The following is a 144,179-nucleotide window of genomic DNA, read 5'->3' on the forward strand; positions in this document are numbered from 1 at the left end:
GGATACTGTTTAAGAGTGCATGTATCATCTACAAAGCAGTCACGAGTAGCACACCAGCGTACCTGGTGGCTGAGCTCCACATATATGGTGGCACACGCTCCTTGCGCATCAAATCGACCAACTAGCTTGAATCACAACTCGTCTACAAACAGAGGACCTGCAAACCATCCTTCTCTTGTCACGCACCCACCCTCTGGAACTCGATCCCGGTGTCGGCACGGAATGCCCCAACAATTCTCCAATTTTGCAAATCTTTCAAAACATGGCTCTTTCAACACCTGACCAAGGACCAATTACCGACGCACAGACCGTGGAGTACCACGCTACTGTTAAAATATGGCAGCCCAAATGCTGGCTACCCACACTCCTTACAGTGCTCCTCTACTCTCAGCCTAAATAGAAGCCTCAGAGAGGCAGATGGCATGGTTTGGGAAGACTAAAGTTAGAACATAGGGTGGAAGGCCTAATCTGTCTACAGTGTTACTGCTCTGTCTCTGTATTCCTGCTGCTCCAAGTCCACTAAGCATTTTAGAAAAGAGTTATAAACTTTTGCAGGGTTTTTACTTCACTATGAAAGGTTTCTCGCAGTCCTCAGGTGCATTTTAGTTTTTTGTATTTACAAATTACATCTAGCGGTTTTCTACAGTGTCACTGGGCCTCATTCCGAGGTTGGAGGTAGTCATGGCGCTATTAGCGCCATGACTACCTCCAATACCGGTACCGAGTCTGCCCTCGTTCAGTAGGGACTTACCGGTCTATTCCGACCTTTGCGGGACCGGTAAGTCACCATTGAAAAAGCCATTCCCCATTCCCATTTCAGCCCCCATAGGGCTCAATGGGAAGGCGCTAATAACGGTACCGCAAATTGCGGTACCGTTATTAGCTCTGAAGTCCCTTAACAGGCCCCGTCCATAACGCCTGTTAAAACCAGGCGTTAAGGACGAGACCCGCTAAGGGACCTCGGAATAGGGCACAAAGGGATTGCCGGCACTGGTGTCCTTAACGGTGCTCGGTATCCCTTTGTGCCCACCTCGTAATGACCCCCACTGTGTGTTTCGTGTACCCTGGCTTCTTGACTCAGGGCCGGTGCTTAATCTTCTTATCAAAGGCACCTGCCAGTGGGCTCGCTGCAGTCTTCCGAGGCGTCATCAGAAAGCAGCAAGAGCTGAGATAGCTTAAAATGCATGCCACGACAGGCGTAACGCTGTGTGACAGCAGAGGGCCCTGCATGCACAATGCAATGCTATCATCCCGCCATTTTGTACACAGACTCCATTTAAGTGCAGACGCCCTTTCCTTCGATCCCAAGGATCACCTTGGATTTCCGGTTCATTTTTCACTTGCCATTAGGGGCTCCTTGAAGACTGCTCTATGGCGCTGAATAAAACATGAGTTCTCCTACTGCTGGCAGGCGACAAGGTTCCCTCCGAGGACGCTCTATTTGCTAGTCTCCTATCACTTGGGGTGCATTGGGATCCAACAAAGTGGTGCATTATAGTACGAGTAAAGAACAATTCATTGCGAAAAGAAGCCTTCCCTAAACCTTAACTGCCATAACTCCAAACAATTCAAAGCAGGCACTTAATCTTGCCACTGCAGTGGGAGGACTTGAAATTGCGATGTCACATGGCATTTTTATACAGTCAATGTCCCGCCGTTGTCCTCTTGCAAAGTGTTGGCTCCTGACATAAAAGTAATTAATAGCTCACTTTTCGAAATTGATGACAATCTTTCTGGTTCCACGTATTTCTATCTCTGTGTGTTCTTCTATATGTCTTTGAATTTGCTCTGTTTTTAAACGGGGTCAGGCCCCATATGCCATCCTCTTTTAAATGTATGCCCCTTTACCTTGGTTTCCCCTACGCTGCTTGCTCCAGGAGAAAGGAGCCACTTCTTTCTATCCCGACTTGGGCATGGTTACACGGGTGCATATGCTTGTAGTATTTTGCCTTTAAAAATGGGGGCAATTCCCCACCCCATTTGATTTTTTGGATTCTATGCTCCTTTATACTTTATTACACCGATATGGTTGTGTGTCACATCATCAGCAACCGTTTTTTCGACTGGTGTTTTTCTGGGAAAAAAATTCTGAAAAATCTCATTGAAATTTCTGTATTTTTTATTTTAGAGGGGTTCCTCCCCAAGCCCCCCCCCCTTGCCCACCTATTTTTTACTGTTCTCGAGCCCTCCAATCCTTTATATGCCCTCTCCCAACCACCGCCCCCCAAAAAATTGGATGTGTTTTTTCGGCAAAATATTTTCAGAAAAACACCTGTCGAAAAAACTACTGTCCATGATTGGACATAATACCCACCAATATCACCTGCTCCCTGAGAAAGGAGTAAAACAAAAGCAAATGCACCGATGTCAGTGCACCAGTGGTTAGACAAGCCACCACCATCCTATCCTTTTTATCCTTTGTTACAAAGCACTCTTACTGAAAGACTTTAAACTGTGGATCAAAATCCAATCTTACGCTAATCAGTTAATATCAAGTTAATCGACTACACAGACTGGTACTTAGCATCAGATGCGGGCAACGTGAATATATCTGATGCCCACCCTCTCACCACCTTTCCCGTGTAATGAATACAAATGTCAGAATCTACCTTGGTAAACATTAAAATAATATATGCTAGTGGTATATATAGACCACTACTGTAAAATATACATTTCCACCCTCAATAGGAGAGTGAAAATAGATTTCTTTTTTAAACAAAAATACATACAAAGTGGATATTCTGTCATTCCACCGAAGGAGTTCCAGGAAAACCACTGCCCTTACCACTGCACTAGTTGTAATTCTGTAATTTCATCAGATTACACAGATTAACACAGCTGGTTCTGCTATTTCCCTTGGGTTGATTTTTGTTAGGGAGAATTCTCAGAAATGTGCTAATTCCCTCCACCTTAGAGACCCCCAGCAACTTTGCTGGATTTTGAGGACTTGATTTTTTTACCTGAGAGAGTGTGACCCTTTTTTCCACTCTCTCGTGTATTTTAATGTGATTTTATACACTGTGTTTCTTTTGGTCATGGATTCTAACCAACTCCATTGGCATCATCTTTTACAAGTGTGTCACAAAGCACCTTCAGTGCAGTGCCACATGGAAGTCTTTTAGATTTCCCAAGGTTTAAATACCTTCTCTGGTATCAACTACTGTTTCCCAGAGCAGTAAAGTGAAATTGACTTTACCTAACATTGTACTTGCTAGACCCAGCACACCCTATTTTACAATAGAGAGCTGAAGGGGTTACTTAGTATCCCCTGTGTATAAATGCTCATGTAACATTTTTTATGTTACCCTTTCCTCATTTGACTGGCTGGTGGCAGTGGTTTCGTTTTGAACTACCTTGGTTTACATTTACTGCGACCGTTCGCAGTTCTGGTAAAGTAACCGTGGGAGCCATATTTTTCAAAATGGCGTTCAGCCATCTTTGCTAAAATGGTGCACAGTCTTCTTCTTTTGCCAGGTCTTTGTAGGAAGGTCCTTCTAAAGAGTTTCTCTGCACGCCAAACCAGGTTTGGTCTCTTTGTTCATTTCGCCTTTGGCGGGGTTTCTGAGAGAAACCCGTCTCTGGCGCCCGAGTGTCTGGGGTATACAGGAAGTGAGGGAGGTGCCCGAAACTCCCTGTGCTTAGCCTCCTAGGAAACCCAAGTTCACTCTGTGGTGATTGGCTGGCTGACTGTCCGGCAAGGATAGCCACCCTGCTGGGTGAATGACAGCAAGGCAGGAATGAATGGGAGAGACTGAATAAAAGGCAAGTCTTTTGGCTTGGAAGGCAGTGTCGACCACTGGATGAAGGAGCCGAAGAAGAGCTTGAAGAGGACGCCTGCTGCAACTCCTGGATCATTGGTTTGCCCTGCTGCAGTGACTACTTGCCAAGTTCACATCGACAGAGAAGCCCCTGCAAGGATGACTTCTCCCTTTGAGTTGGTGAGACCAATCAACTCCAAAGTATGCAACCTGGACACCCATCTCCGAGCTGGTTGAATTTCCTCTGCAGGAAACCGTATAGCCAGGGAGAGGGACACCAGATTGTATGCGTTACTTTTAAGCTGGCCTAAAGCTTTTGGAAGATCCATCGGACTCCCAGGAAGCAGGAATGACCAAGCCTGACCCCCTTAGTAGAGTGCCGGACCCCAGAAGTAAGGAAAGTCCACCTTGATTGCCAGGAACCATGCTTATTGCTATTTGCTGTACCACAAGGAGCTGAAACGCGAAACAGCCACTCAAAGTGAAGTTTGCCGGTTGCCAGTTTTGACAGTTCCAGTGCAGTGCAGGAATCTCTGACGTCCTACCCCTTATCCCCAAGACTGGAGGCCAGGAACAGTGAGATCTGCAGAGCTGCACAGGAACAGAAGTCATCAGCTGCATCTTTTCTTCTTTACCAAGGTACTGTAAAACAAGTCTAAGAGAACCTATCTCTTACTGTAGAAGTGCTTGTAACTTCCACAACTCACAAGTCTAATCAGCTTGTGGCCCTACATTTGATTCTTCTTTCCATCAAAGGCTCCTAAGAACTTGTGCAAAGACTTTTCCATTTACTTACCTATAGTGCTGCATCCTATACAAACACTTTTGCCCATTAACTTTGGCTTAGCCTATTTGAATGGAATGACTCTTCTAAGTGCTATCTGAAAGTATTTGCCCTGCTTAGGAATATTTGTAATTTATTGTGTTCTAATAACCCTTGCCTTTTACCAACTTCTAAAGAGTATTCTGAATGCCAACAGTAAGGTATTAATGTCCCCGGCACCCTTATTACTGAAGTCACCTGTGGGTGTAGGTTGGGTCTGAGGGCCATCCCAAAAGGGCCTTGTCTGATTCAGAAACTCAAAGTGTACAGTGTTGAAGTATATTTGTGTGTTACTATTCTATTGCTCCCTTCTGAAGAAGGCTTTATAACTGACCGATAAATACATTATTAATTATTTATGCAATAAACCTTGAGTGTAAGAGTTTATTTGAATACCTGTAACTGTGAATCTTTGTGTAACTCCACTACAGCTCACATTTCCCCTCTTGAGATAAGCTTGGCTGCTCAACACGCTACCAAAACTGTGTAGTACAAGCTTATACCAAAGGTCGGGTTGCCTATACCTGTAGTCATAGTTGTTTGTAGTGTTCCCAGCACTGCAGTCAAACTTTGCCTAACCCTGGTGGCAGGTGGTGAGAATATATTGTAGAGTTGTTACATTGAGAGTTTGCTTTACTTTTGTTCAACTAAAAACCTTCACAAGGCTAAACTCCACTAGAAAAGCAATTGTAACATGCCAGATATGGATAACTTCAGACAGGAAGCCCTGATCATTTTGACAGTAAAGCAACTGAAAGAAATGTGTAAAGTCAGGACTCTCCCTGTTAAAGGAATGAAAAATGAACTAGTTGCATGATTGTTAAGTAATCCAAGTCTGGGTAGTAGGCCTGTCACACCTACTGTCCCAGAAAATGTGGAAAATGACGAGGATGATGATAGTTAAGAGTCTAACTCTAATATTGTTGAGGAGTCAGACGAGTTAGAAAAGTCTCATGAAGAGAGTCCCTCTCTACCTCAACAGGCCCTTATGCCTCAACCTTTAGCCACAGGGACCCTACCAGGTCCAATACTGAGTCTAGAATGTGTCTCCATTAAAAATGAGGCTTGAGTTAGAGTTTAAAAGATTACAAGTCCAAGCTGAAGCCAAACATCAGGATCTCAAACTAAGGAAAATGGAATTGCAACATGCTCTTGAAATGAAGAAATGGTCTCTTGAAAATGTTTCTATCCCAGAGTCCTCTAGGTCTTCCAGTCCTAAGAGACCTTGCATGCCTAAGGAAGATGTGAGTATGTATGAGGTGAAACTTGATATTTTGGATTGATTGGGTGCTTTTGAATATAACTAAGGGATTCAGGGTTTCACAGGGAATCAGTTGATCTCTTGGCTTTCGTCTAGGCTCCCCCAGGTTGCAACTGATGCTGTAATGGAGGTGGGGGGACTTGAAAGATTGGAGTATCAAAATGTGAAGCTAGTTTTGATAGCTAGATTTGGTAAAACTCCTTCCCAGTACCCCTTGGGCTACCTGGGTGTGTGAATGTTTGAAAAACTTAGGTGGTTTGGTTAAAGGTTACAGAGTGAACTCTTTTAAAATAATGAGAAATCTGATTGTGTTGGAATCTATTTTTGATGCCTGCTCTCCTGAGCTGAGACAGCGCTTGACTGACTCTAAAGAGACTGATCCCAGGAAGCTAGCTGACTTGTGGGTTTCCAACAGGGCTACTCACAAGGATTCTCGGGCCACTCATAAAAACGATGAGGGGAAGCAGCACAAGAAAGTTGACAAAGAGAATTCTAAAACCTCCAATCCAAAAGAGGGCCACAAACAGAAGAAGGGTAAGTCACATGGGAAAGCAGGCCAGTCTAATGAAACCTCTGGTGCCAAACCATAGGTAGGTCAGCAGAAGCCCCCATTTGTCAAAACATTTGGAAATGTTTTTGCTTGTGGGTCTACTGACCATGTGAAAGGGGATCCCATGTGCATGGGTAAACCTTCAGGGGTCCACACTGCCTCCTTAAGATTCATCCCTGTGGGAGAAGTACATATGGCAAGTGGAAACTTTCAACTATTGGCTGAAGACCCCATTGGGGTCTCTGCCAGTATCTCTTTAGTGTCCCTGGGTCTGTGAGAACAGCAGAATATAGATGTGTATAACTCTATACCAGATAACACCAAAGAATACTACAATGACAGTGCACTTGTAAATGGTCAGGAGACCCCTGCCATTAGAGACACTGTGGCCAGCATCACAGTGGTGGATGAACAATTCTTCAAACCTGAGGATGTTGCTAAGGCAACCAAAGGTCCCACTAAGCTTGTTGGAGGCCCTATCCAGATGGTTCCAATACTACCAGCTCTCATCCAGTGCAACAACATGACTGTAAGAATACCTGTTAGTGTTACAAAGTGAGGTGAATGGGAGAATCCTGTTGGGGAATGACTTAAAAACTCTTGGAGTTGTATCAAGCACCGATAGGCCTCCCGGTAAAAGGAAGCAGGGGAAGACAAGGAAGGCCAGAGAGCTCACTTTAAATGACTATCAGTGGGTTGTTACAGAAGAACCTATAACACCCAGTCCACAGGAAAAGCCAACTTCTATTTCCAAGAAGAAAGAGACAGAGGGGAAACCCAAGGTCTTAGGAAACAAGAAAGATAGCACTCCTGTGCATCTAACCAGGACATTCCCGAGAGGACAGTCCAAATGCACACCTGTGCACAGCTGAGGCTGAGTGTGAGATCCAACCAGGAGAGGTTGGGTCAGCTGCTGAAGATTCAGAGCTGGAAGAAGACCTTCCCCCTGTTGGAGATCTGTATCCTAAAGACCATCCTAAGCTGCAGTCTTTACTGGCAGAAGGTGGCCCTTGTAGGGCATACTTCAGCAGAGGCCAAAGAGAGTGTCCTACTCTTGAGGGACTTCGCCAACAGGCAGGTTCCCAGCTGGAAGTGCAAGAGCCAGGGAAGCACAGGTTATACTGGAATGATGGCCTCCTCTATAGTGAACCTACTGAGTCTACCCCAGGAGACTACAGAAGACTTGTAGTGCCCCGGGAGGTGTGACCTCAGTTCTTACAGTTAGCCCATGAGATTCTTTTAGCTGGTCACTTAAGTGTTAAGAAGACCAAGGAAAGGATTTCTCTATACTTCTACTGGCCTAATTTGGGGTCTGATGTAGATAAATTCTATAGGATCTGTCACACTTGGGACCAGGTCTGACAAGAGTGTAGCCAAGAATGTGGCACCTTTGGTGCCCCTCCCAGTGGTGGGAGTTCCTTTTGAGAGGGTAGGAATCGACATTGTTGGTCCCTTAAACCCCCCCACATCTTCAGGCAACCGATTTCTATTGGTTGTGGTAGACCATGCTACCAGGTATCCTGAAGCTATACCTATGAGGACTGTCACAGCTCAAGCAGTGGGTAAAGCCCTACTTCGTATTTTTACCAAAGTAGGTTTTCCTAAGGTGGTTATCTCTGACAGGGGATCACATTTTATGTCCCACTGCATGCAGTATATAAAGGGGGAATCCCAGATTACCACATAGGTGGTAGCTCTATCTTATTCTGAGACTACACAATGGTTAAATATTTTGACCATAGTAATACGAGAAATGTCGAGACAAGGACAATACTAGAGAACTAAACGTTAGATACTATTGATCAGATTAACATTGATGTCAATCCTACCCATTAGGGTACGATATTGTCACTGTTTTAGAGTGTTTTATTGAGTGATTTACAACAGACTTGTAAAAAAAAAATGTGATGTCTTTATTAAAATATTAAATGTGTCGTAAATAGCAGTTGATGTTTAATGCTTATAACTGTTGTGTTATCCAAAGCTATCTATCTCCCGTTTAATTACCCACTGCATGCAGGCCATGTGGAAAAACTGTGGAGTAACCTACAAATTCTCAACAGCCTACCGTCCCCAGACAGACAAATGGGTTGTTAGAGAGATTTAATAGAACTATGAAGAGCATGATAGGTGCTTTAGAAGAATCCCTTAGAAGGAAGTGGGACCTTCTACTGCCATGCCTTCTCTTTGCTTATAGAGAAGTCCCTCAAGAAGGGGGTGGAATCAGTCCCTTTGAGCTTCTCTATGGTCATCCGGTTAGAGGTCCATTGGCCCTAATCAAGGAGGGGTTGGAGAGTGCTCCTTCCTACAAGCCAGTGAGAGTCACTGACTATGTGTTAGGTCTCCGAAGGAGAATGACACAAATGATGACAGAAGCTTCAGAAAACTTGAAAGCAGGTCAGGCTCTGGTGAAGCATTGGCATGACCAGAAGGTCAACATGGTTGAGTTTACTCAAGACTAGCTAGTTCTAGTTATGGTGCCTACAAGGCAGACGGCCTTGCAGGACAAATGGATTGGACCCTTCAAGGTTGTGGGAAAACGTGGAGAGGTCAATTATTTGGTGAACTTAGGCAATCTTAAGGAGGCCCCCAGAGTCTTTCACACCAACCGACTAAAGGCCTATGTCTCTAGACCAGATCTGGGAGCTTGGCTTCTAGCCTCTGATCAAGAGGAGGAGGAGAGTGAGTCTCTACCGGATCTCCTCAGGGGACAACCTTTAGATGGAAAGATAGAAGGAGTCAATCTCTCTTCTGATCTGACACTAGAACAACAGGAGCTGTGCAAAGCTCCGGTAAATCAGTTTGTCACTCTATTTTCACAAATCACCAGGCTTGACCCCTTAGGGCCAGCATGAGATTCTCACTGGTGACTGTTTACCTGTTAAAAGCAGAGGTTACAGAATGTCAGACCATGAAAGAACCCACATAAAGGAAGAGGTCAACAAGATGCTTGATCTCGGGGTAATAGAGCCATCTACAAGTCCTTGGTCTGGTCCAGTTGTGCTAGTACCAAAAGCAGGATCCAAGGAGTTGAGATTCTGTGTGGACTATAGAGCCTTTAATGCAGTCACCACGACTGATGGCCATCCTTTACCTAGGACAGATGAGCTGGTGGAAAACCTTGGTTCAGCCAAGTACCTGAGTACATTTGACCTAACCTCAGGCTATTGGCAAATAGGTCTGACAGACCATGCCAAGGAGAAAACAGCATTTTCAACCCCTGGAGGCCTCTACCAGTTTAAGGTGATGCATTTTGGATTAAAGAATGCACCTGCTACATTCCAAAGGATGGTGAATCATGTTCTGAATGGGATGGAGGACTTCTGCATGGCATACTTGGATGACATTGCAGTGTTCAGCCCTACCTGGAAAGAACGTGTTGACCACCTAGGATATGTATTGCAGGCTCTTGAGCAGGCCAATCTGACCATAAAGGTAAGTAAATGTCAATTTGGTCAGAGTAGAGTGGTCTACCTTAAACGTGAGGTAGAAGGAGGTGAAATAAGGCCATTGTCTAGCAAAGTACAAGCTGTACAAGACTGGGCAACCCCTACTACTCAAACCCAAGTGAGAGCCGTTCTAGGCCTCACTGGTTACTATAGGAACGTCATTAAGAACTATGGGACCAGTTCTGAGTCAGCTGGATGAGAAAGTGAAATGAAGCTGGTTCCAGGCTGATTAAGCTTGCTTCTAGTAGGTTTATTACCAGACTTGGAATTACTGTTTCAGTTAGGACATAGACGATATATACATAAACATCAGCTCCCATCACCCAGGCAGGCAAGATCTAACTGCCAGCACTGAGAACCCTCACTCAGAACATTCCACCATTCACCCATCAACACTCCACATGACATCACCAGCTACATCACATCACAGACAGGCACTACACAACACACCTCCCTCCTTTACCAAACCACACATACACAAGGCACATCACAGACAGGCACTAGACAACACACCTCCCTCCTTTACCAAACCACACTTACATGTGATACACCACAAGCAGACCACCACTTCCACAGCAAGTTCCCTACCATCATGACAAGAAGACACTGGCCTACACTCTTCTGAAAACCCCTCGCAAAATCAGCAATACTCCCTCTGTCTGTTCCAGCCACAAACAAACACTGGAGTCTCACTCAGGGTCCAACTTGCCCAGATCCAAGGCACTCTAAACTACAATCTGACACCACCTAAAAACTACATAACCACCTTCCAACTGCCCCCGCCACCTGCGGGCCTCCAGGTTGCCACCCTGAAACTCTGGCGGGCCACCAGACTGCCACCCTGGAGCACTACCCAACCTCGAAAACCTCAAAGCCAAATACGTCATCACACAATAGAGCGAGCACACAATGTAAGCACAACATCACCCCCACTCACACAAAACCAGCAAGAGACTTGGCAAACAGAGCACACACTACCAGACCAGCTGTGAAAATCCACCAAACAAATTAAGAACACTGGCCAGTCATTCTCAATACCATCAGCGAAAACTGGTTAACTACACTCCACAATCAGCTCAGATGACAACCTCACACAAGTCACTACGTCAAACACAAGACACTAAAACAGGGTCCAGGATCAACAATACAAACAACATGAAAACCAACCTCTCGTCACTTCAGAACTCCATCGCACACCTTCGCAACAGTTTTATACCGAGCGTCCCCACCCATACACCCTACTAGTATCTCCAGAAAACATCCTGTCCCCAGTGACGAGTAGAACACAATATACCACACGCAGAGGCGCTACCTCCCCAAATACCTAATTCAACCTCAGGACACCTCAGGACAACTCAACCTCACCATACCAATAGAATAGAGGCGCTACCTCACTCTGAAATACCTCCTAGCTATTAAAGCCTCACTAAACACCATGCAAACTCTGAAAACATAACCCCCCCAAATACCCATGCAGGGAGGCACTGCCTTTCAAGAACTCAGCGTGAGGCGAGACGCACCACATACTATCCATCGCAACATACCACGCAAAATAATCTTCACACCAACTATGGGCCTCAACCTCCCATAACCACGGTGACATTCACACGTATACCATGCACACAGTGAATGAAATCCATCATCCAGCCTCCACTGACTCTCACAACCTTCCATGCTAACAATTGCATGTTATATAATAAACGGAGTTAGAATAAAAACATATGCATCAAAACCATTAAATGCATAACCATATGTCTTGATGTAAAAAAAACAAGACGACAACAGATTTGGAAATCCTAAAAGTCCATAGCCATTTCAAGGCTCTATGGAAAACCTAGACGTCCATAGCCTTCGATAGGCACTACTAGAAATGTGTAATTTCCAACCCTACCAGTCCACGTTGCTTTCCTGCAACCCTAATCGCTGCAAATCCTGTAAACAAATGTTAGCTCTATAACACACATGCACACTCATCCATCAGTGCACTCTTAACCAAAACATCTTCTGCAAACGAAAGTCCATGTTGCTCTCCTGCAACCTTGAATGCTGCAAATCTGCAAAAAGGAGTTAAACACTAGATGCTACTTTCTAACATTTAAAATCTTTAACAGCATGACCCATGTACACACATCCAGACTCATATTAGCACCAATGCCACTCCTAAATGCCCAATGCTTTTATCTACCATACAAGCCACTCCAGACCCATACTAGCACCAAGGTGAAATGTTAACCCTTTGATATAGAGACTGCACCACGCTTTAGGGTTACTGCACAGGTTTACTGAATACGTAGGTTACAAGTTCACAGGACTTCAGGCACGTACAGAGAGGAATGATAAGTCAATAGGTAAAGTATTCATACAGGTTAAGGTATACTTCAGGGAGACATCCACCGGTCCCTTTTCACTTCAGCACCAAGCCCAACTGACTCTTGCTGGAATTCTCAATAGTCACATACCCCAACACTCCAAACATTCCACGCTCCACTCAGAATGATCACCAAGACCCACAGGCAAGGGCAATACAATTAAAGCCAATAGAGGGACAACCAATATAAAACACAACACAAGGCCACTCCCAAATGCCCAATGCTGTTATCTACCATACAAGCCACCCAAGTCAACCATATCCCATAACACATCCCCATTAAAATTCCTGCAATTGAAACATTCATAAATCCCACACCAGCATATACCATTACTTAAACCGATTCATATACATGCCCATCAGAAGAAAAAGGATAAACTTGTACAATCCCAACTGTGTAGACCCAACTCCGTAAGTTCCACATTCCGCCAACTCAATGATGCCTTTTATTGCTTGCTCAGCCCGCAGCTCGTAATCATTTCTCCACGGGTAACATCGGATCTGTCCCACGTCGGCCACAAACATCCAAATGACTCGGAGAACTGTTCCTCTGCATTACAGATGGAGTACTGTTCCTTCCTCCTCACCAGGGTCGGACTGGGACAAGAAATAGGCCCGGACACCCAAAAAAAAGTGGCCCACCCCTAACCTCAAGAAAGTGGCCCACTCCTCGCCTCAAGAAAGTGGCCCACCCTGCGCCTCAAAAAAATGGCCCTCAACCCATCATCCATGAATTGCGTCAATTCACGACTTTACAGAAAATGCTACTTATGGAGGGTTTATGTGTCTGTTACATTACAACACAACTCATAAAATAACATAAATTTGCATACAGTTCAGTGACAGTGTCCACAGCTCTGAGGCGCAGGAGTGACATGAACCTACCACCCAACTGCGGTTTTGGGACCTGCTGCAAGTCGATGCTTATACAGGGTTCCGAACCCCAGCAGGGAAGGAGGGTTAGGGTGATGATGGTTGGCTAGGAAGGGGGGGAGTAGGAAAACCAGAATGAGGTTTAGGGAGAGGTTATAGCATCGTTCCTAAGTACACTACGAAAAATACGGTTATGCTTTCACTAATGTGATATACATTTCATACAAGAATGGACCACCATATGTACAATTAATATCTGTGTGTATAGATCCATATTATTAAATTACTGTGAATGCAAGCAGCCGTCCAAGGGTGCTATGTTATTGTATAGCACTTACGCTTTTTATAGAACAAATATGCATACAATATCACCCAACCTTTGTTGGTACTCATTTATCAACCTCAGAAGGATGGAAGGCTCAGATGGCCTTGGTGGGATTCAAACCTGCAACCTGCAGATCACACACACATCACAGCAGCACGTGCTCAACCCACTGAGCTATCATATCGGCTAAGGAAAGTGAGCAATTATTCTGTGGTGGATACCATTAAACTGGTAACTGAGATTTAACAGCAGGCCAGTTAAATTAATCTGCAGGTCTTGTGCATATGTGGCTGCATGTCAAGCCTGCATGCATCTACTTTCAGGCTTCAGAATCAGAGGTTGGCAAAATAGGGAAAGCAGCGCACTCACAGGACATCCCATAATCTGAGCACTCGTTACCTCATACATGCAAACAAAACATCCTGAACAGCATGCCAGGCAGGGAGATGGGAAAGATAGACACATTACAACAAAGCGTTCATTGTGGCACAATGAAGTCAGTTTTTGAACATAGCACATCAAGTGGCCTCGCCACTTGATGTGCTATGGTCAAATATTTCTACACTGTACACAAGCTTTTAGGCACAAGGATTTTGTCAAGTGACCGAGGACACTGAGATGGAATGTCTTGTGATGATCGTAACAGAGACAACGGCAGAGAATGCTATAACTGCAACTTGTGAAAAGCAAAATACATAGTCTGAAATGGTCCAATCTGTGTCTGCAGAGAGGAAAAGTTAACTCTCTGTGCTGCGATGACAAAATGTCAAACTTACAAGAACTGTGGAACACTGGCCCCTCTGGGAAGTGGGCATATGCCTCCAGGCTCAAAAAGGCCGCCGGTGTGGATTGAAGGCCGCTGCAAAGCAGACAGGAATGTGACTAATTTAGTCAGATATCAGGCATGAGCCTCAGTGATATTCTGAAACAGGCTGCTTTCAGCTTCAAAGCACTTTACATGTCAGATATCGTTCCTGCATCTAGCTCCATGATACTCGGGTTATTGACCTCGGTCGGAGCCCCGGGTTACGCAATTGTGAGCAGATTTGTATTTGAACCTGCAATTTACCAAATTCATGCATGAAGCAGGCACTTAACACACTGAGCTACTTCCCTCTCAAAGGATTCGACTGTACTGCAGCTTGTATGACAAAGTTCAGAACCCTGAGCACACAAACACACACAGAGACACATGTGTAGACTTCAAACACCCATCATTAAGTGCTCTGGGCATAGCAGAGCAAGTAAAGAGCACAAGCTTTTTCGTGCATTTAGGCACAAGGATTTTGTCAAGTGACCGAAGACACCGAGATGCAATGTCTTGTGATGATCGTAACAGAGACAATGGCAGAAAAAAAACATGCTATAACTGCAGCTTGCAAAAAGCAAAATACAGAGACCCAAATGGATGCTTACCTCAGCTCTCAGCCAGAATCCTAGAATCTTTCCGTCTCCGCTGTTAGCCTACCCAGCCATTCCCTGCTAAAGCCGCACTTGCAGCAGTGAAAACAAACAAAACAAACAAGTGTTCTTCAGGTGAAAGCTGTGTCTACAGCGCCAGGCTGCCAATGTCACCACCCTGGTGAGCTGCTTTCTTCCAGCCACAAACAGCCCTGATGCCAACCTGGGTGGGGGGGGAGGGGCAATCCGACAAAGATCGCCATTCTGACAAAGGCCAGCAGTTCTTCCATCTCCTACTGTGTGTGCCATGGCCCATTGTTCAGAGAACAGGCGAAAGCTCCTGGGAGCCTCTGCTCTCTTCCTTTCTAGTGAGATATCTGCCCCCACCTTCGTGAAACTCTCTTAACATAAATTACTGCCTCCCCCATTGCTGTCACTTTCTCTCCATGTTTTCATTGCTCTTTCAACCTCTGTAGCGCATTTTTATTGGCCCGGCGCTGGCGGCCCCCAGGCACAACAACAAGTTGCTTTGAACTTTGCAAAAAAGTGCAACAAATGCGTTGCTTCCTGCAAAGTTGAAAGCAACTTAATGTGTGCGCTGACGCCACTTTGCTGTGGTCCCAGCCAGTCCCAGCACAGCCCTGCAGGCAGCCTCCAGGCTCCAGCTGCAGTCGCGGTGCTGCGAGTGCTTTTTGTTTTTTTTTCCTCCTCATACCGGCCCAGCATGGGCAGCCACCGGCCCCCAGGCAGGAACATGCCAATTTCGTATCGGCCACGGGCCGATTGGCCAAGGGGCCAATCCATCGCTGCTCCTCACCTCGCCAATCTCCAATTCCGTACACAGGCTTGACGCAGGCAGGCACCCTGCCCTTGCGCGCTGCAGCTCTGTATAAACACTGTTCACGTTCAACTGCTCCTGACACGGAACCGCTCCTTACTACAACCTGTTTCCAGTAGTTCAGAAACGTCCAAGCTACCACGGCACTGGGTTGGCTCCCCTGCACTTCCTGATCATGTGGAAAACAAAGGTCCTTTATTCACATAACCTAGGCGCTCCATCCATTGCTGCTAATACGACCGTCCTCCCCATTACAGGTCGCCAGAGACAAACAAACCCTTTCTCTTGAAACACTCCAAGCGTTCCACCGCATCGCCGGCTCCAGCACCACCATGGTGACATCATCACTTCACCCAGAGTGAATCGCAGTGCGGGGCTCTGCCACCAACTGTCAGTTTGTAACCTGGCAGGTATGCTTGCACACTTCGCAGCTATCTGTACAGTATTAACACACACAAATCACTGTGGCGGTATCCAGCATACGCATTCCTTCCAGCATGCGCAATTTCAATGTACCAGATCCAACACAGCCCAACCAGCAGAACAATGCACCTGATTTACATGAGACTTACAGGACCATTTCTCCTGTTTAGGGACCCCTCGAGCCAGGCGGTCCAATATTGTCCCTTCATGTCCACGCGACCCCCGTAATCAGCACTCCCAAAGACCCATTGATGGCTGATCCTTCCTGCTGGGGTTTCTCCTTGAGCCTCCTTATAGTCTCAAAAATGTATTGGGGCACTGCTTCCTTTAATCTTCTGGCCCAGCTCCCTCTCCAGTCCCTGGGGCTCAACTCTCCTGCCAGCTAATAGGCAGCTGATCCCTCATGGTACGGGCCTTTATCCTGTTCCTTCCTTTGCGCCCTGGGTGATGGGACTTACTCGTTTTGGGGGGCGGTGTTGTCCTTCCTCCTGCAGCTTGTCCTTCCTGCACCCCCCGCAGCAGGGTCCTTCAGCTTGTAGCACATAGGTTCCCTTTTCCAAGACCGACTCGTCGCCAATGAAATTAAACTGGTTCCAGGCTGATTAAGCTGGCTTCAAGTAGGTTTATTACCAGACTTGGAATTACTGTTACACTTAGGACATTGAAGATATATACATAGACAACACCGGCTCCCATCATCCAGGCAAGCATGATCTACTGCCACCACTGAGAACCCTCACTCAGAACATCCCAACATTCACCCATCAACACTCCACATGACATCACCAGCTACATCACATCACACACAAGCACTACACAACACATCTCCCTCCTTTACCAAACCATACATACACAAGGCACATCACAGACAGGCACTACACAACAGAAAGGCAGGGAACACCGCATCTGCTTCATCAGTAGGAAGCTCAAGGAACCTGAAACAAGGTGGGCAACCATAGAACATGAATGTTTTGCCATTGTGTGGTCTTTGAAAAAGTTTAGACCATACTTGTATGGATCTTCTTTTGTGATTCAAACAGACACCCAACCCTTGCGATGGTTAATGCAGATGAGGGAGGAGAATCCTAAATTGTTAAGATGGTCAATCAGTGTACAGGGGTTTGATTTTACCATTGAACATAGGGCAGGGTGTAATCACCAAAATGCTGATGGTCTCTCCAGAAAGTATGACCGACTAGAGTAAGGAGATTCATCCAGGGGTGGATTAAATCCTCATGTCCCTTAGTACTGGGGGGGGGGGACGAATGTTAGGGAGAATTCTCAAAAATGTGCTAATTCCCTCCACCTTAGAGACCCCCAGCAACTTTGCTGGATTTTGAGGACTTGATTTCTTTAACTGGAGAGAGTGAGACCCTTTTTTCCACTCTCTCATGTATTTTAATGTGATTGTATACACTGTGTTTCTTTTGGTTGTGGAGTCTAACCAACTCCATTGGCATCATCTTTTACAAGTGTGTCACAAAGCACCTTCAGTGCAGTGCCACATGGAAGTCTTTTAGATTTCTAAAGGTTTAAATACCTTCTCTGGGATCAACTACTGTTTCCTAGAGCAGTAAAGTGAAATTGACTTTACTTAGCATTGTACTTGCTAGACCCAGCACACCCTATCTTACAATAGAGTGCTGGAAGGGTTACTTAGTATCCCCTGTTTCTAAATGCTCATGAAACATTTTTTATTTCACCCTTTCCTCAATTGACTGGCTGGTGGCAGTGGTTTCGTTTTGAACTACCTTGGTTTACATTTACCGCAATTGTTGTAAAGTAACCGCAGGAGCCATCTTTTTCAAAATGGCGTCCAGCCATCTTCGCTAAAATGGTGCCCGGTCTTCTTTTTCACCAGGTCTTTGTAGGAAGGTCCTTCTAAAGAGTTTCTCTGCATGCCAAACCAGGTTTGGTCTCTTTGTTCATTTCGCCTTTGGCCGGGTTTCTGAGAGAAACCTGCCTCTGGCGCCTGAGTGTGTGGGGTAGGCAAGAAGTGAGGGAGGTGCCCGAAACTCCCTATAATTAGTCTTCTAGGAGAGCCAAATGCACTCTGTGGTGATTGGCTGGCTGACTGTCCGGCAAGGACAGCCACCCTGCTGGGTGAATGACAGCTAGGCTAGAATGAATGGGAGAGAACTGAATAAAAGGCAAGTCTTTTGGCTTGGAAGGCAGAGTCAACCACTGGACAAAGGAACCAAAGAAGAGCTTGAAGAGGATGCCTGCTGTAACTCCTGGACCGTTGGTTTGCCCGGTGAAGCCCTGCTCCAAATTAAATTAACAAGGGGGGTCCTGGGAGTCCTTCTGCCAGACATTAGTCCTGGTTACGAGAGACATACCCAGAGTCTTTAGCTCACTATCTTTCACGGAGAAGAAATATCCCAAACATATCAGTCTTTGTCCTGCCCTGGGGCAGTCCAGCACCGAAATGCTAGGCAATTCTCCTCTGAACAAGAGTATCAACAGAAACCCCAGACAGGTGTTTCGGTCTGTTTGGACCTCATCAGTAGGGTGGATCTGTGCCTCTCTAAGAATAGTGAGCAAGGGGTCCACATCTGGATTCCCCTAGTAATTTAAGGTGAGACCCAAAGTTACTTAAATATACAAATTAACAAGGAGGGTCCTGGGAGTCCCTCTGCCAGACATTAGTCCTGGTTACGAGGGACATACCCAGAGTATTTAGCTCACTATCTTTCACAGAGAAGAAATATCCCAAACATATCAGTCTTTGTCCTGCCCAGGGGCAGTCCAGCAGCGAAATGCTAGGCAATTCTCCTCTGAACAAGAGTACCAACAGAAACCCCAGACACGTGTTTCGGTCTGGTTGGACCTCTTCAGTAGGGTGGATCTGTGCCTCTCTAAGAATAGTGAGCAAGGGGTCCACATCTGGATTCCCCTAGTAACTTAGGGTGAGACCCAAAGTTACTTAAAAATGCAAATTAACAAGGGGGCAGGACAAACACTGTGGAATCCCACAAAGCAGGACTGAGCAAGCCTGAGCCCCCTCAGCAGAGTGCCGGACCCCAGAAGTGAGGACAGTCCACCTTGACAGCGAGGAACAGCGCTTATTGCTATTTGCTGTACTGTAAGAAGCTGAAATACCACTGAAAGTGAAGTTTGCCGGTTGCCAGTTTTGACAGTCCCAGTGCAGTGCAGGAATCCCTGACGTCCTACCCCTTGTCCCCACGACTTCTTCTTCACCATGGTACTGTAAAACAAGTCTAAGAGAACTTACCTCTTACTGTAAAAGTGCTTGTAACTTCCACAACTCACAAGTCTAATCAGCTTGTGGCCCTGCATTTGATTCTTCTTTTCATCAAAGACTCCTAAGAACTTGTGGAAAGACTTTTCCATTTACTTACCTGTAGTGCTGCATCCTATACAAAGACTTTTGCCCATTAACTTTGCTTGATTTGAATTGAATGACTCTTCTAAGTGCTATCTGAAAGTATTTGCCCTGCTTAGTAATTTATTGTGTTCTAATAACCCTTGCCTTTTATCAACTTTTAAAGAGTATTCTGAATGCCAACAGTAAGGTATTAATGTCCCCAGCACCCTTGTTACTAAAGTCACCTGTGGGTGTAGGTTGTGTCTGAGGGCCATCCCAAAAGGGCTTTGTCTGATTCAGAAATTCAAAGTGTACAGTATTGAAGTATATTTGTGTGTTACTATTCTATTGCTCCCTTCTGAAGAAGACTTTATTACTGACTGATAAATACATTATTAATTGTTTATGCAAGAAACCTTGAGTGTAAGAGTTTATTTGAATATCTGTAACTGTGCATGTTTGTGTAACTCCACTACAGCTCACATTTCCTCTCTTGAGATAAGCTTTGAAAAAACAAGGAAATATCAAGGCTGAGTACCACAAAGGAAATACACCAATCACGGGCTGAAAAGATTCACAGATCTTTTATTACTGTACAGTTTACAAAGCAACACAGATAGCTATCTGGCTCCCAACACCCCGCAATGTGTACCAGCCCGACAGAGAGAGGTGAGAGAGTGCTGGACGTCTAAACATTCATGCTTTTATACAATTTTGAGTAATATTGTCCAGCCTCTCTTCACGTTAATAATTTGTGATCTAGAGTTCGTGCCTAGTTCACATACAGATTATACAATATTATGCAAAGGATTACATAGGTTTGTATTTCCCTGGAGGCACAATGGTGATGTATGTCCTCAAATCCCGTGGTGAGCCTTATTTTAAGAATCGCTACAATGCAGTTTAACAAAAACACACGATCTGAGTTTGTTCTACATTGTCTCAATGGGTATACAAGGATGAGTCTTGTGCGCGAAGACGGTGTCTAGTCAAATGGTCGTCAGACAAATGGTCGACACAATTTGGTCGACAGGACAAATTATCACATTTTTTTTTTAGTTATATATATTTTTTAGGTTTTCGTTTAGGGAAAAAATGGGTTTTTAGCAAAAAAAAGGGGGTTCGGGGGACCCCGATACCCCCCAAAAAAAAAGAAAATGTGAAAAATCAAAAAAAATAATTCGATCATTTGACCTGTCGACCTTTTGGTGTCGACCATTCGTCCTGTCGACCATTTAGATTCGACCAGTTGACCTACAACCCGCGCAGACAACATTTAGACAACAGTTCATATGCAGTGCAAGGTCTTATTGCCTAGTCTAAACAGTCAGCTCTCAGACAGTCTAAACATTAACAGAACTCAAAGGTCAGGAGGTTTGGTTGCAAGTTGAAAACATGATCCACCATTTTAGAACGAAGAACACACGAGTAGAAATCAAAATGGCGGAAGAATCTTAAAATGGCGGTGAAGTCAACCCAAAATCGTAACTTTGCAACGCGGTTTTCCCGTGTAGCGCAACTAGGCTTAGGCCAATATAAATATGAAGGAGGCACTATACAATTACCGTTTAACAGCTTGGCTGCTCAACATGCCACCAAAACTGTGTAGTACAAGCTTATACCAAAGGTTGGGTTGCCTATACCTGTAGTCATAGTTGTTTGTAGTGTTCCCAGAGGGTACTGCATTCAAACATTGCCTAACACATTTCTTTTTTGTTTTGTAACTTTATTTAAACATCAGCATGTTACATGTGAACAAATGTATAGATGCCAAACAGAAATGATACAGAAAGTGTTTTTTGCAATTTCTCTTCCATCAAAAGTATACATAATCAAGGAACTGTGATGGGAGATTTGTATGAGATATGAGAATTTCTGGATCTGACATAATCGCATATAAGTTGTAGTTTGCCTGGCCTATCTGTCTGCACTGTAATAAATGTTTCAATTTTTATTTGTATTTGTATTTATTTTATTTGTATAGCGCAAACCAGGCCCGGAGGCTACCGGGCGCGTATCTTGAGACAGTAGTTACATAACAGTATGACATTGCATAGAACATTTACATAGCACATTCGCGTAGGAGCACATTGCAGATTAGACAACTGACACATAAATAACAAGTTTATCTACGTGGCTCTTGATCGTCGGAAGAGACAAGCCAAAGTTTAGCTTTGTGTTTGAATGAATTCAGGGAGGGCATGTTTCTGATGGAAAGCGGCACAGAGTTCCATAGTTTGGCTGCCAGCACTAGGAAGCCGGCCCCGCCAGCTGTTTGGCGCTTGAATCTCGGGATCTGTAGGCCCTGGCTAGAGGCAGACCTTAGTGAGTGAGGTGGGATATAGTGGGTGAACCGGGAGGATAGATAGCTGGGGGCCAGATTATTCAAGCATTTGTAAGTCAGGGCAAGAGATTTTAGTGAGATCCTTTGGGAGACTGACAGTCAATGCAGGTTCTTCCTAGTTTCAGAGATATGGGCTGAGCTAGGGATGTTGAGGGCTGCTCTGATGGTGTTGTTTTGTATGATCTGGAGTTTGTCAAGGTTGCATTGGTTGGTGCCTTGGTACAGTGCATTACAGTAGTCAGGTTTGGACATGACCAGAGTCATAGCAAGGGTAGTGCGGTTCTGGGTAGAGAGAAAAGGGCAACATGCTGTGATCAGCTTGCATGTGTATGCAGAGGCGGCTGAAACTGCATTTGTTTGTCTTTGAAGGGAAAGAGTGGAGTCCAGGTATATTCTGAGGGTTTTAGTATCTTTGGAGACTTTTATAAAGTTTCTGTCGATATTGAAAGAGCTGAACATAGGATTCAGCTTGTTAAGTCTTTGCTGTGTCCCCAGGTTGAGGAGCTCTTATCATCATTAAGACAGAGCTCATGTTGTGCCATCCAGGTTTGAACGACATGGTATATGTCATTTAAGGATTTCAAGTCTACCGTGTAGTCATCTGTGATGGGGATGAGTATCTGGGTGTCATCGGCATAATTGGTGTAGGTGACACCCAGATAGTCAAGCACATCAAACAGTGGTTTGGTGAAAACATTGTAGAGGGTGGGGGATATGCACGATCCTTGAGGGACCCCGCAAGGGATTGGCGCCGGGTCGGCAGAGGAAGTAGGGGAGAATACCTCCATATCCTCATATGTCTTTTGTCCAGGAATGATTTAATCCAATTAGTGGCATTATCAGAAAAATGGGCTGTAGTTTTCAGGTGGTGACAAAGGATTTGGTGGTTGACCAAGTCAAAGGCAGCGGATAAGTCTAATAGTAGTAGCAGGGCTAGCTTGCCTTTGTCTTTAAGATCCTCAATTTGGGTTTTGAGGTCTAGGAGGGCTGTCTCCGTACCGTGCTTGGGTCTGAAGCCTGATTGCCTAGCGCCTAGAAGATTGTTAGTTTCCAGGTATTTCTGTATCTGCAGATAATTTTTTCAACCTCAAGGGTGGTGGGTGGAATGAAGCTGAAAGGAAAGGGAGAGGCAGGGGTAGTAGTTTTAAGTGGCATGGTTTTGCTTATGAGGGGCGTATGGAGGGAGTTTTGTTTGGCATTAAATTTGAGTTGCAGGGTGGTTATTTTGTTGAGCAGCGCATTTTGTATATTCTTGCACCAGGTGCTGTCTTTAGTGCATGAGTCGGGGGCAGGAGATGGGGATTCTAATTCTTTGAGAGTTTTGAAGAGTTCTCTTGTGTTGGATTCAGCTTGCGTTATGCGTAGGTTATACGTCTCTTTCTTGGCTTGAAGGATGGCTTCCTTGTAGTTAAATGAGGAGATCAGGAGGGAGGCTTTATTAGTCGTACTAGGATGACTTTTCCATAGTGCTTCGGCCTTCCGCTTTTCTTTGCGCAGAGCGTTGAGCTGCGGGGTGAACCAAGAGTTCAGGTGAGACTGTTGTTTGGCTTTGCATATTTTTTAGTGGGGCTATAGTATCAATGGCTTTGAGCAGAGTGCTATTGAAGGTGTCTACTAAGACGGTGGGATCCTTGTGCAGCGTGGCACAGGTGTTGAGACTAGGGAGGATGAGAGGAAGCAGTTTCTCCCTGGTAATGTCCTTTTTATTTCTAGTGGGTATAGCGCGGGGCTATGGTGGGTGTAGGCTGGGGGTTGGTGGCTGGCATGAGGAAGGTAATGACGTGATGGTCAGACCAGCCGCAGGCAGTGTTGGAGCTGACAGTGGTGTTGCAATTAAAGTCTGCTATCCAGTCTAGCGTTCTACCCTTGTTATGAGTAGGGTCATGAATAAAAATGTGAATACAAAAAAAAGAGTCTGTGATACAGAGCTTGCCATTCTGCACGTGATGACACTTGCCATCAGCCACAATTAAACACTTGTGACATCCAGTACCTAATCACCTTTAACATAGTCACAAATCTCCCCATATGTCCTTCGGTCGACATACTACTAGGAGATATATATACGTTTCCTGTATGTATGTCTTGGAGCCATTCTGCCATTGAGGGAACCCTCCACGACTTCCAATCATGCGGTATACAAGTCTTAACAACCAAGCATGCTAGATTTAAAAGCTTGTGCTTAATGCTTAACAAGAGGGGCATTGCCTGGATTCTTAGCTGGTGCAAGAAAGGGGGATTTAGCTGTGAGCTTCAAAAAAGTGTCAGCATCATCCGACCAAAACACAGCCACACGTGGGCATGTCCAGAATAGTAAGACTATTTAATATATTATGAATATGTAATGAAACCCATGAGAACATGCTGCATGCAATATTACTGTTTTGACACTCCCTGGAAACAGTGATACTAGTATATGGTAAATGTTGTGCAGATGAAAAACAAGAGTATTGCTTGGTGTCCCCAGGACTTGTAGGGACACAGGGCCTATGGACACCCCATGCCCAAATTGGGGCATAATACATATAAGATATATTATAGGTTGGCGGTGCAGTGGCAAGCCAAAAAATAAAAGTGCTCAGAACAAGATCTTGTGGCGGGAAAAGGGTGGTATCACATTAAAGTACAGGTTTGAAGGGGTAAAGAGAAACACATGTGTAGTTGGAGAGTTTGACGTGGGTTGTTTTGTGAGAAAACATTTTCGCCTTGCTGCAGGAATGTTCCTAGAAACATTGCAAGACAGGCTCCCGAAATATATGTGTCACATGAACTAGCAGGTGAAAGGGGATAGTAGGAGAGGGTCATGGAGGATTTACACAGAGTGGGGCCGATGAGGGACCTGGAAATGGAAAGGGGGTCCAAGGAGAGTGGCGACTGGAAAGTCGTTTAAATTGTCGAGTGTTTTCCCATTCCAGCAGGAATTGTCAAACAATACATTACCACATGAATGATTACCTGGAATGATTAACGCAGAAATCGGAGGCAGAATCAATGTCAACAAAAGTTATTCAATTGGAAGTTCCCGGGGAAACTACCACAGAAATGAAAGAGGGAGAGGGGCATGAGCCAATGGTCAGTGGCCTATACACTTTAGGTTGTGTCGGTGCAACAAGGTCAATGCCTATGGCTGGTGTGACCTGATAATTTAATGATGATGGCAATGTCCTGGGAGCATAGCTCAGCAGCAACGTGCTCGCCTTGGAAGCAAGACAACGCAAAGCAACACAGGTTCGATCCCCGGGTCCGCGCTGATAAACCTCTGGGTATTTAAGCGCGTTATAAATACGCAACTAAACTCAATACGCAACTAATATGGGCCTTGGTGGGAGGCCATGGCAAGGTTTGGTTGGGCCTCCGGCTGAGGTCTGAAGGTCATGGCCAGTGGGCACTGGAGAAGATATAGCATAACAAGATATTTGAAATGCAGTGAAAACATTTTAGTGAAGGTAGCCAAATTCATCCCTACTAAACCCTTTCAAATTCAGCAGGTGTGGGTGATAACGACACCTTTAACTTGATGCCCCATGTGAGGGATCAACAATGAGAGCCAGTCACAAGTTTGTCATGTTTTTATCGAAGATATGTATTTATTTAATGAAAAAGGGTTGGAAAATGCCTCTGTGACTCTATGCTACAGAGGAATTTCCCTACCTATAAACCAAAACACTAAGGATCTGTCTGTGTCAAGATGTCAAATACTGAAAAGCTGTCCTTGTGTCCAAAACGTCTTATCCTGACCCTCAATTGGCAACTGGCAGAAAGTGTTTATAAATGAGGTAAAAATAATTCCAACAAAAATGTTCTCCAAAGTGGAAGCCCTTGGTTCCAAAGGGTTGCTGCCTTCCCCTGGATTCTTAAGTGAAATGAAAAAGAGTCTCTTGTGTTAACAGTTCTTTTGCTCCTTGCTTGGTTTCACAAGACTCCTGTTTGTGCAACAAATTCTGCAGCAGTCTTTTTCCAATGTGTCTTTCTCCTAGTTTTTGGAAACACAGTCTTTCTTTAACATCACTCTTTCCCTGACTTAGACAAAACATATCAATATTTCCTTGTTTCAACAAACACAGTCTATTTTTGTTTTATCTTGATTTAGACAATAATATCAATCGTTCCTTGCTTCAACAAACACAGGCTTTCTTTCTCTTGGAAAGTGAACCCCAATCTTTCTTGGTTCAGAAACTAATTTCTAGAGGGATTACAAATTGCCTGGTATACACCCCTGGCAGATTTCTTTATGTAGTGCCCACAGTCTGTGTACTTCATTGCCAGGACTCTTTGTGCAACATCAACTGCCTGGCGTACTCTCCTGCAAGGCATCTTTCTGCAACATCAACTGCATAGTGTACTCCCCTGCCAGGACTCTTAGACAACAACTATCAATCTTTCCCTGCTACAACAAACACAGTCTTTCTTTAAAATTTCTGGGGGGCTGCAAATTGCTTGCTGTACCCCCATGCCAGGTTTCCTTATGCAATTCCCGCAGCCTGGTGTACTCTCTTGCCAGGACTCTTTCTGCAACATCAATCTCCTGGTGCACTTGCCCCCTAGGACTTCACTTTATGAGCTTAACTTGCCTGGTATACTCCCCTTCAAGGACTTCTTTTATATATATATATATGTATATATATATATATATATATATCAGTTGTCTGGTATCTTGCTTGCCAGGACTTTTCATGCATTTTACAGTTTCTCAGAATTACCAATACTGCGTGTATTGGTCTTGGTTTCTTATATAGGCTTGTGGCAATGTCTGTTGAAGATTTCCCCCACCTTTGCATTTTATACATTCGTAGTTCTTTGGGGTTTGCACTTTGCTTTTTCTGTATTCAGTTAATTCTTCAATGATATTAAATTCAAATTGCTGTTGGTGTGATCGCCGGAATGCCCCAGGGTCCCCACTGGCTTCAGGAAGACTTACCAGCTCTTTCCAGATTCTCCAGTCCATTTTGCACTTCTGTGGCTCGCTGCTTTCACCCGCCTTCCCAGCTGGAGGTTGTAGCCATTTTTGTGACCTCCCTCACGGCTCCACGATAACCCATCTGCTTTCTCTAAGGACCCAAAATGGAGAATGCCACCTTCTTGACTCGCATAGTGCCCAGGACTACTCTCTCAGCTCCCAGCATCTCCACGGCACGTATGTCCTTGGTACATACGTGCCTTGGTTTCCCCATCTGATGCAGCGACCTTCTCTGCTCTGCCACACTGGTACATGCTCTTAATTCCTGCGGTTTGGGACAGTAGCCAACATCTTCTCCTGCACTGCCTCTTCAAATAGTGTGCCATCTGTGTTAAAAAGTCCCACGCACATGTGCTTTGACACAACTAGACTGCGCACAGTGTTTCAGGTTCTTGGCATCTTGTGCAAACTCCTGCATCCTCCTCATCTCAGTACTTGGGAATTCTGGGAGTTGAAGTCCAGAGGTTGCATTGGATTGGAATAGTTCCTTTTACTGGTTTTACCAAAAGGTACTGAAGAGGGAAAATCGAGATCAAACCCCTGCCCCCCCACCCCAGGCACATCAACAGCAAGAACAGCAGGAAGAATAAGGAGCGCACTTATCATATGAACCAGGCCCCAGCGCACCCATGGGTGACAAATATGCTGAAAGACACTCACTTCACCAACATTGCAACCTACATGCTACATTAGCCTCAATGCAGCATTACCATAATCTACAAAACACAAGAATTCCTGTTTATATGAATTAACCTGATCTAATGGCACAGTGTAAAGCCATGTTTTAGGAAAATTACAGCCAAGTGCATTTGTCTCACTGAACACCAGCCGCAGTGGGGATTCGTGCTGACTTCAGCAATGCGCCTCGCAAACCCAGGAGCAGCCAAGGTCTTACAGCAAGATAAGATTCCTTTCCTTGAATGACAGTGAACTCTGGCAGACAAGCATTTTTAATTCTTCACAAATACGAGTAAGCCAGAACAGAACATCCAGATCCCAGTGTTTCTTTTCCTGGGAACGAAAGACATTTTCGCAAAGACTCACACATCATTTGAAACATAATTGTAACAAGAATGGCTCAGCTCTGGCCAATGAACGCCGAGGGCCCAGGGGCGAAAAGCCTGTCCAAGCTAAAAACTAATGGGAACAAATTCATAATGCAACAATTTTAGAATTAGGTAATGTGGTGGCGCAGTTAAACCAGCCCACTGATGCCAAAGTCCTAATGTCCAATGATCAGGCTTCCTTTAAGGGCTCCATAGGTAACCTATCACTTAGCAGCCAATTGCAGGATGAGATAGGTTTCTGGGAGCTGGTCCAATTCTGTGATGTCAGCCTGCAGTGTGTTACAAAGCTGGCTTGCAAGCCAGCGTCGGGGGAGACGGTGCCTGGATTTTCGCTATGCATGAAGCTCTCTGTGTGTTTTTTTGCTGCCCAGAAATACACGCAGTTTGGAACATATTGCTGCTTGCTTGGTACTCTGCTGCATTTCTTTGGGCAAAATGGGAGGTGTTGGGGCCTCCCATAGCTGGGACGCCCAGAAGCCCTGGTGGGGGTCCAACTTCTCCCCAACAATACTTTGGAAGAAAAAGGCGTTGTGTTGACTACGTGTTTGTATGTGTCATAGTTATGTATGGCACTAGAAAAATAGGAAGAAGAGATATTCTTACTTCTTCTGCAAGGGGGAACATGCAATTGACAGTATGCCATGATTGTCTTTGGTATTAGTGTCTTCTCCATGTAAAAGAGTCTTGGGTATTAGAGGGTCTTACTAACGGGAAAAGGGGAGATAGTGCATCCGGTCCAATGATGTCGTGATATCTCCCCGATAGTTGTCTCTTCCCATGTGATCCTCTATCATGAAAGCCCCCAGGGACAGGATCAGATTGCAGCTGCCGTTTCCTGGCTACACGGGACGAGGTCAGCACCAGGGAATCTGTGATGACTCCCTTGGATTAATTACACCCCCATTATATGATCCTCATGATGTCATTGCTCAGCCATCTTCACCCTAAGAGCTAACTTCATTTCTGCACAAAGCAAGAAAACATTATCACTGATCACCCTTGGACACCTGTAAGGTAGCTGATGTTGCATCCATGCGACCCTCAAATCTACATATTGAGGGTGTCGGAATCAGCATATATGGTTCAATGTTGCAAACATTTTAATGTTAGGATGAATGTTGTGAAAAATGAAATGAGAACCAAGCCTGCAGGGAAATCATATGGGGGTCGCAGCTGCAACCCCTGGGAACACCATTGTGACCGCAACTTTTTTTACATGATTTCTTTTTTTTTAAGCAGAGGATCTGGTGTAGCAGGAGGGCCCACCACACCAGTTCTGGCGGGTCCCTGGCCCAGTACTCACCGGGCAGGGTGAAGGCTGGCGCGGGTAGGTGCTCAGGGGTTGAAGCTGACCATGACATGTGGCACATGTCACATGCCACGTTCAGCTCCAACCCCCTCTCCCTCTGCTTCTTTGCAGCTCACATGCAGGAACCAGGAATCTCTCGCAGATTCCTGGTTCCTGTTCGTGAGCAGCACGTTGGAGCCGAGGGTGGCCTTGAAGGATAGACTGAAGCTGCAAGAAAAAGGTAAGAAGGCTTTTTTTTAAAAACATGATGTCTATTTTGCATGTGTGAAGTGCGGTTGCCAGACATTTGGTCGAAAAAAATTGGTCGACCAGACAAATGGTCGAACCAATTTGATCGAAAACCAAATGGTCGAATTTTTTTTTTTTTTATTTTAACCCTTTTTTTTCATTTTTTTGGGGGGGTCCCCCCCCAACCCCCTTTTTTTCTCTAAAAACCCTTTTTTTACTAAACGAAAACCCGAAAAATAAATATATAAATAAAAAAAAAAAATTCGACCATTTGGTTTTCGACCAAATTGCGTCGACCAAATTGCAGTCGACCAGTTTTTTTTCGACCAGTTGACTGGACACCGTGAAGTGCATGTCAGATGTATGTCCGCGAATGGTGGATGAATGAGAAGTGATGTGATGTGTGTTTTTGAATTTTCAGGATGGATGGGCGGGTGGCTGTGTGCCTGTGTAGAGAATGAAATGAGTGGATGTAAGAGGTGTGAGTGACTGATGGGTGAATGAGAAGGGATTGTGAATGTTCTCGGTGGGGGTGTGTGTGTGCCTGTGTAGAGAATACAATAAGTGGATGTAAGAGAAGGTGTGAGGGGCTGGTGGGTGAATGAATATGAATGTGGTAGTGCATGTTTGAATGTTCTAGGTGGGGTTTGGTGTGTGCCTGTGTGGTAAATCCAGTGTGAGTGAATGTGATAGTGGATGTATGGGTGAGTGACCGGTGGGTGACAGGGGATATATGTGTGTAAGGCCCTGGGAGACTGGAGATCACTGGAGCATTTTTGCCACATCCTTTATTGACTTTGCATGTTTTACTGGTATTTTCGGGCAGAGCCAAGTTCATATGTGTTGTTAACTGGCTAGGCTGGAATTTTTAGGCAGTCATTCGAGCCATTGATTACTGTGGTATGACATTTATTACTCGGCATCTTTAAAAAAAAAAGCAAGCATGAAAAGTAGTGTTACCTCGCTAGTCTGATGTTTTGGTGTAGCAGCCTGTAGGTTTTATTACTGTAGCATGTTTTTTTAGTAACTGAGCATATATGATGAATCAAACATGACAAGTGTTCTTACGGCTCGTTACTTGCTTACATTGGAACCAGTATTGTGACATGTCAATTTTAATGGCCAAACCAATGCGAATATGTTCTTACATCGGAGTGCTGCCATATATTGGCAGAGCCAGTTTTGTGCCCAGTGCCAGTAATGATACTATAAAAAACATCTTAAAGCGAACATGATTAAGGTCTTATATGGGAATACTAGCAAATGTTGGTGGAGCCAGCAAGAAAATGTATGGGCACAGCCAACATTAAAATGTTTTTTATACTGGCATATATTGCAGAGACCGGCATGATAATGCATTGGGAAATGCCCTGCACAATTATGGTGATTTACATATATTGTACTTTTTTAATGATATACCCTACACCCTACAAAACCGATTGTTGGCCTTATACCCACATTGTTGGCATTTTACCCATGTTTTCACAGAAAGTGTGCTGTGTAATGCATCGTTTTAACCCCTTATTCAAAACATTTACTCAGGGGAGGGAGAAGAATCCCCCCTGACCCCCAACCCCATTTTCATTCATTCGGGCTCCCTTGCTATGCTCGGTCGCAATCACATACTTGTGGCAAATATTTATACCCTCCGAAAAATCAACTCACCAGGCACCACTGGTGGCTGGTATATTTGTGGCCCAGGCACCGCCCCCTTCTTTGTATGTTATTTTAAACATTTAAGCTTTGATTAAAAAACATATTTACTTCTTTCACTTGCAGTAGTGCATGCCCCTGCAGGGGCATAATCATCATGGGCATTGCGCACACGCAGTGGTCTGGACTGGCCCAGGGTGCAGCATGCCCTGTGTTTTGTTAAGGAGCTGGGGGGGGCCACAGCGTGGCTTGCAGGGGAGCCGCAAATGGTGCGCTGCGCCATTAGGCACCACTGGGTCTGACAAAGGGGTAGGGTGCAGTGCGTGCCTTGAAGTCTGACAATGAGTCCCTGGGTGAGAAGCAACTTGTGGGTGTTCTCAATTTAAAATAACTGTGTGATTGCATGGATTTATGTGTGCAGCAATGATATTACATTTAATGGTGTTTTTTTTAAACTCCTCCGACACCCAGTATTATGCTTAGGTAATAAAAACTAACTAAAGGGGGGTCTTGGGTATATTGAAAGAACCTTTCCCAGGTATTATACTCCAGCAAAGATAACATTATTAGATGCACTCCCCTGTGTGCATGCAGACCAGTCTAATAGGTTTCTTCTATCGAAGTGGTAGCTGACTCAGATACATTTATAACCAGGGAATTTTCTTGATACTAAATCCTGGTCAATGATTTGATTTTCAGGCCTTGCTCGTGCAGCATTTTTCTCCTGGGTAAACAGCAGCACCCGCCTCCCCAACGCTGTTTTTTGGTTTGTTTAACACAGCAACTCCACAGATAACGAGTACTTCTGTGTCCATTGATCTATATATGTTTCATTCACTAGCTATAGCCTGCATTAGATATTTTGATTGCCCTGTCTCAAATATTGCATTATGTATGTTTTACATATAGTCCCAACGTCGTATCTGAAAAATGACATTCCCCAAATGTGTGATCGTGGACAAATCATGCCTCCCTCTGTGCCTCGGTTCTTATATCTGGCTGAAATTAGAGCACCTGGAAACATGGGTGCTAGACACATCTGAAAAATCTGGAGGTCGTTTGTCATCCCTTTCCGTGGTGTCACTTGGGGACGGGTCAAATGACATCACTTCCAGCTAGTGCTAATAACATTTGTGACTATCATGCGAAAGCTCACAGATGCACAAACAATGGGAATTAATGTTCCCTGTAAATCAATATAAGGACAAAAACACTGTTGAGTATTGTGCAATATTGTTTTCTTATATTTTCACTTCAAGCACCAGGCAGATTGGTTTTCCATCCCACCAAGGCATCAATCACAAGCAGATATTGCTTAATTAGCACTTACTTTCTTGTATCTGTCAATGGTGTGATTTAAACATTATGCCATATTGAGATCTGATCCAGATGTTAGTAAAGCAATAGACACTCATCCAAATATAACCAGCAGAACATGGCAGCCTAAACAACCATTGAAACTAACATGGATGCAGCAAGGAATAGGTGGCTTTGGTATATGTGGAAAGTGCCTTGTTTGGTCAAAAGGCAAGAGGCTGAATAGCCTTATTTTGGCCCCTTTCTTCCAAATTCAAAAGATTGTTAGTTTCACTAAGGGATGCTAATCTTTGGAACTGTGGGCCACATTGAAGCTGGGCCCTGCCTTCAAGATTTTGGCTATATCATAGAGGGTATAGTGATACCGCCTGAAGAGGCTTTTGTCCCCCATAATGTATGTTTCCTGCTGTTGCTGCCACATTAATCATTGTTTACACCTATTCGCTCTGCTCTGCCAGGTGAGAAAATTGACAGGCCCCTTCGCGATCAGTGGCCCGGGTTGAGAGTCACAGCAGAGGTCTGCCTTCTGCCTGCAACGTCCACAATGTCTGAGGGGCTTAAGCCTTTCCAGGCCTGGTGTTGGCACCTACTCTGCCGTACAAAGAATCAAACTGAAACGCAAAGATGGAAATCAGGAAATGGACAATGGATATTTAAATTGTTGGACGACGAAATCTCTACTTCCAATATCCGCAGTTTGGCTTTTATTTCCAAAAGAGTTTGTTGACTTCTATGGCACATTCTAGCAGCTTGTTGTATCCAAACAGAGTTAGATATTGAATCTGATGTACAGTGTTTTAAAGCTTGCTCAGTCTCACACAATTAGAAACCTGCAGCGGACAGGCATGAAAAACAAGCATTCATAGAGTAGATGCCAGGGATTTCCATCAAATGCCAGATACTTGAATCATATTGATATAACACACAAGCCTACCTCTTCAGAGTCCAGGATCTCTCAAATATAATGAAGGAGGGGATAGCTCACAAGTTAAAGACCCACCTCTGACTTGGTGACAGAACGCACTTTGAAAGTTTGAATACTGTCAGTCTGAGTCAGCCCTTCATCCTCACAAGGTTGGTAAATGTATTATCTTTAAACTATGTATTAACCGCTATTATCACAGAGATTCCAACAGAACGCATTATGTAAAATCTTATTATCATCTGTTTGAATTTAATAAAAAAACAACTAATACCGAAAGCAGTTGATCTCACTTGAGAGAATGAAAGGTGGAGGGGCTCTGCCCAGATTCAAGTCTTCAACCAGCATGCCATAGTCCTCCACATCTATACACTCTGATCCCTCACACAGATCTTTCCAATGGACCCCTCTAGGCAGCCACTAACAAATCGTCTTTTGCTTGTATTTTCTTTTTTTCTTTCATGGCATAAAATTGCTTCTCGTGGCCTTCAAGTTGCTTCTCATGGCCTTCTAATTGCTTCTAATGACTTTCAAGTTGCTTCGCATGGTCTTCAAGCTGCTTCTCCTGGCCTTCAAGCTGCTCCAGGCCACTTTGGACACAGCTAACATCTACAATCTTCCCATACATATATAGACATACCTATATGTATGTAACTCCATTGCACACATTATACCCAACTCGGCAAATTAGTGCCGGTGCATGGGAAGTGACGGATAATTATTGTTCAACTGAATGACCACAGCAAGGTCAAATACCCAGCAGTCATTGCCTTAACTTGCTTTGGACATAAATCCGTTTCCAAAATGGGTTACACCAATCTCCAGAAGGCAGTGGAGGACCAGAGAAACGTGGTTATATTTAATTTAATGCCTCTAGGATAGTTCACAAAGAATCAGGAGAATCATTGGTAAACATAAAGTATGCATGGCCATCCAGGAAGCTGAAAGGCAACCTGATAAACCTTTCTGATTTAAAGTTGGTGGAGAGAGTTCAAATCATAGCGTGGCAAACCTGCAGAGATACAGAAATCATTGGAATTGGAGGATGAGGCCAGTCAACCTTGCTGAAATATATAACATCTGTACAAACTCTGTCAAGCCCGTTCTCAGGCAGGAGAACAGCTTTAGTACATAACTCTATACCATGATATGTGACATTGAGTGGTCATAACATGAAGAAGACAGCAGGAGATCTGTCAACACGCCCTTAACTCCCACAGAATAGCCATGGAAATCTAAAGCCCAAAACTCATCTAACTCATACAGCGACTTTCATATAGCAAAAGGTACCTCAAATATCTCATTGTATTTCAAAGGTCTCAGGCCAGCTGACTAAAAGGAACCCCACCAATGAGCCTTTCTGATCATTTTAGTACATTTGTAACATAGCAGGCCACTCATATGATTTTGTAGCATTCAAAGACACGTGGGCTGTGGAGGAGGTAATCATCCAGGGCTATGAGATTTTGAGGTAAAAGCTGGAAAAGGCCAAAAAGGGAGACCCTTTGGTGGGCTGGCACTCGGTCTCAAGACTGCTCTTAATTGGGAATCTAGGCAACTGAATATCCGGTCCGACGATTTACAACTGGTGGAATTATCCATACCCAATCAGAAATTGGCTTTGCTGTTTAATGTATATAACAGGTTGAAGGTTGCTACCAGCAATAGCACAGTGCAGGCTTTGTGTGATACAGTGGATCGATTGGGGCAATCCAACAAGGGAGCATCATTCAGTATGGCCCTTTGGTGATTTTAACACCTGTTTGGGAATCCCCAGATTGCTGGAAGGCTTGTGGGATGATGAGGAGGAACCCACCCAGAGACCTTTGGGGTGATAATAGGGCTCCAAAGTACCGGTTTAAGGTGCTGTAATGGTTGTTTTCCATCCGTTCAGCCAGAAAAGTACACCTACTTTGGACCAAATGTTTCATCAAGAATAGACTACGCCATGTTCTCGGGTAAAGATTGGTACAGGGTTGTGGCCTTTGAGAATCTTGACCAATGGGAAATCGACCACAAACCGACCACGCATTCCCTCATAAATCCTGTTGTTTTACTGTCCAGGGTGACAGACCAAACTACTGGTTTGGTAGCCCATGGCCATGCTAGATGAGATAGGTTTCTGGGAGCTGGTCCAATTCTGTGATGTCAGCCTGGTTTGGTAGCCCATCAATGGACAAACGTCAATTTGGTCCTGCTGGGTCCAATACTGTATGATAGAGTCCCAACTCAAATTGAAGCAATCTGTATTCCTAGCACCTGCTCCAAAGATATATGCTTGAATTATGTAGCACTGCAGGAGGCACCAGGGTTTCTGCTATTTGCCCCTGCCAAACAAACCAGGGCGGAGCCCAAGAAGAGGGTAACTTGGTTTTATAAGGACTGCTATTTGCTAAAAGGGCCCTAATTGCATATACGAGAGGGGCCGGCCTGGTGGATAGGGATTCCTTCCAGTTTATAAGATTGTATGAGTTATTACTAGCCACTAAAAAGAAACGGCACATGCAGGAGAGATATCCAAGAGTGCGCAGAGGCCAAGAATGGTGTAGGCTTCTGGAGATTGATTACCGACTCTGATCTAAAATGCGACATTAAGGCTCTGGAATGTATAAACCCGACCAGGTGACGTACTTATTTTGAGACCCTGTACAGTGACCAACATACGCCCGACCAACCGACCCCCTCAAGAGTACCCTACCCAGTTGCTCTCGCACCTATAGATCCTGCAAACCATCTAAATATATCAATTGATGAGGTGGCAAGGACCATTAGAGAGCAAAAAGGGGGCAAAGCGGCAGGCCCTGATGGGGTGCTGTGGGATTTGTATAAAAACGAAATGGCAGTCTGGGCACCACTGCTTACTAGGGTATTTAACGCTATCCTGTCCCAGGGCTGGTCCCCTGAGACTTGGATAACGGCAGTGATTGGCTCCATATTCAATAAGGGGACCAGGGTGACCCTGGCAACTACCAACCCATATCACTGTTGGATGCGACGGGGAAAAACCATTGCAATGGTAATCCTGCAGCATCTAACCGGGTGGGTCGAGGAGACCAACCAGCTAAGCCACCTCCATGTGGGGTTCCAAGTAGGAAAAAGCACAGTCGACCAAAGATTCAGGTTATATTTAATTATCCTGAAACATCTAAGGATAACAAAAACCAACCTGTATGGGGTCTTTGAGGACCTAAAAGCAGCTTTCAACAGGAACCCCGGAGAAACCCTTTGGACGGTCCTGAGGACCTAAAATATCCCTGAAGAACTGCTACGCCCGATCCAACTCCTCTATGAAAACAACAGGGCAGTTGTTAGATGGGGGACATTGGGCGAAGTAACAGACCAGTTCCGAGTGGCTAGAGGGTTTTGGTATGGATGCAGGTTGGCACCCATTCTATTCTGCCTATATAAAAAATTGATAATTGAGAGACTCCAGGAGGAAAACGTGGACTCCCTGAGGACGGGAGAGAACATACCCTGTCCTCTTTTTTGCAGACGACGCTGTCCTTTTGTCCACTTTCCTGATGGGTTTGTGGTAAGCCTTGAGCACGTTTGAAAATGAGTGTGCTAACAACATAGGATTAGAAATCAACGCTTCAAAAACTAAGGCTATGGTCTTATCAGCAAAAAACACAAGTACAAAGTCTTTAGGCAAACTGTAGTACGCTAGAGCAGGTGAACTGGTATGACTACCTGGGGATCTGATTTTCTAAGGGGGTGGAGGGGTGAAGCGAATAAAGCCAATACCATACTAGAAAAAGCCAGTGATAGTGGGACGTTTGGCCTGGCTTTAGATCTCTATCAGGCGCAGGCAAATACAGCAGCTGTATACAGGGCAGAGGTCTGGGGCTATGTGGATACCTCAGCCAAGGGAATAACAGAAAACACATTTCTGAAAGCTATCCTGTCGCTACCCCAAAACACGCCAACTAGCACCTCTCGTATGGAATGCAATCTTCCACCAATTGATGAGGAGCTTGCAATTCGACACGTTTTTTATTGGGTTAGGATTTGTGGTAGCGGGAATTAGAGGAATATCGACAGATCTTGATACATGTGTTATCTCTAAGAGGCTGGCAAAAGATCACTTGGCTGTCGCATGTTAAATACTGGCTGACTCAGTTAAAGCTCTCTCCCAATTTGCAGAGCCCACGCCAGCTGGAGCACAATGCCAAGAACAGAGTAAAGGATGTTTTCAGGAGATACAAGGATACGAGCACCAGGACCACAACACTCACTTTGGCCTCAGGCCCAGCATATCTTACCACAAGAGAATCCCAGGGGTTTGAAAATTACCTGAATACCCTCAAACTAGCATGCGCTCAGGCACCCTACATGAGGCTGTGCCTGGGATGGCTGCTATTACGATATAACGAAAAAGTGGGCAGGGACAGAACATTTATTGTGTCCGCTGTGTGAGAATAGAGAGGAAACAATGGTACACTTTTTATTATTTTGTGAGTCATTGAAGGATATAAGAGCAATGTACCTGATACCCCTATTTAGACAGTGTGGCGCCCGAATTGTTAGCGAAGACATCCGCCTATGTAAGAAGACTACTGATTTGAACGTGGTTCACTTTTTTTGGACCAGTATATCCACAGAGCCTGGCTAAGGAGGAACAGGGCCACTGTGGCTGCCCGAGAATGTATATGAAACGGATGAGCCTCTAAACCAAAACTGTTGTCATGATGTAGAGAACTATGATTGGGATTTATCAGGATTTTGGTTGAATAATTGTTGTTCCTTATGTCATAGTTTTTTATACTATCAAATATATTTTAGAGTGTATGATTTGATGATGATTTTTATCAATATGTATTTTTGGGTTACTGTGTGATTATTTACTGTTGTGATGCTAACCGATATGGCTTATGTCGAATAAAGGTTATTTTGAATTGAATGTTAGTATTAATGAAAGCTTAAGCCAGGAGTTGTGCTTCCTATGTAAACCTGCCTCAATCTTAGCTTGGGATTTGGCAGACCTAAAGAGTAAAGATGGCAGTCAAGATTTTCTATCTTCCCTAATCAGCCATGATATCTTTTTCCTTCAGGAGAAATAGCTAAATAACAGTTCGAAGCACATAAGATCTCCTTCCATTCATAAATTTGAAAGCTCAAAACTTGGGGGGACTGTTGATAGCCTGCAGAACAGAGATAAGTCAGGAAGCTAGTGAAATGCAGACAACCATCAACCACCTTCTTGTATTCGGCATCCTGCAGCTTGCTGGCCAGAAATTGTGACTGATAAATGTGTATGCTCTCCAGTCTTTCTACAGCAATTTTGAAAAGATACTCCTTCCTTCAGAATCGTATCTTCTGAAGTCAAATCACGAAGAATCAGTTTGTGACATTGGCCCTCATTACGAGTTTGGCGGTAACCATGCCGCTATTGGCGGCATGGCTGCCGCCGAAATCGCATCGGGGTCCGGGTCCTCGGAATAAGGATTTACCGGGCCATTCCGAGTTCGGAAGGCCTGGTAATTCCTCCCTCCGAGGACCCAGACACGGTCCTTCCCCATTCCCATTTCAGCCCCCATAGGACTGAATGGGAATGGGAGAGGGAGCAAACTACGGGCCATTACGAGATGGCCTGTTGTTGTTTGCTCCCTCTTCCCCTCGTGGGACCCGGTAAGCACACCTGGTTTTCCCAGGCGTGCTTACCGTGTCCCGTGAGGGAAACTCGTGATGCAGCAGTACGGAATGAACGGCGCCGGCACCTTTTACGGCGACGTTCACTCCGTACCGCCAGGGTTGTAATAAGGCCCATTGTGTTGGGACTGGATTTCACTGCTAAAAAGGGTGAATGGTCACATACTTTATGAAGAAAGACAAGTGCGGCAGAACGCTGGATTTGTTTTGTGTTCAGAATCAATTAATTAGTTCCTATAATTCTTTTGAATCACAAAATCCGGAAATTCCTGTAGCTCTCTAATTGACTACATCTCAAACTGTTTTTTAGCATTGGTATGAACATTTTAGTACCTCTGGAACAAAGATGAAGGGACTCATCAGAGCAGAGAAACCCAGCTGCTCCCTATTTCATACGCTCCTGATTTTGAAATGATCGAGAGCAAGAGAGCAGGCCATTAGCATGACTTTTTTAATTCAGCTCCTCAGCACCTTTTCAAAACTTGTAACTTTTCCCCCATTTTTTTAACCAAAATAAATGTTCAAGGGACTACAAATCCACACAAGTCTCTTGTTTTCTGTAGTCCTGTGTCTTCTAGCTTCCACTTATCATGGCTCAGGTCCCATTAAATCCCACATCCTGCCTGGGCCCCTTCCTCTTTCTTTTGACAGTGAACGATCATCCGCCTGAGGGGAAAAAACGGAACATCCCAAACAAGTCTATGTCCAACGCTTATTCAATCGAGCAATGGCTCTGTTAAAACCAGCAACTCTGCACCATGCTGAACTTCACACGTTACTTAGACGCCAGTATTCCGGCTCGGCTGGCAGGCTCACCCAGTCTTCAGGTCATCCCCTATGAGGCAAGAAGAAGAATAAACAATCAGGGTGGGGAGACGCTGATGTTTGTACAGCACACGATAACATGTCATATTAACAAACATTATGCCCCCAGCATTATGCTTGGTTAGAGCTATTAATCACTGTGGCGGCAATGCAATCTCAAACACTGGTTTAAAATAAAAGGTCTTAAATGTATTATCAGAAGACCAGTCGGCTGACTTCATAATATCCTGCCTAGACACTCCTGCCACAGATGCTCTGGCTGCCATAGCACCTCTAGCTGAATGCATGCCAAGCCCACTCAAATCTATACCTGCCCATTGCATGACCTTCCTGACCCACCTGGCAAACGTGGTGGAGGCCACCACGTGATAGAGTTTTCTTCATGCTCTGAGCAATTGGGACACCCCACACGGCCTTACACTAGCCGTCGATGCCTCATAATCTTTAATGCACTACTCCACACAGAGCTTGAGGCTATCTGGGAAGTAAGGATATGAGATCACTTTGGAAGCACTTTTAGTGCGCTTAGCTATACCGAACGCTACACCTTCTGGATAGAAAATCTTTCTGTCTAGCTCCAGCCGCTTTCATGTCTGACACCCTCCTACAGTCTGCAAGATAGAGCAACATTGCTAACTTCCCCGATAGTCTCGACATTGACAGCCAACTATTGTCTGGCCAGCCAAGGAATAAACGAAAAACATCTTGTTCATCCCATAAAACTGAATATCTTGGCATGGGATGCTCATGTGGCCGTACCACTGCAGGGTGCTCCCCTATTGGTTTTCCATCCACCTTCTTGTGCCCGGTTGATATTTCTGGCCTATAAACACCAAGCATCCTGAAGGCTTTTCCGTCCTGTGACCGGTCGGCAAAAAAAATGAGAACTTCTACTATAGGTGCAGAAACGGGATGAACACCTTGTTGGCTGCACCAGTTCTCCCGTGTGTCCTATGCAGCATCATAACTCTGAAGTGCGCTGGGGGTCCATGAGTCCCTGATGAAATCAACAGCGAGCTGCGAAATTCCCAGCAGTTCCATGTTCTCCTGAAACCCTACATACTAATAGTCGGTTGGCAGGTGTGGCTAAGCGGCCAGGTTCTGCAGAAGATCACGCCTGGATGGAATCATCGTCGAAAAATCTGAGGAAAGTTACATCACTACTGGAAACCACACTTGGGACTTCCACGACGGCACTATTATCACTACTTCTGCCTCCTCTATCCGAACTTTTGTTAACAATCTCATCAACATGATGAATGGAGGGAAGGCGATGGACTGCCCCCGCCTAATTGTGGCTCCCGGATCCATCCTCCAGCAGGAGCACCTGGCAGTCTGAGCGTTCAATCTGGACGCAAAGAGATTGATGTCTAATGGACCCCACATTTCCTGCAGTTGCATAAAGACTGCTGGATGCAACCTTCAGTCGCTGGAATCTTCGAGGTAGCATGTGTTCCAGTACATCACCACGTTTTGCTCCCGGCAGATACTCCGCCGTCCGTACTATGTTTCTCTCCAGGTAGTGATGCCAAAAGCCTTTCGCTAACTCAGCCAACATTTTGGACTTTGCACCTTCCATCCGGTTTATGTACCAGACAGCTGAGATGTTGTCCATCTTCAGCAGAATGCAGCAATTGACTTTGTCCTTGGCAAAGGTGCGAACTGCGAAGAGCCTGCTAGCAGCTCCAGACAATTTATGTGCAGTTGTAACTCCTCTTCTGACCGCTTGCCTCCTGTCTGCAATCTTCTGCACTTGGTGCCCCAACCGGCTCTGCTTGTGTCCAATTCTATTCCTAGCTCTGGAACGTCGCCGAAAATAGCGCAGTGGTTCCATGCTTCTATCTTCTGCATAATGCTTGCCGCCGGTCTTGACATAGAATTAGAGAAGGAAGCATTATAAGTCGCATCAGGGTCAGATTGAATCCAAAGCTGTATGGAGACATTGACCTCTGGAGCAAAGATGAGGGGACTCATCAGAGCAGAGAAAACCAGCTGCTCACCATCTCACACACTCCAGATTTAGCAATGATAGAGAGCAAAAGGGCAGGCCGTTAGCAGGACTTACATCCAACTGTGGTCATTGGCAATGCCATTGGTCCCACAGGAAGTTAAGAGCAAAAAGAAAAAGTTCAAAGGTGCTGCAACGTCCAAAACAAATCAACGGTCTACAATACCTTGGTGAGACAAAAAAACAGACATCATGCATAAAGCACAGATGGGATGAAGAGGCCCAAGAAGCTGCCTCATGAAATCCCCAAAAGTTTCTGAAGGTTCATCGCTGAAAGGCGAAATCCATGAAAACAAATGGGTGTCCCTCTATATGATTATCTTGAATGACAAAGCAGCTGGTGAACTGCTTGAAACTCCTCTTGGTAACCTAGGAGATGCATCACAACTACATAAAACGCACCGGTTAGAGTGCGCCCATATTTTCAACTTGTTTTCCATGACAAACATCAAGGATTCAATCCAGACATTGATCTGAGGAAAGGCTATGTCCCAAGCAGGATTCCTGCAGAGCAATTAATGCCACTTCAAGAGTGGTGGATTGCTTTTCTGGAATGGTGCTTTGGAGCAATCCTTGAAAATCAATCCTTTCCTGGGACTTGGATTAATAGTATAATTGTCCTATTGTACAACAAAAGACCCACTTATGAACCAAAATCCTAAAAGCCAATGTTAAATTGTATTTTTCAGGATCTAAGAAGTACGCAGAGTAAATGAGTTTAAGTTCAAGCCTTTACTTAGTTGTAAAGTTTGTCCACACAGGCAAATAAAAAGGTATAACAAGTAAGTACATTAATGTGGAGGGAGACATCCACCGGCCCTTAATCTAGATCTATGCAGGTCCCAACTGACTCTGGTGGAACGTATCACCCATCTCACAGCCACACCTTCCATGTGAACATTCTAACAAGGACAGCTCATACAGACATAACACAAGGGCAAGATTTACAAACACAACACATCTTCCCCCTCACACAGAACCCTAAAGTGAGCCAAAGACAATAAACACAGCGGGAAAGAAAGTAACAAAGCTAAGTCACCACCAATACCCATTCCAACCAAGCTCTAAGCTCTGAGCTATAAGTTCAACCCACTGAACCACCTGTACCTTGATAAGCTAACACCAATGAAACACTCAACTAAGGTGTGGCAGGCCCTTACCACAACCACCATTGTAATAGGAAGGGACCAGCTCTTACAACACTCTTCACTCAAGTAAATCACCATCACGACCTCTATGCCACCATCATCATTCACCCTCTTGCAATATAGCAGGAGCACTATACTGAGATCACCAACCCCTTAACCAACAGGATACAGGAAATAAACACCTAAATAAGAAATTGAAAGCTAGAGTTAGCAGTACACCAACCCCCAAACTGAATGCACCTTGATGCAGGGAGAACAAAAATACCGGAACTACCATCATGTTATAGTGATCATGCATCATCTATGGAATTGCCCCAATCTCATTGCCAAAATTGCACACAACTCCATATACCTAATCTAACCCAAAATAAGGGCTCACCCAAAAAATAAAATTCCACCTAAAGTGTCACGTTGGTGCCACTTGTAATACACCTTTTGACACCAAAATGTTTCCAATAAATCTGACGCCCACTGAGAACCCATCTCAGCAGTTACGTTGGCGCCACTAGTAATAGACCATTCGACACCAAAACTCGTCCAAATAAATCCTACACCCACTGAGAACCCATCTCAGTAATTACGTTGGCGCCACTGGTATCTTCCCACAAAATTGTCACGTTGGCATAAATATTAATGCACCACTTGACACCAAATTTGTCCAATAAATCCGACACCCACTGAGAAGCCATCTCAGCAATTACATTGGCACCACTGGTCAACTTTTACGTAAAGTGTAACGTTGGCACAACTGGTAAAACCCCACTTGACACCAACTTTGTCCAACAAGTCATCATTAGAAGTACACCACATGACAATTTACCATGAAATGTCTAGACCTTTCATAATGAAGTCACATATTATTTCCTTTTTTTTTTCTAACTCATCACACCCGCACACCAACTCATCCAGACCTTGATCTGAGGAAAGGCTCCGTCCCACGCAGGATTCCTGCAGAGCAATTAATGCCCCTTCAAGAGTGGTGGATTGCTTTTCTGGAATGGTGCTTTGGAGCAATCGTTGAAAATCAATCCTTTCCTGTGACTTGGACTAATAGTGTAATTATCCTATTATATAACAAAGGACCCACTTATGAACCAAAATCCTAAAAGCCAATCAGCTTAATCGACGTTGATTGGTGATTTCTCTCACTTGTACTACTGAAGGGTCTACAGGACTGGTAAAGCAGTCAAGCATACTGGACAGTATTACCCAATTTGATCGATTTTAATTGATTGTATGGTAGATCTGGTCGAATTAGGCCAGTACCATTCGAACGATTCAAATCGATCAAATTTGTTAAGCAATAACGAACATGGGAGCGGGGGTCGCGATGGAGTACCTGCTACCCATGTTCAGTATTAATGGCCTTGGGTTGGTGGGGGTGTCCTTCGCTTCCTGAGGATTGGAGGCGGGGCACGAGGAAAATGAAAGAAAGAAAAAGGTCCCGGTGGCGCTGGGTACCGACCAGCGCAAGAGGGGTGGAACTGACACTTCAGGGTCAGAGGGAAGCGGATGGAGAAAAGGTCAATTTGGATGGGGGTGGGGGATTTATTGGGGGTGGAGGGTCAAATATTTGTGTTGTTTGGCCACAGTAAAATTGGTTGCGCAGCGGAATTGACTACGGACCAGACCTTTGTTTTGCTCCATCTGATCCAGAAATTCAGCATCCCAAAAAGGATGCTGCTATCTGCAGCATTTCTCGATCTCAACATCAAATTTAATTTGGTAAATGATCACAAATTGCGGACCAAAATTGACCAACATTGACAAAGATCCCATGCTCTTATGTCTTTATCCAGACACTTAGTCCCAAATGAAAAACTCCAAGACCTGTGGATTAAGCAACAGTTTTAGCACAAGAGGTGTGAAGCAGGCGTGTCTGCTGCCTTCAGCACTATTGGCCCTGTTTATAAGTGACCTTCTGAGAATAGTTGGAAACCTGACAGGGGATGTGAAGAGAACTGGGAGAGAGCCTCAATGCTATAATATGAAGAGCACTCTGTCATCCTCTTAGGAACAACAATGGCACTGCAGGTAATGCTGGATAGGATGCATAGCTACTGCATGAATCCTGTAATTCATCTGCTCAAATAGAAGGTGGTGATTTTCGGGCCACCTGGTAAAAAAGCAATATCTCAGAGCTTCAAACTAGGAACAGATTCCCAGAAACAAGTTTTGCAGCTTTCTTACTTTTAGACGACGAGCTTTGACTCCCTGAGTTGGAAATGCCACTTGGCAGAGACAGTGAAGAATGTGGAACAAGCAGACCAGAAACCTATCTACAACCTGTGGCTCTCCAGGTCCTTTGGACTGTGCCTCCCATGATCCATCTTCATTGACTATGCTGGTGAGAGCTGATGGGGATTGTAGTCCAAAACATCTGCAGAGCCAAAGGGTGCAGACCACTGCCATAGAATAAACAGTTACATGAAGAAGCATGGACATAATGTGGTGGCATTCTGTGGTACGGTGCAGAGCTTTGGGGAAACGAGAATTGTCTGGAGAAATTGAACATGGTGGATGCATCTTGGAGACAACACGTGAAATGCTGAAATGCTATCAGATACTGGTTCCAACAAGAGACATAATCACTGCAATGAATCACCGCAATCAAAATTGGCATTGATCTATTCAAGCATATCCCTCCGAGTTCCAAGCAAGGCTCCATCAGGCAACTTCCCAGGGCATTCAAACAGTTTATGCAAGAAAGATGATTGAACACAAATCACAGCAAATCAGACACATCTGGTGGAATGGGGGCAATTGAGGGGAACGCCATGCCACAAGCGTTCATCTTCGATTTACCAGATTCTCAAGAAAAAAGACTACAGGTAACTTCGCTTTGGCTGGCTGTATTGTAAATGGCACAGGGATTTTGAAAGCGAAATCTGCAGCGATATGTTGTAGCCACTGGAGTGACAGTAAAGAGCCTTTCATTACTTTGCTACTGATTTGAGAAGAAGGCTAATTATACCAAGACTACAGTCAGAAGGCATATGCAGTGGCTAACCAGCTATGGCTTTTGTACTCAGGGACTCCATTCCAGAGGTTACAGCAAAAGTGTCAAGGTTCTTGCATCTGGCCATGCAAAGAATATACATTACCTAAATTACAGATGCTTGCTGCAAACTTAGCCAGACCTTTTGCTAACAATTACTACACCTGATACGGGGTAAGAAGACTTTCTTTTTGCCAGAGTTGTTAAGTATGAGTCAGTGAGTCCTGTTTTTATTTCTGTGCACAAACGGCCTGCAGAGCCATAAATGTTTAAATAAAATTTAATAAAATCAGAATCCCAAAAAATGCATATCTGGCCCCTTTTTATATGTCTGGCACCTTTTGCCAGTCCTGTTTATTCAGAAAACATAGCTTGACAATCTGGGATGTAGATTGGGGCAAGTACACAGCCTTTCAGCACACTACACTGCATTAATGTCAGTTTCAGTCAGGGCTGTCTCATTCATTGTGTCACACACACAGAAACCAGACACCCACAACAGAGAATGTGAGTTGACTCCCAACTCCATTCACACAGATCCCATCCCTCGGGTGCACCCACAACACACAACACCTGGGAAGTGTCCAGTCAGTCTGACAGGAGGCAGCCCCAAAGCGATATATAGTATTTGCACCCAACAGCCAATCAGGGGAAGGGACATAGTCAGGACTTCCAAGGACTTTCGGACATAAGGTAAAAGGGAACTAGACATCAAGAGGCCACAGTGGCCATTTTGCCTTCTATCAGGAATACATTGATTCCTATGGCAGGGCCTGGGTGTCCCAAAAATTGAGGACACTCTGAGCCAATGCTAAATCAGCATGTAGCTGCCAGCAGCCCATACCCTGCTCTGTAGGCAACACACAGGTGCCCAGAAACACACACAAGGGGTACATGGGTGCCATAAGGGTATCCCATGGGTGTTGATCACCAAAAGATAAAATGAATAGCTGCACTGCCAGGGGTGCCAGCAGTACCTCAGTGGCAAAAACCATTAGGAAAACATACACCACAGAGAATTGGCAGGACAAGAATTAGGAGGCCCTGTACTCTCCATAAGGCCTTTCCAGCATCATAATTGCACACAAGGAACCTCCTACGTGTGCCCTTACATATAATATGGCCCCTGCATGCAACCAATTTTTGTCTGTTTCACTACAAAGTGCAGAAAAGGTGTTAAAACAGGCCAATTCACCTTAAAACATTTCTTTTGCACTGCACGTTACTCCTTTGGGCATCATGTATAATCGATTTCTTTGGAATACGCCTGCTTTTAACAGTTGCTAAAAGTAGCCATATTCCATAGGCATCCAGTGGTTTTAGACCAGCATGAAGACATCAGGGTGACTGGCATAAAACCATTTGGTTTTTACAGGCAGAGCTGGTACGCTAGGTGGAACTCTTCACCCCATTGGGTGCCCCCACTCCACCTTCAACCATGAAATCCCCCAAAGAACAAAAAGAGGTGTAAAACCTCATAGGACACATTTTCACCAGGTGTTGCCACTTTGTTTTACACTCCCGGGCCGGGGATGCACACAACGTAGACCCCGTGTGTTTTAGCAAAGTATGAAGAAAAATAAATACTCACTGCCTTCAGGTTCTGACTCAAAGTCTGTGGATCAATGCAATCATTTTTTGCGGCTTTGGTTTTCAGATGATCAGAACTGAAATGAGTCCATGCATTGGCGCCCTGATATGAAATGACACACACTGGGCCTCATTACGAATCCGGCGTTAACCAAGCCGGAAAAATTGTGTGTGTGTGTGTGTGCACGCGCTCACACGTGCATGTGCATAAGAATGTGCATGTGCGTGTGTGAGTGCGCGCACGCACGTGCATGTCCGTGTGTGTTTACGCTTGCACGTGTGAGCATCTGCATGATGAGCGTGTGCCTGTGAGTGAGTGTGCGCACGCAAAACGGTAAATACGGTTTTGTAAGTTTCATCAGATAGATATCAACACTTCTCGCCGGGTCTCATGACTGCTATACTTTAAATCTGATCGTAAGATCACATGCCCGCTGGACCGACAGCTATACATTTATTCAGTTTGTGCCAACACCTTTCATTGGCGTTGCCACTTCTTTCGTGGCTCACTAACCACATATCTCAGGTCGGCCATCCCTTTTAAATAGCATATTACCAGTGCTCCTCAGCAGAAAAGTAGCCTGGATTGTCTAACAAGTGGGGCCTGAAGCTAATCTAGTTGGGCCCACCGCAGGGACATTAACATCTGCAGAGGCCCTCTCACCGCTGCTGAGTGGGCATTTACAGAGTTTGGGTGAGCCTTGCCCGCTCGGGCCCTGCCCTGTCTACGCCTCTGCTTCTCAGCAGGTCTGCATTGGTGGTAATGACATGATGAGAGCATGTTACAGCATGCCCTCTGCCATCCTTTATAATGCATCATTACCATCCCTGCTTCGCATATTTATACTTTCAAAGGTTCAGCGCATGCGCCTCCGAGACTGGATGCATGCGTTGAGGAATTCTGTGGAGGAGAGGCATACCAGTTCTGGGGTGCCACAGACGTTTGACTATGCATTTATGTGGCACAGTGCACTCTCTTAGCAGTCTCAGAGAGAGCCCCAGGATTGAGTGTCCCTTCGGAGCAGGTGTAGTGGCACAGCTGGCAGCTTCAGAAGTATACATTGCTGTGGACTGGGAACCAAAAGAGGCCCTGGATATAATGTTCATAGTGGCCCCATATTACACATTTTAGACAAGCCCAACCCTTTTCCTATGAGAGAATGTGAAAATTAAATACAAAAGAGGCCCAGGGTGCAGAGGCCCACTGGGAAATCTCCAGAGTACCCTGTAGGCCAGTCCAGCCCTTGGAGAGTTCAGGCTGTCATTCTCCTATTGTGGCACCTTTTCTGACCCGTCGTCCTCTCAAGCCTCAAAAGCGACTGGCACTGCCCGCACCTAGCTGACATTTCAGAAGCACTCACGATTTCCTAATGGGAATGACCCTTATAAGGTCAGTAGAGTTGGGCAGAGCCAGTCTTAATCCTGGCACACCTTACTTCCGAGTCAGATTACCCCCGCCCCACAGTTCTACGACAGCAACCAATGATTGAGACATATTTATTTATTGTGCATTTGTTAGGCACTTATACAGAAAGTAAATTGTGTTTCAAAGCGCCCACAGGGCAACAGGGAGGGAACATGGGATTGAAAACTATTAAGACACTGAAGGATAAAGACGAACCTACTCGGCCTTGTGAGCATTCAGAACGTGCAAGTGTAGAGAGAGGAGAGGGCGGGAGTGAGAGGGGGTAAGTGCTAGGAGTGTCTGTGCTTGTGAGTGAGCAGCAGATGTAAGTGCCTATTGCAGGAAGTGCTAGGGAGAGGTCAGCTGCCAATGAATAGGTTAGTGAAGGCCTATAATGGCATAGGCCAGTGGGTGACAAGGCAAGTGCTTGGATGGGTGGAGGCTGAAGGTGATTGAGTGTGGGAGGCCAGTGCCCAGAAGGACACATAAGGGCCCTGGTCACCATTCCCAGCAACTGTGGCATTAGCAGAGGAGGAAGGGAAGGAGGAGGGGAAAAGGAATGCCTTGAAGAGCTTCTGGAATTTGAGGAGATCCGGCTCTCGATGAAGTGGAAGGGGGAGGCGGTTCCATAGTAGGGAGCCAGCTGAGGAAAGAGATCGGCCACCGGCCCTCTGTTTAGTGAAGCGCTTGACACACAAGGAGGTGGTGCCGGAGGAACGTAAAGACCTAGAGGGAGGGTATTTAGTGAGAGCAAGTTTTATATAGCGTGGCCCACGGCCCCAGAAAGCCTTATGGTGATGCAGAGGGATTTGAATTTGATCCTTGAAGCAACCGGGAGCCAGTGGAGAGTGTTTAGGGCTGGAGAGATGCAGTGCCTGGGATATAACCCAGCTAGCTAATGCATCTGCCGCAGGGGTCTATGTTTAACCTCTTGCTCCCATTTTACAATCATGAAGAGATATATTGGTTTGTTAACCTGCCAGCCGCAGAGATATGTGCTGGAGACATATGTCACAGGGTTGAGTGTCAGCAAATACGTTGTGGCCTTGCTCTTCACAACAGGCCTCTAATACAATTACTTTAAACATGGAGCAGGCGCTCCTTCTGTTTTTCACTTCTCAGATTTCTGAATATGCTGCTAAGTGCTGCCACATCAGAGCGCATTACAGGCACTTTAAAGTAGGGATGCTATATTTGCCAATGGTACAGTACTGGCACTTCTCCGAAGGGCATCTATACTAATACGCTAACTGTGCTGCACTAATTAATATTCATGGCTGGTTTTCCTTTTGGTATTAAATCATAAGGAATAATTAATTTGTGGCTCGTCCTAGAAGGTCTGTGGCTCCCATAGAAAATCAAGTTCTGCAACCCGAACACAACATAGAATTGACTACATGACACCTGAAGTGCAAAGAGACTTCTCTTTTGTGAGAATATACAAAATAGATGGTTGTAATAAAAATGGCAGATGGATTTTATGGCTCATCCTTTCTGCATATTAGGTTCTCCCCTTTTCATTGTCTTTCTATGTTTTTCTTTGTGAGCACCCTGAGGCCTATGGGTTAGTGGCGCTATAGAACAGAGCAGATAGATAGATAGAGCCAAGGAGATGGGGTTCGAGAAGGCTAGAGCCGGAGCAGCCAATCATGCTGCTCAGAAAGTTGTAGTAGGTAATGCGTGCAATTAGAGCATCCTGATTGGCAAAGAACCAACCGCTGACTGCTAATACTAGCTGTTTACATACTATGGGTTTTTTAATTATGAACTCTAATATACCTGCTCTACTTAAGCAATATTACCCGAGAGGGGGGCATTACCTGGCCAGGTAATGCCCCATGGCCAGGTAGAAGCCAGAGCAAAGCGAAGGCTTTACCGTTAGCCCAGGGCATTACCAGGCCTGGTGTTGCCCTCCCAGTGAGGGTAATATTGCTATTACTATAGGCATAATGTACCAGATACTAATCATTTTGTTTTTGTTAAATTGATAAAGGACACAGTCATTTCTCAACTTAAAAAGAAAAAAGAAGATGGCCGCCACGGATATGTAGTCCCTTCTCCCTTTCCATGACGGTCTTTGTGGGGACATTACAGGAACACCGCAATTCTCGTGTCAGAGAGGAACCAGACAGAGCACGGTAAGTGGGGCAGGGATGGGAGAAGGAAAAACATGTGGAAATGGGGGGTAGTGAAGGGGACGCAGGGACATGGGCATTAGTTACCTGAGCACCCGGCACGGGAAGATGGCGGCCTCCCACCATGAGGAGGCTCAGACAGTGGAATTACAATGTGGTAATGCCCCTGTTTTGAGCCTCTTCATTGGCTGAGAGGCCGACACCCCACCCTCCGAGGGAACTAATATATCAATATTTCTTCAGAGAGTCAAAGCCCTCCTTGGACCAACCCCAGAGGCGGATTTAGCACTTGTATGAGGGACAAAGAGCGAGCAGGCCCTGCAGTGTCCTGGTGACACCTTCCCAATCTCTTCACATAAGCCACAACACACATGCCCTCAACCCTCGCTGCTGGCAGTCGGGCACAGTGGAAAAACAAAGAGCTGTCTAAAGCGCTCGCTCACAGGGTGCAGCTAAACATTTGTCATGGCTTGTGGGGGCCGATTTCAATATGAATGGGCCCCCCTTGCCTATAGTTGGCAGGGGAGGGGGGACACAGTCTGTAGCCCCCTTGGGCTCCTTAAATAGCAATCTCAAGGGGCAGGCAGCCAGAGTGGAGCAGAAACACTAAACTGCCACTAAAAAAAGTTAGTAATTGCTCTGTCAGAAAGGTGCTAACGCACGTGATACCAGAGTAAAGGAGGTGTAAACACTGCTGAATAATATTAAAGGCAGTCTCAACCTACTGCAAAGGACACATTTAAAGTCTTCAGTTAATGGGACAGCAGCCAGAATAGGGCAGCCTGTAACATGCACAAAAGACAAAGTGCATGTTTAATGCCATGAAAGTAAGAAATATATTGCTGTATAGTAGCCAAAATAGGGGCAGCTGCTTGCCCCCACCTTCCCAGAGGGTCTCGAACATATACGCAGGACAACAAAATCACAACACTGTGGGACTGTTGGGCATACAAGGCACTAATATGTTCTCATTTGTCTTCCAGACTGGTCATGCAAAGGATATGCAGATACCAATGTTCACAATACGGATTGACATGATCAGGAGCAACATCAGAGTAAATAACATTACAAGCAGTGGCATCAGTCTCCAGTAATCCAGGACACCATTGGTAAAGATATTAAAAGGCTTTTTCAAGTGTAAGCCAAGAGAATGTGCTGTGCAATTTATAAATATTCACTATTATTACTATTCAACAACTCAATAGTTTAGTACACCAGGAGGGTTTTTCTTCATAGGAAAAATTGAAAACTAAATCACTTCTAGTGACACTGAATGTCCGCTGATCAGGCACAGTGCGATTAAGTGATTTGCCCAGAATCACACATTTCGTTAAAGTGGTGACATCAGTATTTGGACCCAGCCTGTGATTCAAGCACTCGACTACATATCTTCCCAGTGATAGGTCACACATATTTTTTAAGGTTAGGTTTCCAAAAACGAAATAATTTGTTTTTCGATGAATGCCTTCAAAAGTACACAACCAACCTGACATGATATACACTGTTAGAGAAATAGGTCAAGCAAAAAGACATGTGTAGCTTTACATTCACCCTGAATGCAAGTAGCAGCCTGCAAAGACATGTGGGTCTAAATACAGTATCATTTGGTTTTAAAAAAGATATTCACAGTGAAAGAGAATTAAATATAAGGTAATCTGCGCGAGCCATTATTTAACACAGCATGCAGCATTATACTCCTCTTCCATTTATTATCTCCCACCAATTGCACCTTCTAAGGGACAACAGTCCTTACCCAGGCACCTGTCTGGATCATCAACCTCTATTGGTTTATTGAAACTAGGTTGACACAAAGCTGAAGCTGGGGGACCAGTGGGAAAAGTGTGAAAGGCGCTGTGCTTCCCAGTATTTTTAACTATCACATGAAAAGTGTGAGCTGGCAAGACTTTGGACAGCTGATCCTGCGTCAGAGGAGAAAAGTCAGGCATTATTCTTTTCCCGAGCTGGCTGTGTGTGAGACACGGCACATGACATTGGGACAGTCCCACAAAATGCTGGATGGTTGGCTACCCTACAGACACACCCAGCCATGTGACCTTCATCTGAACTTGTTTAGGTGTCAACTTGGTATAAGGCGAACACTGAGAACTTGCACAAAGGGGATTTTCGTCAACTATGTGGATCTTTTTGACCCATTTCAATGCAACCATAACTAAGTGGCTGCATTTTAATTGTTTCCCTGTTCATTTATCTATTGCAGCTGTGAGTGCGTATAGGTGGGCAGCTAGGGCAAGCATGTGCTATCACAAATATGCTCCCCTTTTACTCCTTTCCCTCCTGCTTCATTCTTCTCCCATACAGCATTCTTGTTGCCGCCTCCTTTTTCCTTACCAGCCATTTCCTCTCTACTATCCTACTCCCTCCTGCTCTTTCTGAACACTACGCCATCCCCTGTTCCTGCCTCATTCCCTTTAACCTCCTGCCTTTTTCCGTCTCCATTTCTACCAAAGGTTCTTTGTTATAAACATTGCACTCTCTTTCTCATTTTGCTGCTATTCACACACTCCCCTGCCTTCCTTTTTTTAAACTCTCTTTATTTTAGTTCACATAACCATAACAAAAACAAAAAGGACAGCAGCTCTTCTTCAGACATGACGGGAAAAAATCATACGTAGGCAGTATCAATGACGTTAATCAACAAGCAAAGTCTCTCAGACATTAGGTGAATATCGACTCCAGATATCAAGTATACGACATAGTGCCGCAAAAAAGTCCTCTGCCTCGCAGAGGGGTGCACAGTGGGGCAGTATTCAGTCTCCACATCATGATAGTACAAAATATCTGCTTTCCACAGCTCGTGCAGTGGAGGGCGACCCCTACCCCATACCACAGCAATTATCTGTCTCGCCAGCACCAGCAGGAGACCAGTGAGGCACCTGAAATGTCCTGACTCTTTCGTGTACCACAGCAAAGCAACCACAGGGGAAGCTGCAACACTTTCTCCCACCATCTCACCTATTGTTTCAATAACTTGCACACGCGGCGAGAGGCAGACCGAACTACAAGGTCGCTGCATTAATCATTAGTCCATCTACAAAGAGGCTACTTTGCGGCGAGCAGGCTGAGATAGAATCAGGGACTACAAACTAGGATGCAGACCCTGTGCCCTACTCAACGACTTGCATTTTGGTGCATAGACTAACACCAAAGGCCCTAAAGAAAGCGGTTGCACTTGCATATACCACTGAAACCGGTTGGCCATTATCTATTCATTGGGTTTCTTACGAATTGAGGGCATTCCCCCTCCCCCATTTCCTTGCATGAACACTTGTGCATATGGACATTTAAAACATAGCTCTGTTAGCTTTTGAGCTGTGTTTTTTTAGCTTTAATTTTTGCTGCACTTGAGGTCAGAAAACAGGGAAATTAAAGTAACTGTGATTCCTGTATGATCTCTATCACAATGGGACACAACGCGAAGAGTCCCACAGGTGTTTTTATCACTGTTTGTTGACTTGCGTGAGGTTAGGGCAAGCCTCTATCTGTCCCCTCACCCTAGATAAGCACCACACCACCACCCTGTAGGGACTAGACATCACAGGAGGGACAGCTAGTTTGGTTGGAGGTGAATATAGGATGTACGAGACGACATGATTAAGATTAAATTATAATTAGTTGAATAGACCTGTTCATATGTTGTGTGATGAAGTTAGGGTTTAGTACTGGTTACTTACCCTCACACACACCCCGAGTTTGTTTATTGTCAATAACTTGTAACCAAAAAGAATACCGCCGGGGACAGTGCAAAGATGAGTGCATAAATGTGGGCGGAGAGAAGCCGCATCTCTGGCATACATTGGATGTCTCAGGGAAGAACTTTTGCAAGTCAGCCATGGTAAAATACAACTGGTGCAAGAATTTAAAGTGAATTAGCTTGAATCTGCTGCTCAGGGCAATCCTTTTCATCTGAGAACAGCGGTAATGCCACACATCAACCAGGATAGGAACGCCTATGGAATTCTCCCACTGTTCACAGGAGTTGTCCGCCCACCCTACCGTATTGTCCACTAATTTTGCATACAGCCCTGACACCAACCTCTCACCACACTCAGCACTCACCTGCCTTCTTTCACTCAATTTTTCCCTCCCTCGTTTACTCACATTACACACCATTTGCCTTTACATTGCTGCCCCTCCACTGCCCTATCCTCATTCACTTGCCTCTCTTTCTCCTGCTCTCCTCACTCTTCATTTCTCCACAACTCTTTATAACTCCATAATTCCCCATTCTTCTTGAACTTCTGAACCCCCTGCTCTCTATTCCTCCTCCCATTCATCCTCTTTACCCTTAATTTCCCCCACTCTTGTGCCTCATTAACTGTTGCTCTATTCTCCTACCCTTGTACATTCTCTTTACCCATTCGCCCTTTTACACTCAGCTGGCTCCCTTCAATCACCTCATCTCCTCCCTTTGGAGCTGGAGGAGATATGGAGGTGGCTATGTTAGCGCTAAGGGGTTGTTCAAGTGCCACAAGCAGCACCCGCAAAGAATTAACCTCTGGTATGTTTTGAGATGAAAAGGTTAACTCCTTTAAGCCTGTGATGTTCAAGGACATTTCAAGAGTGTGGGGTAGGAACACCAGGGACATGCACAAAATGGTTCTGCATGCAGTAGGAATTACCCAGTGATATCACCCCCTGTAGTAGTGTACAGAGGAGTGTGGTTTCACTGACGGGCCCATAGGTCAGTGCGCACCCTCTAGTACAAGATAGCTGCACCATGTGAGGACTGGGGGTGCAGGATTCACTTACTCCAACACGACTCAATAATGAGTACTCAGTAGGTTGGGAAAGGGAAGTCCGTTTAATGACAAGTACATCAAACAGAGAAATAAAAGGAAATCAGCAGCATTGCGATCACCTGTCAGTTTTTGAAGTTTTACTCTATCATTGTCCACAGAAAGCTTCTCAGTCTACTCAGCCGGAATGGCGAAAGGGCTTGTGATATTGCTGAAGGTCTGGAGTTACTTCGTGCCATCGGTCTAAGGTGTTTTAGTATTATATATTCAATCATTAATAGCCGAAACCATCCTCTGCTACCAATTGTACAGAGGAGCGTGGTTTCACTGACGGGCCCATAGATCAGTGCGCACCCTCTAGTACTTGTAAAACAAGATAGCTGCACCATGTGAGGACTGGGGGTGCAGGATTCACTTACTCCAACGTGGCTCAATAATGAAGACTCAGTAGGTTGGCAAAGGGAAGTCTGTTTAATGACAAGTACATCAAACAGAGAAATAAAACGGAAATCAGCAGCATTGCGATCACCTGTCTCGCTCCGAATTCCTTGAACTTCAGTTGAACAGCAATTCTTATAGGCAATATTCGTCATCATTGACGTCTAACTCTACAAAACCCGACATGCAATATAATTGGTTAGGAAAGGTAACTTAAGTATAGGTGCTATATCTGCATATGATAATAGAGTATGCGGATTGGATAATTCTTATCGAGTGGGCGTCTACGCCCATCCCACTACATCACACGTGATAGACGTCACTACAAGTACAACGTCCTATTGGTTCTACTATCTATAGGACTCCAGATAACTTGGTCCATTGTGATTGGGCAGGTTACACCCCAGACATAAATCCCCATTTTAATTAGCGGCATGCAGAATGGACACCCATGTGCCTGGTGTCCCAAGTTTCAACCTGCCTCCCTTCCATCAATCAGTATCTTAGGGCTATGTGTCAATTAGTTGGCTGGTTATGGCCTCAAAACTGTAGCCTCTTATCGGGAAAAGTTATGGCATCCTCGGGTCCTGGATGACATCAGGTGGTGGTACTTCTTCGCGCCTGGCTGCTCACGTGTTAGTTGACCATGAATCTGCTTCAGTTTCCAGCTTTTAGTGCATTTAATTCTGTTTCAGCCTCGCCACCTGCATGGGTTCCCCTTATCTTGACCTTCATGGGGCAGGCTGGTATGCTCTGAAGTTTGAGTCTTGTTAGCTGACGCTCTCCTCCCTTCCTCTGGATGACCTTGATTTCCTAGGCATGAGCCTCTCTTTGTTGAGTTTCGATTCCGCTCCTTCTCTTGCCTCTGGCTGGGTTATGAAACTTGGTCTGTCAGGTCTCTGGCAACCTGGGTACATTTCTGCTTTTACAAAATGGAGTCACACTTGTAGAATGTGCCTTATTGAGGTAGATATATAGTTGGCGCTTGCCGATCTAATCTTCTATTAAGTATTGCAAGCAGTATTGTTTCTTTAGCCTCTTGCGTTTCAAGCCTATTTACACACGTTTAACAGGTCGGTTGCTTCCATCTTGTCTCGTAGCAACGTCGTCTCACATTTTAACATCGTCTCTTCTCTCTGTCCATTACATTTATTTTTGTAGTTACTCGCACTGGTGTGCTTGTCTTTGATAGCTGCTTTTGTTCATTCACGAGTCTGTTCAGGCCCTTGTGTCATTTCCACTGGCCTTCCATTAGGGCTCTTTGGGTCTCTTCATGGACCGTCTGTAGGTACTCTTCGTTTCGTATCAGCGGCTGGTACGGCTGTCTGATGGGGTACCGTGCTGCCCAGAGTTGTCTGGTTATGGGCGCTTCAACAGGTATGGATCTTCTGATGTATAAGGGGTAGAGTCCCAGTGCAGCTCTTTGTTGATTCATTTGCTCCTCATACGTCACATACCTTGGCGTGTATGCTCCTGGTACCTCGAGCTGAGGGGATGGGGTGCAGGCCATATCCGGGACCTCCTCTACACTCCCCCGGTGGTCGGTTCATTGACCACTTCTGCGATCTCTTTTACACTTATTTCCTTTGGTTCTTCAGTGTCATGTTCATCGTCATCAGGGTTTGTACATGATGGTGTGAATGTGTGAGTGTCTGGAGTCCATATTTTTATCACCCCTTTCAAACTCCCTGCTGTTTTCACATATTCGTCTTTGTTCCATGTCATTAGCTGACATTGCCCATTTGGACTGCAGTAGATCCATTTTCCTTCATATAGTTTTCGTTTCTTAGGATATGTGAACAATGTTCCTTCTGGCGCAAATTTGCTGGCCTTCAAAAAGTCTCTTATTTCTTCATCAGTCAGGTCTCTGGGCTTCCACCCTGGTTCGACATCAACCATTATTTTCATCCCTATGGCTTTCTTTGCCGTTTTCTGGAATTGTGTGATGATTATCTTGATAACACAGGATCCTAGCAACACCATTGATAGTAGGGCTCCCAGAAACTTGAATACGTCTGCCATCCATTGTGGGACCCATGAGAATAGGTCTCCAAACCAGCTGTCATCATCCACTTCATCACTTCCATCGCTCATCTGGTTTTTCAAGTTTGTCAACATACTTATGGCTTCTGTTAAGGTTCCATTTTCTTCATCGTGTGATGGTACAAATGTGCAACATGATTCTCCGATTTTTGCACAAACACCTCCATCCATTGCTGTGATCATGTCAAGCACGTATCTGTTCTGGAGGGTCATTAGTCTGATTGCTCTCAGCTCTTCCTTGATCGCGTTAAATCCTTTTATAGTGGTATTGATGGTCTGCAATAATTCCCCTCTGGTTATCTGCAACCATTTAGCATTCACTCCAATTTCGATGAGTGGCAAGAGCATCGTGGTGAATACTGTTGAGGTGAGGCTGAACAGCCTATGTTCGTATGGGATTGCATGGAATGCCTCTTTTGATTTGGTAGAAAAGTTATTTTCTCTCTTCATTCTGGATACCAGTTCCACAGATCTCCTTCTTCTTAGATGAGCATCTGCTTCCCGGAAACTGTCCAACTTCAGGTCCTTCTTAGGGATCACTAGCGCGGGAACGTGGACGTTCCCTAGTGTGCATATGCCGCCCCAGTTTTTGCCAGCCTTATGTACGCCTTGGATCCACACGCCCAGTAATGGTCCATAATAACTGCGGTTACTTGTGTCATTCCTGGGGCTTCAAAGATTCGTCTGCAGTTTAGATTCTCTCCCCTCTTCCTTGTGACATTTTTTCTGAAGCATAGTTTCTGGCTCTCCAGTGGCACTATCTGCAGGGGTCCCCCTCTATCTTCGACCCATGTCAGTAACTTTACTAGCTTTGGCCATAGGGGTTTGCACAATTTCTGCAAATTCTCTATTGCTTCACGGCAGGTTCCAAAGACCATCCAAGCTCGGCAGATTACAACTCCTTCTTCCCATCCATTTGGGAAAACCACTGTTCCCCAAATCTGCATTTGGCCTCTGTTCTTCCAGATTTGAGCTTCGTCTGCAGTTTTTCCTTGAACGTTCAGTCTTGGGTTTATTTCCCATTTTATCCCTGATCCTTTGACGCCGGGGTTCTTGTACCTGATCACGTGATTCCTTGTGTGAGCCCTGTTTCTTGTCTTAATGTCCTGGACGTAGCCGTCTTCGTCCAGGTAGTTCTTTTCATTGGCCCATATCAATGAGGCATCTCTCCCCATAAATTGTCCTCTGGTGTAGCACATTGCTACATGTGACATACAGTGTGCTGTCTGGACATCAATTTCTACAGCCACAAGCATTCTCCTTCTGATTGTTCTCGTCCTACTTCCTTCATGTGCTGGTGCCATATGTTATTTCTGAGATGGGCTGTGCTGTGCAGGTAATCGTTGAGCTCATTGTCATCTTCGCACGGGCTTCTCTTGATTCTCAGCGTATTTCTATAGTTTGCTATGACTATGTCTCTAAATGCATCTGTGCTGCTTTTCCACTCTGTGCGTCTTGGTGGAGCAGGGTCCTTTTGCTGCATTGCTGTGGTAGGAAAAGGTTTTTCATTTCTCTTCCTCTCCTCTTAAAGGTTTTCATTGAGGTTCTCTGGCTGCCATTGGCTCACCATCTCCTCAACGTGTGGCTGAGTCGTAGATCTGGTGCTTGTTTGCAGTGTTCGAGCTGACGTGCTTGTCGTTATAGTCTCTACAGTTCTATGTTTCAGCTCCTCATGCAGTTTCTTTGCTCTGACTATGGGCCTGATCACGACTTTGGCAGTAACGCCGGTGGTATTACCGCCGGCGGTATTAGCCCTACCGCCGAACTCCCCAGCGCTAATAGCGCCAGATCATGAGTTCGGCAGTAATGTAATTCCTCATTCCACATTGAGCCCATTCGGGAATGCCCCATTCCCCATTGGGCTCAATGGGGAAAATGTGCGCTCTTACCGCTGGCGGATTTCCCGCCGGCGGTAATAGCGCAAATTTTCACCGGATTTCGCCTCAGCCAAGAGCTGGGGAAAAATCCGCCGAAGTCCTGATTTGGCGGACCCTTAAATCCGGCGGTTATAGCGCGACTGCCAGATTTAAGGGTTACCACCAAAGTCATGATGAGGCCCTATGAGTGGGAAAAAATAATCTATCAGCGTTTATGTTTTCTCTGTGAGTTCCTATGTGGCTACTTCTGTTCTTTCGAGGGATTTTGCTATGCCCTCTCTTTTGGGTTTCTTACTTGACTTCTCTTGGTCACTTCCACTATTTTCTGGAACCGATTGCTCGGCAGGCTGTCTCCCCTTCTCTGCAGCCTTCGTTGGAGGCCCTGTAGCCATTGACACTTGCCCTTATCTGCGTGCATCCTGTGTGTGGGTGCGTGCAGTGGTCAGTGCTGCGTTTTCATTCATTCCGTGCTGACACTGTCTCCAGATTTTATCTTCATGTGTTTCCTCAAATGTGTCAAATTACTGCTAATTACATTTAATTTTAGTTTGTTAATTTTACCATCAGGTTTTCTTGGGACTGGAATGACTATATAGGGTCTGGGTGCTTTGTAGGCCCCAGACGTTCATTATTTGATGGATGCACTAAACTTGGGACACCAATAAAGAAAGCAGTTCTGATTGTTAATGACAGAAAAACAATAATAATAATTATACATATACACATAATCGTTCGTAATGACAATTTGCAACATTTTCTTCCACGGAAGTAGGGGTGCCCTTCTGCTGTGGGGTAAAACCAAGTTACTGTTCTGGGCCCCTATTTTGAATGAGTTCATAGTCAGTTATTTATTCCTACTCTTGCTCTGATCTCGTAGTTCGAGAGTTCATTACTATTAAAGTGACGAGGGCTTTCCAAATGTCCCCCCTCTTGTGGGTGATGACGGTAGTCTCTGGGTATGCAGTACAGTACCTGTGCTAGACTATGGAAAAGGGTTAGGCTAGCACTTTGGTACATCGCATTCATTATGCATATCTATAGTAGGTAAGGTCCCAGTGCACTCCACAAATTTGTTTTGGTTCTGAGGACATGCTGGAACCTGTTCAATGCAAAGCAATGAAAAGATGGAACTGCTAAAAATCACACAAAATAAAATGTTATAAGAATAAAAGTAAAAATAAAACAAAAGCGAACGTGAAAAAATAAAAACAAAGCAAAATAAAAATAAAAATAAAATAAAAATAAGGAAAAGTAGTGGATAAGTACAAAGAAAAATAGGACGGTGTAGTTCTTGTCTTTGCTCTCCTCGATCTGTCCTGCAGCTGAAAAATTGAAGAACTGTGTCTTTGTCTTTGGTTTGTTCCACGGTGGAAAGTCTTACTGGAATCTCCTAAGGTACTCTCGCTGGAAGTTGGATAGCTCCACCTGGAGCATTATGCCGTGGAGGAGTGTGCCCATGTGTTGGGCGTTGGCCGGCTCTCTAAGGAAGGTGATGACTTCAACATCTGCAGGCCTCCCCACCATTTCCGGATAGTCTGTGACTAGTCTAAGCAGGACATTGTGCACCAGCCGGGTGTCCTCGGGTGATAGGGATATTTGTCCTGTTTGGCTGGGTCCTGGTCATGGGCTTTTCTTTTGATTTGCACAGTCTCTGCACCTTCCTGTTGCATGGACTACCACGAGGTGATTTAGTTTAGTCCACTGCTGATTCAACTTAGCTAGATTTCTTGGGTCTCTGATGAAAGTGCGTGTGTCAGTTGTTCTCCCGACAAGTCCTGGGCATTTCTCGATTACTTGAAAGAACAAATTAAATGTGAGTTCATCAATGTCTACTGGCGGTGGAAGCATTTGTGTCCTCGCAGTGCTCGGGTAGCTCGGCGAAGGCTTCCGTGATGACAGCAGTCGCCTGATCACTTTTTTGTTGGCTGGATCTTGGATAAAGTCTGTGACACTGGCTTCTCTCCCTATGAGTGACGGATAAGATAACACCACAAGTTGAAAATAGGTGAGTACATCCCACTTGAGACTTCTGCTGGAATGTACCATAAATTCTGTGAACAAAGTCTCGATACTGTGTTACACTCTCAAAAATATTTTGTTTACAGTCTATCAGAGTCTTGATTCTTTGTATTACTTGGGCATGACGTGCTTTCAAAAGTTTGTTTTATCAATCTTGTTGTGGCTTTGGATGCGCTTTTATTTACCCTGCCACTGGGATTCCTGGAGTGTTCATTTTATGACCTTTATTATCTTTCACTGGTTTGAGAAAATGTCTCGTTTATAAGCCACAATTTAAATCAGTGTTCCTTTTGTCTTTATTGTGCTGCTCATGCGTCCTTCTTCCTCGCCATGGATTTTGTCTGCACGTGCTGAGGTTCTTCCCTGTTGTCTGTGGTTTCTTCGCAGTTGGATGCAGCAGGAGGGCTCTCCCCTCTGTAAGGTTTAATGTCATTTATGAAGATCAATGCCCTTCTGCCCTGGGTGCAGTCCTCTACGGCGAAGGGGCCATTGAATCGTGGCTCATCCCACCTCTTCCTGGTAAAGTTCCTCACAAGCATGTTGTCTCCAGGGAAGACGAAGGGCGCATGTAGACCTTGTGCGGGGTCAGCTTCAGCACTTCCTGATGTGTTTTGTGCTGCACTGTTCCCTTTTCGCCGTTGCTGCAGCTGGCCTGAAATGACAGAGGCGCTGGATGTCATACAGTTAAGGTACTCCTGAATCTCTGTTCCCAGAACCTCTCTAGTTGGCTGGGCATCACATCTAGCTCTATCTTGGGGGGTGAGAGGGGTCCTCATCCTTCTGCCTGTAACTATCTCGTGCGGCGTAAAATGATGGTCGGAGCTGGGTTGGTTCTGAAGTGCATGCAATGCCAGTGGTAGACAGTACAGCCATCCCTTTCTTAATGTGAGCTTCAACTTGGCTATCCTCTCCTTTAACAGGCCATTGAGCCGCTCACATATCCCATTTCCCTCCGGGTGATACGCCGACGAGAACTTGTGCTTTATACCAAGTAATAAGCTGATCTGTTTGAAAACTGCGTTAACAAAGTGAGTCCCATTGTCTGATCTCATTACCTCGCACACCCCCATCTAGGGAACACTTCCCTCACTAGAAATTTGGCAGCACAGGTAGCGTCTGGGTGTGTACAGGGACCTGATTCGATCCATCTAGAGAATGGACACACCACCACAATTAAATACCTGTACCCGTTGCATACTTGAATCATGTCGACATAGTCGATATGCAAGTGCTGGAATGGGCTATTTGGCCGGGGGATAACTCCTCTCATTACTTTTAATGTGTGCCCAGCGGTGAATTGCTGGCAGATTATGCAGTTCACCATGAAGAACACAATGTGCTCTGCTAAATTCTTCTGCGAGCGTTGCAGCGATATTTTCTTTAGACATGTGTATAGGGTAGAGTAGTTGTTCCAGTGACCAGTGCTGTCTTGCCTCCACAGCCCATCAAAGGGGTTTAAAGAACACCCTCGATGCTTCCACAAATTTTTCTCCTCCTGAGGTACCTCCCCTTGGAGTTCCATTAGCTGCGTCTGCTCCATGTTACTATAGGCGTCAAGTATGGCGGGCACTACCATCATCCTCTCATCGGTACGTGCCACCTCCACATCCATGATTGTTTCATTTTTGGATGCCATGCGCTTGGCTTCTGTGTCCGCTTCATGGTTTCCACGTGACACAAAATCTGTCCCCTTGGTGTGAGCGGCGCATTTCATGACTGATATGCCCACTGGGAGCTGTAGTGCTTTTATCAGCCTGTCCAATAAAGCTGCATGTTGCACTGGCGTGCCGTCCGCTCGGAGGTAGCCCCTCCTTTTCCAGCGTGCTAAGCCTGCGTGCACAGTAGATGTCACATAGGCAGAGTCGCTGTACACCGTTACTTTCTGGTCTGCATGATTCTCAATGGCGAGTATCAGCACCACTAGTTCTGCAGCTTGAGCTGAATATTGAGATGGTATTCGCGCACTGACAAAACTCCCCATTCACAAGGTGTTTCACTACGGCTACGCCTGTGTATCTTTGTCCGACTTCTTGGTCGATTCTTGATGAACGGTCAATGAACACGATTTCACCACTCGCCAGGGCGTTTTCCTTTACCCTGGCGATTTCATCATAGAATTCCTCATAATTTGAACAGTCGTGTATAGGTTCTCCTTCTGTGACTGGCTCAGCTATGAACGTAGCAGGGTTTACAGTTTTACATCGAACTATTTTGATTGATGGGTTGGAGATAATCACCTCATACGCAGATTCTCTCTGTGATGTCAGCATGTCCTTTGGCTTCTCTAGTATGGTGAATAAATAGTGCTCGACGTACAATGTCATGGAGCACCCCATCACAATAGATGACGCCTTTTCAATGGCGAACGCGGCAGCAGCTAGATTTTGTTTGCATGGGAAGTGGCCCTTCATGACCGGGTCCAGACTCCCGCTGTAATATGCTAAGGGTTTGTACCCCAGCGAGGTTCGCTGCGTGAGCACTGCCGTCATAAAATTACCATCGGTGTGTGAGAACAGGTAGAATTCCTCTGCATAATTAGGAATCCCGAGAACTGGGACCTTACAAATCGCCCCCTTGAGTTCTGCAAACCCCTTTTCCATTGCCTCAGTCCATTCGATTTTTTCCCCTGTCGCCTGGGCCTTCCTTAGTGCCTGAAGCAAGGGCTTGGTATACGAGCTGTAGTCGAAGACCCATGCTCTGACATAGTTGCACAGGCCTAAGAAGCTTTGCATTTGTTTTATTGTGAGCAATTTAGCCGTGTTCATGATAGCTTCAGCCTTTTCTGGGGTTACCTTTTTCCCTTCGTGAGGGATTAGCTGGCCTATGTACAGCACCTCTCGCTGACAGTATTGTACCTTTCCTTATCAACTTTATATCCTTTCTCAGCCTGGATAGTCAATAGCTGGACAGAGTTGTGCCTGCATTGTTCCTCAGTGATGCTGCAGATCAGAATGTCATCCACATACTGCAAAACAACACTGTCTACTGCAATATTGTTTAGGTCCATCTGCAGGACTCTGTTGAAAATGGATGGAGACTCACAGTACCCTTGTGGCAACCTCATGCTTTTCAGGCGCATTTGTCTGAAAGTAAATGACGGCCAATCTTGAGAGTCATGGTGCAACGGGATTGAGAAAAATTCATTTTTCAGGTCAATCATCGTGAAATATTTTGCCTCATTTGGTATGTTGCACAGAATTGTGGATGGATTAGGGACTAGAGGGAATTCGGCTTCAACTATATCGTTTAATGCTCGTAAATCTTGGATTAAACGCCAAGACCCTCCCTTTGATTTCTCGACAGGGTAAATCACTGTGTTGCAAGGTGATTCTGACGTCACTAGAATGCCCTGCTCCATCATGGCGGAAATTGTCATTGCGATTCCTTCATCTGCCTCTTTGGACATCAGATATTGTCGTGCTCTTGGTAAAATTGCTCCTGGTTTCAGTTTAATTTTCACTTCACCTGCCCCCCTCAAGAGGCCTATGTCATATGGCCATGTAGTCCATACCGCGGCAGGCACTTGAGCCATGTCGTCATCAAAGTATTCTGGACGTATCAGCACCAACATCATTCTCTGTGGCACCTCTTGTTTGATCATTTTGACCCAATATGTGAGACTTACTTCCACCCTCGTCTCTTCCAGGTCAGGGTGTTCTTCGAACAGATCGTCATCGGTGACATCAGTCACTCGATACCCTTCTTCGATGGCGATAATCGCACACCATTGTCTGCCTTCGTCATCATATCCTTCAACCAATACCACTTTCCCTCGCACTGCGGCAGATTGTATCATTAAGGGAAATACTTGTCCCTCCTCTTCGTGCATAGGTATTCTGGGTCTGAATATAAACTCATCAGGTGTCCTCATAGTTCTATCTGCAGGGCCTGGCAATCCTGCCATGAGCACCCGCATCCCATATGCGAAGACTTCTGGCTCTAACGGTATAGCTCTCATGGCTATGCGCCCTGAGTATGCTCTGATAATTTTGCACACGTTTGAATAATGCATTCCTAGAGTGGAGCACACTATACCATTCTCGGTAAACGAGATTGTCATATTCAACTTAGTCATTAAGTCCCGACCCAGGATGTTTACTGGGGTCTGACGTTAATATACTAAGGGTACATTCATTTTGCATCCTCCCACAGAGACAGGGAGTGTGTCTGTAAAGGGAACTCTACTGTGAGCTCCCGTGAAACTCTGAGTATCTATGGCCTCACCGGACAAGGAAAATGTGCCTTCTCGTATGCACAAGTGCGTCGCACCTGTGTCAACTAAGAAGGAATATTCTTTACCCCCTATGATGACATTCACCATAGGTTCCCTATTAGGGTCTGGTGTCACTGATGGGATAGAACACATCAGAGTCCCCCGTGAGCTGTCCTATGTCATATATAAGTTCGGCCCACTGTATACTTGTTGATTTCCCCTAACCACAGGGTTGACTCCCCCTCTGGAGCTAGTGCCCTGTGACATTTGAGGTGGTGTCTGCTGGGTTTTTCCCTAGAAAAACAGGTACATTTCCCTGCTTGAATTGCCATCACTCTAATAAGACATCATTCTTATACAGGTCCAGACATTTTGCTGCAACATTATGCAACCTGTGACTTATACAGTGTGATTTATGGAATTCGATTTCTTGAATTGTATTGTAGTACAATATATACCTTTTTCTGTAGCAACATTTTTTTAACTTTGTTAAACAGTACTAATGGGTGGGAGCGGATTAGGTTTTACTGTTTTTTTCTATGTATTTATGTTAATCTCTTACTGCATAATGCTATTTTTAGTACAATTTACCATGACATGCGATTTTCTCACTGTCCTTTGGCTATCTTATTCTTTGGCTTTCTTCCTGTCTTCTCAGATCAGGAAATTAGACTTACGACAATTGAGAGGCTATGGATTAACATTTTTGGTCCATTGTACTGAACAATGTGGCTTCCAAGTCAGTTGCCAAGGCCCTAAGGCCCTGTTGTATATCTTTGCCAGAGTTGGATACCCAAAGGAAATTGTGTCTCATCGTCGACCAACTCCATGTCCGACGATATGCAGGAAAGTTCTCCTAAGCCTACAATCCACAAACCAATGGCCTGGTTGAGAGATTCAACAGGACATTGAAGAGCATGATTGTAGTCCTTTGAGAGACCCAGAGGAGAAAGTGTGATCTCCTCTTAACATGCCTCTTGTTTGCTCATAGAGAACTAGCGCAAGAAGAGGCCCCTTTGAGCTTCTGTTTGTCCAGCCTATCAGGGAACCTTCAGCCCTAGTGAAGGCAGGGTAGGACACTCCCTTAAATGTGATAACTATGTGCTGGGCATAAAGAAGTGAATAGCATACCTTATGCAGAGGACAATGATAAGTTGCAAGCTGGTGACCAGAAAGCCTGCTTAGTCAATTTCTCGCCTGGACAGGAGGTACCGATCTTGGATCATTGCTGTGAGATAAACTATTTAGTGGATCTGGGTTGCCCTAAATAGGCTCCTAAATTGTTCTTAGTGAACCATGTAGATAGACTGCTGACTTTCACCCCTTGGGGTGAAATGGGAGCCCTACTCTTGGCTTCAGATAGAGAGGAAGAAAAGAAGTAGATGTAACTCTGATCGGCTCAAGAGTAGCCCTTCTGATTGTTCCATTGAGGGAGTTAAACTCTCCCCTCAACTAACCCTGCAGCAACAGAAGGATGCGCATACTTTGTTTAGATAATTTGCCACCCTGTTCTCACTTACTCGAGGTTTGGCACCTTGGTATCAGTATGACATTGACACTGGAGATGGTGTACCTGCAAAGACAAGGATCTACACAATGTCAAACATAATCAGGTCTTGCATCAAGTCAGAGGTCAACAAGATGTGAACTTTGGGGCAATTGATCCCTCCTGTAGTCCATGGCCCAGTCATGTGATTCTGGTTCCTAAAGCAGGCACCACAGATTTGAAGTTCAGTGTGGACTAGAAGACTCTGAATGCTGTCACTAAGAGAGAAGCTCACCCCATTCCACGTATAGATGATCTGGTTGACAGGCTCTATTCTGCAATGAACCTTTGACCAGTGACGCTGGAAGCAGGGGTGCTAGAGGTGCTGCAGCACCCCCATAAATCTTCAAGAAATCTTCCTGTTGACAGCATGCAATGCAAAGGTTGTGGCACCTCAGTCTGTTTTACTTTAGAAAGGATGCAGGCAGTGGTTAAGTTCCTTAACAGTAGCAGGTTGCAGAGAAGGTGCTTACCAAATTCTTGTTAACTCTCAACCTCATCCATGAAGGAGGCATTCCAGACAGCTCTTTGCCATTCTGTGTCCTTTGTTGGGGCATTTAAGAGGCTGGTAGTTTTAATGCTGGACATAGAAGCTGTATTCATTTTGTTTTCAAACGCGAGCTTTCACTTCATTGCCAGCATTGATTCAGCATGATTGTGTTTATGTTATTTTCTAGGATTAGAGAATATTTGAAGAAATTCTCTTCGTATGAGACGTCAGTGGCATTTTGTTAAACTGTGCCTTTGGCTGGAATTACGTTTTTGTTCCCCTTTTCCTTATACGCATTGCCTATAATGAAGGCCTTTTTAATCAGAATCCAACTGCAACAAAAGAGAGACTATCCAGCATATGGTGATATTTTGCTCACAACAAAAACATTTGTAATGTGCTGAACAATTTGTGAAATTCTGCAAAAAAGGCACATACTATTCTATTTTACCCCTCTGCTACTTATTCTATTAAAGGATAGTTCCGGGACTTTTTTTTTATTGTTCCTATGGTTCGGCCATGTGTTTTTAAACATAAATCGGTAGATCGTAGAAAACTTTCCTATGGACCTTACCCGACTTTTCGTCCATTAACGCACTCGAAAACATCCGCCATTTTATGATAATCCTCTCACTTGCCGCATCGCCCTGGCTCACCTGCTTTTGCGGCACTAAATCAAATCCCCCGCCCCTGAAACAGACTTGATCAAAACATTCATATTCCCCGCCTCTATCCGTGACGTGACTGAGCTGCGTAGGCAAACGCGCCCAGGCGTCTTCTACGCGACTCCACACAGAACCAGGAAATCAACACAGATGAGCTCAAACAACACAGCGCGCCACAATTGGGAATATGAAACTGTACTTTTAAATTAAACCGCAAGATTGTAAATTTGGTAAAGTACATTTATTTGACATCAAATGTTTTGAGAATATTCAGCGATTAGCATTTTTATTTGCTCACGTTCCAAAAAGTTCGTTTCGAGGCACACGATGTTCCTTTGCTGTACACAGGGTCTTAGATCATCTCACAATACAGCGCCACAATTCGGAATATGAAACAGTGGTTTAAAAGCAAACGGCAAGATTGTACATTTGGCAAAGTACATTTATTTGACATCAAATGTTTTGATAATATTCAGCGATTTGCATTTTTATTTGCTCACGTTCCGAAAAGTTCGTTTCGAGGCACACGATGTTCCTTTGCTGTACTCAGGGTCTTAGATCAAAGAATTTTTATTTGCTCTCGATCCAAAATATTTCGTCTTGAGGCAAGCGATGTTCGTGTGCAGTAGACAGGGTGTTGGTTTACGATAAAATAAGCTCTTCGGTCGCACTGATAATCGCATGGTTATTCCAACAACGAGGCACTAGGGCACCACAACGGTCTGTATGTTGCATCTAGCCGTTAGTACCGCGTAAGGGCATACTTGTACTTGGCGATCGTCCCACAAAATGGTCAGGGTGCTAACGTTGTTCACGCGGAGAAGCAACTGGCGATTATAGAAGCCATCCGCCGGTGTCTGGTACTCGTGACACAGACAATAATGGACGATGTATCTATTTGAAAAACATAAAAAAAGGAAATTAGTCTCACCATCAGATCTTTATTAAAATTATTCATTTTATATATTAGGTCTGGAAATTATTTCATAGCTAGGACAGTGCAACTGGGTTTTATACGTCAAGGGGGGGCTGTAGGATACTGAGACAGTCCCCCAGTGCAGGGGTTGACAGGGAGTGCAGGTGGAGAGTGGAAGGGCCCAGGACCGAGGTCGCAGACAGTGGACAAGTTGTAGCAGGGGAGAGGGAGAGAGAAAGCAGAAGCAAAGAGGAAGGTTTGGAGGTGCTTCCGTAAAAGGAGACGGTTCTCCCCAAGACAGTGCGCGGTACAAAACAATATGCCACATAGAATGAACAAGTACAACTTAACCCGTCTTTAAAGCTACTGTATAGTAATTAAATTGCGGTATAAACTCATCTAAAGAGTTACTTACATTATATTTGCATTTTCCATTGTGTCTGTGCGTAGGGCAGCCCCGAAATACAACTCCTTCTATGCCGACGTTTTATTTCTTCTAATGAACGAACATGAAATGGCTTTCGTTTCTGAAATTATATTCATTATCGTTTCTTACGTGGTCCCGGCCTGTCAAGGTCAAATAACAATAGAACCTTATACTGAGTCGTGGGCCATTCTGGCACCCGAGAAAAAATCAAAGCAGCTGACCTTCACTTTGAACGAACACACATTCCTAGTTAGCTACATTCAGTGTAAGGCCGTCTTACAGGACTTGAAATTTACACTCCATCTTTGCATTTTGTCTGCGTGCTTTTCTGCCCCACATTTCTGCCCCATCATTTATATTACTGTTTGGTTTAATTTAATGCGCAAATGAACAAGGTTGGATAGATAAACATATTCAATGGGCCTGCGACATGAGGAGACTCGAGAGAACAGACAATCAAATTACAATCATTTAAACCGTGATGTGTATTTCTCAATGAGCTCTTCTTTAGGTGGACATGGAACAGAGGCAATGTTGGGTGGCAATGCAGTTGTCACCTGCACAGGTTCGTTCACAACTCCATTTATGTGCCTATCTAGGACGTCAACAATAAGTCTCTCAATAAATCAAGTCTCTCAATTGATCACCCATTGTTTACTTCTTTTAGTGAAGGCCTTATTGTAGCGAAGCGTCCCTAAAGTTCCGGTCGTCCTACTTTGTTGACGGCCGACATTATGGTTATGTGCCAAGACCGCTAAAAGAGTCCGATTTATCATGCCCTCCATGCCAAAATGCAATCGTTTTGGCCTGTACTTTAGGCACATATTGTGGAACACCTCCAAATCTCCTGTGTGGCAGAATTCCGTGAGTCCCCTCAAAGCTTTTGTTATAGTTTTATCAAATACAATCTTTTCAATGGCTTTGTGAGTGGGTGATGAAGGAATCAACCACTTCTTCTTCCGTGCCTCCTCTGTGGACAAATGGCCATGTTCACAATTGTGGAAATGTTGGTTCGTGTTCCAGCTGTGCACGTTTGTACAGTGTAGCATTACTGACCGCCATTTTTCCAGTAGAATTTCCAACGACCCTCCACATGTTTTTGAGCTCCACCAAAGATGGTTGCTGATTGACTTGGACCACTGTGAAATACCTTGCATATCTTTTTTTTTTACCTGCAGCCGACAATTTTTTATTGATTGTTTTTGCAAGATGCCAAACGTCAAATTGGTGATTTATATTTTTGTACTCTTCTCTCATTGTCTTGGCAATTGAAACGTGTCTGTCCGTGGCTATCAGGTCGATCACCATTCACCGCGATTGTAGTTCTTGCAATGATGCTACAAAGCCAACTTTCTCCATGGCCACTGAGGATGTACTTTGTGACACCTGCACGACCACCGAACTCACAATTTTCTTACTTTCCATGTCCTGAAAGTGGTAGGTGCAGTACTTGGCTGAAAATCCTGGGCTGTCGCACTGTCCATCACCGGCTAGCCTGAACCGTTTGCCCGCGAATGTACTATCAATAGACATTTTTTCCATTCTCCAAGCTTCGCTAATGGCTGGAAATAGATAATCGGTTTGGTATTTGTAGAACTGAGTTTTCGCAATGAAACGGATTCCCACAAACTGAAAGAAAGACTCTAATTTTTTAAAACTTGAACCACTAAAAAGTGCAGCCGCTGCACAAAGTAGATTACCTGCTGGCAGTTGTCCCAGCATGGGTTGTGCAGACCATGAGAAAGGATGATATTTTGTACAGGTGGCATGTATTTTAAGGTTAGTGCCTCGAATTGCACGAGTCACATTAATCAATGGCTCCCCACATACTTCCCCACCTACCGAATGCCCACATTTCAACCGAATAATAATATCAATCAAACAACTATCGAATACAATGAATTTGGCCTCTTTCCTTATACTGTCACTCTGCATCCCAGCTGGTTCGGCCTGTAACGTTGAGGACATGTCACTCACATGAAAGGTAGAATCTCTGATATCGTCTTCCGCTATGTTCAGTGATATTGAAGGTGTTTCATTGTAGTGCACTTCATTCTCTTCCATTGCAACATCTGTTCCTTCTCCGGCAATGGGTGAATAGGACAATTTCTTCAACTTTCTCGCGGTCTTAGTTTTTGCGGGTGTGGATTCTGTGAATTTATCTCCAACTGCATCCGAACTACCAGGAGGACATTCACTATCAATGGCTGGTGGTGGTATAGCTCCGTTGTCAATCACTTCATATTCTTCCCATTGGCACGATGCATCTCCAGTCTCAAGTCCCTGCCAAAATGTTTGACAAGCAACATCTCTCGTTCGCTTCACTGTCTGTGTAGATCTAGTTCGTACACCCACTCGCAACTAGAGGCAGATTGGAAAAGGGATGTTCAGTTTAAACACAACTTACAGTATTGAACTATTAACAGTGAAAAACAACATAATATAGTGACCAGGACACTAACCTTCTTTTGCTTTCTTTTCTTTGAAACTTTCTTGCCTCGAACTTCAACATCAGGACGCTGTTGCTCCGACTCGTGTGTGCATGTCTCCACTTCCTCTTGTGCTGCAACGACTACATTTTCATGATAAGCACATCCATCACGCACTGACGCTCCATCGACTCCCTGAAACATAGAACTTTCATTAGTATGTATAATAATATCGAAAACACAAAATGTACTTGGGGACCAATACCCACGTACATCTCAATAGCAAAACACGAATGAACGCTTTGTGTAGAACATTCAAACGACAATTATTCACGCATTGTTGATCTAGTTAGATGGAACTGTCAAGATCCATACCTCGGGCTCCTCATAGACTTCCATTGATGATATTATTGAAGATGATGCTTCAGTGACTCCCTGAAACACAGTAATTGCATTAGTATGGTTTTCTATTTTGATAAAAAGAACAGAAACTTTGTGCAGGCGTGAACGGCTCATCTAAATAGACCTCCACAAATGATCAGTTGTCTAAAATAAATAATGGATATGTAAATATGATTCGATTTGCTTGATCGTTGGAAGTGTCACCACCCAGAGATCTGCATCAACTACTAGGGGTGATGTTCTTGTAGAAGAAGCTCCGTCATCTCCCTGAAACATAGTACTTGCGTTAATAAAGAAGGAAGTATAGCGGATGTAATCACGTCATATGATTTCGCTTGATCGAACTGTCAGTATCCATACCTCGAAATGCATAAGAACATCAAGGGACGAGGTAACTGCGGTGCACACTTCTGCAAGCTGTTGCACCGACCCTTAACTGCATGCTCCCCCTTCTTCTTGGACTAATGCTCCATCGATTCCCTGAAACATAGGACTTTCATTAGTAATGAACACAAAATTGAAAAAAGAAGACACATAGGAGGGCGACGGAACTGTCCTGAAACGTACCTCGAGCATCTGAGTGACATCAACGGTAGTTGTCAATACGTTGGACTCCTCAGCATCTCCCTGAAAGACAGTACTTGCGTTATTTTGGATAACAATAATTATAACTGAAAACAAAGACTAGAGGACGAGTACAAGGGTGTACCATTAGGTAACATAATTACACGATAAATTAAAACTATTGATTTACATGCCTAAAACAAGTCAGTGGCAGAATAGCCAAGTAAGATTACCCGATAGGCGCTTGAAGTGGCTGATGACTGCAATAACGACACGGATGGAGAATCTTCCGCCTTCATATTGAGTGGATACATAAATGGGGAAATTATTGTTAGCTAATGCTACACACTACCGCAAGGCCAAGAGATAAATACGTAAACTTGACTCACCAGTGGAGGGATGTGGACGAATAGAGTGGGAATAGCGGTTGAGAGCAATTTTCGCCTTGCTCGCGGTGTGTTCTTCTTTATTAGCAATGATGTGGAGTACATGTCAGAGGTAAAGTGCCTGCTGCAGATGCGGTATCGATCACCCCTCTTGTCCGCAAAGACCTCTAGTACTCTACTTTCAAGCTCAGACGGTGGATATCCGCAATATCGGACCCATTCTCTTATCTGATCTATTGTATTGTCTTAGGGAAAACATGCATTATAGTACCTTCAGATTTATTATGGGTCTTCGAAGGGCAACCGCCAATGGAACAGGCAGGCATTGTGGAAAGTTCTGAAAAGTAAAGATCAACAATTCTCTATGAATACCAATGTAAACTCAGAACATGTGACTAGTTCCTTGCATGTACTGTCTTGAACGAAAAGAAATTGGACGCAAAATGATTATGGTACATGGCCTTACCTTGACGAACAAACAGTTAGATGCAGGGATCAGAGTAGTTTCTTGTCGTAGAACAGGGAGCAGTTCACAGGTTGCAAACTGACGAGTTTCCTCGAAGTGGTCACGGAAGTTCACAGAGACGAAGAGCAGATAACCAGCACCTTCACGGGTTGACTAGCAAAGCGCAAAGAAGTGGTCATTAGAAATATGAAGTGGGTTATAAAGAATTCGAAACAGGGGTGTGTTTGTGAATGAATGACGTGTATAGGTCGTGGCATTATGTGGATTGCAGGGGGCCGTCCAGCGTGAGGGGGGATGCTTGGCAGGAGACACGGGGTCTGGAGGTAGACATGGGAACAACAACCCATGCTCTATAGACCACTTTGAAGTGTACATGGTCTTTGGCACCTCTTGGCCTTTATCGCTCCCTGACTGCTCCAGTTGCCAGCACAAGTACCCCGGTGCGAACTGCTTTTGATAGGGCGGGGGGTGGATTGGGGCGGTGGTCGTGCAGAAAAGACACAGGAAGACTCGTGAATGGAGACACACTTATGTGGATTGCAGGGGGCCGTCCAGCGTGAGGGGGGATGCTTGGCAGGAGACACGGGGTCTGGAGGTAGACATGGGAACAACAACCCATGCTCTATAGACCACTTTGAAGTGTACATGGTCTTTGGCACCTCTTGGCCTTTATCGCTCCCTGACTGCTCCAGTTGCCAGCACAAGTACCCCGGTGCGAACTGCCTTTGATAGGGCAGGGGGTGGATTGGGGCGGTGGTCGTGCAGACAAGACTCGTTTGCTGCAGGGCCTCACCAAGGAGAGGCCATCTAACTGCATGTAAGAGGCTGGCTGAAGGATCTAGTACATGGAAGGCAGGGGGGTGAGTTTATAAATACCTCACCCTCCCAGGAGAATATATGGGTGCAGTTCACCCTGGAGACCCTGGATGCCTAGGCAGTTAGTCAGCAGCAGGCTGGCCTGTGGTGGCAAGGCGGCACGGGCCAGAGGTGGTCATCTCTGTACCCGGTGCCCAAAAGGATGATTTATTATGATCAACCATATTTACCTATAACCATGTTTTGTATCAATAAAATACAACGGCCTTCCTTTTATTGCCAACGCTTGAACAAATCAAAACAACCATTGTTAAAATATATATTGGGTTTTATTTTGGATCTTAATTTCAATTGAACATAAATAATAAACATTACACATTGTAAATTTGCGGTTGCAGCACATCCAGGGAAAATCCGCGGTATTGTCCACTGTCGCTGGGGAAATGTTGTCTAATGGCAAGTACCGCACAGGCAGGTATTACTCTCCGAACGCGGTGTCCGAGCCTCCCGTGAAGCCACCAAGTGAAGCAACGATAGGCCACCAGCCTGTACCACCTGTGAAAATGAAAGATGCAAACTGTATTAAAATGACAAAACTTTCTTATCACTGTCGATTCAGGTAAGAAATGTCATTCTGCTTTGAAAAAAATTCTATCTAGAAAATGCACAATATGGAACCAATTTACATGCATTCGAATGATATGTAGATGTAATTTTATATGTGGGAGACGACCATGACATAGTAGTGGCATCACTGACATCACAACCAGAGTATACTTACTCGTTACTCGGATTACGTGGACGAACAGTGCCGCGAAGTTCGTGCATAAGCACCATCATCATCCTCAACACGGTCCGTGAGAGGCAGGCTTCTCTGAACTCTGGCAGCTCGGTGATGCATTGCGGACTTGGCTCGCCTTCCGAAATGTAGGCCAGGCATCCCGAGTTTTCTCGGCAGCAGCAGTTCTCCTCCTCAGTTGGCATTAGCTCGCACCGATTGCACGTGCACCAGGTGGAGACGCCGTCCATGCGACATGGTCCAGGCTCTTCATCCGTTGACTGGTCCTCCCAACTGCCGTCCGAATCCCCATCGTTTTCGCGTGCTTCCCTTTCCAGTAGTTCCTCCTCGGTATACTCGGGCTCGTACATGTAGGGCATTATTGTAGCCATTGTGTGGTAAACAAAGTAAAATAATTTACCGAGATGGTACAGGAGTTCACACGGGCTACAAGCGGCGAAGGTAGCTGACCAGAGCACAGAAACGAGTCACAGAATACTCAAAGTAACACAGAGAGAGGAATGGATTCGAAAATCTGCTGCTGTGTGTTGTGAAACGGTCTGTTTATACTTATTGAGGAAAGAGGCGTCCTGCCATTTCCATGGCGACACTTCATTAGCTGAGGCGCAGCGATTGTTGACACGAAACGGGAAATGGGCGGTACGCGTCTGCTGATGTCAGGCTCAGGGGCGGGGGATTTGATTTAGTGCCGCAAAAGCAGGTGAGCCAGGGCGATGGGGGGAAATGATAGGATTATCATAAAATGGCGGATGTTTTCGAGAGCGTTAATGGACGAAAAGTCGGGTAAGGTCCATAGGAAAGTTTTCTACGATCTACCGATTTATGCTTAAAAACACATGGCCGAACCATAGGAACAATAAAAAAAAAGTCCCGGAACTATCCTTTAAGTATGAACAACAAATCCATGTCAATTTCTGTTATCCTGCAATATCCCCAATGGCCACACCCCTTTTGTTTGAAGGAATTCACTTTGTGGGAGATTAATGTCAATCTAGAGTTGCAATAAAAACAATAGAAATAGAAATCTGTACCTATAAATATTTTAAACATAAATGCAGCAAAATGTATATACTTGTACTACAATATTTCCTTTTTCCTTTCATAAAATTGTTAATATAATGCCAAAATATCCAGAGGGTCTTAAAAAATAGGCGAGAGCACAAAAATAAACATTGGCGGAGCCAACAGTTTTGGCTTTTATGTAGACATAGGAGTGACATTTTCCAGGTACTGCTCTGACAGTACTATCTGTCCATAAAATGGCAACAGCTGGCAAATGGCGTTAGCACCTGGGTATTGTAAGTAATCAGGAGAAAGACTCGGTCACAAGGGCATTGTGTTGGTTGCTATAAACTTTTATTAACAGAAAATAGGGTTGGAGAAAGACCTATCTCACCCTATCACTACTAGGGGTTTCCCTAACTCACCGAAACTGAAGGATGTCAACGTCAGAATGTACAAAAGCAAAAGAGTTCTCCGACGTGTGCCCGAAATCCTAACCTGACCCTTACATTCTGCACCTAATGTGAAAAAGGGGTATAGTCTCTCAACTGATTGAAGGTGGCTCCTTCCAAAGTTCCAACACAAAGTTCCAAAAGTGTTCAAAAAGAAACAAAATAATAAAAGTTTCACAAGTCTCAGGAGGAGGCTTTGTGCTCCTGAGTTTCTCAGCCTTTGAATTATATAGTTTCCTAATCCCAGGGGTATGGCATCCTCCTCCTGGATTCCACAAACCCAAGGGCTTCTCTTTTGCTCTTTGATTACACAATGTACTCATTTTTCTTGCTCATGGGCTATGCTTCCCTTCTCTTAGAGTTTCCAGAATCTTAAGAGGTCACTCTGCCTCTTCCCTACTCTTACAGTACATGCACATTGCCTGGTGTACTCAAATGCCAGGGTTTTACAACTTTCACTTTGTACTTTCACCGTTCTCCTATGCCTGGTATACGCTCCTGCCAGGGCTTTATTGTATATCTGCACCAAAGGGGTATGAGTCTTCCCTTGTATTCTCATACTTCTCCCGTGCCTGGTATACTCTCTTGCCAGGGCTATCACAATAGGTTGGACCAAAGCGGTATGAGTCTTCACTGGTGCCCCGACAATGTTTGCTTTGTATTTGGGTGTGGACCCCAGACTCGCAATCTTGTTGCCTGGTGTACTCTCCTGCCAGGGCTTTTACAGCATACACTTTTGTGTGCAGGTCCCAGACTCGCCACACATTGCCTGGTATACTCGCCTGCCAGGTCTTCTTCAACACATGTCCGTTTTGCTCACATATCCTTTGGATTTTCAACCCCTCTTCAATGGTTTCCATTCTTAATACTTTCAGCATTCCCTTTCCCTTGCTTGAGTTTGCTTTCACACCGCTTCTGTGTGCATCACGGTCTACGCTATAAAGTGCCCCGGTGTCCCACTACCCTTGCTTGGGTTCGCCGGTCTCTTATGGAGGATTCAGTGTTCTGCATGGTCCTCGCTTCCTTCGCCGGAGAGCCTCATCTTGCTGATGACGTCCGGTCAGCTCTTTGGTACCCACTTCACTGTGGCCTCCTACTCTAGCAGCTTTTCCTGCTGCAGACTCTCAGACGGTGTACCTTCCTTCCAGCCTCTCACAACAGCACCAGCGCCTCTGGCTGGCTGCCTTCTCCAGCTGTAATCTGCTTCGTTCAGGTAAAGTGGATCTGCTTCCCCTCTATCTCCATCTTCTTTACAGTGCCAGGCTTTTGAATGTCCCACCACCTATCGGATACTTCCAACGACTAGAGCTAGTTTAGTGCTCTGCATTACACCCACATTCTTTCTTGTCTCAGTCTTTCAATAAGTATAATGGAAGAAAGTCTCATACTGAGTAGGGGAACGGGTTCTATGTCACCATATGCAATACAGATTAGGGGGTTTAAAGAGTGAGTTTCATAGCCTGAGTGGAAAGGTCGATACCAGGTTCCTGCCAGTGAGTCTCCTTCCCTCCCATAAAGGCTGTCTCCCTCCATTTGATCCTCTCTCAGGCAGCCATCTCTAGGCTCAGGATCAGGCAGTGACTGCCCTTCTCTGGCCACATGGGAAGAGAACTTCCCTGGAGAGGGAGCAATGACGTCACTGGATTCGCCACAGTATATTATGACAGTGCCTGTCAAATGCCTATCTAATGGCTGGACAACAGCCAAAGCTATTGGTGTTGCCAATCAGTGTTTATAATAGGAATTCAGTGGAAGGAACAAATGCAAGGACACACATCTTCATTATAAATCGAGTTCCTGAAGACATACTTGGTTGAGTTCTTTTTATTTTTTTTAAACCAGGAGCTATAATTGCTAATATGCCATTTCCCTACAGAGGTAGCCGGGTCGGTGGCACAATGGACTAATGCATCCACTACAGGAACCTGTGTTTGACCTCACGGTCACAGGTTTGAATCCCGGCAGGTCCACTCAGCCCTTCATCCTCCCGAGGATGATAAAATGACTACCATTAAGTCGGGTAACAATAAACATCTGTTATTAGCGCCAAGATGCCCCTTCCGGGGTGAACATGCGCTTTACAAATACACCTGATGTGTCATGTTAAGACTACTTGGAAATAAGATATGCTTCCCCTTAAAGGAAGCACAGAGTTAGCTCAAAGAGATCCTGGGGGAAGGGTGTTATGGATTGGGATTGGGAGATAGTGGTTGAGAATTGTCATAGAGAGTAGCATGGCCATGAGTGGTCATTGGGTGGATAAACATCAAAACAATAACTACAGCATCTGTCCCCCATCACATCCCATCTCACTCTTAGCTTCACTTGCCATGACAATAGTTGCAGCTTATAGTCTGTGCTTATAGCACCACTTAATTGGCAACTTCTGACTCCTGAGCTCTCAAGTTTCCATAAGTGAGAAGGCCATTCATTCCTGTTTTTCCCCCCTTGGATTGTGGGACTTGTAGTTTTTTGTTTCCGATTTGAAATTCAGGAAAACGACAAGTCTCAGAATTCCAAGCAAAAAAACAGGACTGGATGGCCTTCTCACTTGGTCAAAGGACACTTGAGAGCTCTGGGATTCCGGCCTCCATGCCACTTTGAGAGATGTACACATTTGTGCTCAGACTGCAATATCAGTGAGGTGAAACATACTTCAGGAAAGCATTTTGATGTTGCTCCATATGCAAACCAATGGATGGGGTGGTATGCTGTGATTTTTCCAGAGCCATTTTGCCCTCCGCCCCCACACCAGTTTCTAATACAGGGCAACCTACAACCCAAAAGGTTGCTCTAACTATTTCAGAAAAGGTTGTGGGAAATCCAAGGATATGACATGTGCCCGCTTAAAAAGCAGTCACATGGAAATGTGTGCGTATGCTCAGACAAACTTGGAATGGAGCGTACAACATATTTTCATTAAACTTTAAAATAATCAAAGCGGTGGAAGAATTTACCTTTTAAAAGCTGCCACTGTGCAAATTAACCATTCCCCACAGAGATAACACTCTTTCATAATCCTCATTCTAAAATCAATATTATGGCTTTTTAAAGATATTCAGGTAACAAAGGTCAGACGTGAATAGGACGGTTTGATATTTCATTGAATACAGTTTATCTATTGAGAAATAGAGTGATGTGCACTTAATAAATTGTTACATGCATTCACTCAATAAAATGTAATGATTGTGTGCAATGGGCACCGCCGGCTTAAAGTCACTCATAGGCAATCACAATCTAAATCTGTTATTGTACGACGTACACTTCTCAGCGGTGTTGCTACAATGTTAACAGCACCGCACTGACACTTGTTGACTGTCTCAGAGCAGAGTCAAAGGATAGAATAGAAGCGATGTTTGAACTCCCCTCTCCCTCTCCATGAGCAAGTATAATGAAATCTTGCGGGCAGTGTGAGAGGCTTGAATTGCTATTGGTGACATCCACCATAGGTGTTGCAATCCAGCACCTTTCATGGCCTCTCCATCTCACACGACTGAAATGCAATGCAAAGTGGGCCAGACCTACCAGCCTTTTAAAGGCACCAACCTGCTGAAAAATCTCTTTATTTGCATAGAAGACAGACCTTTGATTATCTTATAGGGCTCAAGCAATGCCAGTCATAAGTTAAGCAGGTGTAACATGTTACTAACACTGCTCATGTTTTGCGGGGACCAGCCTGGTTTAAAGCATATCTCATTCAGTTAATGCTCCTGCTGTAGAGATCTAGGCATAACCTGTCGGTCCAAGGTTTCAATCCGGGTGAGTTGGCTTTGTGAGTTAAGGTGTCTGCTGCACAAATATTTGTTCAAAATGCAGGTCATGGGTTTGAATCGCAGCTGATTTGGCTTAACCTTCCATTTATCAACTAAACTGCTAGAGCTCTAATGCAGCAGAGCCGCAGTTCTCTGTCGGGCTGGTATAGTTTGAATTGAACAATATGGTACTTTTCTTCAGGACTACTACACTCTTAAAAGAGAGTGAAAAACATGGCTCATCCAAATGGCTATACTTTTAATCAGATAGTTAGCATGGCTGCAATGTTTGGCTGCAATGTTTGTCATAGCCCATCGGGTAGTACAGACCCTTATTAGCATGGCTGCAATGTTTGTCATAGCCCATCAGGTAGTACTGACCCTTATTAGCATGACTGCAATGTTTGTCATAGCCCATCAGGTAGTACTGACCCTTATTAGCATGGCTGCAATGTTTGTCATAGCCCATCGGGTAGTTCTGACCCTTATTAGCATGGCTGCAATGTTTGTCATAGCCCATCGGGTAGTACTGACCCTTATTAGCATGGCTGCAATGTTTGTCATAGCCCATCGGGTAGTTCTGACCCTTATTAGCATGGCTGCAATGTTTGTCATAGCCCATCAGGTAGTACAGACCCTTATTAGCATGGCTGCAATGTTTGTCATAGCCCATCGGGTAGTACTGACCCTTATTAGCATGGCTGCAATGTTTGTCATAGCCCATCGGGTAGTTCTGACCCTTATTAGCATGGCTGCAATGTTTGTCATAGCCCACATAGCCCATCAGGTAGTACTGACCCTTATTAGCATGGCTGCAATGTTTGTCATAGCCCATCGGGTAGTACAGACCCTTATTAGCATGGCTGCAATGTTTGTCATAGCCCATCAGGTAGTTCTGACCCTTATTAGCATGGCTGCAATGTTTGTCATAGCCCATCAGGTAGTACAGACCCTTATTAGCATGGCTGCAATGTTTGTCATAGCCCATCAGGTAGTTCTGACACTTATTAGCATGGCTGCAATGTTTGTCATAGCCCATCGGGTAGTACAGACCCTTATTAGCATGGCTGCAATGTTTGTCATAGCCCATCGGGTAGTTCTGACCCTTATTAGCATGGCTGCAATGTTTGTCATAGCCCATCGGGTAGTTCTGACCCTTATTAGCATGGCTGCAATGTTTGTCATAGCCCATCGGGTAGTTCTGACCCTTATTAGCATGGCTGCAATGTTTGTCATAGCCCATCGGGTAGTTCTGACCTTTATTAGCATGGCTGCAATGTTTGTCATAGCCCATCGGGTAGTTCTGACCCTTATTAGCATGGCTGCAATGTTTGTCATAGCCCATCAGGTAGTTCTGACCCTTATTAGCATGGCTGCAATGTTTGTCATAGCCCATCAGGTAGTACAGACCCTTATTAGCATGGCTGCAATGTTTGTCATAGCCCATCGGGTAGTACTGAACCTTATTAGCATGGCTGCAATGTTTGTCATAGCCCATCGGGTAGTTCTGACCCTTATTAGCATGGCTGCAATGTTTGTCATAGCCCATCGGGTAGTACAGACCCTTATTAGCATGGCTGCAATGTTTGTCATAGCCCATCAGGTAGTACAGACCCTTATTAGCATGGCTGCAATGTTTGTCATAGCCCATCAGGTAGTACTGACCCTTATTAGCATGGCTGCAATGTTTGTCATAGCCCATCAGGTAGTACAGACCCTTATTAGCATGGCTGCAATGTTTGTCATAGCCCATCAGGTAGTACTGACCCTTATTAGCATGGCTGCAATGTTTGTCATAGCCCATCAGGTAGTTCTGACCCTTATTAGCATGGCTGCAATGTTTGTCATAGCCCATCGGGTAGTTCTGACCCTTATTAGCATGGCTGCAATGTTTGTCATAGCCCATCGGGTAGTTCTGACCCTTATTAGCATGGCTGCAATGTTTGTCATAGCCCATCGGGTAGTTCTGACCCTTATTAGCATGGCTGCAATGTTTGTCATAGCCCATCAGGTAGTACTGACCCTTATTAGCATGGCTGCAATGTTTGTCATAGCCCATCAGGTAGTACAGACCCTTATTAGCATGGCTGCAATGTTTGTCATAGCCCATCGGGTAGTTCTGACCCTTATTAGCATGGCTGCAATGTTTGTCATAGCCCATCGGGTAGTACTGACCCTTATTAGCATGGCTGCAATGTTTGTCATAGCCCATCGGGTAGTACAGACCCTTATTAGCATGGCTGCAATGTTTGTCATAGCCCATCAGGTAGTACAGACCCTTATTAGCATGGCTGCAATGTTTGTCATAGCCCATCAGGTAGTTCTGACCCTTATTAGCATGGCTGCAATGTTTGTCATAGCCCATCAGGTAGTACAGACCCTTATTAGCATGGCTGCAATGTTTGTCATAGCCCATCAGGTAGTACAGACCCTTATTAGCATGGCTGCAATGTTTGTCATAGCCCATCAGGTAGTTCTGACCTTTATTAGCATGGCTGCAATGTTTGTCATAGCCCATCAGGTAGTACTGACCCTTATTAGCATGGCTGCAATGTTTGTCATAGCCCATCAGGTAGTACTGACCCTTATTAGCATGGCTGCAATGTTTGTCATAGCCCATCAGGTAGTTCTGACCCTTATTAGCATGGCTGCAATGTTTGTCATAGCCCATCGGGTAGTTCTGACCCTTATTAGCATGGCTGCAATGTTTGTCATAGCCCATCGGGTAGTACAGACCCTTATTAGCATGGCTGCAATGTTTGTCATAGCCCATCGGGTAGTACAGACCCTTATTAGCATGGCTGCAATGTTTGTCATAGCCCATCGGGTAGTACAGACCCTTATTAGCATGGCTGCAATGTTTGTCATAGCCCATCAGGTAGTTCTGACCCTTATTAGCATGGCTGCAATGTTTGTCATAGCCCATAAGGTAGTACAGACCCTTATTAGCATGGCTGCAATGTTTGTCATAGCCCATCAGGTAGTTCTGACCCTTATTAGCATGGCTGCAATGTTTGTCATAGCCCATCAGGTAGTACAGACCCTTATTAGCATGGCTGCAATGTTTGTCATAGCCCATCGGGTAGTTCTGACCCTTATTAGCATGGCTGCAATGTTTGTCATAGCCCATCGGGTAGTTCTGACCCTTATTAGCATGGCTGCAATGTTTGTCATAGCCCATCGGGTAGTACAGACCCTTATTAGCATGGCTGCAATGTTTGTCATAGCCCATCGGGTAGTTCTGACCCTTATTAGCATGGCTGCAATGTTTGTCATAGCCCATCAGGTAGTACTGACCCTTATTAGCATGGCTGCAATGTTTGTCATAGCCCATCGGGTAGTACAGACCCTTATTAGCATGGCTGCAATGTTTGTCATAGCCCATCGGGTAGTACAGACCCTTATTAGCATGGCTGCAATGTTTGTCATAGCCCATCGGGTAGTACTGACCCTTATTAGCATGGCTGCAATGTTTGTCATAGCCCATCGGGTAGTACTGACCCTTATTAGCATGGCTGCAATGTTTGTCATAGCCCATCGGGTAGTTCTGACCCTTATTAGCATGGCTGCAATGTTTGTCATAGCCCATCGGGTAGTTCTGACCCTTATTAGCATGGCTGCAATGTTTGTCATAGCCCATCGGGTAGTACAGACCCTTATTAGCATGGCTGCAATGTTTGTCATAGCCCATCGGGTAGTACAGACCCTTATTAGCATGGCTGCAATGTTTGTCATAGCCCATCGGGTAGTTCTGAGCCTTATTAGCATGGCTGCAATGTTTGTCATAGCCCATCGGGTAGTACAGACCCTTATTAGCATGGCTGCAATGTTTGTCATAGCCCATCAGGTAGTACAGACCCTTATTAGCATGGCTGCAATGTTTGTCATAGCCCATCAGGTAGTACAGACCCTTATTAGCATGGCTGCAATGTTTGTCATAGCCCATCAGGTAGTACAGACCCTTATTAGCATGGCTGCAATGTTTGTCATAGCCCATCAGGTAGTTCTGACCCTTATTAGCATGGCTGCAATGTTTGTCATAGCCCATCGGGTAGTACTGACCCTTATTAGCATGGCTGCAATGTTTGTCATAGCCCATCAGGTAGTACAGACCCTTATTAGCATGGCTGCAATGTTTGTCATAGCCCATCGGGTAGTTCTGACCCTTATTAGCATGGCTGCAATGTTTGTCATAGCCCATCGGGTAGTACTGACCCTTATTAGCATGGCTGCAATGTTTGTCATAGCCCATCGGGTAGTTCTGACCCTTATTAGCATGGCTGCAATGTTTGTCATAGCCCATCGGGTAGTTCAGACCCTTATTAGCATGGCTGCAATGTTTGTCATAGCCCATCGGGTAGTACAGACCATTATTAGCATGGCTGCAATGTTTGTCATAGCCCATCGGGTAGTACAGACCCTTATTAGCATGGCTGCAATGTTTGTCATAGCCCATCAGGTAGTACTGACCCTTATTAGCATGGCTGCAATGTTTGTCATAGCCCATCAGGTAGTTCAGACCCTTATTAGCATGGCTGCAATGTTTGTCATAGCCCATCAGGTAGTTCTGACCTTTATTAGCATGGCTGCAATGTTTGTCATAGCCCATCAGGTAGTACTGACCCTTATTAGCATGGCTGCAATGTTTGTCATAGCCCATCAGGTAGTACAGACCCTTATTAGCATGGCTGCAATGTTTGTCATAGCCCATCAGGTAGTACTGACCCTTATTAGCATGGCTGCAATGTTTGTCATAGCCCATCAGGTAGTTCTGACCCTTATTAGCATGGCTGCAATGTTTGTCATAGCCCATCAGGTAGTACTGACCCTTATTAGCATGGCTGCAATGTTTGTCATAGCCCATCAGGTAGTTCTGACCTTTATTAGCATGGCTGCAATGCTTGTCATAGCCCATCAGGTAGTACAGACCCTTATTAGCATGGCTGCAATGCTTGTCATAGCCCATCAGGTAGTTCTGACCCTTATTAGCATGGCTGCAATGCTTGTCATAGCCCATCAGGTAGTTCTGACCTTTATTAGCATGGCTGCAATGCTTGTCATAGCCCATCGGGTAGTTCTGACCTTTATTAGCATGGCTGCAATGCTTGTCATAGCCCATCGGGTAGTACAGACCCTTATTAGCATGGCTGCAATGTTTGTCATAGCCCATCGGGTAGTACAGACCCTTATTAGCATGGCTGCAATGTTTGTCATAGCCCATCGGGTAGTTCTGACCCTTATTAGCATGGCTGCAATGTTTGTCATAGCCCATCGGGTAGTTCTGACCCTTATTAGCATGGCTGCAATGTTTGTCATAGCCCATCGGGTAGTACAGACCCTTATTAGCATGGCTGCAATGTTTGTCATAGCCCGTCGGGTAGTACAGACCCTTATTAGCATGGCTGCAATGTTTGTCATAGCCCATCGGGTAGTTCTGACCCTTATTAGCATGGAAGCAATGTTTGTCATAGCCCATCGGGTAGTACTGACCCTTATTAGCATGGCTGCAATGTTTGTCATAGCCCATCGGGTAGTACAGACCCTTATTAGCATGGCTGCAATGTTTGTCATAGCCCATCAGGTAGTTCTGACCCTTATTAGCATGGCTGCAATGTTTGTCATAGCCCATCAGGTAGTACAGACCCTTATTAGCATGGCTGCAATGTTTGTCATAGCCCATCGGGTAGTACTGACCCTTATTAGCATGGCTGCAATGTTTGTCATAGCCCATCGGGTAGTTCTGACCCTTATTAGCATGGCTGCAATGTTTGTCATAGCCCATCGGGTAGTACTGACCCTTATTAGCATGGCTGCAATGATTGTCATAGCCCATCGGGTAGTTCTGACCCTTATTTGCATGGCTGCAATGTTTGTCATAGCCCATCGGGTAGTTCTGACCCTTATTAGCATGGCTGCAATGTTTGTCATAGCCCATCGGGTAGTACAGACCCTTATTAGCATGGCTGCAATGTTTGTCATAGCCCATCGGGTAGTACAGACCCTTATTAGCATGGCTGCAATGTTTGTCATAGCCCATCGGGTAGTTCTGACCCTTATTAGCATGGCTGCAATGTTTGTCATAGCCCATCGGGTAGTACTGACCCTTATTAGCATGGCTGCAATGTTTGTCATAGCCCATCGGGTAGTTCTGACCCTTATTAGCATGGCTGCAATGTTTGTCATAGCCCATCGGGTAGTACTGACCCTTATTAGCATGGCTGCAATGTTTGTCATAGCCCATCGGGTAGTTCTGACCCTTATTAGCATGGCTGCAATGTTTGTCATAGCCCATCGGGTAGTACAGACCCTTATTAGCATGGCTGCAATGTTTGTCATAGCCCATCGGGTAGTTCTGACCCTTATTATCATGGCTGCAATGTTTGTCATAGCCCATCGGGTAGTTCTGACCCTTATTAGCATGGCTGCAATGTTTGTCATAGCCCATCGGGTAGTACTGAACCTTATTAGCATGGCTGCGATGTTTGTCATAGCCCATCGGGTAGTACAGACCCTTATTAGCATGGCTGCGATGTTTGTCATAGCCCATCGGGTAGTTCTGACCCTTATTATCATGGCTGCGATGTTTGTCATAGCCCATCAGGTAGTTCTGACCCTTATTAGCATGGCTGCAATGTTTGTCATAGCCCATCAGGTAGTACTGAACCTTATTAGCATGGCTGCAATGTTTGTCATAGCCCATCAGGTAGTACTGACCCTTATTAGCATGGCTGCAATGTTTGTCATAGCCCATCAGGTAGTTCTGACCTTTATTAGCATGGCTGCAATGTTTGTCATAGCCCATCAGGTAGTTCTGACCTTTATTAGCATGGCTGCAATGTTTGTCATAGCCCATCAGGTAGTACAGACCCTTATTAGCATGGCTGCAATGTTTGTCATAGCCCATCAGGTAGTTCTGACCTTTATTAGCATGGCTGCAATGTTTGTCATAGCCCATCAGGTAGTACAGACCCTTATTAGCATGGCTGCAATGTTTGTCATAGCCCATCAGGTAGTTCTGACCTTTATTAGCATGGCTGCAATGTTTGTCATAGCCCATCAGGTAGTTCTGACCCTTATTAGCATGGCTGCAATGTTTGTCATAGCCCATCAGGTAGTACAGACCCTTATTAGCATGGCTGCAATGCTTGTCATAGCCCATCAGGTAGTTCTGACCCTTATTAGCATGGCTGCAATGCTTGTCATAGCCCATCAGGTAGTACAGACCCTTATTAGCATGGCTGCAATGCTTGTCATAGCCCATCAGGTAGTTCTGACCCTTATTAGCATGGCTGCAATGCTTGTCATAGCCCATCAGGTAGTACAGACCCTTATTAGCATGGCTGCAATGCGTGTCATAGCCCATCAGGTAGTACTGACCCTTATTAGCATGGCTGCAATGTTTGTCATAGCCCATCAGGTAGTACTGACCCTTATTAGCATGGCTGCAATGTTTGTCATAGCCCATCAGGTAGTTCTGACCCTTATTAGCATGGCTGCAATGTTTGTCATAGCCCATCAGGTAGTACAGACCCTTATTAGCATGGCTGCAATGTTTGTCATAGCCCATCAGGTAGTTCTGACCCTTATTAGCATGGCTGCAATGTTTGTCATAGCCCATCAGGTAGTACAGACCCTTATTAGCATGGCTGCAATGTGTGTCATAGCCCATCAGGTAGTACTGACCCTTATTAGCATGGCTGCAATGTTTGTCATAGCCCATCAGGTAGTTCTGACCCTTATTAGCATGGCTGCAATGTTTGTCATAGCCCATCAGGTAGTACAGACCCTTATTAGCATGGCTGCAATGTTTGTCATAGCCCATCAGGTAGTACTGACCCTTATTAGCATGGCTGCAATGTTTGTCATAGCCCATCAGGTAGTACTGACCCTTATTAGCATGGCTGCAATGTTTTGTTTTCCAGAATGGAAAGCATCACTCTCTGTATTTCTTTCCACCTGGTGACAGCTACTCGCGCTGATCGGATTGATCAGTGTCGCCATATGTAGGATATATTGATTAATCAGATGAGCTGGAACACCTGCTTTGTTATGTGCAATTTATGGGGATCCCACCTAGATTTTCGAATCACAAGAGTGTCAGTATGGCCCTAAAGCACCGTTCCACCCCACTACATTGAAAAGAGGGGTTCCACCCATTCCTCTAGGGCAGATCGGTATAGTTCAGCAGGACCGCTGTACTTTCCATAGGACAGTACTCTGCTTTTTAAATGGCTGTTACTCTCGGAAAACGACAGGGGAAGGACTTCTCAGTATTCCTGATATACTTTTCATGGACAATTTAATGCGTTGGGCCTTCTCGCAAGAGCTACTTTACCTCTAGTCGTGCATCACTGGCACTTTTTTAAAAAGTACAGCCTAAAGTCCAAGAATGTACCTAACATGACATATGAGCTCCTTCGGATCCCCCTGAGCCAGTAGGGAGAACACAGATGTGGTACAAAATGCACACGTTTCACAACCTCTATCATACCGGTCATTTGGCTGACGCTGACTTAGCTGTACAAGTCTTTAAGAAACATATCTTATGTTACATGGAAATACAGTCGTAGTTTTCGGTTTCATGTGCCTGCGCAGCTGTCCTGAGAGTAACATATGATTCGCCCACTATGCTGCATAAGCATCCCAGGATGCTTTTGGTTTGATATCACATGCCAAGTCTCTGCGGTTAGAAGATGCTCCATCGCATAACACTGAGACCATGCCATTGGCCCGCTCCACTTAATGGATAGACACAGGTTTAACTAGCATTCAATTTCGTGCATTTGACATTTGGCACACACGTGATTGATGAAATGTACTCTTATTGGTGCACAGAAAGGAGCCCTTATATATCTGCTCTATTCCATTATCTTATACCTCAAAGAATTAAACAATCTTCATCCATTCTTTACTACAGTCAAATCTTTCTGTTAATATGGAGAGGATGGTGCACTGTCACTTGGAATAGTCTTAGAAAGCAGACCTCTGAATAAGAATGCAATGTGCATTCTCTCTGCAAATGCATGCATCTAGTTTTTCTGTGCAGGCAAAAAATATGTGAAATGTATACACTTACATGGAGATAATAGTGCCATGGGGTTCCTATGTGTACTTCAAGTTTATGCATTTATGAAGTGAATGATCTGTCTCCTCCAAGCTTTGTGATGGATCAAAATGGGCAAAAAAGCCTGGCCACTAAGTCACTGTTGCCGTTTCTTTTTTACCATAGCTATTTTTACTGCAACCCACAGGAGTGCTTAAGAGCAGGGCTGGACTGGTTTATATGGAACTCTGGAGATTTCCCAGTAGGCCTCTGCACTCTGGCCAGGAGTTTATAGGGAACTCTGGAGATTTCCCAGAAGGCCTATGCACCCTGGCCAGGAGTGGACTGGTTTATAGGGAACTCTGGAGATTTCCTGGTAGGCCTCTGCACCCTGGGTAGGGGTGGACTGGCCTATAGGGAACTCTGGAGATTTCCCAGTAAGCCTCTGCACCTTGGCCAGGAGTTTATAGGGAACTCTGGAGATTTCCCAGTAGGCCTCTGCACCCGGGCCAGGAGTTTATAGGGAACTCTGGAGATGTACTGGTAGGCCTCTGCACCCTGGATAGGGGTGGACATGCCTACAGGGTTAGTCTGGAGATTTCCCAGTAGGCCTCTGCAACATCGGCCTCTTTTGTGTGGTAGTTCAAAATGTTCACACAGGAAAAGGGTTGGGCTTGCCGAAAATGTGTAATATGGGGACACTTTGAAAATTCTTTCCAGGGCCTCTTTTGGTTCCCAGTCCACCCCCGCTTAAGAGAACATTGTAGTGTGAAACTGCTCTAAAAAAAGGCACAACCTCAGGCATATCATATATTTATTATATATTTGGAAAATGTGCTTCCAATATACCACTGGATCAAATGTTTTCAATAATACACTGAAGGCATTTCCCCCATTTAAAATAGTTGCTACACCTGCTGGCTCATTAGCATCAGGATTGATCACGACCCTATGGTTTTGGTGATATGGCCCCACTCCAAAATGTGTTCCATCTCCACTGGACAGTGAAGATGAATGAATATGCCTGACTGAGGGTTATGTTGAAGAATGCCCCTGACACATTTCAGAGACTAGAAAATCCTGTTCTGCATGGTATAGAAGTCTCCCGTATGGCATATTTGTTTGTTTGTTTATTTATAGGATGCCCGAAAACCCTTGGGTAGCTGGGCGCACAGAATAACAAGAATGCTTAGAGCTTGGTTACAGGTTGCATATTACAGGTTGTTGGTAACATAAATTGTATACAGTAATTACATTATTTACATTCTTTACATGTAAGGGTGGAAAGGTAACAAATTATATACAGTAATTACATTATGTACATTTTACATGTAAGAGTGGAGGGGTATGTGTGTCATCAGGTCACAATGCTCAGGGTCACCGGTTTCAGAGGTCATTGCGTCGAAGCCAGGTGCGGGTATGGTGCCTGAAATATCTAAACGATATTGCTGCCTTCAGCTCCACTTGGGAAGAGAATGATCAACATCTCAGAAGAGGGTTGCAGGCCCGTCGACAGTCTCACCTGAACATAAGGCAACCAGGTGCCAGATAAGTATGGGTTCAGTGACCTCCCTTGGGCATGAGGAAGGTGGGGCCAAGATTCAGCCTGTACCCAGCAATGAGGAGGATGTACAAGACTGGGAGCCCACCATTATTAGGGACTTTTTGGCCCTCACTGTGTATCACTTGAATGTCATGATATACTAGGGTGCCACAGCTGTCCCTTTGACTTCTCTCATCAACCCCAAGAAACCTAAACAGCAATGTGGGTGGGGGAGTATGAGAAGTCCTTTTTGGCCTTAAAGGATTCTTTTTTCCAGGCCCCTGCTCTCAAGGCCCTTGACTACTATGCCTCAGACTCGGGTAATGGAGTACTTCTTTCAAAATTAGCAGACAAAGGCAAAGACCACGTATCTGGATCGGATAGTTGCACATGTAGGTATCCATGTTAAAGGTATGTATAAGGATTTACATATGACTTGGGTGCAGGGTAGGCAACACAACTCTGACACCAATTTCAAAAAGCAATAGAACAACATATGGTATCTGAAGATTATCAGACACTCCCGTCCGTGCACACCTTTTTGCTGAAAATCAGTTCATATTTTAAAAAAAAGCTAGCCAACACTTATTATAAAAATATTGTTCATTGTAATATTCACATATGTGGTTGAAGACGAATATTTGTAAAGGGTTTAGAAATGACACTCATCAACGATAGATTCTTTGTCCACAATCTTATTTTTATGTTCGTAAACAAACTGGCACAATAGGTTTCGGGAAATCAAGTTCCCTTCCTCAGGTGCAATCCAACATGGAATAGATATATAAAGTAGAATGTAAACACGGAAAACTGTAAGTAACTACCAAATATATAATGAGAGTCAATAATAGAAGACTATTCTTCAAACAAAAGTTCTTTGGGAGCCTATTTCCAACCGCATTGTTGGCCCGAGTGTTCATGAAGTTCAAAGGTGAATAGAAGAATAGATCCAAAATGGAGTATAGAGCAAAACCTCATGAGTGGTCAATTAGCAGATGAAGAACCCCCTGCTGAGGGCTTGTTCATGTGTGTGGAACCTGTGAACTTAGAGAAGTAAAGCCAAAAATGCCAAATACAACCTGTGCATATGTGTCTAAATTTATCAAAGGTGTTGCATGAGGGCAAGTACCTGTAACTTCATCTGTGAGAATCACAGGTAATGTCAGGAAAGTCACTAGCGTCTCTTCTCGATAGGAACCAAGGGTTCAAAACAGGAAGAGGTAAGTCACTTTATGTGTTTTGAATAATTTGGAAGAAGAGTGAGAGAACAGAGTGAGGGAACCTTAAAAGAAAGGTAACTCTCGAATTACCTTAGTGGGGTAAATAATTCCAATATCGAGATTAAGGAGAAGTCCACTATGAGATAGTCACAGGATACTGGCGTTACATTGAGAGTCAGGTTGATTCTAGGGTGTAGTATTAGTATCTCAATCGTAGAGCGTAGAGTAATCTCTGGATAAAATACAAAATATGCTGCTAGTAGATCACATATGCATACCGGTTGTGGTGACAATGTATATATAAATGGGCCCTAAAAGTGACATAATAGTAAAAGCGGCTTACTTACCTCTGCCTAACTTCCGACAGTGTAGTGAGGGCAAACCGCCGTAACACAGAACGTAGTATTATTGAGCGAGAGGACAAGCGCAATGGTTTGGGCAAGTGAGTCTCACTTCTCAATACCAAAGCAAAGTCTGGCCTATAAATACAATACAAGAAGCAATGCTAGTAGATCGCACATGTATACTTGGGCGTAATGTTAATGTGAAATATGTGAGTGTCCTCAAGGTGGTAAGGAAATAGAATGCAGCGTTCATACCTCTGGAAATGTTCGAAGAGTGTAATGCGTGCAATCCGCCGTAATAGTGAACGCGGTCAAATTGTGTAAACCGTAGTCATGGAGACATGTTTACAACAATGAAGAAGGACTCACCATTGAAGAAATCGGGAGTTATGGTAAACAGTAGAGTGCATAGAAAGAGGATACGAGGGATGATAAAAATATAGTAAACAACATAGCAGAGAGACTAATGAATAACAAATGAAGTTGAGCACCAACATATGATGAAATAGATAAAAGAATGTAAAGTAATCAATGTGAGAAATAGAGAAAATCGATATAAAGGAAATAAGAAAGTATAATATATTATTGGAGTGTAATCTAAATAAATGGAAACCAAGGAAAAGGCAATGGCAATGTTCTCCCAAAGTCAGTCACAACTTGGGATCAAAATGCATTTGCAGATGGCTATCTGCCAATAAGTACATTCATTCATGTAGTTAGCAATGTGGTGATCTTTCAATAACATAAGTGATAATAAAGAGTCTGAATATGTAGTATACAATTTCATGAAATGTGGTCAACATGTCTGATTCAAAAGCATTTATCGATGGATACAAACAGAATGCATACAAAGTTGGTACTACTTTACATAAAATCATATCTCAACTTGTGTGTCATACAAAAACAGTAAAAAAGTCCATACTATAATGCAAATTAGGAACTGGGTCACATATCTTGAAGATCTGTGTCCAACGTGTATATATAGAGTATAGATAGAGTATGGTATGTTCACAAGAAACAATGTAGATTAAACTCTTCATTCATTCCTCTGGGGTGTACTGTGTCCAATATGTGGATCCAGTACATATCTCTTTGTGCAAGCCTTTTAGCTTTGTTCCCTCCTCTGGGTGATGTCTGAACCACTTCCAGAATCATAAACCTGATCTGTGCCAGATTACGTGGATGTCTGTGTGCCCCAACCATCTTTCTTGTGCTGTGGTTTGTCCCACATACAGAAGTCCACAAGGGCATTTCATAGCATAGAATACTCCTGTGCTATTGCACGTAGCAAAATCGGTGAGAGCGATATTTTTTCCAGTGTGTGGGTGTTGGATGGTATTGCCCTTTGTATTTGTATTTTGTTTATTTGTATAGTGCGCCTGGTCCAAGGGCATCTGGGTACATTTCTTAAGGTTACAGTTACAAATATTTACACATTTTGTTAAGGTTACAGCTACAAATATTTACACAATGATACATATGCATTACATTTTACATATACATTAACTAAAGTAGATATTTACAATGGTGTTCCACATGATGTATAACAGAGGTAGGTTGTTAAGAATGAGGTATCTGGTATAGGAACTAGTGGTCATGCGCTAATAACCACGTTTTGGCTTTACATCTGAAGGAGTGGAACGATGGTTCTGTTCTGAGTAGGTTGGGTACAGAGTTCCAGAGCCTTGCGGCAAGCACCCGGAAACGGCTGCCCCCAGCTTTCTGAAGCTTGAACCTTGGTAACAGGAGGCGATGTGCTTGGGACGCTCTATGTGGGTAATCAGAGGTGTTGTGTGTGAATCGATTAGACAGGTATTTCGGTGCCTGATTGGCAAGACATTTATGCGTAACTGACAGTGATTTGAGAGTAATCTTTGGGTGACAGATAGCCAGTGTAAACTATGTCTAGTGTCGGATATTTGATGAGTTCTGGGAATATTCAGTGCTGCTCTGATGGCATTGTTTTGTGTTACTTGTAATTTGTTTATGTTCCATTGGCTAGTCCCTAGATAGAGTGTGTTGCAATAGTCGAGTTTCGACAAGATAAAGGTTCTAGCTAGGGTGGTGCAGTTGGCAGTGGTAAGGAACGGTCGACAGGCAGTGATAGGTTTACATGTGTAGGCCATTGAAGAGATCCTGGTGTTGGTTTGTCTTGTTAAGGATAGTGTAGAATCTAGGTATGTGGCAAGGGTTTTATTGCCATTGGATACCTTAATGGTTTTGCCATTGATGAAGAATGAGTTGAAAGCAGGATCTAGTTTATTAAGTCTTGGTTGAGAACCAAGGAGGAGTAGCTCTGTCTTATCGTCATCGTGTTGGGCCGTCCAGGCCTGAATGACCAGATAGACATAGTTTAGTGCTTTGGTGTCAGCTTTGTGGTCTCCAGTGATGGGGATGAGTATTTGGGTGTCATCTGCATAATTAGTGTGACATTACTACCGTTACTGCACTGTAAGCAGGGATATGTACCTTTCTTGCGAGTTGCAAATGTCATTTGTCTATCAGGGGATTTTTCTCTGCTTTCACTAGTCTATCCCTGAGATTTCTTTCTCTCTTATAGGCCATCATCAGTGGTTTGGGGAATAGTTTCTGGAGCAATGGATCATGATATATGTGTTTCCAGGCAGAGACCACAATGTATGCTTTATCAACAGAAAATGTAAGTATAGGGAGTTGAGGTGGGCTACTGTGGAGAATGAGTACTTTGCAGTTGTGTGGGCATTAAGGAAGCTTAGCCACTATCCTTTGGTACTGACTTAACTATTCAGACAGATCATAAACCTTGTAAGTGGCTGATGGACACAATGGATATAAATCCTAAATTTCTCAGGTTTCTATAAAGCTCCAAGTCTTTGACTTCACCCATGTGCATAGGCCAGGGTCCCAACATAACAATGATGATGGTCTGTTCAGGATGTAAACTGACTGGAACAAGACATCTGTCCAGTGGTGGATGATACCCCCTGTCCCTAGTCTACGGGGGTGAGTGTGAGGAAAGGTTTTCTTTTTGGGCATTTCGTTCCATTTACATCAATGTAACCGCCAGCTCATGGCTATGGCTGAACACTGTGCTGACTTTTTGAGGCAAATAAGTCTTCTTGCTTTACTTCCCTTGTTCAACTTATCTTTTTAAGGGGCTTTAAGGGGCACTGGTCAGCCCATAAGGTTCACACTGCAGGGGGACTCGGTTTACTGTACGTGATTCCTGTATTGCGTTTCTGTAGCACACATAAACTTGAAGTGCGCACGGGTACTATATTCTATTACCGCAAAATCCAATTTTCAGTAACATATACTCAAAACAGATGTGACATACAGGTTCTGCCCTGCTCTTTTGCCATCTTGTTTGTTCGTTTGCCTTCTTCCTGCTTTCTAAGGTCAGGAGATGCCATACAAGGCATGCACTTTTGTGGGCTCCGGTTTGCTTTTCTGAACATTAGGTATGGGACTGGCTTGTACCAACTCTGATTCCAGTCTGGCCTAGTCCCCAACCCAAATTTGGGATACAAGTGGGAGTCCTGAAACCACACCCCAGAGTGTCGACTGGAGCCATGACCTCGGAATACTGCCACTGATGACGACTGCCATTGGTCATGCAATGTCCGGGAGAAGCCCTGTCTCTCTTGCAATGATCCTTGCCAGTGCTTTGAACTTTGGACTGGTGGGAGCAGTCGCGACCCCTGCATGAGAAGTCTGCTGCCGGAAGGCATCGGTTGTGTCCCAGGAACATTCTGCAGGTTTTCCATCTCCACACAATGACTTTCCAGTACATTGGTTGCCATCCCAAGTTGAAGGTGAGGGCTCTGCAGCTCGTCAGCCTGAGGCCTATGACCATCCCTCCAGCTATAGCTGCTCTGCTGCATGAAGAGGGGCATTCCTGGAGCTGTGTCGCCGCATGTCTCGCTTGCTACCCTCTGATCGTGGTGAATGTTGCTGCCGCCTGTCTCTGCCTTGTCAAGGGGGCTTCTCTCATCGTGAAAACGGCTGTGGCTACTGCCCAAAAGTGCCTTGCCGCCATGCTGGAAGAACATCAGAATGATATGATATGATATGATATGATATGATATGATATGATATTTCATTTATAACGCGCCTACACACAAGTGTTTCAAGGCGCGACGAGGAAAGGGAGGGGGAACAGAGGGAAGACAGAGACAACGATCCTACTAGGCCAGGAGACATTGAGATCGCGCAAGTGCAGGGAGGGGAAGGGGGAAAGTGCGGGGGAAAGGCGAGGGGGAAGTGCAGTACATAGGATAACAGTAAAATAAATAAAGACAATAAATAAAAGTGCGTCCAGCACGTGGCAAGTGCAAGGGTAAGTGCAGACGTCAGGTGTCAAGTGCACTGATGAGTGCTCACAACTGCCATCTAGCCAGACTCGATCCCCAAACTTATTTTAGCCACTGCAGCCACAGCCCCCAGATCGCCTGCGACTGGACAAATGGCAGAAAGAAATGGAATTAATTGAGCCTTGAAAAAGAAAGGTGAAACACGCGTTGGCTGTGAATCACAATTACTAGCGCTTTTCTATCATGTGGGGCACTTGTTCTTATCTATCATGTGGCCTATAATGGCAACTGCCAATTGTTGCTTATCTTTCATGATGGATCTAACAAAAGAACCCAATCAGAAGTGGAACCACAAAGGTTGGCATGCGTAATATAAACTAAGATGTGAAATGATTGAAGGGATGTAATCCTATGAAATTCAATACAAGTATTTTCAAAATGATCAGATGTTTCATATTGATTCTGATTCTAAGTACCTGCGAAAGGTGAACTCCAAAATGTACTTTCTTAAATGTATATGGAGTAGTTTATGAATAGAGCTCATGACTGGGAAAGTAGCTCAGGGACAGCGCGTTTGGAAGAAAGATAACAGAGGGACACAGGTTCTAATCCCCGTCCCGGGTGTTAGAGGCTGGTCTCTGGTATTAAGCGTGTTACAAAAGATTAATGAATGAATTATTGATGCTTGAACATTTGATGCTTCTATCAATTAAATTATGTCAATTGGTTCGTTTGACATTTCCAAGCGGTTCTGTACATGCTAGACTCAAAGGGCCTCATTACGACCTCGGCGGTAACCATGCCGCTATTGGCGGCATGGCTGCCGGCGAAATCACATCCGGGTCTGGGTTCCAAGAATGGGGAATTACCGGGCCATTCCGAGTTTGGAGGGCCCGGTAATTCCTCCCTCCAGGAACCCCGGCCCGGACCTTCCCCATTCCCATTTCAGCCCCCATTGGGGCTTACGAGGGGCCCGTTGTTTGCGCCCCCAGGCATCCTTACCGGGTCCCGCGAGGGGACCTCGTAATGTGGCGGAACGGGTTTAACGGGTCCGCCTCCTTTTGCGGAGCCCGTTCACCCGTTCCGCCGGGGTCTTAATGAGGCCCAAACTCTAGATATTGAAAAGAGGACAAGTGGTGCGCTGCATAGTGTGCAAAGCTAGTTCCTTTTAGTATCTATTACTCCGAGTTAGATGGATTAGAAGGTAAGCCCCTTTGAGCTAAACTAATGAGGGGGAATAGGTTATTGTGATATTACTGCAAACTTACAAGAATTCCAAATATGTACAGTGAGTTCATTCCCATAGCTATGCTTAGGAATTCACTAAATAAAGATCTTGAGAAAGAAAAAGAAAGGATTTCTCTGCGCATTAAGTTAGTGTCTAAGTTGACTTCTTTTTTAAAAGAACAGGGGAGAGTAGAGAAGGAAGATAATACATAAGTTACTATGGCTTTCAAGCCCCGGCAGTGGGGTGGACGCAGCCGGTAATGGCTTGCCAGCCCAAGCCATGGTAGGCCCGAGCAAAGCGGGGGCTGAGAGGCTCCCTGTTGCCTCCCCACATAAGAAAAAAAGCAGGTGGAGGATGCATATTGTCAATTGTCAATTGTCAATGTTTTAGCTCTTGCACTATCTGAAATGTCGTCAGGCCGAATACGATAGTTAATTTCACATCCTTACTGTTCGAGGCCTGCAAGAATGTCATTGTATTTTCTCTTGTTCCTTCGCTTGGCTTGAAGCGCTCTGAAACACATTGTGTATAGGAGCTACAGGGGCGTTGCTAGGGGGGGGCTAAGGGGGCTATAGCCCCTGATCTTTTGGTTGTAGCCCCGGATAGAATCTCAGGAGCTACAGCCAAAAGTCTAGCTAGCCCCCAGTCCCAACAGTTCAGACATCAGCGTAGCCCCAGGTCTTTTGCAGACCTAGCAACTCCCCTGAGGAGCTATATAAATAAACTATCATATCATGCTGTTCCAGCCACCCAATTAGCCAGTGGCCCTTCCCTAGGTGTGAATTAAGCAAAAGGCCCCGAGCAGTGGGGCATTACCACTTCAGGTAATGCCGCGGGGGTCATAATTACAATGACCCGGGGAATTACCTGAAGTGGTAATGCCCCCCCTGCGAGGGGCCTATTGCTAGTAGTACCCCGGCCTGTAAGACCTGTGTTTCGGAACAGAAAAACAAAATGTAAATAAATGGCCACCGGGGAAGAGAAAACGAGGTCCGTTTTCCCTTTCCATGGCGGCCATTGAAATAGATGTCAAAAAGTAAACAAACAACATTTAACTCGATCCCCGGTTGGGGAAGGTGGCCGTGTTGTGTCTCAGAGCGGGGATTACCCCGTTCTGAGCCTCCTCATTGGCTAAGTGGTTGCCACCCCTAACCCCCTGCCGGGGACAGAAAGAAAAGGAATGTTATAGGGAGAGGGATCACCGGTCGTGTACCGCCCCGGTGAGGGCCAATGAGATGCCTGTTACAATCTCATTGTCCCTCGCTGGTTACTAATAAGGGATATATTTGTATATCATGTGGAACACAGGAAATTTGAAGAGTCGTAGGTGACCTTAAAGGCATTGATAAATGTGTTACATGTTTTATCTAAGCAACATGGACATGCTCTTGGTAATGTTGAGCTAGACTCATATGTCTGAAACAAATCATCTTTTGTAGTATTCTTTCATAAAGAAATGATTCACTGTTCATATGTGAATTTACAAAAACTGTTTATGAAATACTTTTCCATATTTATGCTGAGTTGAAGAAAATATTTGTATTTGCATTGATTTGTATTTTATAAAGCACATTAAGCCAAGGCCCTGTACAGAAAGCAAGGGACAGTACAATAAAAGGAATATGCAAAAAAAACAGTAAAACAATCAATCAAGGATGTTTCAGAAGGTGAGACTTCTGTGACCTACGAAATAAAGAACATACAGAGATAGGATGAAGAGAATGAGGGAGAGCATTCCAGTGAAGAGGGCTAAAAGCATGAAAGTACGAAAATGAGATTGAGCACAAGGGGGGCGAGGTGCCGCCAATAGAAACTGAAAAGAAGAACAAAGAGAATGAGAAGGAGTACAGAAAGATATCAGAGCAGAGAGATAGTCGGGAGCAAGACCATAGAGGCATTGAAAGACAAGGCAGAGAAAATTCAATTTAAGATGAGTGTGAAAGGATAACCAGCCAAGTGTGGTGAGAGAGGAGGAGATACAATCCATAGTAAGGAGTCAGAGAAGACGAATCAAAGAGTTATATACAGATTTGAGAGGGTCAAGGCGGGAAATAAGAAGCCCAAAAAGGGCAGAGGAACAATCAAAGAGTTGGGAAATGTGATAAGCGAAAGAAAGACTTGAGTCAAGGTGAAGCCCAAGATTTCGGGCCGTGCATGAGATTGGAAGCTGGGATGGGGGGAAAGAGATAAAGGACGGGGGCATAGGGGAAAGGGTATTAGCAGGGAAAAAGAGATCTTCAGTTTCCCAGCATTGAGTGTAAGATAGTGAGAAGACATCCAAGATTTGGTAGCCAGAAGACAGACAGAAAGAGTGTGGTGAATTTCAGAAGAGAAAGAAGAAAAGGAGAGAAAAAGTTGAGTGTCGTCAGCATAAAAGTGGTGGGATAAACCAAAGGAGGAAATAACAGCAGCAAGAGGGGAAGCGTAAAGAGAGAACAGAAAAGGGCCCATGGCAAGCAAGAAGGATTTAGATGACTTGCCAGCCCAAAAAACAGAAAAGGTTCTTTGAGATAGATAAGATTGAAAACAGGAAAGAACAGAGCCTGTGAAACCAAAAGAAGAAAGAGACGCCAGTAGAAGAGAGTGGTAAAATATAAAGTTTAATGAGCTGAAAATGTATTCTTCAAGATTATAAAAAGAACGACATTTCCATTTCAATGCATGATGAAAAGTGTTACTAACTACATTTTCTGAATGTTTTAAGGCAGTTGTCTAGAGAGTGTGTGACAATGTGCACATTAGTATACAACATTCTTTCTTCTATTAACACAAGGAACTCTAGAGTGACTCTGGCCTTTAAAGCAGAGGGCTGAGTGGGTTTGGGTATTATCAGGAGAGCAGCATGGATTATAGAGAATGCGTCTTGCTTTACAGGCAAAAGAGTAATAACGCATCTAATAGCGCAGTTTTTCAAAAGATTATTTCTTTTGCCATTTTAACATCTTCGGTTTTCTTACGGGTGCTTTCAGGTAACAAGGGTGGCATGTTGTTACTTTGTTTACAAGTTCTGAGATGGCACCTTCCCTTTCAGCAGAACTCCTATATCTACTGTTCTGCACTGAGCACAATCGTGGGGCCACAGTGTGTGGCTATGTCTTGGGATTCATATTCTAAGCTGGAGCATGTGTACACGGCAGTGCGTTCTGAGGAGTGCTGTTACATTGCACAGTACTACTCTGCATCCATAGTACACAGAATGTGCTAGTTCTCCATGACAGAGTATTCCCTATTGCATTGTGTATCATTGTACAATGTTCATGATACCTGGCATTTCACATGGCACATTACTAGAAGTGGGCATCATCTTTGTTGTGGGTCAACATTTCATATGCATTAAATTGTTGTTAATATACGAATAGGTTCCTGGACTACAACTGGGCAAACAGACATCTGGTGGGAGTGTGCACACTGTTCAAGGTGAATAGGACTAAGGACCCTGGGCACTGTGAGAAGTTGTCACATTTCACATGAACCCATAATTGTACATTGCATTATTAAAACCTGGCTCTTTGCCTGTAATTCCCAGAGTTGGCCCAGCAGCATTTGTGGCGAGTCACTTCCCAACATTGACAGGCCATTTGCAATTGAGAAGGTGCTTTGTATAAACGACTACGTGCTGTTATGTCGCACATTTTCCATATTTAAAAAGAAATGTGCGATAAAATGCACAAATTCGAATTTTTAAAAACAAATGTGTTTTGGGGAAACGTTTCCTGTCTTTGCCGAGTTGCTTTAACGTGCAGCAAGACCCGTGTGGGTCATGCCGTATTTTTCTTTACTGCGCATGCTCCGTCCCCCTTTCCATAGCTCACACGGGATCCCAATCCTTAACCCCCCAGACCATCTTTAGGGAATTCTCTTCTAATTGGGGGTTCTCCTTCGCCCCATATCACGGCCTTTGCCCACCCTCCTGCCATGCCTCACATACTGGAATCAGGGCCAGCTTAGGGGAAGCAGCGCCCTGGGCGAATTGGCGTCTCCCTCCCCCCCTTCCGCTGTGCGCCCCTGGCGGCGGAGTCAGAAAGTGACACTTTTTTTTAAAAACCTCCTCACTCCAGCAAAGTGTTAATGATATTAATAGGGTGCAATAGCGCCCTGTTGTTGTTGAATGCGCTCCACCGCCGTAGGCTCATTTGGTAACAGTGAGGCGCCTGCCACGCCTTCTGCCACTATGCCAGCTCGGGGGAGCCCTTGAAAGACTCCCCCGGGTTGGCGTGGTGGGGGGCTAATGGTGACTTTTGTTGTTGAAGGTGCCCGCGGCGGAGGGTTGAATTTGGTGACAATGGGGTGCTGAGCACCCTATTGTCATTGAATGCGGCCGCCGCTTCGGGCGCATTTAATAGCAACAGCCCGCCTGCTGTGCTTTCTCCTGCTACACCAGCTCGGGGGAGCCCTTGAAAGACTCCCCCGAGCTGGCGCGGCGGGGGATAATAGCACCCTGTGGGGCGTGACGCCCCGGGTGGTTGCCCGGCTCGCCCACCCCTAAGGCCGAGCATGACTGGAATGATGTTCTGCTCCCGGCAGGGCAGCCGACCCCCTTTTCCGCAGTTCTTTGCCCCACTCCTCCTCACCCCTCTTCCCACCATAGTTCCTTTCTTTACCGCCACCTCCAATCCCCTTTCCTAACTTAGGTGGCTGCACTGCCATTACGGTGAGGTAAAATCAGTGTGCAACGAAGTCGCTGAGGTAAACCCCCGTACAGGAAGTGGATGGGCGGGAAATGCATATCACTCATGGCCACTTCCTCTTAAAGAGGTACGCTCACTTTGATGATTCACCAGCACCTGCCTTGTTCACAACCTCTATCATTTTGAGGAGGTAGCGACACTGGACAGAACCCCCCCTCTGAAAATGGTTCCAGTTTACTGTTATTTATTTCTGAGGTATAGGGTTACGAGATAATGTCAGAAGGATGCCATCAATAATTCTTCTGAATATATAAGTGCTTCGATACAAGTTAGCTTTCCTCTGGTTTATTGTATGTTGATTGGGTTCAATATCAGCTTTCTCTTATGCTCTGATGTAATTGCACTATATATATAAGATATATGATAACTTTGGGCTACAGATGGAGATGCGATGATGTATAGTGCTTACATGTTTGCACTTTATTTGAAGGCACTTACAGGCAATATACACTAAATGTACTATTCTGAATATATTGGACTTGGTTTCAAATACATAACTTCATCATATGAAATGTTGATATTGGCTGTGCTAAAATCTTGGCATTGAAGCCCGGAACCAGTGGTGGCTGGTGAATTGTTTAATTGGAGAGGCGTACATATTTCCCACGCGTATACCGGAGCATACAAACTAAGATTCTCTCCACAAGAAAATGCTTTGATTAATGGGGTAAAATAGAGCATTTTAAGTATTAAGGAAAAGATTATTTAAAAAGACAGGCAGTTTGCAATTATTTTTTTAGGGTACCTCATGAAAGAAATCCAATAGATGCAAGTCACCAAGAGTGCATAGGGGCATTATTCAATGCCTTTACCCAAAAAATATATACCAGTATAGAAACATGTTCACACTGGCTGTGCCCATACATTTAATTCTGGCTGCACAATATAGGCCAATAGGCCCATATAAGAAGAACTCATGATTGCCTTGTGCATAATGCCAATAATGACGTTATGAGAAAACATGCTCACGCTGGTTCTGCCAATATATGGCATTATCCCCACATAAGAAAAAAACTCCAGGTTGGCTCAGCCATTAAAAATGCCATGCCACAATATGAAACAGCTCAAACCGGCTGCACAAAAATCCCAATCGGGCCACATAATAATACATCATGCTTGGTCTACCAAAGATGCCCGGTAAAAAATCCCATGTCACTGTAGAAAATGGCTAGACTAACTGCACCAAAATCCCAGTCTAGTCATGTAATAACACTTGTTATGCTTGCTTTATCAAACATGCAGAGTAAAAATGATCATGCCACAGTAAGATATGGCTAGACTGGCTACATCAAAATGCCAGTCTAGCTACATAATAACACTTAAAATGCTGGCTTTATCAAAGATGCCCAGTTAAAATCTGTCATGCAACAGTATGAAAGTGCTAGGCCAGTTGCACCCAAATGCCAGTCGAGCCATGTAATAACACTTATCATGCTTGCTATATAAAAGACATCCAGTAAAACATGTCATGCCTCAGTCGGAAATGGTTTAACTGGCTGCACTCAAATGCCAGGCTAGCCACACAATAAAAGTTACCATCCTTGCTTTATCAAAGATTCCTGGTGTACAATGATGCTTTCAGAGCATCATTTTTTAACTGGCATCTTTGGCTTTGCCGTCATATCCCCTGCCCTCTCAAAACAAAGGCTAGGCCCGGCACAAACACACAAGTGCACACTAGACACATCCAATCAACATTCACTGTGTCATTCACACAACATTCACTCACGCACCAATACACCATACACTTGCTCCTTCATAGGCGCTCCCAACACCCACTCATACATCACATATTCACTCATTTATTCTTACACGCACAATACATAATACAGATATGTTTTACCTTCAGCCCCAGCACATCGGAGCAGAAGCAGGTGTGCTTCCATTTTGAAGATGCCCAAGAGAATCCAAATGTGTGCGTAGGCACGGAAGAGCCCCCTGGCCTGTTCACAGGTGCAGCTCCCCAGTAGGCATGGTCAAAACACCCCAGCCTTGCATGGTCCACTGGACAAGCACGCTTGGCAACGAAAACTGTCTGACACCTGCTTTTCCTTTGACAGTTTAAGATAGCCAAGGAGTGGTCCCTCAGCACTCCTTGGCTACAGAAAGCCGCTGGGGGAGTGCTCAGTCTTTGCACTATGCTGGCTCAACTCCTCCATAAAAGGAGAGGGTACTGGCAGGTTGGCGCCCTTCACCCATTGTGGATGTTTGTCGCCTCTGCTTGCAACATATCTATGACTAGACAAATGCCTTATTTCCAGTCAGGTGTTTATCATGTATAATTAGGAGAGAGATGCTTGTTGTTCTATTCATGGACTTGCCTTGGCTGCACTTTTAGGCAAAGATGCACTTTACAGTATTCGATTAAGTGCAGCCCAGCTCCAAGGAGAGCAAGGGGAAGCACAGCATCTTGCAAGAGTATTCACGGTGGCAGGAGAACCTCGAACAGTAGGTGGAGTGCATAGAATAGTTTAGAGGGTGGGGTCTATTTGAGGACAGATTACATAAACTAGTATCTGAGAGGGTGGGAACGAAAATAATTGGGCCCGCTCTAAACGGCACCTTCCACATGGCAGAGGCATTCTCCTCAGTGACTTTCCATTTAAAAAGCACACTTGTTAAGAATGGCTGCATTTTCTGAACTAAACCCTTCCACTAGAGTGGCCAGGCATTGTGTAGTTTGCGGAACTGTCCATACTTCAGGGGCTGTGTTCCGTGTCTCACACAGAGCCTGCCCGGGAGGGGGAAAAGTCCTGTCTATGTTCTTCCTCTGCAGGATGGTGTGTACACAGGCCTCAGTTTTGACACTTTCTTGTGTAGCTGAAAGTGAGGTCAAGTTCTGCTTTGTGTCAAAGCGTTGCATAAAAGAGATTAGAGGTGGATGGCCCAAACAGAGAAGTGATGGCAGCCTTGGGAAGGACTTTTGCCACTTAGCATTGCAGCTGGTGGGTGAAAATGAATAGGAGTGGAGCATAACGCAGTATGGGGTGTGAAATAATGACCAAAGTAGGTGTCCTTTTTGTTTCATATTCTGTTACTGCAAATACAGTTTTAAACACAAACACAGAGGACATTTAATTTAGCTTGCCTTCATTTGCTTTGTGCAACTGTAATCTTCCATTCAGGCTGGAGAAAATGAAGCTATGGTCACAATCTTTTTCTTGACACGCACAACATCTCTGCCATTAGAATGCAGCTAAGTCCCACGACAACATCTCAGTCTAGCTGGACACATAATGAGTCTCTGCATTTGCGCACTCTCTTGACCACCTCTCAGCCCGCATCCACATGCCTGACCAGCAGGGGTAGCCTACTGGGACTCGCCCAACCCACCCAAATGCACACACGCTTTATAACCCTTCTGACAATGTGCCGGTCCCCTGAGGGCGTTCCCCGCACAAGCGCACTGAGGCCATACTAATAAATAATGGTGCTTTATAAATGACAAACTACTACATGTTTCTATAGCAAATTATATGATGTCATGATAGTTTCTTATGTGATTTGCGTACGTTTTAAGGCACTGCAATAAAACTATGTTTTAATCTCTTGAAACGCAAACCTTAACAAATTATAACACACTATATGATGTCATGTTAGTTTCTAAAGTGATTTGTGTCATTTGTAAGGCGCTTCTACACAACTATTTGTTAATCTCTGGAAAGCCAAACCTTATCAAATACTTACATTAACTACTACTGGGAAGATATTTGAACAAGTGCTTAAATCACCACATGGCTCCAAATCCCGGCTTCACCACTTAAGCATTGTATGATCCTGGGGATAACCATCCCTTGATCCCACTTCTTTGCAGAACTATCGCTCAATCATTGGCCTGCCTTGGCCTGCCAGGCTCTTGGAGACATTTGTAATCCAGCAGATACAAAAGCACCTTCTTCAGTTAGAGTTTGGTCCAGATCATGGGAGAGACACAGCCCTGCACACAGTTTGGGATGTACTGTAGAACACAAATAAAGGTGCCTTTACCCTCCTTATCGTGCTCGATACACTCCTCTATAGGGAGCTGGGGGTAGTGGGGTTACTTCAGCCGAGTCTTGGATGCTTCTGGCCCTGCATTACTGATCTAATCCAAGTTGGCAGTGGCTGTCTGGACCTTATCCCAGTCACTTGTGGAGTCCCTCAGGGCTCATCCCGGCCCCGCCACTGTTCAACCTGTGCATTCAGTCACTCATATCCATCTTCTCAGACACTCCGAAATACATGCCTATTAATACACTGCAAAAATACACTTTGCACAATTCCTTGAATCAGGGTTTGTGGTGGCAGTGCAAAGTCACTTTGAACCGGGCAAAAAATGCCATGAATCGGGCCCTTACTCTCTTACTGTACACCTAAAACGTCTATTATTGTCATCTCAATAACTAGAGTATCAAAGGTTGCGGACACTCCTTGTACTGTTTTTTGTAATTTTTTTCTGTGGAGCGTCTTCTCATGATTTCAAACCATATGCAAATTAGAGTGCCTGCATGTGTGTGGGACTAGGAAGATGGTTGCGACTAATGCATATGGAACCGTGTGCGCCACACACTGCATCATAAACGCCATCGCCTCTTAAGTGTCCTGATAGACAGTTTTGTAAAGTTAGCCATCGTGCCTTCCACCGCTCCTGCCAGGGCACGGAGGCCAGACAGACTTCCTAGTCCATCGCCGATGAACCGAACCGTTGACGTTCACGTGTTATCTGCTAATGGAAACTCTGTGTGGAGACTCTCCCTTTGCGTGTTTATCTACCGCCATCTAGTGGACTAAGCTTGCCATGTAGCCAATACGTTCTTTTTTTTCACTGCGATACAAAAAATACTCTATAAAATAGATTCCAGAAATGCTGGGTGCGGAAAATAAAAGATTGTGGTATTAACAAAACACTACGGCACATTGTGATGAATTTTTTTTTTCTTAATGTATATAACACTTCTGACAAAGCACTGGAAAGGGTACACATTCAGCGAAGTAAGAATTCACAGAAAAAAACATGGTATATTAATTGTAAGTGAAAAAGAGGGGGGGAAAGCAGATACCTGATAGAAAGCAGAAGTTGGTTTCGTTGCCTTGGAGCTAAGAGAGAAACCACGAAACCGAGACACATGGGGACAGGGAACTACCAGAAGGCACTAAGATTCAGCTGAAAGTGTTTGATTAGAGAATGAAGAAGGGGAAGGGAAGTAAGAAAAGGATGGTCCAGACCATGAAGACATTTAAAAACAATACATAAAAAGTACAAGGGCAGAAGAATAGTCAATCTGCTAGAAATTGATTGAAGAGGTAAGTTCAGTAGCCGGGAAAGACTGAAATGGACGAGTTAGCACTAATGAGCACCCTGGGAGTGGGCGCTGGCCAATCATAAAGCTCGGAACATGGGCTGGATTCTCTGGTATAAGCCATTTTCTGAGCTCTCCTACGGCAACGCACCTGTAGTTGGCGTCTAGCCCCAACCCCCAGTATACCACCAAGGGGACATACGCCACTCGCTGCAACAGCCAAACAGACCATACACATAGATGCGTCAGACATGAAGCGCATGCTTCCCTGCATGAAGCTACACAGACACTGAGGCCAAACTACTCTTAGCCACGAAGAACATGCTTACAATCACCAAGGTAGAGCTCACATACACCCTATCTCTCTTATGCAGAAATGCCAATCACAGAGAGAATACATAGAAGAGCTTGCCTGATGCAGAACGCAACCAAACTGAGTGGCCATGGAGAGCAAGATGGAAGACGCAGCCATGGTTGATGAATGGGAGCCATCTGTGGGGAGAAAGATTCAGTCTTGCTGAGCCAGGGGAAAGAGCCACAGATCAGACAGCACGTGCACAGTACCAAGGTTGTCATGAGAGTGCAAGTTTGAGCCATAATTGGAAAAATACTGAAAGTAAGCAAATCCAGGAAAGAGACATAACTGTCTGAATAAACATAGAAGCAAATGTTGCAGAAATGTCAGGTTCTCATCAGCATACGCCTGATACAGAGGAGGAAGCAGCCTGAACAAGCCCCCAGAGGACCCCAGTCTTCTTGTACTTACCTGTTGTACTTCAATTCTCTTGACAATACTAGGCCACTGTAACTGACTGGCACAGCCACTCATCATGCCAACATTTACTCACTGAATTGACTAGAACTGCTCCTGCATCTTTTCAGTAGCACCTTCCTATAACATGTCATCCATACTGCCATGCTCCCCTGATATACCACCCACACCCTTTCTCCCTGCACCCTCCACAGGCTCACCTAACCCACGTGCAACGACTGCCACATCAACCCCATCCCGGCACCTAGCCACACCACCACAATGCCCAAGACACTTCCGGAAGTACAAGCCCTTACATACCCCATACCCCTCTATCTTAGAAATCTAAGGCTAGGTACCTGTTCTACCCACATCTCAGCTACTGCCAAAAAGTACCTAAGAAAGCAACCTCACTACTCACCTTCATCTGCTCCCACCCCCACGCCAAAAACCCAGAGGACCACCACCAATAATAACATCGCCATGAAAACTAAACCAGGGAACAACCCCACTACTCAAATCCAATGTGCACTCATCAATGCACGGTCCTTGGCAGCCCATGCCACAGAGATCCATGACTTTATCACAGACCTGAATTTAGCTGCATTAGCCATTACAGAGACCTGGCTACATGAAGCCTCCGGACCAGCCATATGCCAAACCTTACCACCAGGCTACATAATCTTCTGCCAAGATAGAACTTCCAGAAAAGGAGGAGGTTTCGCCCTAATTCTCAACGAAACCCTCAACTCCAGACAAATAAAAACTGCTAAGGCAGACAACTTTGATGCTTTATCAGTAAAAATATCTTTCTCGCCAAACGACACCATAGCATTACATGTAGTCTACCGCCCTCCAGGCCCTCCTCTGGACTTCCAAACCAACATCACACACCTGCTAGGTGACAACCTTAAAACTAACACAAGAGCCATTCTCCTAGGAGACCTAAATCTGGGCTTCAAAATCCCTAAAGACAAGAAAAGTAAATCTCTCGCCAAAGCCCTCCTGTAACGAGGCTTTACCCAACTAGTCAACAACCCAACCCACATGAAAGGTCGCATCTTGGACTGGATAGCAGATCACAATTGTGATGTTGACATCAGCTCCAACACTCCACGCCCCTGGACCTACCACCATCTACTGCATTTCACTATACCCTCTTAAACTAGAGCTAAACTCAGCCAACTTGTGCCAGCCACTATGGCAAGCTCTAAAAAAACTGCTCACCAAGGACAGAGTTCTCTCTCTCCTTGAAACCTCTGCTCTAGCGCATCCTACATCCAACAACCCTACAGAACTAGTAGAGCTCTACAATGCCACACTCAAGGAGGTAGTAGCCGCTGTAGCCCCTCTGGAAAAAAAAGAGAGGCAAGCACATACTACATGCTAACTCATGGGTTACTCAAGAACTCCTAGAAATACTTACCTCCAAACGGGAAGCACTATTGCGTGGCAAACAAGCCCTTCCGTGTCCACACGAGATACATACCGTGCAGTTGCGAAACAACACAAAAAGGCTATCTCTACAGCCAAAGTGTCTGCCTACAACACTAGAATTGGAAAAACTAACTTCCAATCCAAAGAGTTATTCACCAATTATAATGAGCTGACTATACCCCCCACCTCCACTCAACCCACAGAGAAAAATGAAACATGGTGTAACAACATTCAACATGCCATGTTAGACAAAATTAAAACACTCCAGAAAAAAATCAAGACACAATTCGACAACCTGCCTAACGCTGTAACACCTAAATCAAAGCCTTCTGCCACTGTGCCAGCCTCAGGTGGCCATATGGCACTAACACACCCAAACCCTTTGCCTTTATGGAAGTAACAATACCTGAAGTCCTGCAGATCATGAAGCATATTAAACCATCGCTCTGCAAATGTGACATCTGCCCAGCTAGTCTAGTTAAAGACTGTGCAGCAGCTCTGGCCGCTTGTCACTACGTTTATTAATGCCTCCTTTGCCTTGAGTACCGTCCCACCCTCCCTTAAGGAAGCCTGGGTTCGGCCACTGCTAAAAAAACCTACCCTTGACCCTGACTCTCCCAATAACTACCGCCCAATCACCACCGTCCCGTTTTTGCTGAACATTCTGGACAAGGCAGAGTATCTGCAGATTCAGTCATACTTGCAAACACACAACATCCTTGGTAAAAGACAATCTGGTTTCCGTCCCCGTCATGGCACAGAGTCAGCCTTACTTGATCTTAAGAATCAGCTACTTGAATCCATAGACAAGGGCAAGTCCTCACTCCTCCTACTCCTTGATCTCTCTGCCACCTTTGACCTGGTGGACCACAAGATCCTGCGCAAACACCTCTCGGATTCTGCACATTTTTCCCAGGAAGCAACCACCTGCATTATCTCCTTCCTGGAGGGCTGAGCCATGAGGGTCTATTCTGCTCAGGCATCAACCATTCCATCCCCTATTGAGTGTGGGGTCCCACAAGGATCCTGCACATCCCCCACTCTCTATAATCTCTTCACTCTACCCCTGTTCAGTGACCGAGAAGAGTTCAGCATAGCCTTTACCAACTATGCTGACGATACACAAATTATCCCGCTATCAGGTGACTATGAGAAGACCTCAACTCCATCCAGCAGACATTTGCTCGCATCCAGGCCTGGATGGCAGCCAATGGCCTATGTCTAAACGGGGAAAAAATGGAAATTCTTCTGATAGGCCCCAAAGAGTCCCTGAAAAAATTAGACAATAAATACAGCTCCTTCAGCATTGATAACACTGTCATTACAGTCTCTGCTACAGTAAAAACCTTGAGTGTATATCTGGACTCCACCTTATCAATGGAAAGACAAGTCAGCTCCATTTCATCATCTGCTGCACTCACAACTAAAATCGTCAACGCAGTGAAACCCCACCTGTCGCCAAAAAACTGCCTCAACATTGCAAGAGCCACCATTGGCGCAAAGTTGGACTATTGCAACAGCCTTCTCCTAGGCACATCTGCCAATAACATCAACAAATTGCAAAATAAGCAAAACAACGCACTAAGAGCGGCTCTAACTATCCCTAGGAGAGAGCACGTCTCTCAGGCCAGAAAAGATGCCCACTGGCTACCGATCAAAAAGTGCATAATGTTCAAGGACCTCGCTATCACACACACATGCCTCTCCCAGTCTGCCCCCGCCTACCTAGCTGAACGGATACATCAGGTGCCCGCCCATAGACCAAAACCAGACCAATACTCCCACCTACTCTCAGTCCCGGCATTCAACAGAGCCAAAGGTGGCGGTCCCAGCTTCGAAGTATTAGCCCCAAAAGCTTGGAACGCCCTACACCTCAGCCTAAGAAAGGAAAACTCACAGCGTTCAGACTAGACTGTACCTCAATGTTTCTAATGCTGTTCCCCTGTAACCATGGAACTCGTCCACAACATTGTCTATGATCCTCTGCATTCCTGTTTTAAGAATCTGTTTTTAAGCTGTCTGTATCTAAGTGATTGTACTGAAACAGCACCACAATGCCTTAGGGCTGTGTGTGCGCTTTATAAATTCAAATAAATAAATAAATAAGGGAGGAAATAACATACATAGTAAAACCAGCAAAAAGTCCTCACAAAGTACACATGACTTGCAGCGGCAGAGAAGGCCTATTCAGAGAATCCATTTCACTGGGACAAAAGGATACAATACAGCATGAAGTTGAAAGCTAGAATGCACTTGCTTGCGGCCAGGGGAGTCAGAGAGTGGTAACCTTATTGGGACAAGGCAGCACCCTGAGGCCCTTCTCTCACCACCCCCTATTGTGCTCATGTCCTGGTAACTTTCCAAGACATCAAGGCTAAGAAAGCACACATTGGCCAATCCCTACCCACCTTTAATGCTCACTCACACTTTGCTGCAGTAGCCACTCACAAGACACTAGCATTACATAGTTTCACTTGCAACGTCTTGTAGGTGGTCCCAGGTGGAGCTACCCAATATTGCCGGACCAATTAGATCATCCATCCCATATAGAATACATATCTATCCATGCTATTCCCCCAATACCATCGCATCTGACGTTTTAGAAATAAATCTTTTGTTTGTGACATCATAGTGGAATAAAACTCCGTGACAAGCCTGTAACCAGTTGAGAGAGCATTGGAAATCCTGAGATGGCCATGTTTATTTATTTATTTGTTAATTTGTAAAGCGCAGGCAAGCCCTGAGACATTTGGGTGCTTAATTTAAGGATATGGTTATAGGTTGTTTTGCTGTGGTCTAGATGTTACAGTCATACCACATGACTTGCATAAATGTTGGGTTACATACAGGTTGTCATGAGGCAGGTACAATCATTTGTTACATACAGGTTACATACAAGTTACATACAGGTTACATACAGTTTATCCCTGTTATGAGAGCTCGAAATAAACAGTGGTTTTGTCACATTCCTGGATCTCTCAGTTTCTTGGGCTTGGGGATTTCCCCTGAGCCAGACCTCTTGCTTTATGATGGGGGCTTTCCCATCCCTCCAGTTCACGGCCCTCTCCCTTTGCCTCTCTTGCTCCCTCCCACCTTCCCCATATTGCCGTTAGCACCCACAAGTAACTATTCAGGAGTGCTAAAGCAAAGTGACATTAAAAAAAACAAATGTCCATTGCGGTTCAGCGCAGCGATGCACGTAGTCTCGCAACTCTGTTTCCTTTTTTATGATGTGATGGTCATCAACAAAGAAAACGGACTTGCAAACTACCACACAGTGCGGCTCTGATCCGGGAAGGTACGTTTCTTTTCTTTTTTCATAATTAATCACCGTTAGCACTTGCATTGGAAACTATACAGGTGTTAATGGCCATAATGACAAGGAACCCAGGCCCTTACTTTGCTCGGGCGTATTGACTCTGGCCCGAGCCAATATTACCCGGCAAGGCCTGGTTTCTTCATCATTATGGCCATATTTCACAATGGAACTTCAACCACGAGTCTGCGAAAAGCTACCACCATACCTTCCGAAAGAACATGGAATCATGCAAGTCATCTAGTGGTTTGGGGTCCGTCTCCATTGGTGCAAAGAAACAAGCGTGAATATTTGATAACATTGTTCTGGGTAATGTTTAGCGTGAGCCTATCTCATTGTGGCAGTTTCTGGGTTTTTTGGGTCGCCATGACTTTGGGAAAAATATCAGCATTTTGTTTAACGTTCATATTGTCTGACAGCATCTCTACTAGTCACAAAAGTATGTAGTGCCAAAAACATTAAAGGAATCATATTAGCACTAGGGCAAACTTTGCACTTGGGCAAAAATGTTTTGGAAGTGCATGTCTTTTGCACTAGGGCAATGTTTTCCCTACTGCTTATACCATACAAAGTTGCACTTGTCATGGTGCAAAGGTTTTTTAATATGGCCCCAATGTTTTGTGCACTGGGGCAAAGTTAATACCATGCAACTTTGCACTTGCCCCAATGCAATGTTTCTGTAATCTGGCCCCTGGTGCGCAAATTAAATTCAAACATGTACACGATATGGTGGTGTCAAGGTTGACAGTGATAATTAGGTGAAAGATACTAAAATGCATAACAGCTCACAATAGGCCTTATATTTCAGTAGGACAACTTAATAATTTTGTTAAGAATATTCACGTTCCTAACTCCACATCTGCTTTTCTTGGCTTTTACACTTTTGTATGACAACTACCTGTGCAACTGCGTTTACATTTCGAATTTCATTATCTTTTTGCCACAGAGTAAAGTTTTCTGATTCTCGCCATTTTTAACACAGAGCTCCAAAGTTCTTTCATGTCTGATATCCTGGTTGCAGCCTTTGGTTTCTCTATGGTAATGCAGGACTGCAAGCCGCAGGACGTGAAGAAACACAACACGAGACAACCATTTTAAGGGGAGGGTCCATTGCATGGCCACGGCCATTTTAAATGAATTGTATGTGTTTATTTGTTGTGGTAACTATGATAGGTCCTTAACTGGTAGTTTAATAAATAAAAAAATGGCAGCTGTTGTATCCGCCCTGCGTCCCGCAACGCGGTGACGCAGGGTGTCTTAATAAAATCCCCGCCCCCGCGAGAGGGAGGCGGTTTCGGCCATTGCAAGCTGATCCGTGTGTGCATGTCTCATTAGCTCCTGCCGGAGCTGCGCAGCCGAGGCCCTCCTCTGCGGCCTCGAACGTTCTATCCCCGGGTCTCGCGGTGCCGTGGATAGAACACAACACTGGTGACGAGGGACGAGAGACCCGAGACACGGGCTTTACGCTCGACCAGCTGATTGCCGCAGTAGCGGTTCAGGAATTTTTGGAAACCCGGTGGGGAAGACACACAAAACCCCCCGCCCCAAAAAAAAAAAAAAACATTTATTTTTCCTCTTTCATCACAGGCTCGTCTTCCACAAACAGAGGTGTCACACCCAGTCCTCTCAACCTGAAGGAACTGCCACCAGGGACTCCTGACACCTGGGAGTCAGAGGGCACACGCACCACGACGCTGGAAGGCCCCACACGCATCTGGCACAGAGGATTTGCAGCAGACAAGCATGGTCAGTCATTTAGGAGAAGGAAGCAGACCCAACCATGCTCAACACGTTTCAGCTCCAACAAAAGGAGACTACAGACCCCTACAGCCACGCACTGAGGTGAGACTGAGAACTTTTGTCAGGGGAAAGTTGTTAGCCCTGCCATGGCGACCGGCACATCCACTCCCAGGCCTGGCACGCCATCTAGACTTGCTGCAAATTTATCTATGTCAATGCCGCAAGCCCGCTCACAAGGTGGCTCCTCTGTCATGATACAGCCATCTGACCCATTTACTGATCCATCATCGGTTGGCCCTCGGTGGCAACTATGGATCCAAAAGTTTGAAATGGCGATGGAATGTAAGGACATCACTACCGCCAGGAAAATGAGATCTCACTTGTTGCTAAATGTGGGGGATGAGGTGCTGCGTATTTTCAACTCACTAACCATCGACGATGGCCCGGACGTTTAACAGCAAGCGAGGGACGCTCTGAGGGCCCATTTCCTCCCACAACTCAATTCTGATTATGAAACATTTATATTCTGCACCACTATTCAAGCAGAGGAGGAGACTTTAGATGCTGACCACACCCGACTCAGGAAACTGGAGATATCCTGTGAGTTCACGGATGTCGAGACAGAAATTCAGAGACAATTTATCAACGGCATCCAATCAGAGAAACTGAGGAGGATGGTACTGAGTGAAAGAGGAATCTCGCTAACACGCATCCTTGAACTGGGTCGCCAGAAAGAGCTGGCACACGCCAGAGAAGCCCACATGGGCACTACGCTCCAAAAACTGCAGCCCGCCCTCACAACGGCCATGGTAGCCCAAGTCACCAATCAACAATTGACAAGGGATGAGTCTGGCGCAAACTACACGAATGCCAGATGGCAGCCACGAATCCCAGGGCCCATGGAGTGCGGGTGGTGTGGTGGACCGCGACATGGGCGAAGGAACTGCCCGGCACAAGGAACAACATGTGGCGCATGTGGTGGAAAGACCACTATGCCAAAGTGTGCCGGTCGTCGACTGCCCAACAACCCGCACCACAGAATGCCCAAGACAAGAGTGGGGGCAAGAAGAAGAAGCAGGTCAGTGCCTGACGAGTGGAGACAGCAAACTCCTCGACTGAGGAAGAAGGGGATGACATGACCAGAGCCCACCAGGAGCCTGGCAAGGAACAGTGGAAAAAGGGGAGAAAAGTATATCTGGTGTCAGTCCTTAATCACAGACATGCCACGCCTAGGAAAGGATTTAGGAGGCGCAAGTAACAGGTCGCGATCCAAAACCAGCAAATTTGGATGAATATAGACACGGGGGCATTCGTGAACATCATGCCCATGAGCATTTTTCAGATGCTACAGCCAAAACCTAACCTAAAGGACACGGACACTCTGTTATTCGCATATGGGTTTAAGAATCCATTACCGGTGGTTAGCAGATTCCACACGACCCTCAGCCATGGTGAGACTGTGCTACCGTCCAAGATCTATATGGTAGACGCGGGAATCGAATGTCTCGTGAGTGGTGATGCGGCTGAAGACTTGGGCCTAGTAACCTTCATCTGCGAAATAAAGGACTCACAGGAAGTTGAGAGGCTCCTAGCAAGATACCCCAACCTGCAGAGAGGCATAGGATGTTTGAAGGGCAAGTCGATCAGACTCCACATTGACGAGTCAGTCCAGCCAAAAGCCGTAGGACATAGGAGGACACCATTCCACATGAGGGAACAAGTGGAACAAGAACTCAGAGCGCTGGAGAAAGCAGGAATAATAGAAGAAGTAACAGGACCCACACCATGGGTTTCCCTGATGGTTGTCACAAAGAAACTGAAACAGCCTGGCAAGGTCCGAATCTGTATAGACATGCGTCTACCTAATGCCGTCATCAAGCGGGAGCGCCACATTACACCGACACTTGACGAAATTGTGGCCGACCTAACAGGGTCAAAGATATTCTACTAGGTCGATCTAAAAGCAGGGTACCATCAGCTGAAATTACAAAAGGAATCCCGATACATAACAACTTTTTCAACCCACATTGGTTTGCGGAGGTACAAGCGCCTGAGTTTCGGGATCTCGTGAGCTGCCGAGGTTTTTCAGCAGACGATCCAAGAGGTCATCAGAGGCATACCAGGTGTCCTGAATGTGAGTGACGATATTCTGATTCACGCCAATGACAGAGAGGAGCACTTGAGGGAGTTGCACATGCTCCTTGGCAGACTGGAAGGAGCGGGCCTAACCATTCACAAGGAAAAATGTGAATTCCTCAAGACCGAAATATCCTTTTTTGGCTACACGTTCAGCAGCACCGGCATCTCACCCGACCCCCAGAAGGTCGCAGACATTCAAGCTGCAAGCCCACCCACCACGCCGACTGAGGTGCGCAGTTTTCTGGGGATGGCCATGTACTGTGGGAGGTTCATTCGGAACTCGGCCACACTGTCAGAACCTCTTCGGGAACTTACCAAGGTCAACGCAAAGTGGGAATGGGGGCAAGTGTGCCAGGAAGCTTTTGAGAACATCAAAGAGTCACTATCAACAGACACTAAAATGGCGTACTATGACACCACGCTCCCAACGGAGCTGTATGTGGATGCCAGCCCGGTAGGGTTGGGAGCCATCCTCACACAGGTGACGAAGGAAGGTGAGCAAAGACCCATTGCATACGCGTCCAGGGCTCTCACGATGACAGAACAACGGTATTCGCACATGGAGAAGGAGGCGATAGCCGTATTATGGGGGTGTCGCCACTTCCATCTCTACCTGTATGGCAGAAGGTTTACAACATATATGGACCGCAAACCTCTACTCCCCATCTTCATGGGCACATCCTCCCACCCGCCGGCCCGAATTGCAAAATGGCTCCTGCACTTCCAGTAATACAACTTTGAACTGGCCTATCAGCCGGGAAGTGGGAACCCAGCAGACTTTCTGTCTAGGCACCCTCGGGCGGCGACTCCGCAGGATGTACAGGTAGCAGAGGAGACGGAGGAACATATCTGTCAGGTGGTGCACACCATGAGACCTAAGGCCGTCAGTATCGACAACATTGTAGAAGAGACGCACAAGGATCCGTGCTGCAACCTGATTAAGGACACCATTATATCAGGGGAATGGAGATCCTTTATAAAGAACACCCACAACAGGACTATGGAAGCAAAGGCATTCCTCACAGGGATGTTCACCATACGACAGGACCTGTCGATCACAGAACAGGGACTGCTACTGAGGGGAAATCGAATCATCATCCCACCAAGCCTACAGGACAGAATAGTGGCATTAGCTCACGAGGGCCACCAGGGAATGGCACGGACAAAAGCTTGCATCAGACATCGAGTGTGGTTCCCACAGATAGACGAGAAAGTTGAGGAGCTGATTAACACCTGTCTACCATGCCAGATCACCGGTGCTCCCCCAGACCCGGAGCCCATCCAGTCAGCGGTGCGAGGACGCGGCAGGTGGGATGCGATAAGCATCGATTTCTGCAAACTGCGAGAAGGCCTCTACCTCTTGGTGGCCATTGATGACCACTCACGATACCCTGAAGTGGAGGTGGTAAACTCAACATCAGCGGAAGTGGTCATCCCTGCAATGGAGAAGATGTTTGCAACACATTGACTGCCGACAAGAATAAAGAGTGACACTGGCTCACCCTTCCAAGGGGAGGAGTTCAAACAATACCTGCAGGACCTGAATATACGTTACCATCACGTCATGCCAGGATGGCCACAGGCAAATGGGGACGTTGAACGTTTCATGAGGACCCTCAACAAGGTTCTGAGGCTATCAAGAGCAAATGGTAGCCCGTGGCAAGTCGACCTGTATCGTTTCTTGCGTAACTACAGGGTCACCCCCCCACAGCACGACCGGCGTACCCCCGGCAGACTTTATGTTTGGCACAGTCATAAGGTCATCAATACCGCACCACCCCAGTAGAAGCCCGGACACGATCGACGACAAACGCACAGAAGAGAAGAGGAAAGGAGCCAATGCGCACATGAGTGCAAAGAGAAGGGCGAAACAATCCAACCACTGGGTTGGGGACCAAGTGGTCATGCTAAGGAACCTGACGGAATCCAAATTGGACTCTCGCTATGAAGCCGTCCCATGGACTGTCAGCGAGAAACAAGGAAAGATGATAACTGTACAAAGAGGACACCGACAGGTGACATGAAATGCGTCATGGTTTAAGGCCGTGCCAAGAAACCCCCAAGAAGACGCTGGCCACCTGTTAAACAATGAAGAACCAGAGCACCCGCAAGGCGGAGAAGAAGCAGATGACCGAACGTGGGATCTGTGGAATGAACTAGAGATGGGTGAGCCGAAACACGGAAGGTGAGACACCAGTTGAGACTGTGGGTCCCAGTGCCAGGGGTGGGGATATGGTTTCAGAAGTGCCACCAGGCCGCCAGCTCGGCTCAGAGACTATGTGTGGTGATTCCCCCCCTGGAGAACGCTAATGAGGGGAGACCCCCCCAGTTGATGTATAACATTTGAAAATGCATGCGGCATCTGTTTTTGTTAAAGTTGAGTTTAAGTTAAAATAAAGGAGGAATGTTGTATCCGCTCTGCGTCCCGCAACGCGTTGACGCAGGGTGTCTTAATAAAAGCCCTGCCCCCGTGAGAGGGGGGCAGTTCCGGGCATTGCAAGCTGATCCGTGTGTGCGTGTCTCAATAGCTCCTGCCGGAGCTGCGCAGCCGAGGCCCTCCTCCGTGGCCTCGAACGTTCTATCCCCGGGCCTCGCGGTGCCGCGGATAGAACACAACAGCAGCTGACTTGCATCAGTAGGCGTGAGCAGGCACATGACCAAAGGATGTGGACGCAATGACCTCGTATCCTGCCCCCTAATTGGCTTGCAAAAACATTGTGTATTACTGCTGCGATCAATCAAAGTCAGCTCTCATATCGCCATTGAAGTCGCAGCAACCATGCGCTCGTGTAAAACTGACTTAGCTGTTTCATGCGCACTCGAAGCACTTCCAGGGCAGATTCGATATCCTAGGAGCAATAAGAGTTCATAGGTCACTGGTGTAGCCAGGAGCTCTTGATGGGGCCAGCCTGCACATTATAATAATATCTAGTTTTATATAGCGCTGCAAATATGCAGGCATCTGAGTGCCGAGATAACAGTTGATATTATTATCCCACCGCGTGGTACAAATGTCTAGACATGCAGGCCAGTGGCAGGGGACCCAGCGACCCCAGTGACATATCGTGTTATTAGGGTTCTCTCACGGTCAATGGGAACGCTTGATCCATTCTAATCCATTGAATAATGTTAACTGGATAAAAAGGCGCAATTCAATCCAAAATTTTACAACTGTATTTTTAAGACACATTTCAAACGAAAATGTGTGATAAAGGTGCCTGCGTGTAGTTATTGACAAGGGCATAGTGCTTCTTGTTGTATGTCATGATAAGAAAATGTGATGCCTTGGTCCTGGTAGCCAAGCCCGTCTGGAAGGCCTTCCAGCGATGACCCTGCAACCCACGAGGTGCGTCCTACATGCTGCTGCACGACTACCCTAACGACTCTGGAAATTCCACCATGTCGTCCTGACCCTCTTAAACAGCACAGGCACCTGCTGAAAGCCCCTATCACCTTCAAATCCTGCTGCATCATCTACAAGGACATTGCACTGAAGTCTCTATAATCTCGCTGAAAACCCAGCGTGTCTGGTGTTGATAAGTAGGAGGTTCCAGAGTCTGGGGACATAGACAGAGAAGGCCTGCCCTTCTGGTGGATAGTAGAAGTAAGCACATGTGCACCAAGAAAAGAACCAGAGGGTAGGCCTTCTCTGTCTATGCCCCCAGGCTCGGGAACCTCCTCCTTGTCACCACCAGATTCACACCCTCGCTCTTACATTTCAGGATGGTGCTTAAGCGCCCCTCTTCAGGAAATGGCTTCTCCCTAACACCTAAGTACACACACCGCCCGCTCTCAACCTACCCTGAGACTGAGCTATATCCTCCTCCTGTTTCCGCCCATGGATGCTTGTAGGTCCCTTGCTGCGTAATTGTCAGCGCACCCCCCCCCCAATGTTGTTAGAGCCCATCTCTCTTCTATCTCTGCCTCGCTCACTGCGTACTTCCACCCTGACTTGTAAAGCACCTCTTTGCATCCCGAGGTTATGTCTGTGTGCAAGAAATACCCAAATAATGATCATAATCTCTCTATAATTCTATTAGTTGTCTTAGAAAAGGCAAAGGAGTAAAAGTCAACGCAGCAAAGTGACTCCCAGTAGCTTCTTTACATTGCAACTAATGCCTGCTAGTATTACACAAATAATCAGTGTTCATTAGATCTCCTGCGTAAAGGTTAAAACAGAGTTTGCCCTGTCAGCATTGAAGCATATTGCTGTTTTCTCTTAAGGCACGGAAGAGTTAAATAAATACAATCTTGGGAGGATAGCTCAAGGGAAACGTGCTCGCCTTGGAAGCAAGATGACATGGAGCACCACAGGTTCGATCCCCGGTCTCGTGCTTAGAAACCTTTGGGTGCCAAGTGCGTTATAAATAACCTATCATATAAAGAAACTACTGAATATGAAAATGAATATGCCTGCTGAATGTAGAAAGAACTCCTGCTCCAAAACAGAGCTCTCAAATCTTGTTCTATTGGTCCTGGTATCTGTATCACATGCCATTTCGGTCATGACATGTGACACAAATACCAAATGCAGGTCCATATGGGGCTATATCTGTCAGAATGCAATATGAATACCTTAAAGCGAGAACTGGTTTATTATTTCACACCTGAAATGGCACAACTTGAGATCTCTGCAAACTACCCCATGAATGGCTGTACTTCATTCATACGCACAACCCAGTAGAGTCTGTGTGCTATTCACCTGCTTGTAGTCATGGATTGACACATGCAAGCATATTGGTACTGTGCACAATAAAACACACCATTTTAAAATCTGCAATTAAAGGTGTTAAATCGCGTCCAACAGATGGTCAGCCAAAGACTCCTGCTTGGGTCAGAGCTGGGAATATCACAGATATGACAGGGCTTTAATTGTGTTTGTTGTAGCAACATGGTCTTTTTGTAGACTCCTCCAGTGCGTTCATTTATGATTGAAATCTCCAGGTGGGAAACACCTCTTATTATGGATGTGCAAGTTCCCTGCAGACTTTTCTGCTGTAGCATGAGCATCCAACATCCTGCAATCAGAAAGGGAAATACGTACCATCAAGATTTCTACTCCTGTTCCAATGCGCCATTTGCATACGTTAAAGGCACCGAAAGTGGTCAGTTGATTTTTTTAGTTTTATCAAATGGAGTAAACCAAACTCCAGACAGAGCCCTGGTGCAGACTGATCTCAGGTGGATTATTTCTCTCCTGGCCTGGCTTCTGTTCCCTGTGAGTTTCTGTCTGACCCTTTTAAGCCAGGGCCATCTTAACATATTTCGGGGCAGAGACACCTTTGTAGACTCCAAAACCCAAAATATAACGGGGTCTATATCATATTAACTTTGTATGCTTTTAATTGACCTGCAGTTTGGCTCTCACAGATGTTTTAGTTTTCCTTCATCTATGAAGAATGTCCCACATTCAGAGCTTATCCATGTACTCCCTTCATGCTCTGCGCTTATCTCTTGAAATAACATCTTCGTTCTGGGCCAACCTTGACGCATCGTTGGCTCTGGGCACTGAGCTGCTTTCCAGCATCTCCCGATTCTTATAGCCTCGGCCTATTTCTGAGATAGCTTGGTGAAGTTCAACGTGACGCAGCTCCCACTTTCCTAATATGGCCGTCCTTGCCACGTATTTTATTCTTCATAGCAAGCTTCTACGTTTTCTTTCTACCGTGCATTACTGCGTATTTACAGTTATTGGTCAGTAAGTTACTTCATCTTCTTTAGATCCATGATTACTTTAGCTTTCGGTGCATGTTACTCTTAGTGCTTCAGTTACATTGTTACTTAGTATTTTCATAGTATTTCAGCATAGGTTCATATATCTTCTTTATGAAAGCACTTTGTGCTTGTCAGATTTCACTTTAACGGCCATCCATGATATTCATTGATGCATTCTGACATCTAGGCAGGCGACGTCCTTTGTGTAGTCTTCTTCCTTGCGACTTCCACACTTTCAGTACGAGGGTACATTCTGTGTGGGGGTTTGAGTACATAACATCTCTTATACACTCAATGCGGTATAGGCACGATGCAGGGGGTCCCATTTATTGCTCTTCTCCGACTGTTCCAGTATGATGGAGGGCGGGAACTGGTGCAATAGCGTCTGCCTGTTCCTCTACAAGGTCATACAATATATATATATATATATATATATATATATATATATATATATCAGTGATGTCATCAATCATATTTGTTATGTCATCTTTGATGTCATGGGTCTTATTCTTAGCAGTGCACGGTGGTGGCGCGAGTTATGGTTGCTTAGCTTACCATAACTGGCGAATTTCAGGGGGTTTTCGGTTTTACTTGGAACCATAACGTCCCTTTAATAAAGTTTTTTCATTGAATATATATATATATACATGGAGACATGGAGGAAAAAAAACGCACTCCAAGCATGAGGTCTGCGGGTCCCAGTGAAAAAGTGACAAACTCGAATCCAATGAGCAAAAACGAGTTTTAATAAATGGTAAAAAAAAGTAGTAGGCAAAACATACAGTAAAACAAAACGCCAGGGCAGTGTCCTGAACGACGCATTTCGCGCTCCCCCAAGCGCTTGATCACGTAGATATATATAGGAATTTGTATGTTTGCATGTCCAGTGGGCCTACAGAGTGGGGGCAGGTGAGGTTTGGATGGGAAGAAGGGAAGTATGGAGGTACCTCATTAAACAAACTCATTTTTTGCAAGCATCAATATTCGACCAAACTGCGGTTGAACTAAATGTACTGAAGGTAAGCATGTACAACCATAGAGGATACAGACTTGAAGTTACTATGAAGGTGCACACACCCAAACATAGACTTCTAATAGAAGAGGGTATGTGTCATGACCACTGCTTTCAAGGAGTCAGGACCTACCCAACATCCTTGGGAGCAGGCTCATAACATGTCTTATCGGCACCAGCAAGTCCCAATAGGGACCTTTTGGACCTTGTCCTGGCACCGGTGGTGCCAGGCTCATAGTAAGGATCCGTCCCGGCACAGGAAGCGCCGGGCTCATATCAAGTGTAAAGGTGCTTGGGTGAACCTACCTGGAGCAGACCATGCTGCTTACTTACCAGCAAGATGAGGCTTTACTCTCTTCTGGCAGGGACTACTTTTCCTTCTGGGTGGGGCAGGCACCACTCCCTGGATCATTGCTGCTGGAACCCTTCTGGAAGCAGGAACTCTTTTACCTGGGCGAGGCTGCTGTGGAAGAAGACACCTAAGCACTCCTATGGGCTATTTAAACCACACCCGATTGGTACCACATGCTTCGCGTTATTCTGCATCTGCAGCAGGACGCTCACCGTGTCAGCTCCAGCGAATCTTCAGCTCCGGACCCTGTAATTACGAAAATTACCTGCTAGGAACCAATCTTCAATCTTCAGCGGCTCCTGCAAAACAAAAGGCACAGGTTAGACAAAGGCAAAGTTAGCGCTTCGACTCACCCGATCCATCGGCAGCATCCAAGACGTTTTTTCTGCATTTCTCGTCCGGCATCGGGCCTGCAAAGACAAAGAACATTGGTTAGTAACGCTTGGTTACAAAACTGCTTACCTGTGTTGCGCTTGCTCCAACCTTGCTCGCACTGCATTCCGGCACCTGTAGAGACAAAAGGGGACATTAAGGTGCATTCTACGGCCCCAAAACAGCCTTCCTACTTACGTGCCTTCGAATTCATCATCTTCTTGTTACGCTCTCTGCAACGAATCGGGGAGAGCATCTTCTTTGGCATCGACAGCATCTGAAAAGTAAAAGACATAGACATTAGGGGAAAAGACATTTGAAGAGAGCAATCTAAAGAGAACTTTAATACTTACAAGTCACGCTCGTGCAGCAAACGGCGGCTTCGCTCTCAACTACCCTCTGCAATCAAGAGGCGGAACTCACATCCAGTGAAGTAACTGGATCCAGCGCCCCTGCACAAGACGCAGGATGGAGAGCTCAGCATTCACTTACTTAAGGTGAGCACAACAATCACCCGAGTACCACGGGAAGAGAGGGAGAGAGGGGCTAAGAACTTCTCCCAGCCTTCCAGCCACTAATACCTTGATTTTCCACTTGCAGACACCTCACACTGCAGGTCAAGCTTTCGGTGAGGAAGGGGTCAAATCCGGGAGCCAAACGAATCCTACGCCTAACGTTGAAGACGTTCTCACCGCCCAGTCAAGACCAGCGCCTCCGAGGGAACCAGGTGAGCGTTACAGAACGCGAAGCCTCACCATACATTTCCCGCCCAGGCGCAATGGAGACTTCGGACACAGACCAATTGGCCCAGTTGCTCGGGGAGTTGAGAGCAGAAGTACACGCAGCTCGCCAGGAAACAAATGCCCTAAGGAGAGAGCTAGTGGTTTCTAAGGAGCGAACAGACGACTTGGCTAGACAATTGTTACAAGCCCAAGCGGGACAGACTCCTCTGCCTACCCCTGGTGGTAGCCATGCCCCAACAGCTTCCTCTAATCCGGTGCAAATTAATCTACCAGGAAATGTACCTTTGGCTCCGCCCGAACGCTTTTCAGGTGATCCGAAAAGATTTGCGGTTTTCATCAATCAGTGTCGTTTGCACTTTCTGTGTAGACCTGCCGCTTTTCCAACGGACCAGGCTAAGGTGGCCTTCGTGCTTTCATATCTTAGCGGCAGTGCCGCAGATTGGTCTATTCCTTTAGTGACTCAAGATAACCCATTTCTGTATAATTTCCAGGACTTCCAAGCTAGTATGGAAAGATTGTTCGCAAGACATTCTCAGGGACAGGCCCTGGACAATGAACTTCTTTCACTACGACAGGGCAATCAAGATCTTCTGGCCTACATTGCATCATTCAACAGACTAGTGGTTGAAACCGGGTGGCCTGAGGATAAGAGAATCACCCTTTTCTATAGAGGCCTTCGTGGAGAACTTAAAGACGTTCTGGCCCAGGTAGTGAATCCTCCACAAGACTGTTCCGAATACATTGATCTGGTGGTGCAACTGGATCATAGAATACAAAATCGAAAAGCCGATCGTTCCAGGTTTGAGAATCGAGTTTTTTCAAGACCACAGAGCTCCGTTAAAGGAAATGATACTGTGGAACCCATGCAGATTGGGGTGGTGAAAGGACCTCTAACCCAAAAGGAAAGAGAAAGGAGAAGACAACTGCAATTGTGCCTCTATTGCGGGAACTCAGGGCACTTCCTCCAAGATTGCCCAGTGAAACCAAAGAAGAAGACAGTAGGAGCTTCCGATAAGGGTGCCAAAAGTTCAGAGTCGGAAAACGACCTCGCCCGACAAGTGTAGAGGTCCGCTTGCCGAGCGTTAAAACCAGTTCTTTGACCTCGCATTTTACCATGCCCATGGTCCTCGTGAGTCCGGAACAACCCAATCGTATGCATGCCATTAAAGCATACATAGATAGTGGCGCAATCGGCAATTACGTGGACTGTGAATTGGCCGCCAGGATGAATCTATCTCTTTGTCCTAAGTCGGTGAAAGACGTTATCACCACCGTGGATGGTACGGAAATAGCTTCCGGACCAGTTACTCACACCACCATGGAAGTGGCGTTGGTAAGCCAAGATGGACATCAAGAGAAGATCGTGTTTGACGTGATCAAGGCTCCACAGTTTCAAGTTATCCTGGGAATCCCTTGGCTGGAGAAACACAATCCTCAAATTGATTGGCGAGCAAAGACAATCCGGCTTCCAGAATGCGCACCTACCTGTTATCCGCAGCCCCGCACGAAGCTAGCTGCAACTACTTCTGAGAGTCCTCACCTGCCTCCTGAATACCGGGAATTTCAGGATGTCTTTCGGAAAGATCAAGCTAATTCGCTGCCTCCTCACAGATCATACGACTGCCAAATAGACTTGGTTCCAGGATCCACTCCTCCATGCAGTCGAATTTATGCCCTCACAGAACCTGAAAATCTTCACCTAAGGCAGTATTTGGACCAGTACTTGACTAATGGATTTATCCGTCCCTCGAAGTCCCCAGCCTCTTCAGCTTTGTTCTTCGTGCCAAAAAAAGAAGGAGACCTAAGAACATGCATAGATTACCGTGCCCTGAACCAGATTACGATTAAGAACAGATATCCGTTACCATTGATCCCTGAACTTCTTGACCAGGTTAAAAGTGCCTGTATCTACACAAAGCTGGACCTCAGAGGAGCCTACCATTTAGTACGAATAAAAGAGGGCGATGAATGGAAGACGGCATTTCGTACTAAATATGGACTGTTCGAGTATCAAGTAATGCCCTTTGGGCTTTGCAACGCTCCGGCAGCCTTTCAGTATTTTATGAATGACGTCCTCAGAGAGCTCATTGACGTATGTGTAGTTGTCTATATTGATGACATTCTGGTCTACTCGTCCTCTGAGGCGGAACATCGAAAACATGTCACCGCAGTATTGGAGCGGCTCCGAAAACACAGGCTCTTTGCAAAATTGGAAAAATGCGTTTTTCACGTCACGGAGGTCGAATTTTTGGGATTTATTTTGTCACCTAATGGAGTCCACATGGACTCAAGAAAAGTGGACGCTATCGTTAAGTGGCCCTCACCAACATCAGTGAAAGGAGTTCAAAGCATGTTGGGCTTCGCCAACTTTTATCGAAGATTTATCCCAGAGTTTTCTCGAGTAGTCCAACCCATTACAGCTCTCCTCAGAAAGAATAAACGTTTCGAATGGTCTACAGAGGCTGAACAAGCTTTTCAGGAACTAAAAACAAAATTCACCTCGGCTCCAGTTCTAAAACATCCTCGCCCGGAACTTTCCTATATAGTAGAGACTGATGCTTCCAGTCTCGCAATGGGAGCAGTACTTTCGCAAAGAGACCCGGAAACAAATCAGTTACACCCAGTGGCATTTTGGTCCCGTAAATTTTCAGCTCCTGAAATTAACTATACCATTACAGATAAGGAACTTTTGGCTATCAAGTCCGCCTTTAAAGCTTGGCGGCATTATCTCTTGGGGGCCCGACACACAGTCACCGTCATCACGGATCATCGTAATTTACAGTACCTTAAATCAGCCAAAGCTCAATCCTCTAGACAGCTTCGCTGGGCATTGTTTTTCGCCGAATTCGACTTTGTGATAACTTACCGACCAGGCAACAAGAATGGAAAAGCAGATGCTCTCTCCCGAATTGGAGTAGATGAACTCACGACCAATCCTGAACCCGTACCCATAATTCCGGAACAGAGAATCCTGGGTTTGATAGGTGCACAATCCATTGAAGACATTGAAGCTAAAGTTAAAAATCTGCTGACTCCAGCAGAAGTGCAGGACTGGCAACGCAAGGGAAATGATTTCACAATGGATAAGAACCTACTATACTTTCGAGGAAGATTATATCTACCATGTACCGATTTACAAAGACAGGTGATCTCTTGTTACCATGACTCCTTAATGGAAGGACATCCCGGCATTACCAAAACGTTGGAAAAGATAAAAAGACATTTTTGGTGGCCGTCTTGGAGAAAGGACATTAAGGATTTCATTAATTCCTGTGGTGTGTGCGCTCAAAGCAATAACCAGAAGGAGAAACCAGCAGGCCTCCTACATCCATTAGGCATTCCTCCACAACCATGGCATACTCTCTCCATGGACTTCATCACGGATTTACCACCATGCTCCGGATTTAATACAATCTTAGTGATTGTGCACCTATTCTCGAAAATGGCTCATTTCATCCCATTGAAAGGGTTACCTACAGCTCCAATTTTGGCCCGAGAATTCCTCGAAAACATTGTTCGGTTGCACGGCTTTCCTTCAGTTTTAATCTCAGATAGAGGGAGTCAATTTATTTCCCACTTCTGGCGGAGTTGTTGTCGCCTAGCCCAAATTGACATAAGGCTTTCGACCAGCCACCATCCCCAGACCGACGGGCAGACCGAGAGGACCAACCAAACCTTGGAACAGTATCTACGCTGCATGTTACAACAATCAGAGGGCACTTGGAAAGACATTCTCTGGATTGCGGAGTACGCTTATAATAATTCAGTCCACGCCGGAACTGGAAAAACTCAGTTTTTTCTTTCATATGGAATCCACACTCGCACCTCAAATCTTGACCCACCTCAGACTCTTGGAACACCCGCTGTAGATCATCTGCATTCGACAATCACTCAAGCCTTTAAAGAGGCCACATCTCACCTCAAGCAGGCCAAGGAGCAATACAAGAAGTGTGCGGATCTACATCGAAAGGAAGCTCCTCAATATCTTGTGGGAGATCAGGTCTGGCTATCCACCAAACATTTACCCCTAAAAGGACCGCGTACTTTCAATCCACGATACCTGGGGCCTTACCCAATCACTGCCATAATCAATCCAGTGGCGGTTAAATTGGGCCTACCTGCCCATATGAAGATACATCCAGTTTTCCACGTCTCACTACTGAAACCCATGCAACCTGGAACCCGTTTGACAAAATCTCCAGACCCTATTCTTGTGGACGGAGAACTAGAATTTGAAATACAAGACATATTAGACTCCAAGATTTCCAAATCTAAATTATACTATCTGATTGACTGGAAAGGTTATGGCCCCCAGGAATGATCTTGGGAACCGTCGGAACATGTTCATGCACCCCGTCTGGTTAAGAAGTTTCATCGAACTTTTCCTGATAAACCAAAACCCCCGGAGAAGACGAATTTGGGAGGGGCCTTGAGGGGGGGTGCTGTCATGACCACTGCTTTCAAGGAGTCAGGACCTACCCAACATCCTTGGGAGCAGGCTCATAACATGTCTTATCGGCACCAGCAAGTCCCAATAGGGACCTTTTGGACCTTGTCCTGGCACCGGTGGTGCCAGGCTCATAGTAAGGATCCGTCCCGGCACAGGAAGCGCCGGGCTCATATCAAGTGTAAAGGTGCTTGGGTGAACCTACCTGGAACAGACCATGCTGCTTACTTACCAGCAAGATGAGGCTTTACTCTCTTCTGGCAGGGACTACTTTTCCTTCTGGGTGGGGCAGGCACCACTCCCTGGATCATTGCTGCTGGAACCCTTCTGGAAGCAGGAACTCTTTTACCTGGGCGAGGCTGCTGTGGAAGAAGACACCTAAGCACTCCTATGGGCTATTTAAACCACACCCGATTGGTACCACATGCTTCGCGTTATTCTGCATCTGCAGCAGGACGCTCACTGTGTCAGCTCCAGCGAATCTTCAGCTCCGGACCCTGTAATTACGAGAATTACCTGCTAGGAACCAATCTTCAATCTTCAGCGGCTCCTGCAAAACAAAAGGCACAGGTTAGACAAAGGCAAAGTTAGCGCTTCGACTCACCCGATCCATCGGCAGCATCCAAGACGTTTTTTCTGCATTTCTCGTCCGGCATCGGGCCTGCAAAGACAAAGAACATTGGTTAGTAACGCTTGGTTACAAAACTGCTTACCTGTGTTGCGCTTGCTCCAACCTTGCTCGCACTGCATTCCGGCACCTGTAGAGACAAAAGGGGACATTAAGGTGCATTCTACGGCCCCAAAACAGCCTTCCTACTTACGTGCCTTCGAAGTCATCATCTTCTTGTTACGCTCTCTGCCACGAATCGGGGAGAGCATCTTCTTTGGCATCGACAGCATCTGAAAAGTAAAAGACATAGACATTAGGGGAAAAGACATTTGAAGAGAGCAATCTAAAGAGAACTTTAATATTTACAAGTCACGCTCGTGCAGCAAACGGCGGCTTCGCTCTCAACTACCCTCTGCAATCAAGAGGCGGAACTCACATCCAGTGAAGTAACTGGATCCAGCGCCCCTGCACAAGACGCAGGATGGAGAGCTCAGCATTCACTTACTTAAGGTGAGCACAACAATCACCCGAGTACCACGGGAAGAGAGGGAGAGAGGGGCTAAGAACTTCTCCCAGCCTTCCAGCCACTAATACCTTGATTTTCCACTTGCAGACACCTCACACTGCAGGTCAAGCTTTCGGTGAGGAAGGGGTCAAATCCGGGAGCCAAACGAATCCTACGCCTAACGTTGAAGACGTTCTCACCGCCCAGTCAAGACCAGCGCCTCCGAGGGAACCAGGTGAGCGTTACAGTATGGTTTTTAAAGTGGTGTTGCCATAAGTGTGCCTAGAAACAAATTGTAATGTGCAATATACAAAAGGTCAATATTATCACTTAGCACCCGGGGTGGAGAAGCCAGCCAATCAGGTTGCTTGGATCGTTGCTGAATCCCATGATCCAAACACGCTTTGCGAGCAAGGTAGAGGCTGCTCGCACCCACCCGCCTTCATCCTCTCACCTTCCTCTGCCTTCAAGTCTCTGCTCTCTTCCCTCCCCACATTCCAACTCCACTTACCATCTTCCTTCCTTCCTCTGCATCCCAGGCTACCATGGAAATGGAAGAGGGACTCCACATTGAACCCCACCTTCCATTTCTATGGCAGCCATCTTAGGTAAGTATTTGTTTGAATGAATAGGACGTCGCAAGAGTGCATCACGTTATTCAAGGAAAATTATGTCTACCAGCACCACGAATTAAAAACCCAAGATGCTAATAGCAATAACACCCTCACCAGTGGGCGGGATCAAGTAACGGTGATGGGACCCATCATTAAGGCCCTTGCTTCAATCAGGCCTGTTACTTGGGCCACCGGCTGGTACCACCCGATCCAACCCATCAACTTGGGTATTATTGCTTAAACATGAAGCACCACTATATGCTTTTAAACCATGTGTGTGTGCCCTGAGAACTAAACTACTTTTAGAGAATGACAATTTGGAAATATCATGGACAGCAATTGTGTTAGGTAATCAATTACAAGGCATAAAATAAGCAGTGTCGCATAGCAATTTGCTGTGCAATTCTGTCAGTTTGCTAATCAAATGGACACGTGTAGCAAAGATAGCTATTTAAGTTGCCCACTTCAATGAAAGCACAACTCGCCTTGCATTCCTCTCTTGCCTTCTGTGCTCTCTCCCCCCTCTTTTCTCTGTTCACTTCAAGTCCTAATTTAGAGAAAGTACAGCAGTAATCATCCCCTCCACTCTTAAGTGCTAAAGGCATGTGTGGGAGTGTTAGGCAAGAATTTCTTTTTCTTTTTCAAAAAATTGCAAACACAAAATAATCGGGATGCTACTTTTATTAGCCTTTCTATATCCTGTCTGGCAAACACCAGTATGTGTCAACTTTATATTTTTTTTAAAACACATCCATGCAATTCCTTTCCTAAATTGTAGGTTGTTACATAATGCATAATTACAGTATTGATACTGTATCATCTCTTTCTTTCCTCTTACATAATGAATACACAAAGCGAACTTGATGCCTACACAAAGTAGTGCTCAATAGTTCCATCTAATCTGCAGATCTACAGATCTATTAAAATACCAAACACTGTAGTTAGCCTCCAGAGCTCGCTTTGCTTTATGATTGCATTATATATTACCACCTGCGCGACAGCTGACCACACTGTTTTCAGAGCCTTTTTCATGATCCCTATTTATTGGTGTCCATTCATGCAGCTGACCTTTTACATTTTGCAGTCACTCAGCTGTGGCGCTCAAAGGCCCTCATTACGACCCTGGCGGAAATCGAAAAACGATGGCGGAAATGCAATACCGCCATCGAATACCGCTCGTTGCGACTATGACCCGTCACCGTAAAGTACGATGCCATTAGCGACACCGTAGTGAACGCCAACGCTAACTGCACCAAGTACGCGCACGCGCGCCATGCAAAACCGCAATTACCACCATGGCGCAACGGTACGCGAATTCTGACCCTAGCGGACATTTACATAACGCCATCAAGCATGGCGGAAAGTACCATTCCGCCATGGCGAGAAATACGGCATCGTGAACCAACCGTAAATGGCCCTACTGAGTGCCTGTACACCACACCCTGGCCACATTGCACAACTCCTCGTAGGTGCAATGAAGTCACACAATGCAACCAGTGAAATGCACAAGTCACCCACGCATGCCAACGAACAAATGAATGTAGGGGCTCCAAGTGCCTTGTGAGTGGCCATCCATATTTGGCATGTCACCATTGCCGTACTGATGCAGCACAGGCATGCGAAGGTTCAAGTACAGCAAAATGAACTGAAAGATGAGACAAAACAACAACAGGCCCCCATCGCCTGACACCAGTGCAAGGCAACATTCAAAGCAGTATCCTGAGGGAGATTGCACCAGCCCTGTACACATGCCAGTAAACAAACCAACCATCAGCATAAGCATGTACCACACAAGTTGGCAGAGTGACTGAGCAGCCAGGCTCATCTCAAGAGGGGCCAATGGGAGCTGCAGGGCACAGATGGCACGAATACAGAAGCTATTCCAATGGACATGACCTCAGTCTCCCTCCAAGAAACGCACGCAAACACAGGCACCTGTGACCAGCCATTTCCTGATAATCACATCATTCCACCAATCCACCTGGCTGACCGGCATCAGTTACACAAAAGCTAATCCCCCGCCCCTAAGCATGACATCATTAAAACAGTCATGATGGCAGCCCCTATCCCTGACCTTACTGGGCTTCGTAGGCAAACGCGGCCAGTACAGTACCACGCAACTATACTCAGAAGCCGGAACCCAATGCAGATCTACTCACAATACATCGCTCCACAAATAGGAATATGCTACATTACTTCCAAAGAATAACGCTACACGGTTAACATCAGACTAAAATGTTAATGCACATCAAATTCACCAAGCCCATACAGCTATTAGGTCATAAACCCCGAAATATCTACATTACTGTGGGCTGCATCCGCAATAAATGACCAGCTACTCCTTGTGTGACACCCTGTTCCTTCATGGTACACAGGGGCTACATTCACGTTCAAAAAGGCAACATGGAAGCGCCTAGAACCGCAGGCCTGTCCCATTAGGTAGGCACTAGTCCAGCTGAAAGGTAGATATGTTGCTCCTAGCCACTAGTACTGCGTAAGGGCATGTGGCCCATTGGCGATCGTCCCATAAGATCGTAATGGTGCTCCACTGATTAACTCGAAGCAGCAGGTGTCGGGAGTAAAAGCCATCTGCAGGAGTGGCATACAGATGGCAGCGGCAAAAGGGGAGGAGATACCTGTCACCCAAATGAAATGAAAAAGAATAGTATGGCCATCAGAACTTCATTAGTATTACTCACTTCAATGATTACACTAAATCTACAGCCATATGCATGCTAGCCCACTCAAAAGGTTTATTTCCACCCATGAATCACTTGCCAATCATAACAATATAAATCGAGGTGAAAACACTATTACAAACGAGTGTTCGTGTGCATGCGTCTGTTAAAACAGAATCCATTAGATGGGATTAGTAACGTGCATAGACACAACTGTTGGAAGGCGCGTCGATACAGGGAGGGTTCAACAAGGGCAGATAGACGATGGTCCCACTATGGCAGCTCTGCATCACATAGCGCAGGGGAAGGGGATAGATTCCAATAAGCCATGTACATGGCAAACTCTCAATTAAATCATCTGTCCATGCATCCATACATCATTCCCTCATCCCGGTATAAAAACGCATGATTATTTACTCACATTACATTTGAAATCTCCATTGAGTCTGTGCGTAATGCAGTGTGCAAAATCCACTGTGCCCCAGGCCGGAATAATAGTGTTGTGAAGTAACATGTATTTGGGAACGTCCTGCCTATTCGTCCACTACGCTATTGCGCATCCCATACTATTCATAACAATCATTGCATTCTCGCCATGGCCCCTGTCCCAAGGACATTAAACAATAGAACGTTATATTTGCAGTCAGACCTGTGGGCGTCTCCTCGCCGCTAGCTGAAAACCGAAAGCGCTGTCCTTCGAATTCCTCATTTGCAACATCACGTCGAAAAGGCATCTGTGACCGCTTGAAATCACAAAATCATCCATGTAGTGCGGCAGTGTGTGAAAATGGCAACTGGCTTCACTCACAAATGGGACGCCCCGCCCGTCGGTGAACCTCGGTACAGTGCTCGCCCAAAGGGGATTGCAGCTGGCACAGGTGGAATGAATCACCACAGGTGGAGGCTATACAGCCTGAAAACTCATAAATTGCACACCCAACCCCCTCCCACAACCACACCCACTCCAAAATGCTACCGGCAGGACTAGCGATGTTGGCCCTGGGGGACCTGATAGCACTGCAAGTACTCCAACTGCAAGAAGAAGACGAACACCAACTACTACAACAACCGGCCGCACAGAGGAGACGCAGGAGGAGGAGGAGGGCAAGGCAGGGCCAGCAAGGCCCACCAGCACAGCCACAACCACCACGCAGGCAGCCCGCAGTCCCACGCCTCTGAGCTCATCCGTTCAACCTCACTGCTGAGCAGATCCACACCCTCTACCGTTTGGACCGGGACACCATAATCTCCATTGTGGACATGACACACGCTGACCTTGTCAGCATGATAGATAGCCCAACCGCCATCCCACCCCTACTGAAGGTGGTGTCTGTACTCCACTTCCTGGCCACAGGCACCTACCAGCACACAGTCGGACAGTTGCATGGCATTTCACAGCCACTGTTCTCACGGACACTATTGCAAGTGCTCGATGCCCTCCTGAAGCACGCAGACGACTACATCTCATTACCACGTTCGGAGCTGGAGATTACAAACACAAAAGTGGGATTCCATGCACTTGCCGGCATACCGGGTTGCATTGGTGCCATCGACTGCACCCATGTAGAATTGGTTGTCCCACATGCCATGGAGGTCCAGTACCGCAACCGGAAACAATATCATTCTCTTAATGTACAAATGGTGTGTGACTCCAACAGGATCTTTACACATTGTTGTGCCCGATTTCCTGGATCAACCCATGATTCTATGGTCTTGAGGAACTCTACAATACCACGCTACATGGAGCGACACGTAGAATGTGGGGTATGTGATGCGGCAATGACCTGGCAGGAAGGGGGGGGGTGATGCATACGTAGCAATGTCATCCCACAAACATCCTATCTTGTCCACATACAGGTGATGCCGGGTATCCACTGAAGAGATGGCTCCTTACACCACTCCGGAACCCACAGGACCAGCATGAGGAGGACTACAACCATGCCCACTCACGTACCTGTGTAGTCATAGAACAGGCATTCGGCCTACTGAAGGCTCGTTTCCGGTCTGGCGGGGCACTCCTGTACCGCCATGAGAAGGTTGCAAAGATAGTCATGGCATGTGTCATGCTACACAACATGTGCGTACGTAGAAATGTGCCCATGCCCCCTGACGCAGAACTGCAAGCACCTGAAGATGGTCATGAGGAGGCTGGGGATGTGGCAGCACCTCAGGGAGTCCGCGAGGCACAGGAGGCCCGTGAAATTCGTCAGAGTATCATAGATTCATGCTTCTAGCACTCACGCCTGTTGGCTGATGCATGGACACGGCACTTGTGGCACTGTGTGTGTCGGGAACATGCACAGTGTGGACTGTACGCCTATAAAGGACTCATACACAAGGAACAATGTCCACACCTCTCATTGGATGATTATGTAATGTTCATAGCATATGTGAAGTCATGTTACACACCCCATCGACCCGCCACCCAAGTAAGCCCAACACCCTCCCTCCACCCTCCTACCTCCCCCCCGAACACCAGTGTCCAAAGATGCTCATTGTCAGTGGGCAGACGCTATTGCAAGCCCCCTCTCCGGGTATCAGGGGCACCCCTGCCTGTGGAGCGCAGGTTCCTCCCAGATCTACGTTGGGGGCTGCCCTGGACGGAACTTGCAACGGATGATGTCTCTGCCTGCTCACGTCCATGCATGTCCCTAAGAGTTTGTGAGAGCTCAGTGAGCACACGGCGCACAGCGGCAAGTTCACCACATACGTCTTTGGACGTCGCATGCAGTTCCCCCCTCAGGCTCTCGGTGCTTCTCTCCATTTGTACCCTTAGTGTCTCTGTACTTCGCTCCATTTGTGCCCTAAGTGTCTCTGTACTTCGCTCCATTTGTGCCCTAAGTGTCTCAGTTGATGTTTCTATGTCAGCCTTAGAAGCCCCACATTCATCAGCATGCTCCTTGAGGAGCGTGGCCAGTTGCTGCTGTTGCACGATCACCTGGTCGAGGGACTGTTGCCTCTGCTGGGCCATGGCCATTTGCGGTGGTGTCACAGAGGGGCTGATCAACTCATGTTGCCTTGCCACAGGGCTTGTGGGGGATGGCCAGTCGTCGTCTTGTGGGTGCCCCTGCGTGGTATCCTCATGGTGTAGGGGATGAAACAAACAGGGGGATTGAGACAGGTCATGGATGGGTCCTACATCGACAGCACCGTTGTCTGTGTCGGAGCATGCTGGCATTAATGCAGTGTCACCTATGGTGCTGCTGCCATCAGAAGCAGTGCCTTCTGTGGCATCCATTGGGGGGACCTGTGGTGCTGCTGTTGTGGGCCTGCTGGCTGCTGGGGTGCCTGTTGAAGTCCCCTCCTGTGTGCTGCCACTTGATTTGGGCTGCTGCCGTGTCTTGATCCGTGCAGCTGAGGTGGAGGGTCTTTGGCCGTTGGTCTTGGCCCTCTTTGCAGGTGTGCTGGTAGGGGTGTCCTGCAGCTCGTCGTTTGACTCGGACCTTGTGGTGGAGTAAAGGAGGGCGAGCGTTATTTATGGGTCTGTGGAAATTGGAATGGCAATGTATCACATGCTTTGGGGTGGTACCTGAGGGTGATTGGGATCAGGCCCATGGAGGTGGTTTCATTTCTGTGTGGATTGAGGATGCAGTTGTTTTGCAGCCTGCAGTTAGGGTGTGCATGCTACACGTGTAGAGGGTGTTTTTAGGATTTTTAATTATTTATGTATTTAATGTGACTTTTAAAGTGCGCTATCAGGCCAATGTATGTGGCCGTTCTCCTGGACATGTGTTTCTGTTGCACTATGTGGCCACATGGTACTTCACATGATTGGACATTGTGGATTTAGCATTGTTTTATTTGGCCCACCTACCTGATTCTTCGGATGTCTGCACTCCTTTCTCCATCCCTCCGACTCCCTCTATACTCTCCATTCCAATGGTGGAGGCACAGATTTCTTCCCAGGGGGTCAACTTGATGGGTGATTCCGATACTCCCCCGGTAGCTGTGGCAATGTTACGGTTGGCTGATAGTATGCTCCGTACGCGTATCCGCAAGTCGTCCCATCGCTTTCTGCATTGCTGTGGGTTGCGGGGTGCGGTCCCCACCGCACTTACCCGCTGTGCCACCAGGGCCCATATGGCCTTCTTGTTCGCAAGTGCCGTCCTGGTCATTTGCGTCGAGAAGACGACGGCAGCATTCTCCTGGAGGGTCTCTGTGAGCACGGTGAGTTCCTCATGGGAGAAGTGGACCTGCCGCTTGCGGTCGCACGCTTTTTTTGCTACTTTTCCCATTTTGTTTGTTATAACTAGGGTGGCTGTCGGGTTGGGATGTGTCTCAGGGTCGGATTTTTAATGGTTGTGTTGGGATTCTGATTTTATAGGTGTACGGCGTGCTGTTTCCCGTTCCGGCCCCATGTTTTTACTTCCGTTTCCGTATATTTACGGTCACCGTATTTTGCGATTGGCGCTCATTACGGTGACCGCTATGATGGGTGGCGGAATTGCACCAAGGGCGCCGTACGACGGCGGAGAGGGGCGTTTTGGGGACATTTCCGCCTTCGCGGACTTTGCACTTCCGCCATGGCGTAATGCTCGTGCCCGATGGGTCATAATTGGCCGCACTTTACTCCATCGTGCAATGGCGGAAACGCTATTTACGCTATGGCGGTCGGGTCAGTTACTTTCCGCCAGGGTCGTAATGAGGGCCAAAGTCTTTTCACCCACTCGCATAGTCGAGTACATTTTGTGAAATCCGAGTGGCATTTGCAAGAGATGTTTTAAACTTTTATGTAGCATTTACTTTGCAGTAAAAGTCAAACAAATGTTTCACTGTGCATGGCTGGCCTCTGGGTGGCAGCAGTGTGCCAAACAAAGCAGGTTTGTACTGACATGCGCCATTGTACACAAATCGCATTTTAAATTTGTTGTCATCCATTGATATTGGTTGAGTGCATTTCTCTTAGCTTGAACAGGGAATCTAAGTTTCCCGACCTGCAGGTCTAACTGAATTTTAAAGAATTTGCAAGGCCTGACTCCTCTAACTAATGTCTTATTTCAGTGGTACCCAAAACTGCTGTATTGTTGCTCATTTCATGTCTTGGGTACAAATAACTTCTGGTGACATTAACAATATAATAAAATGGGCCAGTTTGCTAATAAAAAAAAATTGTAATGAGCAAACTCTGCTAATCAATTTTTGAAAACAAATTTATGCCATGAATTATGAGACTGAATGAGTTGCTGAAGATCACACACTTTGGTCCAGTCTGCAATTTTGACACTTGACCATATTGTTTCTCAAGTGTTGTCAAACAGAAAGGTGCAATTATTTGTGAACATTTCTCTTTCATGGTCTACAAATGCTGCTCTGTTTTTCAGACCGGGCTTGGAAAGTACATACATCATATGATAAACTAACATGACAATATTTGTTGAACAATCTGTGTTTTGAAACGTTCAAGGCAAAATAAGAATGATTGTAGCTTTTTACTTCATCATAAAAGGAAACACTACAAGTATCAGAATGCTACGTGATGTCAACCTAAAATGTCATATCTGGGCTGTCTACTATATTTTTACAGATTTAAAAGATTTAAAAGAACATTTGTGTTGAGTTCATCTGTTAGAGTAATTGTTTGACACAGAATTGCAGACTGTTATTGATGATGTGAAGAAGAACTTTTGAAACGATAGAAAACAGCAAACCATGTTTGTATATATTAAAACAGGCATGTGCCCTGTGACATTTGGACGACTCTCTCCTTTCCAGTTGAATGGCAACCATGGAAAGAAAGAGCAAGCGACTGTGAGAAGGCAAATCCTTCCAAAGACGGCGCCGTGCTAAACACTGAGATAAGATGATCTGTCCAGGATCACAGTGTCATCTGGCAGGTAAGCCGGATATGGGGCTTGACTCATTGGCTCCACTGTCTGTTATGCGGCTGCGCACGATGATCTTCATTGCAGTGGCTATGAGGTGTTTGCATACATGATTTGGAAGCATCTGACTCTAGACCTGAACAATACTGATGCTCTGTTGATTATTATAACTAGCCGTTTCCATCTCCAAGAGAGGCTACATGGCCAACTCTGCCTTGCCAGGATTTGGAACTCTGATCTGGTATATGAACACAGATCTCTGAAATCAGTGCTTAACACGCTGAGCTATCTTCAGACCAGATTCAACTCAACAACATTCATTTCAATTTTGTTCACTGCATGTAAAGGGTGAAAATGTGACGTAGGTTGTGCAATGGTGAACACACAAACTGTATGCAGTACAGTTAGCGCTGAATGAATGAATGCATTACATAATTAATTGCAGGATTAATTGATCATTTCAGACCTTAGTTATCAGCAGCAGCCGGACAACACACTCAGTAACTCAGGATTGCCCTACAGTGTCACACTGAGCTATTTCTCTTCAGAAGATGTGCACTGACTTCTTTATATCATACAAACAAGTGTGGGGGAGGGGCTCCCAGGGCTTGCTCATTTATCATAGCAGTGCTCAGTGTTGCACTTAACTGAACCATAGCAGCATCTGCTTCCCACGCCACTCGCATCCCCTCCCCTGCATTTAATGTGACAGGTTGGGCCCAGGGCAATTGAGGGCGGTCCTTGTCCCTCAAGCCTCCGCCTGACGCCTCTGCCATTGGTTCAGCCGTCATGGTTCTAAGTGAAGTCAACACCTCCATGATTGGCTATGAAGAAAGGTGTTTACACTGTTACTCAAGAACAGCTGAGCCCATTGGACTTGAACCTTGCTCTCAAGCGGTGCCTGCCAATCTTACCATATTTGTATAATATTGAACTGGAAGGTAAGCTAACTAAAGAAGGCTATTGAAATGTTTTCACTGTTTTGCGCAGTTTGAATTTGATCCTTGACCTTTTCTGTTTACTGTTCTTGTTCGTCTTGTATTCGCCCTCACACCTCAGGGCTCATGGTAGCGCGATATAAATTGATTAAAGTAAAGTAAAGAAAAGTAAAGTAGTACGTGTGGTAGCCAACAGCTCCTATGAGAATACAGGAGAGGTGAAACATTATTTTCCTTACTGCGAATCTGAATGGTGGATTCACAAAAAACATCCACCTTTTGAGACTGGAATATTCTGTGTGCTCTATTGGTCTTGCCAGTCAATCAGGTGGCCTGAAAGATTCAGACACTCAGATTGTCTATTCACAATCACATCCCAGATTAACTGTCAGAAATTTTAGCAGAATTATTGGATTTTCGTTTTCGATGAGGAGTCAAATTTCGAGAGCAAAATATAGCAATCTCACTTTTGCCCACAAACAAATCCCAGAAGGAACAGCAACCACGTTTTAGCTTCACAGAAGAAACATTTCCCTTTGTGTTCCGCCTGGTGCCACCCTCAGGGGCAGTCTAGCAGTGAAATGCTAGGCAATTCTCCTCTGAACAAGAGTACCATCAGCAACCCCAGACACGTGTTTCGGTCTTGTTGGGACTCATCAGCGACGTGAAGCCTTGCTCACTGGGCTTTAGCGAGGCCAGCAGTCGTTTGGAAACCTCATTAAGGAAAGCAACTAAAAAACTGTGGTTGTGTTTGTTGGCCTGGAATGGATTTTATAAAGTTGCATTTAACGATGTCTAAAGTTCCAATTTCATTAGAGGACATGGCTACCCTTTACAAAGTTACATTTCTAATCCATCATCTCAAATACTTGGTCCATTGTCAGAGATATCATGTTACCACTGTTAACATGAAAGGCAAGTAGGTGGTAAAGTGACATATATTGAAAACCACAATAATAAACAGGTGTGTAGAGTCTGCTGTGATATAGAAGGGAAGTCCCTCTTGGGAACACTGATGATAAACAAGCATTCATGAAGCATGAAGCAAGGAAACACAATCTATATTTAGAAAAATGAAGAAGTATGCCAGTGCAAAGAAATGCAATCATAAATATAACAACTATGAGAAAGCATACCCAAAAGCTGACATAATGTTCAAATTAGAAAACGAAAGTCAAACTAAATTCTTAAAATGGTATAGGACCTCAGACATCTACAGCCACATAGGTATGACCATTCATCGGTGGAACTTTCCACCGTATGTCTTAAGGTCTATAGGTGCTACAGGCTATTACTTCATTTGAACCTATATATAGAATTGAGATTTTACTGTCGATATACAGTGCATTTTCAAAACAAAGTTCATGAATACACTTTGTTGCCTCAACCTAAGAACTTGAGTTTCGGCTTTTAATCATGTTCTGTTTCTTTCGTTACCAAGCCTTTATCAGGACACCAAAGATCAAAGGGGAATACTGAAGGGCCAAAGACTTCTGGAGAGTTGCCCACTTTAGGACTACACAAATGAATTGCAGTGGTCTAAGATGAACTTCTTATGTATAATCATATAGGAAATTCATATTTTGAATTTTTACCATTAGAGGAATTGCTCCATGTGGATGCAAGCTTCTGGGTTAGCAATCTTTAAAAGATTAAATCTTCATATGTGCCCATGTATGTGTGAGAGACAAGAGTTCTCAGTAACAGGTTACTAGAAGACAAAGTGACTGAGTGAGACACTGGATCTACAAAAAAGAACTAGTGGGCCAAATCACTTACATCATGGATCGTTGTAGGTGCAGCAGCGAGCGGTAAATGTACTCTGCAAATGCAAGAAAGTGGAACTGAATATTGAGTTGTCTCCTGAAAAGAGCTTAGCTGGATCTAAAAAGAAAAGTAGGGGGCCAAATCACTTACCTCATGGGTCGTCGTAGGTGAAT

Source organism: Ambystoma mexicanum, chromosome 6p (genome assembly GCF_040938575.1).
Source record: "Ambystoma mexicanum isolate Mex_15411 chromosome 6p, UKY_AmexF1_1, whole genome shotgun sequence".
NCBI lineage: Eukaryota > Metazoa > Chordata > Amphibia > Caudata > Ambystomatidae > Ambystoma > Ambystoma mexicanum.